This window comes from Trematomus bernacchii, unplaced genomic scaffold (genome assembly GCF_902827165.1).
Source record: "Trematomus bernacchii unplaced genomic scaffold, fTreBer1.1, whole genome shotgun sequence".
Taxonomy (NCBI): Eukaryota; Metazoa; Chordata; class Actinopteri; order Perciformes; family Nototheniidae; genus Trematomus; species Trematomus bernacchii.
In genome coordinates this window covers 2,820,592-2,942,487 of record NW_022987611.1, presented here as the reverse complement: position 1 = coordinate 2,942,487, position 121,896 = coordinate 2,820,592, and the positions used below count along the sequence as shown (strand labels likewise).

The 121,896-nt window shown below is 41.9% G+C and overlaps 7 protein-coding genes and 1 non-coding gene across 10 annotated transcripts; 5 read left to right on the top strand and 3 right to left on the bottom strand.

Moving 5' to 3' along the window:
* The first annotated feature begins 252 nt into the window (after positions 1-252).
* Positions 253-8,773, top strand: mettl9 (methyltransferase like 9). Of its 2 annotated transcripts, XM_034132022.1 has the most exons (6): positions 471-551; positions 1,918-2,122; positions 2,500-2,690; positions 2,759-2,968; positions 6,619-6,803; positions 6,890-8,773. In XM_034132022.1, the coding sequence occupies exons 2-6, from the start codon at positions 1,952-1,954 to the stop codon at positions 7,114-7,116; spliced, it is 984 nt and encodes a 327-aa protein (XP_033987913.1). In that variant the 5' UTR covers positions 471-551; positions 1,918-1,951; the 3' UTR covers positions 7,117-8,773. The 2 variants fall into 2 exon arrangements, with proteins under 2 accessions (XP_033987912.1, XP_033987913.1); XM_034132021.1 differs by lacking the exon at positions 1,918-2,122 and having other exon boundaries at positions 253-551.
* Positions 8,774-29,839: 21,066 nt separating this feature from the next.
* On the top strand, positions 29,840-35,359 carry LOC117483642 (ER lumen protein-retaining receptor 2). Its single transcript, XM_034132025.1, has 5 exons — positions 29,840-30,391; positions 31,849-31,949; positions 32,127-32,285; positions 33,006-33,258; positions 34,166-35,359. Exons 1-5 carry the CDS (start codon positions 30,301-30,303, stop codon positions 34,198-34,200), a joined length of 639 nt encoding a protein of 212 aa, XP_033987916.1. The 5' UTR covers positions 29,840-30,300; the 3' UTR covers positions 34,201-35,359.
* A 2,136-nt stretch (positions 35,360-37,495) lies between these two features.
* Positions 37,496-42,381, top strand: LOC117483661 (zinc finger protein 567-like). Its single transcript, XM_034132042.1, has 7 exons — positions 37,496-37,636; positions 38,327-38,529; positions 38,651-38,752; positions 38,868-38,963; positions 39,183-39,293; positions 39,385-39,508; positions 40,027-42,381. Exons 1-7 carry the CDS (start codon positions 37,612-37,614, stop codon positions 41,973-41,975), a joined length of 2,610 nt encoding a protein of 869 aa, XP_033987933.1. The 5' UTR covers positions 37,496-37,611; the 3' UTR covers positions 41,976-42,381.
* Positions 42,382-46,208: 3,827 nt separating this feature from the next.
* Positions 46,209-52,798, top strand: LOC117483645 (zinc finger protein 135-like). Its single transcript, XM_034132030.1, has 7 exons — positions 46,209-46,386; positions 48,402-48,604; positions 49,334-49,435; positions 49,578-49,667; positions 49,831-49,941; positions 50,225-50,348; positions 50,457-52,798. Exons 1-7 carry the CDS (start codon positions 46,368-46,370, stop codon positions 52,415-52,417), a joined length of 2,610 nt encoding a protein of 869 aa, XP_033987921.1. The 5' UTR covers positions 46,209-46,367; the 3' UTR covers positions 52,418-52,798.
* Positions 52,799-66,613: 13,815 nt separating this feature from the next.
* Positions 66,614-66,686, bottom strand: trnar-ccu. The gene has a single exon. It is a non-coding gene; the product is annotated as a tRNA-Arg (tRNA).
* Positions 66,687-67,024: 338 nt separating this feature from the next.
* On the top strand, positions 67,025-82,714 carry wdr45b (WD repeat domain 45B). Of its 2 annotated transcripts, XM_034132029.1 has the most exons (11): positions 67,071-67,250; positions 68,239-68,313; positions 71,310-71,319; positions 72,989-73,080; positions 73,726-73,813; positions 73,980-74,074; positions 74,170-74,360; positions 74,455-74,540; positions 75,149-75,250; positions 80,498-80,619; positions 81,677-82,714. In XM_034132029.1, the coding sequence occupies exons 1-11, from the start codon at positions 67,184-67,186 to the stop codon at positions 81,781-81,783; spliced, it is 1,035 nt and encodes a 344-aa protein (XP_033987920.1). In that variant the 5' UTR covers positions 67,071-67,183; the 3' UTR covers positions 81,784-82,714. The 2 variants fall into 2 exon arrangements, with proteins under 2 accessions (XP_033987919.1, XP_033987920.1); XM_034132028.1 differs by lacking the exon at positions 71,310-71,319 and having other exon boundaries at positions 67,025-67,250; positions 72,978-73,080.
* Positions 82,715-87,434: 4,720 nt separating this feature from the next.
* On the bottom strand, positions 87,435-95,302 carry LOC117483658 (forkhead box protein K2-like). The gene is made up of 9 exons (XM_034132040.1): positions 95,005-95,302; positions 94,040-94,234; positions 93,801-93,942; positions 93,370-93,516; positions 92,427-92,620; positions 92,148-92,341; positions 90,952-91,209; positions 90,455-90,643; positions 87,435-88,681 (listed from the first exon to the last, which is right to left on the bottom strand). Exons 1-9 carry the CDS (start codon positions 95,295-95,297, stop codon positions 88,476-88,478), a joined length of 1,818 nt encoding a protein of 605 aa, XP_033987931.1. The 5' UTR covers positions 95,298-95,302; the 3' UTR covers positions 87,435-88,475.
* A 9,381-nt stretch (positions 95,303-104,683) lies between these two features.
* On the bottom strand, positions 104,684-110,380 carry LOC117483613 (transmembrane protein 238-like). Its single transcript, XM_034131984.1, has 2 exons — positions 109,731-110,380; positions 104,684-104,923 (listed from the first exon to the last, which is right to left on the bottom strand). The coding sequence occupies exon 1, from the start codon at positions 110,287-110,289 to the stop codon at positions 109,738-109,740; it is 552 nt and encodes a 183-aa protein (XP_033987875.1). The 5' UTR covers positions 110,290-110,380; the 3' UTR covers positions 104,684-104,923; positions 109,731-109,737.
* Positions 110,381-121,896: the final 11,516 nt, after the last annotated feature.

The following is a 121,896-nucleotide window of genomic DNA, read 5'->3' as shown; positions in this document are numbered from 1 at the left end:
CTCCGTCACGGAGGGGTAGGGTCGGGAGTGGTTTGGGATTGGGCCTTCGACTGCAACTCAACCCTTCTCTGTGCGGGGACACATTAAGCAGTTACACAGGAAGTGCACAATATGCGGAAGTGGATTTTGTATTGATGAGCAGAGCGCACACCTGCGAAAGACGATAAGACAATGGCCTCACAAGACTAAACTGTTGGATAAACAGCAGCTGGCTGTGTTAAAGCACCCCCCCCCCCCCCCCTCAGGTTTGTTGTTCTTGTCTTGAATAGGAAAGCTCTCCCGGCGTGTTGCTTCTCCATTGGCTGCCATGGCCTTCTTTATCCTCTCACACTAACACTAGTCCTCTGCTGCTCCAGCTCTCACCCTGTGTCCTCATGTGTCCTCTGCAGCTGAAGACGCTGCTCTTCGGAGCCTGGCTGCTCGGATACGTCTTCTTCCTGCTCTCCATCAGGAGGATGTGGACCGGGAAGTACGTCCGAAGCCCGCTGGCCCGGTCCCTCTTCCTGAACATGGTGAGCGAGGACGAGGCTGCCGCGACCGAGACTCAAGAGGTATGAACTGTTAGTAATGTTAACTGTTAATAATTACTGTTAGTAATGTTAACTGTTAGTAATATTCCGCCTTATCAACAATCATGGACAGACTGACTAGATACTAGACTCACGTGACACCAGACAGCGTGTTATGTTACACTGATCAAAGGGCAGATAACAGATCATTCTACCCTTTTTTTTTTTGCTTACTCAAAGGCAATTCAAGTCAATGTATTTATAAGAAGTAGACATACTTTATTAATCCCTCACAGCGAAGTTACTTTCTCGACGCTGTTGTGTTTACACACATAACACACACAGGGACTATATACATGCACAAACACAGAGGATATACATGCACAAACACAGAGGATATACATGCACAAACACAGAGGATATACATGCACACACACACAACCACATGCAGATAGGAGAGGTGCAGAGCAGAGAGGCTGCCAGTTAGCCGGCGCCACTGAGCTGTTTCGGGGTTCGGTGCATTACTCAAGGGCACCTCGGCAGTGGCCCAGGAGTTGAACCTCTCCAGCTACCAGCTCACTCTCCTAAAATAGCACCTTAAACACAAGGCAATTCTAAGAAATAGTGCAGAGGAATAATGCAGGTATAAAATACATGATGGTGCTTGTTTTATTTTAAGGCCTCTTCCACTGGTGGGTAGTAAAAGTACTATCACCGCACTATACAAATACTAAATTTGAAGTAAAAGTACTGCATCGAGAAAGATACAAAATTAAAGTTTTTAAGTACGATTAGGAAAATATACTTAAAAGTATTAGGAGTAAAAGTACTTATTAAGTATGAAGAAGTATAAAATGAAATGACTTTGTTGTATTAATGTATAAATCTAATCTATTGCACCTGTCCCCACCCTATCCAAACACACACACACACACACACACCCTTTAACACACACTACACACTAAACACTCACCAATGTTTAACCACTTTCTGTACAGAGTATTGTATCTCTGTCTTCTCAGCTCATTTATGGTACATCAAAAAGTTGATTCATTTCAGTAATTCTATTTAAAAAGTGAAACTCATATGTTATATGGATTCATTTCACACAAAGTGAATTATTTCAAGTGTTTATTTGTTTTAATCTTGATGATGACGGCTTATAGCTAATGAAAACCCGCAGACTTGAGAGGATTTTCAAGCAGAAGCCATTCATTTATGAAGTCCTAAGTCAACGCAGCCGTCTACCAGGACATTTTAGAGCACTTCATGCTTCCTTCTTCTGACAAGCTTTATGGAGATGCTGATTTCATTTTCCAGTAATACTTGGCACCTGCTCACACTGCCAAAAGTACCAAAACCTGGTTTAAGGACCATGGCACCATACTGCCTGTGCTTCATTTGCCAGAAACCTCCCCTGACCTGAACTCTATAGAGAATCTATGGGGTATTGTCAAGAGAAGAGACACCAGACCCAACAAGTCAGACGGGCTGAAGGCCGCTATCGAAGCAGCCTGGGCCTCCATCACACCTCAGCAGAGCCACAGGCTGATCGCCTCCATGCCACGCCACATGGACGCAGTCATTTGTGCCAAAGGAGGCCCAACCAAGTAGTGAGAGCAGGAACATGAACATACTTTTCAGAAGGCCAACATTTCTGTATTAAAAATCATTTTTTCTATTAGTCTGTAAGCCGTAATCATCAAGATTAAAGCAAATAAACACTTGAAATAATACATTTAGTATGAAATGAATCTATATAAGATATGAGTTTAACTTTTTAATATAGAATTACTGAAATTAATCAACTTTTCCACAATATTCTAATGTATTGAGATGTACCTGTACATATAGCCCGCTGTTTGTTATCTGACTTATCTTTATTCTTTAAGCCATGCAGGAACAAGTGTTAATGAAGTAGATCCAATGCTGCTCCACCTCTCTCTGGTTTAAATGTGAATACTTCCCTCTCCTTGTCCCGGGGCTGCAGTGGTACCGGTGCGGTCCGGACCTGCTGGGAGAGTCTGTGCGGCCCCTGTTTGTGCAGAGCCACCTGGACTCGGACACCAAGGCTTTCCTGAAGCGGAGCGTGGATAAGTCTGGCTGGCTGTTCACCCAGCTCTACCACTCCTTTGTGTCCACCTTCCTCAGCCCGCTGGTGTCCCGCACCTCCATCAATGGGTGAGTATCACAGACATGTCCCGCTCCATCCAGCTGAGTCTCCTCCTCTGACCAGCTCTCTGTCTCAGGTTTCTGGGTCGCGGCTCTATGTTTGTGTTCTCCCCGGAGCAGTTCCAGCAGCTGCTCCGGGTCGGCCCGGAATGGAGGTCTGACAGACTGCTGGACCTGGGGGCCGGGGATGGAGCTGTCACTGGGGTGATGGGAGCACATTTTAGAGAGGTTTATGCAACTGAGGTCTCTCCACCCATGAAATGGCATCTTCAGAGGAGGAATTACAAGTGAGTAATAAACCAAATGACTACTGTGATCTTCATTCAGCATGCTATATAACCCACAGTAATAATAGTTGTTTTGATCCATCTGTATGACTGTTATACTTGCCATTAAATCTCAAAGATCAATATCAGGGCATTTTAAACTGATAAGTATAGGCTATATTGATCCAGAGCGATTAGGGTAACCAGGTGCCAACAAGCAACATGTGGGACAAATGGGACGTTTTTGCGGGACAATGCGGGACATGTTACTGCGTTGCTAAGAGCTAGATTAGATGTATATAACGTCTATCTAACCTTTAAAAATAAACATTTCTATTCAACTAAATTAGCTTATAAATATTAATAACAACGCTTTACTTTGGTTTAATGTTTGCACAAACTATGCAAGTGAAGGTATTATATATATTTGTTTTGAATGGAATTAACATAACAAATTAGGGCTGTGCAATTAATCGTATTTTAATCGCAATTACGATTTTGGCCTGCCACAATTACGAAAACAACATAATCGAAAAAAACAATTATTTAGCTTTGCTAGGTTATATTTGACCTAATTTATTTTAGTCTCATTTATTTGTATTTATCATATTTATATATGTTTAGTAGCTTGTGGAAGTGCGCTCCAAAATATTTGTTGATCTTGTTTATTGGTATTTATTATTTTGATATTATTTATTTAAATGTATAATTAATTTAATTTATTTTTGTATTGGTTTTTCAGTTGAATGATACGTTCAGGGTAATCAACAGTTAAAAAGATACTGTTCAAATTATTATTTGTTTTAAAGTTCAATAAATGGATTTTTTCAAGTCAATGAATAATCGTATTTAATAATCGTGATATCAATTATTGACCCAAATAATCGTGATTATGATTTTTGCCATAATCGCACAGCCCTATAACAAATTATTATGACCAGAAACAAATGACCGGATCTAGTTTACTGCCACAGTCTGCTGACCTGTGTGCTAAACGTTAATTAAATCAGCTGCTGTTACCTCATCTCTTTTGGTTTCAGGAGGAATATATCCATAGATCGATATTTTCTTCATTAGCCAGGCGTTTCTTGAGAGTTTCGGGGAAGCGTCGCTTCAAAACATATTCACCTCTGTGCGCAATTAAAAAAAATTAAAATCTGGCCAATCTAACAATAACTCTCTGGGAATCGCCCTGCACCGGCTACACCCATAAGTTAATACATTTCTCTGTTGATTGATTGACATCTGACACAGCTAATGGTGATGATAGTCCTCTCGTTTTCTACACACTAGGGGTGGGCGGATCGATCCCAAAATATCGATACTTCCGATATTACGTTACGTTTCAAAATATCGATACTAGAGCCAATAGGATCGATACTTTTATACTTGTTTTCCCCTCTCCTCTACTCGTCAATTTCATCAAAAACTATGTGCAGACGAACACAAGTATATGCGCTCTTTTCTTCTCTCTCCACTGCTGTCCTCCTCTCCTCGAGGCTCGCGCACGCGCAGCGCGCTCCCTGCCTGAACGCCGATTATCAAGCTGACTGACAGCAGCCAGCAGGGCAGGACAGCAGCAGCCAGCGACTCGCGAGTGCGACACACACACGCGCATGATGACTGAGAGAAAGAGGAGCGTTGTGTGTAGCTATTTTACAACTGTCAATGAAAACTTAGTGAACTGTGATGTGTGCAAGAAGGCAGTTCGCTACTCTGGCCACTTTGTATTGTTATTTTTCATGTTTGCACTTTACATTTGCAAAAGTAAAACGTTTATTTGTCTATAAAAACTGTCCTGTCTTTATTCATGAAAATGAATTCAGATTTAGTCTATGATGCTTTCAGCTCAAAAATCATGTCATGCAGCTCTCCCCTACATGAAAGTAGCTACATAAGACGCTTTTCATTTAAAAAAGTATCGGTATCGGCGATACTGGCCCTGAAATACTTGGTATCGGATCGAATCCAGATTTTGTGGTATCGCCCAGCCCTACTACACACCTTTGTATGAAAGCCTTGTTTAAGACGGGCGACTGTCAATCGGCTAAATGTGTGGGACAAATGATAAAAATGCTGTGCACAAAGCCGGGCACCTGGTCACCCTAAGAGCGATCCTTTGTTTTACGGCAGCTGTCACGTGTTTTTTACTGGCAAAGCTTTCATGTACAGCCAAGAAACCAGTGCATCCCTAATGACATGTGTCCAGAGTATCTGTTATTTCCAAGCTTCCAATGTAGTGATGCAGGAATGAGTCCTGCTGAGATTTTCTTCAACATAAAATACAATAAACTTTATTATTATAAAGTAAACACCCCACTGGTGAATTTCTGTAGCTTGTATGTGCCATTTATGTCTATGTGACTAAATTAGACTACTAAACATCGTCATGAAACACGAGTCTGCCTTTAGCTTAGCGGTGGTGGTGCACAGCCATGAGAACGTAATGTCGGCCGTTTATAATGTAACAGTCATTTCTGGCAATTGCATTTACGCTTCAGAAATCATAAAGTAATGTTAGTATTATTATTATTATTATAATACTAATACATGACACTTGTATAGCGCTTTTCTAAAAACTCTAAGACTCTTTGACAGAGAGTAACACAAACGAAGAATATATATATATATATATATATATATATATATATATATATATATATATATATATATATATATATATAGGGACAAACAAAACAGAAAAGGGGGGGGGATGGTCAGTGGTTGAATGCAGTGTTGAACAGGTGGGTTTTGAGTGATCTGTTTTGGAGGTTATTCCGCTAAACAAAAAGTGTTTAGTATTAGAAATATGTGTTTGCCACAGAGATTATTTTCTGAAATAATCCAACGGGAAAAAACCATTAGCCGCTTTCACACCAAGTACTTTGCCGTACTTAGTTCCCAGCACTTAGTTCCCCCATGGAACTAAAGAGCAGATCGCGTTCACACCAGAATAAGTCCCTGAGGGAAGATTACGCAAATGAAGCCGCTGACGTCACTTCTTCTTCTTCTGCTTTGGGTTTACTGGCAGGCCGCAAACAACTTCACGGCGTATACTGCCATAGATATATATAAACACTATATATATCTATGTATACTGCCACCTGAAGTCCCAGGCCGGAAGTCCCCGGAGTTGGGGACTGGTGATTTACTCGGAAGGCTTCAGTAGAAGCTGCTGGGAGTCCCAGCAGCTTCTACTGAAGCCTTCCGAGTAAATCACCAGAACGCCGACACCTCCTCATCTCCACCACTCCCATGTTTTTTTTTGTGTTGCCATAAGCTAGTCTCTCTCCGTTGGTGCGCTGGGCTAATGCTAATAATGCTAATGCCAGCAAATACAATGGCGGCTTCACAGAGTTTTACGGGGCGTGGTTTGCAATTCGCCCAGCCAATCAGAAATTGGAACTTTTTTCTCCCCAGGAAAGTACCACCTCTCTCCTGGTTTATGTCCAGGGAACCCTTGTGATGCTAACTACCGGGTCAGCCTACGAAAAGAAGTCATCCCTGCATCACTCTGTTGTCTGTGTTAGCAGCTGTGCTATTAATGTTGGCAGCCACAGTGCCAGAGATGGGGCATCACGTTCCCACTTTGACTGCTATAACTATCATTTCTTGTACCCCTAAATATAACGAATTGTCATCGAAAAATTCTGTTCTTCCGTGGTGCTTAGGCTGCTGGGGATCGATGAGTGGCAGCACACTGGTTTCCAGTACGATGTGATCAGCTGTCTGAACCTGCTGGACCGCTGTGAGCACCCCCTCCATCTGCTGCAGGACATCCGGCTGTCGCTGGTTCCCAGCACTGGGAGGCTCATCCTGGCTGCAGTGCTTCCCTTCCAGCCTTATGTGGAAGTCGGTCAGTTGGGAGTCTTTCCTCATATGTATATGGCTTCATAGATTTCCACTCTGACCCAAATTAAAACATTCTATATTTGTTCTTAGGAGGAAAATGGCAGCGTCCCAAAGAACATATAAAAGTACAAGGAAAAACCTGGGAGGAGCAAGTAACTAATCTGTCCAGTGAGGTGTTCCGAAAGGCGGGGTTTGAGGTGGAGGCTGTGACCCGGCTGCCATACCTCTGTGAAGGAGACATGTACAATGATTACTACGTTCTCGATGATGCCGTTTTTGTTCTCAAGGTTTCAGACAATACGTCGGAGTCTGCTTGAATACCAAATGGACTGTTAGAGACATGGTTGGATTTTAGTGCAATTTTCATAAGCCTCATTTATACAACACAGTATTTCTTTAGAAATGGTGTGTCAGCTGTGATGCTCAGGTACTGTACTTCCTTATTAATCAGCCATGTTGTGTGACAGTGATTCCTCTACTTGAAGGACTAAATGGCTTTTGAACTGCCCCTGAACATCAAATGAGATATCACCATGCTGTAGGTGTTCCCTCTAGAGAGCTTGCTATCTGTGGGAAGTGTTTACTATTAGAGCTTCATCATTCTGTCATATCATGTTTCTGATTCCAGGGTTCAGTGTATGCATGCACACACTTGAATTAATCATTGTGAATTGGTATTTTTAAATTGCTGTTATTAATGAAAAAAAAGTGTGAAGCCTTCTCAAAGCAAGCCTTTGTAACTTAGTGTATGTTAAAAGCAGCTACCAATGCCACAGATATTTATATAATGTTTGAGTCTCTCACCTCACCTGTTTGGTTCAGCTCAAACTGACTGGCTCTTTGGCCTGATGTGAAAACTGTCAACTGAACCCTATGGGGACCAAACATGATGCTGCAGCTGGTAGACCCAGGGACACGGTTACAAATGTCCCAGGGAAAAAAAAGAGTCATTTTTAAACCCTCCTCGCTTATCAATACAGAATCTTGATAACATAGATTCTACATATAACTGTGTAAATCAAGACTAGAGACCAAGTTAACTGCACATAAACCTGCAGCAGAATACGAAAGAGCAAAAACTAGTAAATGAAAGGTAAACAAATGGTATCATCTTTGAAGGTTTTTCTAAGTTTCACTACGCCAGGGGTACTGAGTTCAGCCAACAGAGACTTCCTCTGAGAGCTACTCGTTATCACCTGGCAGGCTGCCCGTTTAAAGCTGGCATCTGCATCCTGTTGCTGTGTTCCTGGTGGATGTCCATGTTTTTATTGTTTGCAACTCCTGGAAGCTTTGTGAGATTCCGTATTTTGTCATATATAATTTCTAACATTTGTTCACGTTAATTGTTGGGTTTCTTCTTTTTACCGATTGTAATGCACCCTGAGACAGATGTATAAGAGGCCCATGTGACATCAAATGTAATTGATTTCATGTTGCTTCATCCAGCGGGTTCGGTTTCCTTTTAACTGCAACTGAGCAGGGGAACATCTGCACTTCATCTGACCATGGTGTGGCGGAGTGCTGCCATTCTTCAAAATCTAGGTGGCGATGATACAAAAATAATTTGCTATTAAACATGATGCTATTCTATAAGATCATGTTTGTAGCATTGTTCACAGCTCAGAGACAAAGGCAATTATATGTGCTTTACATTGGCATTAACAAAAAATAACTCAGAGGTTCAGGAAGTTTGATCCAGGTCTGTGGAGCATAACAAATTAAAGCTGCCCTGCAAATTTGGTTCTGAGCCAAATGTGCAGGGCACACAGCAAACTGAGGGGACACAGCAGCATTTCCCAATTGTGTTGTGGTGCCAATCCATTTAGATCTTAAAGTTTATACTGAAGTCAAAAGGAAGTGTATTCTCTGTTTTATAGCACGTGCAGAGCTCTGAGAGCTGGGGTGATGTGCTCAATTGTTTTGGTCTGAAAATAAAGACATGGACTAGTTTCTCCAGATCCTGTTGAGACATGAGTGTTTTCAGTATAGCTATGTTTTTAGGTGGTAATCAGAATACCTTTATTAGTCCTACAGAGGGGAAATGTACGTTGTTACAGCAGAAAATGTACGGCAAGAGGTAATGTGCTGATTTTGTAATTCCTTTTATGTGGGTTTTGAAATGTAGGGGTTGTCAGCCTGACACTATTTGAAAATAAAGAAAAAAAGAGCATCCTGCATTTTGTAATTTAAAGATACAGAAACAATCCTTAAAAATCTCAAAAAGAACATTGATATTTGATTGATATACTCCATGGTGCTTTTTTACCAAAGAGAGCTTTGACTGTAGCAGGGGCGAGAGCATCATTGAGATTTGTAGTTCATCAAATTATCAACCACATAATCAGCAGAGTTTGACTGAAGTCCAATAGTGGAGGCCTAAACTAGATTGTTTCCTCAGTCTTGTTTTGTGAGTATCTCTGCGTGCCTCTTAGTGCAAACACTGATATTGATTTGAAGAAGATACAGGGGTAATCTGAGTCACCAACATCTATGAACGGTTTGAAATATTGAGACCTTTGGTGATAACCTGATCAAGAGTGTGACCCAATTTCAGAGTGGGGCATGCTGGGTTGGTCCATAGCTTTCCAGGATATTTGATAATTTGATAGCACCACTGTCCTTGGGGGTTGTCAGTATGTTGAAGGCAATAGCTATAAGTATGGACTCAGAATCATTCCAGATAATCAACAATAATTCAGATTAATCATCAAGAAAGTTTGCTGAATATTTTTGGTGGTCTGTAGATAGTTAGGAACAATGCTCGACAGGAGAAATTAAACTGAAGAGCCAGATATTCAGATGTTTGCATTGATATTTTCTTACATAGAAAAGCATTATGTCACTAGACAGAATCTGTTCTAGAATGTTGAGTGTTCACACAGAGCCTCACTCACTCACTGGTTGATACTCGTCATTACAGTATCTGTCTTCATTCATTTCAGCATATTTTTGGATATGTTCATCCACCATGTCTGCCAGAGGGAGAGCCAGCAGGGTAAGATGTTCAACAGGAGACATTTTAATCAAAAGCTTCAATAAACATAATTCCAACAGTGTTTCTTCAAAACTAATTTAATGAGATAAATATTCAGATAACATTTGATGTAGTAAAACATTCTCAAATGTTTCAAATTAAAACAAGGTTACATTAAAAACAGATCTATGGCTAGTGTTACTTAAACATGTATTCCTTTATAATTACAGATTATACCTTTAAACATTATTATCAGTAACCTAATCTGAGTATCAAAGATATAAGTGATGTAACCTGATGACCTTCTGTTTCGGTTGGATTACCTCAATATTGAATACAACGCAAATAAAAACAAGAGAAAATAAATTTGAATACGTTTTTAATGGTGTATAATGTCAGACGACAGAAATAATGTGACCTTAGAAAAGAAGAAACCAACATATCAAAAATATCTCTGCATGAATTTCAATTCAAAATAAAAATCCTAAAAAAGGGAGTATAGTTTAATATTAGGCAGGCAAGGCAAGTGTATTTATAGAGCACCTTTCAACACAAGGCAATTCAAAGTGCAACTACTACTACTCTTCTTGACGACTGTACAGTAACTGTGACTTTTTTACACCTACCTAATCCAAGTATTTTAGAAAACTGAATGATTTACACAGCATTTACCTTTAAACAGTGGTGTAAAGTAACTAAGTAGCTTTACTCAAGTACTCTACTTAAGTACAATTTTGAGGTACTGTACTTGTACTTTACTTGAGTATTTAAATGTGTTGCTACTTTGTACTTCTACCCCACTACAATTCAGAGGTAAATGGTGTACTTTTACTCCACTACATGTATTTAATACCTTTAGTTACTTTACAGATTTGGATTATTGATGTGAAATATAATCAAGTCTTCATATATATTATTCTGAAATGGACCAATCTGTGCTACTTTTTACTTTTGGTACTTCTACTTTTACTGAAGAGCCATATACATATATATATATACCATAGGCCATACATATCATTATCTGTCACGTTTTGCTCCCGAAAATGTCAGGCCATATTGTCTTCATGCGCCTATAGGTGCTTTCACACCAAGTACTTTGCCGTACTTAGTTCATCAGAACTCTTTAGTTCTGATGAACTAAAGAGCAGATCGCGTTCACACCGGAATAAGTCCCTGAGGGAGGATTAGTCAAATGAAGCCGCTGAAGTCACTTCTTCTTCTTCTGCTTTGGGTTTACTGGCAGGCCTCAAACAAATTCATGGCGTATACTGCCACCCGAAGTCCCCGGCCGGAAGTCCCCGGAGTTGGGGACTGGCTTCTTCTGAAGCCTTCCGAGTAAATCGCCAGAACGCCGACACCTCCTCATCTCCACCGCTCCCATGTTTTCTTTTGTGTTGCCATAATTAGTCTCTCTGCGTTTGTGCGCTGGGCTAATGCTAATAATGCTAATGAGAGGATAATAAAATGGCGGCTTCACAAAACGTTTTGGGAGTTTTACGGGTCGTGGTTTGCAATCCGCCCAGCCAATCAGAAATGGGAACCTTTTTCTCCCATGAAAGGACCTGCTCTCTAGCAGGGACTGAAAAGGGGGTGAAAAGGTTCTCATGAACTAAGTTCTAGTTCCGGATTCTTTTGGTGTGAACGCACATTTTCGGAACTATATCGGAACTATACTGGGAAAAGTACTCCGGTGTGAAAACGCCTAATGAGCAGCTCTCATAGGAATGAACGAGACCCCGCCTCCGATGCTGTATCCAGTTCTTATAGAGAGCCGAAGTCCCTCCCTTTCCGGTGGAACTCCATGGGACCTTATGGGTTAGCTATGATTTCACTCGAGACTTGTGAAGTGTTGTAATGTGTGCATGTCTGCATCGTCATGTTTCGTTCTTTGTTTAAAAATGTATTGTAACATTGTAATCCTGCTTGCAATTCCTATTTATTGGAAATGTACCAGTAATCTGATTACACTTTTTAAATGTAAGGGAACACAGGTACCTTTTTTTCAAAATCCTGATTATGCAAAACTGTATTCTGTTACTCCACAAGCCTGTAGATACCTCAGACTAATCTGAATTAATTAAGAAGAAATAAAGGATGTAGCAATGTTTCCAGATTAAAATGTAGATGTATTTCTCTGTATCATTACCAGACTAGTTTTCCTGCTCTGTGATGTGAAAATTGTGTATTTCATTGTTGGTTCTGCGCAGGGCAAACAGTGAGGGGGAGGACATGAGGAGACAGATGGAGGCTGAAATGCGAGAAAGGGAAGATAAGTATATCTCCTGAAGGAGAGAAACTTCTGGAAGACAGACAGAAAGCAGCTGCTGGCTGAAAATAAGAGCCTGCTGAGGGACCTGTCCACCACTGAGGCAGACAACACAGAGCTAAAGGCCGACCTCCAGAACTCCTCTCAGTAATATCTAGCTGAAGGTTCCCAACATTCAAATTCAAATTTTGGGACATTATTTAGTCTTTGAAAGGTTAAATGATCTCTCTTTAAATCTGTGATACACAGAAATATGCCACAATTAATACAGTATTTGTGTTCAAACAATACCAATACACATAATTTCTGTATTTCTCAGCTATCATGTGTCGATATCAATAAATGAATGTGTGATAATTTGTAATGAGTTGGTTTCCAGGCAGTGTGTAGCCCTCAAGTTTTTCATATCTTTAGGTAAAGATCTCCTATCATTCTATTTTTAGGCATATATTATGGGTCTCAGATATATACAAATATATAAAAAACATGTCTATGATGTGTTTTGTTCAAAATACCAAACAGATCATGCATTTTAGACATCCCTCATATCCCTCTATTTCAGCCCTGTTATACCCCTTTCACCAGAGGTGGGGACTCGAGTCACATGACTTGACTCGAGTCGCATATTTTTGGACTTGAGACTTGCTTGACTAACATTGATAAAAGACTTGACTTGACTTTGACTTGGTATTCATGACTTGAGACTTGACTTAAGCTTGAGACAGATGACTTGAAAGGACTTGTCTGTTTAAAATTAAATATTTGCGTTTGTTTTTGTAGTGAGATATTACGTTTAGTTTTTTCGAAAAACGTGATTGGGTGATTATAGCGCCATGCGCGCAAACCTGGCAACCCACTAGACGGCAGGAGCGTCAGTTAACATGGCAGCGGCTAGCGTCACTCCAAAAATAGTGAAGTTTGGATTCAAGGATTATGTTGTCGATGACGCTAATAAGAAGAGAACAGCGGTATGCAGGGTCTGCAACATAAAGATCAGTGACACGACCACCACAACATCCAACTTCATTCGTCACTACAAAAAAACCACAGAGAAAGGTGCGTGAATGTGTTGTGTTAGCTAGAAAGCTAACGTTAAGTTTAAGCTACGTTAGATTTGGTTTCAAATCGATTAAGCATTACAAAGAGAAGACCAAACGGTAAATGAACACTAGAACCGCCAAGGGATTCATTTGTACTAACCCTGATACTGACGGGCTGTCAGGAGAGGGAGGGAGAGAGAGAGGAAAAGAGATGCCTCGTTTATTTCCCCTGTGTTATTATCAGAAGTTACTGTAAACTTTTGAATAATGTAGTTCATCTACTTTTAGTAGTTTGTTTAAATGTTTTAATTATGTTGTTTTTGTTTGTAGAAGTGCATCATTCCTTGATTTATTGTAAAATGAATCTGAACTTTTTGATCTGTTATGATGATAAACTGAAGCAATTTCTAAATTAACCCAATTAAGTGAGTTTTAAATCGTCCTACTTAGTTTATAAGGAAATTATGAAGAGGAACAAATTAAATGATTTGAAAATGATATCTATGTAGGTGCTGACGCTGTTGGCGGTTCTAGTGTTAATAGAAATGTAAATTAAATATGTGTAATGGCAAATGCCATATATGATTTTCTTACCTGGAATTCTGCCTTTTTGAACAGACTTTTTGATTGAGTCCTAGCTATATTGTCTGCAGTTCTAGGGTTAATATGAATCTAATATGATTGTCATCGGTCTAAATTAGATTTCAAAAGATTAACTGTGTATGTAATGAAGATCATAGTGTGGGTTAAATCCATTTTCATAACCACTGTCTTTTAACTGATTTAAATGCGGAAACTGGGCTTATTCATCAGAATTTCGTATGACTTGACTTGACTTGCTTGACCTGAGCAATGACTTGACTTGACTTGCTTGACTCTCACCACAGTGACTTGGGACTTGCTTGATACTTGTAGGTCAAGACTTGAGACTTGCTCATGACTTGCACATGTAGGACTTACTCCCACCTCTGCCTTTCACACCAACGCGGTTCCAGGGCCGGTTCGGAGCTGGAGCTTGAAAAGCACCGGTTTTTCCTGTTCACACCGCAGCGGAGCCACCTCTAAGCTCTGGAGAAAATCAGCGACGTAAACTGTGACATCATGACGCAGCAGCGGCAGCACCAGTCGGGCTCTCAGCGGTGTGAACAGAGCGGGAGCTGAACCGAAGAACCGGTTCTGAACCAGAAAAGCTCTAGCACGGAGCTAGAACGGGAAAAGCCTTGGTGTGAAAGGGGTATTAGAGAAGGGCTGATTCTGGGTCAGTAGCTGCTGGCCCCGCCCCCTTTGGAGCATGGCAAGGCATCCTGTGAGCTCCAGAGAGAAGAGAGAGATTTCTACTGGCAGATACAGCTAAAAGCTGCCATGATTAAATGCCATATCATGTTCCAAACCACATCAAGCATTATTTCTGAAACAGTATGGAGCTCAAATGCTTTTTCTCTTGCGGGTTTACCACAAAGTGAGTACCTTTTTTTATTTCCTGCTTCTTTACCAAGCCCCCAGGAAGTCCGCCGGACTCTGATGAGAATATTCGTTGTGGCCAAACGGCGGTACTACACTTCCGTTAGATTGCTGGGCCCGGAAACACTTTTTCCCATTGACTTACATTGGGAAAGAGACGTCTGTAAATCGTTGGATAATTCTTTTGAAACTAAATAAACAACCCAGTATGAATGTTTGTACAGCCTTTATTAAAAACATTCGGTCCTCAAGTTGTAAAATGTGCTAATAACGTTATTCTGAGAGTTATTTCCCTCGGCATTATGAACGCGCATCTAACCCACGGGACCGCGCCGCCCGGCACGTTCATGTTACGTGTTCAGTACTACATGCGTTTATCTTTACCCATGGATGCACAATAAGAACGGACCCATATCGCCTTACCGTTCGGGTGTTCAGAGCAGAGCTCCCTGTTGGAGCAGCAGAGCGTGATGTGAACAGAATTTTTTTTCTGTCGCAATATTATTTAAGGAATCGTTGAGCTAGCTAACTAGCATACATTGTCACTATCTGCTAACGTTAGCTTTAGCCTTCGTTTTTTGTATTTTTCATAGGCTGTAAACAGAGGTGGTATAAGTATAGATCTTGTACTTGATTAAAAGTAGAAGTACTCAGATCTTGTACTAGAGTAAAAGTAGAAGTACTCAGATCTTGTACTAGAGTAAAAGTAGAAGTACTCAGATCTGGTACTTTAGTAAAAGTAGAAGTACTCCGACTTTTACTCAAGTACAATATCTGAGTACTTCGACTTTTACTCAAGTACAATATCTAAGTACTCAGATCTTGTACTTGAGTAAAAGTAGAAGTACTCAGATATTGTACTTGAGTAAAAGTAGAAGTACTCAGATATTGTACTTGAGTAAAACAGAAGTACTCAGATATTGCACTTGAGTAGAAGTACTCAGATCTTGTACTTGAGTAAAAGTAGAAGTACTCAGGTCTTGTACTTGAGTAAAAGTAGAAGTACCAGAGTGTAGGAATACTCTGTTACAGTAAAATTCCTGCATTCAAAATGTTCCTCAAGTAAAAGTAGAAAAGTATTCTCATCAAAATATAGTTAAAGTAGCGACAGTAAAAGTAGTCATTGTGCAGATTGGTCCATTTCAGAATAATATATATGATGTGTTTTATAATGATTGATCATTAAAGTGTTCTCAAAGCTGGTAAAGGTGCAGCTAGTTTGAATGACTTTGTATACTGCAGGGTAGCTTGTGAATTTACTCCAGGTGGAACTAAAGTCTGATTTAACACTTGATTATATTTCACATCATTCATCCACATCTGTAAAGTAACTAAAGGTATTAAATACATGTAGTGGAGGAAAAGTACACCAGTTACCTCTGAACTGTAGAGGAGAAGAAGTACAAAGTAGCAAAACATTGAAATACTTAAATAAAGTACAAGTATCTCAAAATTGTACCCAAGTAGTACTTGAGTTTATGAACTTAGTTACTTTACACCAGTGGCTATAAAGATAGAAAGACTAAGCCTTGCACAGAGGCATGAAAATACATTTTCAACAGTCCTGCCAAAATTATAAACTGACTGCTACACAATTAAAATAAATGCTTTTATATATTTCTATTAGATGTGACTCTTTGGCGTTTCTGTTATTATTAACACTTTGGTTGTTCTTTTTTTTTTAAATGTATTTATTTTTTATATTTTTTTATTGAAGACACATAGAAAAGACATTTGGTACATTGACAGGGACCACAGTTCAAAGCTACTAGTAACCATTTAGTCTCTACTATTGTGCATCAATTGACAAGCCATACATGGTTAATTTTCACTTGAAGGCATACAGTATTTAAGCCACCTTCATAACTCAAACAGACCAGATAGCCAAAATATAAAGGAGTAGTGTACCGACTAACAGAACTAAACAAGATAATAATAATAATAATAATAATAAAATCAAAATAATAATACTAAAACAATACAAAGACAAACAATTAGTATACATACATAATAAAGAGGAAAAGGGGGGGGGGGGGGGGGGGGGGGGGCGGGGGGTGTCCATCAATCAGTAGACAAAAATGTGAGAGATTGGAAGAAGGGTTGCCACTTATAAAACTTAGAGGTTCCGCCTCTTAAGGAATATTTAATTTTCTCCAATTTTAGAAAGGACATGACATCGCTGCGCCACTTAGCATTGGAAGGAGCTTTTTTGGATTTCCAATGAAGAAGAAGAAGTCGTCTTGCCAATAACGAAGTAAATGCCAGAATATCCAATTGCCCCGAGTTGTATCTGATGTAATCTTCTGGGCACCCAAATATGGCAATATGTGGACAGACTTTCACAGTGAGTGAGAGTATTTTTGAGATATCCTCAAAAAACTTCTGCCAAAAGGAAAACACTAATGGGCAGGAGAAGAACATATGGGATAGGTTGCAGGGAGAGGCTTGACATTTGTCACAGATGTCAATAACAGTGGGATATATTTGTGACAGTCGTGCCTTTGAGAAATGAACCCTGTACAGCACCTTGAACTGTATGAGAGTGAGACGAGCACAGGATGAACTTGTGTGAATCCTGTTAAGAGCAGTGTCCCACCAGTGATCACCCAAGCTCACACCTAGCTCAGCCTCCCAGGCAGCCTTGATTTTAGTGGTGTGTGAGCTGTCATCGGTCAGGAGTTTGTAATATATTTTTGAAATAAGTGACTTTTGAAGGGGATCGGAACAAAGAAACTCATCCCATATTTGATTAGGGGGTAGAGAGGGAAAGGATGGAAACAGGGATTTGGTACAGTGTCTAATTTGGAAATAACGAAAAAGGTGAGATGTTGGGAGTTCGAATTCACTTGACAGATCAGTAAAACTACGAAAGGTATTATCCTTATAAAGCTCTCTAAAAGTCCTCAGGCCCTTCTCATGCCATACAGAGAAAGTGGGGTCAGATAAGGCAGGTCGGAATAAATGGTTTCCCAATAAAGGAGCTAAAGTGGATGCAGAAGTAAACTTAAAATGCCTCCTAAATTGGTACCAGATTCTAAGAGTAGAACTCACAACAGGATTATTTGTATGTCCAGAGAGGTTGGTGGGAATAGAAGAGGTAAGTAGTGCCATTGCGGAGGATGAGCCAAAAGACTGTGCCTCAAATCTACACCATGGAGGATACATTGATTTTGACCAAAATGAAATCTTGTGTATGTGTGAAGCCCAATAATATAATTGGAAGTTCGGGAGAGACAGTCCAGCGTTAAGTCTACATCTTTGAAGAATATATTTGCTTATTCTGGGTGCCTTTCCATTCCATAAAAAGCCAGAGATATCCTGATCAAGAGTCTTAAAAAATAGTTTAGGTAGGAATAGAGGGAGACATTGGAAAAGAAATAGGTACTTAGGAAGAATGTTCATTTTAACCGTGTTAATTTTACCTATAAGCGACAGAGGTAAACTCTTCCATCTTTGAAGGTCTGACTTGATTTTAGACATTAAAGGGGAGATATTGGCAGCGAAAAGGGAACTAATGGCGCATTTCCACCGCAGGCCTCGCTCGACTTAGTACGGTTTTGTTAGGTCTTGTTAGGCCCAGCTCACTTTAATGCTGCGCTACCATTACAGTTTAGGAACTGGGGTAGTATCTAGACAAAAGTTAAACAAGTACAAACCACAGACTGTCTGTGTCATGGCGAGTACAGTCGCTGGTTTATTTATGTCTGTATAGGCCGTTGTTGTGAGTGTGGACGGTCGGAGCATATATTGCGTTAGCTTTGTCGATCTCCATTTAGACAACGCGCATTTTAAAAGGTTTTTCGCCTGCCGTCTGTCTGCAGACTTGTCAAAGCATTAATTCATGGTTTTTACTAACCGGTATCAGTATGTTGTTACTTCGGCATCATTTTGAAACGTGTATTACAATTAAATCACGGTCAAATATGTCCATCTTGTTGTAGTTGTAGCCCCCTTGCCAGCGATGCTCTCTCTAGTTTAGCATACTCAGCCCGACTCAGCCTCGTTGTCTCTGGCCCTAGAACCACGATTTTATGAGGCCAGAAAAACTGTGAATTAGGACCCGCCGGCTGGTACTAGGCCAAGTGGAAACGCAACCAAAAACGGGCCGCTGACGTCACAGCCCTCTTAAACCGTGCTCCGCGCTGTAGTGGAAACGCGCCATAACTCTGCTTCTGTGAACACCTCAATCCGTGACTCTGAACAATGTGGTCTGGAAAACCCTTTCAGTTTTACTCCTTTTACTGTAAATGTTGTTCATGAAGCATTATCTAAGTTAGATCCTAAGAAACCGGCCGGCCCGGACAACGTAGAACCTTTCTTTTTAAAGATAGCTGCAGGTTTTATTGCTCCACCTCTCACTTCTCTTTTTAACCTCTCCCTCAGCACAAATGCAATTCCAAAAGTATGGAAGTCAGCGTATGTCATGCCACTACTAAAAGGAGGGGAGGCAACTATTTTAAATAATTTTAGGCCAATCTCTAAATTGTCAGTTCTGGCTAAGGTTCTTGAACGCCGAGAGAGTGAACAAGTAAAGGAGTTTTTATGTAAAAATAATATCCTGTCTAAATGTCAGTCAGGTTTCAGAAAGCAACATAGCACCATCACTGCGACGATGAAAGTGGTGAATGATATTACAAGTATTTTAGATAAAAAGCAGAGCTGTGCAGCTCTATTTATTGACCTTTCCAAAGCGTTTGACACTGTCGATCATCGCATCTTAAAGCAGAGGCTACTCAGTATTGGCATATCCAGCCATGCAGTGGGGTGGTTTGTGAACTACCTCTCTGAAAGGTCCCAATGTGTTCACTTTGATGGGCTGTCTTCTGAGTGGTTGAACATTGCTAATGGTGTTCCTCAAGGTTCTGTTTTAGGTCCACTTTTATTCTCCATCTACATCAACAGTTTAGGTGAAAATGTGGATGAAGCTACTTTACATTTTTATGCGGATGACACCGTGATGTACGGTGCAGGTCCCTCCATTAACGAGGCGGTTGTTAAATTACAGGCTGTTTTTAACATTATTCAGACTCAGCTCTCTGAACTAAAGCTTCTTTTAAATGTTGAGAAAACCAAGGTAATGCTCTTTTCTAAAGCTAAAAAGACTCAAGAGACTGCTTTGGATATTGTTACTATGCAAGGACAAGTACTAGAAGTGGTTGCCTGTTATAAATACCTTGGTATCTGGCTTGATGATTGTCTTACTTTTAAACTTCAGGTCATTAATCTGCTTAAAAAGCTGAGGGTTAGACTAGGTTTCTTTTTCAGAAACAAGTCCTGTTTCTCTTTTGAAGCCAGGAAAAGGCTAGTCACTGTGACCTTTTGACCTGTGCTGGACTATGGTGATTTGTTGTATATGAATGCACCTGCCCATTGCCTGAACAAGTTAGATGCCGCCTATCACAGCGCACTGAGATTTGTCACAAATTGTAAAGCACTTACACATCACTGTACCCTGTATGCCAAGGCAGGTTTTCCATCACTTACTGTACGGAGGCTCAGTCATTGGTACACGTTTATTTATAAAGCTTTGTTGGGTAAACTCCCGTATTATATCTGCTCTCTGATAACACAGAGAGTTGCAAGCAGCTATTGTCTGAGATCGCATGATGTAGTATTGTTAGATGTGCCAAGAGCAAGGACTGTCTTAGGTAAGACAGCTTTTATGTGCGCAGCTCCACTTGCTTGGAACAATCTTCAGCAAGAATTGAAACTGAGCAATCTCATTCCTCTGCATGTTTTTAAAGCTAGGCTAAATGAAATGCTCGTTGATACTATGGGTACTTGTAAATGTCTATAACTATGTAAATGTATCCTGTAAATGTAATGTATGATGTCCTTTATTGTTTTATGTTTCATGTGGAACCTATATGCTGCAGGTCTCCCTTGAAAAAGAGATCCATGATCTCAATGGGACCAATCTGGTTAAATAAAGGTTTGAAATGAAATGAGTTTTAAAAATCATGTTTTCATGTTATAGTAGGCCTACCTTACATGAACCTGTTTGAAACCTTAATGACCCCATGATGTGATTATTTATATCTTAAAACCTTCAACAACTATATTTAGATGTTCATAAATATCTACATTTTTGTATAAATACATGTGTAGCAGTTAGACAAACATAATTAATAGACGATCTCATTATTACCTATTTTATATGTACTAAAAAATAAAAATAAAGTTTACTAAGCCCCCTTTTTGTTTTAATTGATTAATTAGACAAAATGATTTGTGCTTAAAGTCATATACTGTTTTGTCTCAAACGGATAGACTAGGTTATTAATTAATTTGCCTAATAGTTGCTTAAAATGTCTCTCAGCCACCGTAGTGTCGTGTCAGGTGGGCGTGTCGTGTAGGGGGCGTGTCGTGTACTTGCTGCGGCTCTGGCCGTTTCTCAATGTCGGGTAAACCTGCTGCAGAGCCACTATTTCAAGTATACTACGTCATCGAGTGGCGCCGAAGGACTGTTTAAATGCATGTTAAATGCCCAGCATTCGGCGCCACTCGATAACGTAGTATACTTGAAATAGTGGCTCTGCAGCAGGTATACTCGACATTGAGAAACGGCCTGAGAAACGGCCACGGCCACTGATCTAGGCTGCATCTCAAGTCGGTTATTTTCATTTCCTCGCTCCTTGGTCCTCTGTATCACCGGAAGTTGATTTGTCTGCGCCATCTTGAGTAGCGTCCCATGGCGCTTATTTCTGCCGGAGGACCGAGGATCGAGGAACGATAATGGAGTCGAGGAATACCAGACCATCCTCCGATGAAATCCTCAGATACTTGCCCCGCCCCCTTACTGTGTATCGCTCACTGATTGGACGATGCAGCGCATGCACTGATCTGATGCTTCTTGACATGAGAGCAGTTTCCCAGCGGAGTGAAGAAAATACATGAAACTCACGAGAGTCACTCCTCAGTTTATACTGTGTTTTGTTTCAATTAATGTATAATTTAGTTACAAATATGTGATATATCTGAACAACAAAGTGGTCAAAAATCATTTTATTCATTTATTGGAAACATTTTCATGATCGCTTTTTTCGTTTTACATTTTCATTTATTGTCATTTCCATTCAGTCAGTCATTAAGTGCTATTAAAATGTTAATTGGCTACATATCCACACAAACAAACAAAGTGTGCAGTCCAATGAATGTTAAAGTGGACCTATCATGCTATATTTTAATAATATAGTGTAGGACCATACCTATATAAGGCATATTTATACTTTTTTCAAAATACCAAACAGATCATGCATTTTAGCCATGCCTCATTTCGCTCAATTTGCACTTTTTTAGCCCTGTTTTTGCAAGGGCTTATTCTGTGAGAACAGCACCACCTACAGGCCTGGCATATGTACTACAGCGTCTCCAGCGCTTTCGAACGGCAATGGCCGTGGCTGTCTCCTCCTGATTGGTGGAGTTGGCCCAATAGCCGTAGCGCCACCGTCCTGACGTCAGGACAGTGTTCAAATCTGGATCAGTTTTTATCAGATCCGTTGCAGCCCCTTTTTTTAGAGATTTGGGTATGGAGGAAAATAGAGAGGGTTGTGTTTTCTGACACTTGGTGAGTTCCCTGGAACACCGGGGACACATATTCATGTAGAAAAGACGTACAAAAGTGCATTTTGCATGATAGGTCCCCTTTAATCTAACTGGGTTTTGATAGATTACATATCTCTTTTTCTTCTCTGAATTATTTTATTTCTATTGTGCACTCTAATCAATATTAATCTAACTATTGTTCGTTTATACATTTTAAGAATAGCATTTATCTTTTTTGAGAATGAGTTCTTATTTTATTTAATGTATTTGGGTCTACAACAGATGATACAAATGTTTATGTCAGTAAATGTGTACTAACAGAGGCGGGGGTGTTTGTGAAAACAACGGGGACAGAGCTGGCTGCTGTCAGACGAACAGCTGTGCGGCGTCATCACAAACGGACGTCGCTTCACGTGACGCTCCGGAGGAAAGGACGTCCCATTGCTCTTAAAACTCATTTCCCTGCTTCTCGTGGTTTCCTTTCTCCATGCTTCCCTGGTGGGAGGGACTAAACGCAGGGAAACAACGCAAGTGAGGGACGCAAGGACTCCATTTAACCGACCTGAGATGCAGCCCTGGGCTGCGTTTCACTTCTCTTATTTTTCATTTCCTCGCTCCTCGGTCTCACCGGAAGTTGATTTGTCTGCGCCATCTTGAGTAGCGTCCCAATAGAGTGGCGAAGTCCCTCCCCTTCCGGTGGACCTCCATGGGACCTTATTTCGGAAAAATTATGTATTGAAGTCAATGGAGAGAGAAAGATTATCTTTCGATCCCGTTTGAATTGTGCCATGAATTACACATATGTTGTTTGTCAATTTAAAAGATAATTTTGCAAGTCAAAAAAAAAAAAATGTGTCGTAAAACTGTGAAGTAACACATTTGTTTGTGTGAAACGCTCAAAGAACTACATCTGATCTCTGGTCAACAACACACGTCACCAAGATGGCCGTCACTACTGTCTTGTCAACACAAGAGACTACCCTCACTATCACTACAATGAAACACGTCCTGAAGAATGTCATGCAAAGCTGCCTGCCTTCCTTCCTTTGATTCTCTCTGAACTGCCTGGTCGTTTTAATGTTTAATGTCAACCATTTGTGCAGATAGCATGAAGTAGAGAAGATCGCTAGCGTTAGCGTTAGCATTTCTCCCCCGGGCTTAAATTGTGTATTATAGAATGATCACACCGGTGACAGTACTATTCAAAGGGTTCACGAAATATGACTACTACTCTTACTGTTTAACATTTTGGGTTACTTAATGTTACTTCATGTTAAGGCTAATAAAAATGACAAGGCTGTAATGCTAACTAACGTGCTAGCTACTAGCTAGGTAGCTAACTTGATCCACACACTCCTCTTTCATCAGACGGGAAGCGAAAGAACGAGCAAGACCCATTGCTGGTATAATAACAACCTGGTACTAAGCACACAGGCACAAAGTTATCTTATCTTAGCCAGCGCCATATAGATAGATTCTATCTATATGGCGCCATATAGATAGATTCTATCTATATGGCGCTGATCGTATATATACGGTATTATACGTGTATCGTAGTGTCTCAATTGTGACATCACTTACGCGACTCTGGGATTTGTAGTCTTTCTAGTTTCGTATTTTTCAAAGTCTTATATTTCAACAGTTTTAAGACAAACTGTGACTTTTTTGACATGGAAATGATTTTTTAAGATTGACAAACATCATATGTGTAATTCATGGCACAATTCAAACGGGATCGAAAGATAAGTTTTCTCTCCCCATTGACTTCAATGCATAACTTTTCCGGAATAAGGTCCCATACCCCGGAAGTAAGTGGGAGGGACTTCGCCACTCTATGGCCTTATTTTTGCCGGAGGACCGAGGATCGAGGATCGAGGAGCGAGGAGCGATAATGGAGGAGCTATAATCGAGGAACCACCAGACCATCCTTCGATGAAATCCTCAGATACTCGCCCCGCCCCCTTACTGTGTATCGCTCACTGATTGGACGATGCAGCGCATGCACTGATCTGATGCTTCTTGACATGAGAGCAGAGTTTCCCAGCGGAGTGAAGAAAATACATGAACCTTAAGGGGCTCACTCCTCAGTTTATACTGTGTTTTGTTTCAATGAATGCATCATTTAGTTACAAATATGTGATATATCTGAACAACAAAGTGGTCAAAAATTATTTTATTCATTTTTTGGAAACATTTTCATGATCGCTTTTTTCGTTTTACATTTTCATTTATTGTCATTTCCATTCAGTCAGTCATTAAGTGCTATTTAAAATGTTAATTTGCTACATATCCACACAAACAAACAAAGTGTGCAATCCAATGAATGTTAATCTAACTGGGTTTTGATAGATAACATATCTCTTTTTCTTCTCTCAATTATTTTATTTCTATTGTGCACTCTAATCAATATTAATCTAACTAATGTTCGTTTATACATTTTGAGAATGAGTTCTTATTTGATTTGATTTATTTGGGTCTACAACAGATGATACAAATGTTTGTGTCAGTAAATGTGTACTAACAGAGGCGGGGGTGTTTGTGAAAATAACGAGAAGGGTCTAGCTGCGGCCGCGGCCAGTACACGACACTACACGACACGCCCACTACACGACACGCCCACCTGACACGACACTACGGTGGCTGAGAGACATTACCATACATGGCAGATTAAAAGCGAATTGACGACACTGACGCTGATGCAAGGATATTTAAAGAGACATGAGGTTCAGAGAACAGACAAACAATATGGCGCACCGAGTACAGGTAATTAACGTATTGTGGTTTTAGATATAATTACATACTATTTAGGTTCTCGTTTGTTTGTCGATGTGGCTGTTTAGCGCAGTGTAATTGTGTTTATTTAGCTAATTTGTATTTTAAATATTAAATGTAAAGGAATGGAATACATATAAATATATATATATCTTAGCTCTTAGCTTGACATGCTCGACGTTCAGTTAGCATATATGCTAACTGAACATGCTCGTTCAGTTAGCATGTCAAGCTAAGAGCTAAGATATATGTATATATTTTAGCTTGACAGATGGAACAATGCATGTACTCGCATTTTTACAAGAATCTGATTTTAAATATTCATTGAAGGTGTCTTTCACATTTGAATGTTTTAAAAAAAAAAACATGTATTAGCTGCTATACTGACATATGTATAATTATATTGTTATTTTAAGTGTGGTTTAAAGTTAAATGATATATAGTTATTGGGTAGAGCCAAGTAACCCAGGTGGATGCAATCAGGCCTCTGTTTTTAGATGGGGTTTGTGACCATGCTGTAGGCCTGACATTTAAACCATAGACCGTACTGTATATATAAAGATTTAAACTAGCTGAAGGGCTTTCTGTTCGAACCACAGTGACATCTAGAGGTTGTTTTGTGCATAACATGTCAACCAAAAAGGTAGAGCTGGCTGAATCAGATGGAGTTAAACTTTTTTTTTTTTCAACAAGATATCAAGACACAAAATGTGCTCTACCAAATGGTGGCGCTGGCAGTTAAAGGGTTACCTTCTGAAAGTGAGGAAGTATGACCAGCTTTGTCCCATAGGATTATACAGGCCAGTCCATTGCTGCTTGTTTAAGGAGTTAACTATTTCCAATATTAAAGTCACTGAAATTGTATTCTATTTTATTCACCTATAGACAAACAACACAACACTCCGTGATGGAGCACGCCCAGAGCTCAACAAATTGGACTCGGACACCTTCCAGTGTCCATTTTGTGAAAGGACCGGGTCATACCCTGGTCTGATGGCTCATTTGCAGAGCCACCAGAGGGCACTTGTGAAATATGGAGGTAAGTACATCTATAATTCTATATGATCATTGTATACTTCATCACATTACATTACATGTTACTTGTTAGATGTGTTTAATGCCTCACACATTATGGATACATGTGTTATTTCTGTGCCCCAGGACATCCTTGGTGTAAATTAATTTTGAATTATAAATTGAACATTAAAAATTAGATTTATATTCAGGTTATGAAGTGTTAATAATGCTGGAAAAATATCCTTATTTGGGGTAGGCACAATATGAGCATAATCACACATTCAATCTGCAAAAAATCAGTTTATAGGCAAAAATATTATTGTTGGTGACATGATTATTTATTGCTCTCGCACAAACACCTTGTTTCAAATTGCATATTTACAAGAAATTCATGTTGGTTTGTTTCTAGAATCCTCTAAACCACTTTCTGTCTCTTTTTAGGTTATAATGTTTATAAATGCCATCTCAAATGTGTGGCCAGCAGCCATTATCACTGTGGCCCAAGAATCATTGGGAGAAAGGAGATGTTTATTAGTCACTTTAAAAACTGCTGCACTGAACATCCAACTACGTTGGCGGCGGCCCCAGCAACCACAACGACTCCTCCAGTGATGGCCCCGACGGCCGCTCCAGTGATGGCCCCGACGGCCGCTCCAGTGATGGCCCCGACGGCCGCTCCAGTGATGGCCCCGACGACCGCTCCAGTGATGGCCCCGACGACCGCTCCAGTGATGGCCCCGACGACCGCTCCAGTGATGGCCCCGACGGCCGCTCCAGTGATGGCCCCGACGGCCGCTCCAGTGATGGCCCAGACGGCCGCTCCAGTGATGGCTCCGACGGCCGCTCCAGTGATGGCTCCGGCTGCTGCAGCAACATGGCACAATATTTCCACAGCCCCCAACATTTTGATGTCAAAGCGCAAAACCACAACATGTTGTTTTTGTAGCCTACAACTAAAAAGGAACATTTTTCACATGATGTTCTGTTCAATAAATGTTCATTGAGGAAAACGGTATCAGTGTCTTATTGTATATTCACCACAGTGAATGCAGTGCATGCTGAACTTGCCGGACCATATACTGTAGTTGAAAGTACACAATGAAACACTGGCTTGCTTGTATCAAATCAATACAATTCCCACATGCCCTACCCCGGAACCTGCGGTCTTCAGACTCTGGCCCCCCGCACCAACCTGCGATCCTTCGGGGACAGAGCCTTCAGTATGGCAGCCCCCACTCTCTGGAACGCTCTCCCTGCGGAGATTTGCAACATCCCCACGCTTGACGCCTTCAAAAGGGCCCTCAAGTCTGCCAAGGTCTTTGGCCCCAAATCTATTTGTGTTGTCTGTCTAACTGTTCGTCTAACTGCCTTTTGTTATGTTTGTTTCTACTCCTGTTCTTTTTAAAGCGACCTTGGGTCTCATGAAAGGCGCTATATAAATCCAAGTTATTATTAATACATCATTGGAACGGTAAGAATCTCAGCTACAACACTGACTAAAGCCTTCCCATCTCCAGTATGCCTACATGACAAGCATTTTTATAATATACAGTAAACATATCTTTGACTTATTAGAGAAGAGACAATCATCAAGCCAGATACCAAGGTATTTACAACAGGCAACCACTTCAATTACTTTTCCTTTATGTTATTGTTATTTGGTTTTTATTAGTGCTTTTGTCGTTTTGAAGGAAATTAAAATACTGTATTGAGTTGGTTTCTTCTGTTTTGGAAGCCTTGTATATCTTTTTGGTCTTGTTAGAAATACCCCATGGTAAAACAGTGTTCTAGCAGCAGTTAAAGAAGCTTAGTTTGCTGTCTTAGACTGCCAGATGTATTAAGATGGTTTGTTCACAATTTACACATAAAACCTAAATGTTCATCTGTTTATTGTTCTTCTTCCTTTATATTCAAAGCATGTTGATTGTCTATTGGCTATATCTTGACATTATGTTAATTTGATCATACTTGCCATACATTTATTTTAATTTATGCGATTCCTTCAAAGGTTTTGTAATAGACCCCTAGTACTTTTAATTTATAAAGTAATAATAATACATGTGAATGATTGAGCTCATTAGTGGCCTGACTGGCCCTCCTAATTTGTTCCTTAATGACCCCATGATGTGATAATGTATATCTTAAAACCTTTAACAACTATATTTAGATGTTCACAAATATCTACATTTATGTATAAAATACATGTGTAGCAGTTAGACAAACATAATCAATAGATCATCTCATTAATACCTATTTTATATATTAAAAAAAAGTTGACTAAACCACCGTTTGTTGACAAAATGATTTGGGTTGAAAGTTATACTGTTGTGTCTCAAACGGATAGACTAGGTTATTAATTTATTTGCCTAATAGTTGCTTAAAATGCTACAATAACATTTGCAATTCGTTTTTAATCTGCCATGTACGATCTCAATAATAATAAGTGTCGTCAATTCGCTTTTAATCTGCCATGTACGGTAATGTCTCTCAGCCACCGTAGTGTCGTGTCAGGTGGGCGTGTCGTGTAGTGGGCGTGTCGTGTAGTGTCGTGTACTGTCCGTGGCCGCAGCTAGACCATATTGAAAATAACGGGGACAGAGCTGGGTTGCGGTCGAATAGTCCATTTAGCTTAGGAACCTTCCTAACGGAGTGAAATGACCCGGAAGTCCCTCAGTGGCAGCCATGATAAATGCCGTTCGAATTCTCTAGATGAAAGGAAAGGAGGTTTCAAACTTCCTTTATAACCTCCTTTAGTTTAGGAACCACTGGACCTCCCTAGCCGAAAGGAGAGGAGAAAATGCTGCCCCACAATGCCTTGCGGCCGCGGCATTTGCCGTCACACAACATTCGGCCGTTCACGGAAACAACCGATTATGAACGACAAATGATATCATGAAAGTTACGGTGCTTATTAAGCATTTTAAAACGTATGTGGTAAGTTGCCAAAGTGCTTTGTTTTGAACGTTCATCCGTATTATAATCAAAAAGAGAAATATGAACGTTAGTTTTTACTGAAATGATCAAATAAAGTCAACATTTCACAGTCTTTACTGAGCTGTGGGGTTTGTTCAACTTTTAAAAGATGTTTGAATGGTGATATACACAGTGATAGATGTTAAGGACTAACGTTTATAATAAATACATTTGTATTGATTTTAAGATCTTTTCATACAATCATACGTATTGGGATCATTTGTATTAATGTGGACCGGAGGGAGAGGGTGACGAGCATAAGTTTCACTTTCCTTTTTATTTCAATTCCAACTTTGGTCATGAAGAATATGTTTCTCTGTTCATAAAGCATAAAACAACAGCATCAGAGCACGGTGCAGAGTCTCGAGATGAGTTTACAGTAGTCCCTCGTTCTTATTAAACATCCATGTTGTAGTCCACTGTATAGAAAACTGTAGTTTCCATAGTTTCCCCACAGCAGCAGACGCACATTTATGACATCCGCTGGCGCATCATAAACACGTTGGATAGTGAAAGTGCAGTCGGATTCTCTAAAGTACCGCAGTCTCTTCCCCTAAATCCTTTTGAATTCTCCTATCCACTATCCCTTAACCCCGTGACGTTTCACTCAGAGGTCAAGGAATAGACGATAGGGTTAGAACTTAGGAGCTGATTTTTGGACTATTCGACCGCAACCCTGCTGTCAGACGAACAGCTGTGCAGCGTCATCACAAACGGACGTCGCTTCACGTGACGCTCCGGAGGAAAGGACGTCCCATTGCTCTTAAAACTCATTTCCCTGCTTCTCGTGGTTTCCTTGCGTCTCTCCATGCTTCCCTGGTGGGAGGGACTAGTCGCAGGGAAACGACGCAAGTGAGGGACGCAAGGAATCCATTTAACCGAAGTGAAACGCAGCCCTAGAGAATTCGAACGGCACTTATCATGGCTGCCACTGAGGTACTTCCGGGTCATTTCACTCTGTTAGGAAGGTTCCTAAGCAAAACGGACTATTCGACCGCAACCCAGTTCTTATTATACATCCATGCTCAAGATGGCGCAGAAAGATCAACTTCCGGTGATACTGAGGACCGAGAAGCGAGGAAAAGAAAAATAAGTAGCCTAACTTGAGATCCACCCTACAGACGCAAGGAAAATACACAAGTGATGGACGCAGGGATGCAAGTTAAGCGACTTGGCATGCAGCTAATGTATGCAAATGATTCATCCTGTTCTTCTGATTGGCTAAACGCACGAACGTTTCTCGTCTCGGATTGGCTGCTGTTGTATCGGACACCTCCCCAGGCCACGTCGCACATTGCTCGCCATTTTCCCATCTTCTGAAGCCAGAATCTGTTTATTCTGCTGTCACGGTGTCATTCAACGCTGTCAGCTCCTAAATTAATCGTGACCGGAGACTAACTGAACTATTTAAAGAGTTTTCAATCGGTTTTCCTCTGCTGGAGCTGCCATAAACATGAACGTTTTCAGGCTAACCGGCGATCTCTCCCACCTAGCAGCCATCATCATCCTGCTGCTAAAAATATGGAAAACCAGGTCTTGTGCCGGTAAGTCGTCATGTACCCTCGCTCACAGTGTGTCCGGTGTGTCTGTAGTGTGTGTGCAGCCACAGTTGTGAGGGCTGTGTAGCTTGTCCTGTGATGTTGTTAGGAGCCACAGCCAGTCCTAAGCTAACCAACGTTAGCCAGCTGGCAGCTCACCCTGACGTCAGCCAACAGAGAGACATTAACTCGACTGGTTGTAAGGGAGTCGTAATAAAAGCTAAAGTCAAGAAAAAGCAGCTGTGGCGTCCAGCTAGCATCAGATGTGTAGCTAGCATCAGATGTGTAGCTAGCCTGGACCCGCAGCGGGCCCCAACAACCTGAGGGAGGGAGGGACAGGGGACCAGAGGGCCACATGCAGCGGGTCTTAGTTTGGCCTTTCAGTTGGACCAAACTTTGCTAGCTTGATGTCTCACCCCGGCCCCGGTCACTGCCGGCCGGTGTGTCCGCTCAGTGTGTCCGCTCAGTGTGGCAGCACCCAGCACCAGGCTGACAGCTGCAGCGTCAGAGGGGGACACAGGCAGGGGACACGAGCAGGGGGAAAGATCGTGCTACAGGTTGTTATCAGGAGGAAACTTGGCTGTGTTCTTCCAAAGACCAAAGGTGAGGCTGCATCAGTGATACAGACAGTCACCTGAGTTATGTCATTACAGGGGAGCCTGAGAGGAGATATTACAGAGTCAAGGGCTTTATGGTCATATGAACAGTGACTACAGTTTAGTTATAGCAATGGCAATCTCAAGTCCTAGGCTCCTCCAACCATACAACATAAATATATAAGACATAAGACAATAAAATAAGAACAAACAGAGTAGAAATAAACTAGTGCAATATAATGTTGTGCAGTTAATATGTGTTTCATGTTGGACCAGAAACACACTGGATGAAACCAGCGGTGTGAATAGTGTATAACAACTATATTTAGCTACCTATAATGTAGCGATCTCTGATGCCCCCCCCAGTCTGACAGGGACCTGGGAAGCAGAGGCTGTAGGTACTAACTGCTTATTAAAGAGTGACAGTGTAACTTCTTAATATAACATGCTCCTGAACTAAAATAACTACCATTACATGCCAGAGAACCAGAATAATAAACTCACTTTTTCCAAGCAAATGTTAAGTTTTATTTTTTAAGATTTTGTTATCTTAGTCTTTGATATTTAATATGTACTGTCTGTATGAGGCTGGCTGCAGGAAGGGGACGTTGTATTCTGAACAAATGAAAAGCTGTGTTTCCCAGTCACATGTTGCTGGTTCACTTTGGGAACCTGATCAAACACAATAGTGTTTGAATGAAGATGTTGCTAATGATGTGTTATTCCTTGAAGTTTAAGCACTCCACTAACCTTACTGTGTGCATTTACCGGGGTGAGCTACATCTGCTTCCTTCAAACAGAAATCAGTCACATGTTAAGGATTCTGGGACGTCAGAATGTTTTGAATGCCCTCTGCTGTCTCCTCAGGTATTTCTGGGAAGAGTCAGGTTCTGTTTGCCCTGGTGTTCACCAGCCGCTACCTGGACCTCCTCACCTCCTTCATCTCTCTCTACAACACCACCATGAAGGTGAGACACCCCGCTCTCACTCTTATATCCTGTTCAACTAAATACAGTGTTCAGGCCTTACACCACACCTGTGTTTGCTAAAGGAACACATGTCGTGTTACTACTTGATTGTATGACGGGTCAGTACACACTGGAACAAGTGGATACTTTCCTCTCATGCTTCTGTCTGTCTTTCAGGTCATCTACATTGGCTGTGCGTACGCCACTGTGTACCTGATTTACATGAAGTTCAAGGCGACCTATGATGGGAACCATGACACATTCAGAGTGGAGTTCCTGGTAGTCCCTGTTGGTGGCCTGGCTTTCCTAGTGAATCATGACTTCTCTCCTCTAGAGGTAAGATACCCCCCCCCCCCCCCCCATACAGCAGAGCTGCTTCTGTTTTTGAATGTCATTTATTCTGCAACAGGTCATCTCTGGGTCTCAGTCAAACACACATTTGGCTCTCTCATGTCTGTGAACATACATTGCTCTGTCTTTGCTTTCTCACTCACTCACTCACTCACTCACTCACTCACTCAAGGGCATAGGAAAGATAGTATAAACATGACATGTTAAGCACACACACATATGTTGGTGTATTTTAACACACAGTGCAGGTTTGTCAGAAAGAAAGAACATGAACTCTAGAATGAAGAGAACATATGTAGGCCTACACACAGTTTGGTTACCCTCTTGCACACAGCCCCTAACAGCCAGTAAACCATTTATATTAGCTTCAAGTGTTAAGAGACACAACACTGTACTGCTAATGTAACACAATGGCAACACAATGGCTCGCTGTTGCTCAAGGTTTTTTGCACTGAGATTTGCATGTTCAAATTAAAATACGAAGCACACATTTGCAGTCCAGTAGCGTACCTAAGCCTAAAGCTTTGTGTAGTTGAACTTAATTTACTACTATAGTTATTTTTGCTAGGGCCCCAGCAGGATTCTTGGAACCTACAGGAAAAGTATGCACATGTATTTGAAGTCAGTGAATACCTATCAGTGCTGGTTTACCTCGGACATCTGTGCACCATTATTTCCCACAAACACTGTCTCTGTCTGGCTCAGATTCTCTGGACATTCTCCATCTACCTGGAGTCGGTGGCCATCCTGCCTCAGCTTTTCATGATCAGCAAGACGGGGGAGGCAGAGACCATCACCACCCACTACCTGTTCTTCCTGGGCCTGTACAGAGCGCTGTACCTCATAAACTGGATATGGAGGTTCTACTTTGAGGGTTTTTTCGACATGATCGCCATTGTTGCCGGGGTGGTGCAAACCATCCTCTACTGCGACTTCTTCTATCTTTATGTAACAAAAGGTGAGTGCTGCTGCATTTTGTCTTATTTTGTCTTATTTTGATAAAACTGGGACAGAGTTTTTTTCTTTTGCTTCTGCTTTAGAATCAGTGGTTACTTAACTGTGAATCAACTCAAAGTAGGGCTGTGCGATTATGGCAAAAATCCTAATCACGATTATTTTGGTAAATAATTGATATCACGATTATTAAAAACGATTATCCATTTACTTTGAAAACATCCATTTATTGAAACAAAAATGTGAACAGTATGTTTTTAACAGTTGATTACCCTGAACTTTAATTATAATTCAACTGAAAAAGCAAGAAAAAAAAAAAAAAAAATTTACATTTTTTTTTTTTTATAAAAATAATAATCGTTTTATTTCGATTACGTTGTTTTCGTAATCGTTGCAAGCCAAAATCGTAATCGAGATTAAAATACGATTAATTGCACAGCCCTAACTCAAAGCACTTTTTACTGTGGGGCTATTCAGCAAATTGAAGAGTGACCACTGTCAAGTCAAATGTCATCATCTTGAAATCTATATACACCCCTAGACTATCCAGTAGGCATGATAACGTTTTCATTCATGTAATGAGTGTAGAACTAAATGGCATTGATAAATGTAATTCAATGTATTTCACAGTAGCACCACGTCTCAGAAACAATGTCGCGGTTCAGATCAGGTTATAGAAGCTAACGTGTCTGAATTTAAAAGTTAAACCTGATCTGAACGGCCGGGGGAGAGGAGATGATTATTACATTTTGGCGTGCTCAATTGTTCCATGAAGATAGAAAGCTAGAGAAAGAAGGTTAAAGTCCTTCCTCAGCTCAACGCTGCTGCGGGGGATGAGTCTGGGCAGAGCTTATACAAAGATCCTTCGTCCTGAAGCTGCAATAACACTGTGTTGAATGCTCTTGTTTCAGTGCTGAAAGGGAAGAAGCTGAGTCTGCCAGCTTAGGTGCCAAAGAGGAGTGTTTAGGCAGACGGACAGAGGGGAGGATATGAGGGGAGGACGGGTGGTAGTGGACCACCCCCCACCCCACCCCACCCCACCCCCACCCCACCCCCACCACCACCGCTTCCTCCTCTTCCCCTCCTGCCAGTGTAAGATGCCTGAGACAGAGAGCGGATGGGCTGCTGGCTGCACCTTCTCCCTCTCCAGAGTCAGTGGATCAGAACTCCTGCAGAGGCTGGTCCATGGCCTTCGGATTTCTGTTTGACGCACCTTGCCTTAACTTTTTTTATTACTCTGTATAAAGAACGAAAAAAAACTTGAGAAGTTTTCTACAGAAAAATGTGTTCTTTGAAGATTTGACACATTACTGAAGATGTATAATTGCCTATAATTTGGCATTGTATGATATTGAAGCAGACTTTTTGTGGTGGGATATTACTGACTCAAGCGTTTGTCATAGTATTTGCAATCAAAATAAATGTGCATTGTTTTTCCTGAATCAGTTTGAGGAGGATTTGTAGAATCCTCATAACTTTGCTGGTCAAATGACTCATGTTTAGCTCTTCTGTTTTTGGTCACTATGCATTCCCATGTATAAAGAATATCCGTTTTAGTGTCCCTTGGTAGAAAATACATTTACACGCAGATACCATCATTTAACATTTTCCTTTCCAAAAGAAGGATCTTTTGGCAGGGCCCTAAAAATGGACTGATATACGTGGTTTCTGTGTAAAACAAAGTAAAGGGTTGAAAAGACACCAATGAACTTCTATCACTGTAAATGTCTTTCTTCATTAAAAAGGTCCTTTTACTACCCAGCAGGCGCAGTATGTATCACCTGTAAGTATACCACATGGGCTCCTTTAAGTGAGTTCACTGGTTATGTGCTGAATGTGAACTCACAACTGGATTGAAAGTCTTTAATTGTCCTCTCGGGAGCAGATATATTTATGATTTCTTTCTTGGTTTAATATGAACAGTCTGTAGCTGTGCTTCATTTGAACAGAGCACACCATCACTGTTACACTGAATCTGAAAAGGTTCTCAAGATTTATCTGCTTCTATTTGATTTGATATGCATCATTCCAAGTTTGCTTTTCATTTCTAACCAGAGCTTCTGCATGATCTTGCCACCACAAATAAAGAATTGATGGGAAACATTTGTCTCAGTCTATCGTTACAAATATGTTCCCACTCATTTACTATTGCAGCCCTAAACCTCTCTGGACTCTCCATGTAGAGTTAACACAACATATTTCAATTGATGCAAAAGAACCAGAGATAGCCCTTTCTTTCAGCACACACATTCTTGTCAAACCTGATGTCTGCATTACACACACACTGCTGCATTACACACACACTGCTGTATTACACACACACTGCTGCATTACACACACACTGCTGCTAAAGCTCCCAGGTTCAGGTTAGGGTTATGCTAGCAGCGGCTCATCTATCCTGTAGCAGAGCTCAGAGAGCTTCTTCCCAACCCCGCTCCTTCTCATCTTAAAACAGCACGACACCTTTGTTTTCCAATTTGTCAGTGTTCAGATGCATCCTGACATGCACCATTATTAAAACAGTGAATCTGGATTATGTATGAGTGTAGGACGGTGCTAAATGTGTAATCTATAAACAAGCTAATAAAGCAAGGCTGTGTTCTGATTACAACAGTTTTTATATCTCTTTCCTAATGAAATACGTTCAAACTTTGATTTGGCCATGGCTTTCATTCTGTAGTCCAATCCCCTGCCACTACCACACACTGGTGTACAAAACCAAAGCTGACTTCATGAGCAGTGGCATTTTTGGTTGACATTTAACAAAGTAGTTTGAGCTACTTTCCTTAGTAGCCAAATAAGATATAAAAGAATCTGCTGTGGTTCCAGTCTGAAGTCATTGGTACCGTGCAAAGCTACACTTACAAAGTCCTTTCTCTAACCCTGCAAACCAATTCAGTTGTGACTGATATTTGTAATTCTCTTTCTCTTTATTTGCAGATCATGCAACATGTACTGTATTTGTCACTATTGTTTCTTTTATCTCCGTACGGCATGACGAAATAAATAATTATAATGTGTAGAACATATTCCAGAAATAATCATTAGAACATTTTATTTCATTATTAATTTGAATCAAAAACAGATTGAATGGATATCATTTTAATATTTTAGTAACAACATTTTACTGCTTAATCTGTAGCTGTTTATAAATCTGCTTGCTTAAGAGCCAGGGCAAATGTGAGATATAAAGATGAATTGGGAAAATGTTCACTCCTGTACACTGTTATTAAAATAAGAATGATACATTACATTGTTTCATAATGAGTTGGGTTTTCTCATGTCTTAGATTATTGATTCCTTTGCTCAGGTTTTCAAAATGAAAGTCAGTAATTAACATTTTGAAGTTAAAAAACGTAAGGCAAACCATTTTCTGCACAATGTACTTTAAATCTGTGTTTCATAATCTGTGTTTTATACAGATTATGAAACACAGATTTAAAGTCAGAGATCTAAAACACATAGTGTGTGATGACACCGCAGTTCTCCTCCAGAGTGGAATTAGGAAGTCATTTGTTCTACCACCGCTACACTGTTATCTAAAACTTAGATTTCTTTTCCTACACACGTCTGTCAGTATTCAGAGCCTTTTACCAAGAGAAAAACGATGTATAGGATTATATTGCATGCATCTCAGGTTAAGGGTATCACATGCAGTACCAAAGGGCTGCCCTGCTAAAAGTGTCAACCAGTTCCTTTGGTCTGTGAGCGTGCTGCCTATGAAGTCATTGTTACAATATAATATGTAATTCACTCATTTGTTTGGAAATAGATTCAGTTATGGCAGTGTTGGCTGATGTAGAGACAGCATTGCACCTTTTATTTGATAGATATTTTCAAGTTAAGATGGGAACAGCAATATGGTCTAGGTATGAGGAGGATAATGGAATTCAGGGGGATCAGCCCCACACTCCTTTTCATTATGATAAATGATGTCTGATATCTCATGACCATTATTTGCTGATTATGGGGCATAATGAAAAAGGGCGATGTTTTCAACACTCATTCAAGGAAAGATACGAGAAGAAATTAGGTCAAAAAAGTTCTTAAGAACAACCAGAATTCTAGAGACAATTTACTGTTTTTTCTTAATCTGCCAACCGACTGATCCAAACTCCAGTCCAGAAGGTGGCGGTATTGCGCTATTCGTAAACCTCGAAGAAGAAGAAGAAGAAGAAGAAGAAGAAGAAGAAGAAGAAGAAGAAGAAGAAGAAGAAGAAGAAGAAGAAGGAGAAGGAGAAGGAGGAGAAGGAGAAGAAGGAGAAGGAGAAGAAGGAGAAGGAGAAGGAGAAGAAGGAGAAGAAGGAGAGAAAGAAGAAGACTCCGATCAGCTGTTTCTCAGCTCTGTGTGACCCGGATGGAGGGTCCTGTCTCAGAGGGCTGTGAGTAACTATTTAAGTAACGTTACTTCCTTGGTAAACACTACAGTTCAACTAACGCTGGCTTAAACCTGGCTTCACTGTACCGTTTTATTAACAGCCAGATTTCCCAAAACAACAAACATCTTAATTAAGAAGCATGCATAACATATTAAAGATAATAACAGAAATTACAGAAATTACAATTTGCACATCCAGGTGGACAACAATAAGTACAGCAACAGTATTATTTTTGTTATACGGTTAGCATGTAGTAGCCTAAGTATGGTTGTAGCCAGGTAACAGTAGGAAAAGTGGAATTACATATTGCATAGTTATTTACAGAAGTAGTTGAATAGTCTAACCAAGAGATAGAGCCAGTAATAATAATAATGAAGTGATATTGCACCACAGAGGTGTTTTTATCTTTGTTGTTAAATGTGCGGGGGTCTACAGGGGGCCGTGATGTCTGACTGCTGCAGGGAGGAAGGGCCTGCGTATCTCTCTTTCTATCTTTTAACATTTACTTCTAATATTATATTTAAGTAATCCATGCCAATGTGATTTGAATGGAGGTTCCTCACTTCTGCAACAGATCCCAGAAATGTCGGTTTCATGAAGTTCTGTTTATTTAGCTGATGCTTTAGCTGAACCTGAGTTTGGAAGTTCTCTCAGTTCTTTAGTAATGACCTCAGCATGTGATGTTCCCTCCAGCCCCCCCGCTGCCACTCTCCACCCTGCGACTCCTCGTCCCACCAGTCAGGCTGCTGTCAGCGGCCATCTGGCAAACACTACAGCACAAAACTGTGGCGGATTATGGGATGCTCGAAGAGTTTGTTTCCATGGTTACAGACATTATTCCGGAGCTACTCAGCACCCACCAAAGAACCCAACTCCTGCTGGGCCTCAGAGCGCAGGTGAAACTGGGTTTCTCTTTTTAATAAGAATAGTTATGCACAAAGAAATGCATTAAAAGATTTGGCCAACTGTAGAGGAAGTATGTTGTTCCACTGTTCTGAAACACTGATGTGGTTTCAGCTCGTCTTGGGGTTATGTCACTATGAAGCCACTGCTGACTTAGAGCTGGTTCAGCCGCACCTGGACAGAGTGCAGATGCTCATGGAGGCATGGCCAATGGATGTGAGTTTGAAGTGTTGCGACTTTGGATTACTTTGTAAAAAATCTGATCATTCTGTTTGACCTTAACCATACACTAGAGTCGGCAATGTAAAACTGCTAATGTTGTGTTTTGCAGGCTGGTGCAGCCAATACGGTGGAGCCACACGCAACATTTGTGGATCTAATTAAGAGCTTGCTGAAGAATGCTGATGAAAGAGAACACTTCTATCTGGTCAGTGTTTGTTGGATGACCTCTGTTTGAATAATAGAATTATAGTAGTGTATTTAGTGTTCTCTGTAATGTATACTGAATGATTGTAAACTCTGTGTCTCTCTATATTGATATCAGACTACATTGTGTGTCTTGAAATATTTTAGCTTCTCAGTCATTGTGGTATTCATATAGTTTCCACTTTTAAAAAAATAGATAAAATAATGTCATTTATTTCAGAAAGTTTTCCCTGAACAGTTTGGTCCCACATACGATGACATACTTCAAACCTTGATGTGGACGTTTCTGTCCAGACTGGAACAGATTCTTCCTCTTCAAACTTTCCAACAGGTACATTAGGAATAGACATGCAGTGTTACGGGACAAAAACATTTTGTATATGTTCATGCTTTTATCATTGCTTCTTTTTCATTTTCTTCAGGTTGCCTCCACGTTTGGCGATGTGTCCTCAGTGTTGGGGGAATGTATGGATTCTGTGTCACAGTGCGAGGGGCTGCAAACCCTGCTGCAGTATCACAAAGACCTCAGCCTTCTGGATCACAATGGCAAGCCTTTATTATTACTGACACCTTTTATAACACATGGCTTTAGTTTGGTTGACCTTTGAATTTGATCTCCTCACCCTCGTGCTTTTGGGAAAACTGAAATTCAATATGTATAGACACTTGCCTTGCCTAAAGGTGGTATTTCTCTCAGAAGCTCGTAAAGACCAAACCCGAACTAACAAAGATACAAAATCATATTCATTCATACAAACATTCCATATAAATGAACACAGTGCTCTGTTCTGTAAACATCTGTAAATGGGCTGAGAGCTTTATAAGGTGATGATGTCAGTCCTGGCTTTTATGCTAAGTGAGCAAACAAGATGCAACAAACCAAACAATTGAATGCAGCTTTACAGAGTCCACGTTTTTCTCTGAATGATTCACTTCTTGTATATACATACTTTCTCTATTGGCTCGTAAATAATTAATTTAGCATACTCATTGATTAATGAATGATAATTGTCAACAGTGAGTGTTTAAATTAAGTGTTTTTTTGCAAAATACAATCTTTTCAGATAGTTCCTTGGAAGACGCCAGAGTTATTTCAGTTCTGGAAATTCCCGCTTCACAACGAAGTGAGACGGACGAACCACAAGCCAACATCTTGGATAATGTGGCGTTATCAGATTCAACAGTGTCCCATACCACACAGAGAAAAATAAACGCAACCACAGAAGATCGGACAAGGGAGCTAAAGATTGATGAAACTAACTGGACTCTGGGGGACAATGAGACAGACGTGCTTTTGGGACATTTTACAAGACATGAAGAAACTGTAGGCCTCCTTCAAAGTCAAGTGGAGGATGGTCCTCTACTTCTTAAACGCTGCAGTGTCCTGCTTGAAAGACTGGACATGCCTATGCAGTCTCGGCCTGTGAGACGAAACAGAGGGAAGCGACTGAAAACGATTCTGTTGGAAGAGAAGAGAGGTCTCTGCAAAGAGGCCCCCCCTGCCTACAAATCAGCTTCGAGGAAAACAAAACCCTCTGACAACATGGAGTCAGGCATTTTCAGCAACTCGTTATATATGGCTCCTATCAATCATTGCAGTGACGATGACTCATGGTCTTACTACTCTGATCAGGACTTGGGCCTTAAGACTCCTAGCAGCAGTCTTAGTGAGGCTGGTTCATGGTCTAACTACTCTGGTGAAGGGTCTTCCTTTGGGACTCCTGTTAGTCGTCCTATTGACGGGGATTCTTCGTCTAGCTGCTCAAATGAGGACACTTCCTTCATAGGTCCTACAAATATATTGTCTACCAGCAAAAACCAGGGCACCTCTGACATCAAAGCCAGCATTACAAGAAAGACTCGGAAAGTCCAGTGTTTTATCTGCCAGGAGCTTGTGAATACAAGCCTGAGAGCCCACATGAAAAGCCACTTTCCCTTGGGGGAATACGCCTGCCCCCGATGCGACAGCAGGTTCAAACTCTACTCATCCTTCAGGCAGCATTTCAATAGAACCTGCTTTGAGTACGGTCAGCAACAGTTTGATCTACAGAAGCCAGAAGAAGCCATGAATCTTTACAAATGTGACAAATGTGAAGAGCCATTCAGGTATAAAGTTTCCCTGAATAGGCACAAACACACCCACAATGAACTCTACTGCAGTGTGTGTAGGAAGGTGTTACGAGATGCAGCGACATTGGCAAGGCACAAGGCTTCTCACACCCCTTTTCAGTGTAACCGCTGTGAGGAGACCTTCACTCTTTTTAAGCCCTTGTCCAGGCACTGTGAAAACATCCATAAAATCAGCCGGCCTTTTAAATGCAGCTATTGTCCGAAGGTTGTATCTAAGCTGCGTGTTTTAATCACACATGAGTGGAAACATACGGGTCATCTTCCGTTCCAGTGCGCTCAGTGCGGCTTGAGATACAAAACAGACGGAGATCTAACTTCCCATCAGAGAGTCCACACAAGAGAGAAACCTTACCTTTGTGCAGAGTGCGGGAAGACTTTCTCCCAGAAGTCTAACCTGCTGCGCCACCTCAACTTGATCCACAGCGAGTCTCGAAATGAGAAGAAATACTCTTGCCCCGAGTGTGAGAAATCTTTTAAAGAGAAAGGAGCCCTGAAAAAACACCAGAGGACCAAACACTTGAATGAATTGTTCCGTCATCCGTGCCCGTACTGTGGAAAGATGGTCTCCTCGTCAACAATCGCCAGACATAAATTAATCCATACGGGAGAGAGACCATTCAAATGCACGGTGCCTGAATGTGACAAGTACTTCAGGTCGACTCCTGAAGTGAAGAAGCATGTTCTCATTCATCATACTACAGAGAGACCTTATAAATGTGACATATGTGGAAAGGGCTTCATAAGGAGGTGCTTTCTCAATGCTCATGCTAAAACACACTCGGGAGAGAAGCCATTTGTTTGCCATATCTGTGGCAAGGCTTTCCCCAAGCACTACAGCATGCAGAGACACAAAAAGCTAGTGCATGCATTTGTAACGCATTGACCTGCATAGTAGGAAAGCTTTGTTAAAGGTACAATGTGTAGGGTATACAGAATTGTAGTTACAAACATTTTAAAACAACCTTACATTATTAACAGAATGTGAATGGGTACAGTGTTAACATTACGTCAAAAACATGTATATATTATGTTGCAGAAATATCTTCTGAAATGAGCATGATACCTGACTAGCCCCAGCCTGTCCTGCCATGTAGTATAAGTCTGACCTCAGACCAACATAAGATTTATTTTTTCTTTATTTAAGAAAATATGAGCGTCACATCATACAATATACACACACGACAACCGTTGATACCTGGAATACAATGGTAAACAGACTAAGTACAAAAAGAAAGGAAAATAAAAAAGAACAAAAAGTCATATTTCAAATAAAATGTGTGAAATACTCATTTGGTTTTTTATTTTCTTCATCTTCATAATGTTTGTTATATAGCAAATCTTACAGAATGTTCCACAATTAAAACATTTTTCTATTCTATCACCTTTAAAAAAGAAAACAAATTATTTATTTGGAAGTTATATTGTTTTCCCTTTTTTCCTTTTTAAATACTGTTCAACGTCAGACCAACCTTTCTGGTATATAAACGGTGATAGGACAAAAGGCAAGGCACGTTTATTTATATAGCACCTTTCAGCACGCGACAATTCAAAGTGCTTTACAAAATAAAATAAAAGACGTTTAAGAATAAATACAGCAGAATCACATTATATAATGGCATTTTACAACAGGCATTTCAAAAGTAAAGATAATAAATCAATTAAACACAACAGTTATACAATACATGAATAAAATGCATACTGCAGTACGAATATGAACTACTCAATTAAAAGCAGCGGCAAAAAGATATGTTTTCGGTCTCGATTTGAAAATAGCCAGAGTTTCAGCGGACGTGCACGATTCAGGCAGTTTGTTCCAGATTGTCGGGGCTAAACGCTGCTTCTCCATGTTTTGTTCTTACTCTCGGAACCGAGAGCAGACCCGTCCCAGAAGACCTGAGACACCTGGATGGTTCATAGTTATGCAGGAGATCGTTAATATACTTTGGTCCTAAACCATTTCGTGATTTAAAAACTAGCAATAGTACTTTAAAATCAATTATTTGGCCGACTGGAAGCCAGTGTAAAGACTTCAGAACTGGACTGATGTGATCCACTCTTTTAATGTTAGTGAGGACATGAGCAGCAGCGTTCTGAATTAGCTGCAGCTTTCTGAATTTAAAAATAAATCTGGGTATCGTCTGCATAGATACGATAGCTTAGATCGCTGTTTTTCATAATTTGAGCCAGTGGTAGCATATAAATATTAAAAAGCAGAGGTCCTAAGATGGAGACTTGAGGAATCCCGCATGTCATATTTGTCAAGGCTGATGTGTAGTTGCCTATTGAGACAAAGTTTGTTCTGTCCTTTAAGTAGGAACTAAACCAATTTAGAGCTGTTCCTGAAACTCCCACCCAGTTTTCTAGACGGTCTAGCAATATGTTGTGGTCAACAGTGTCAAATGCAGCGCTGAGATAATACTAACACTGATATTCTGCCACTGTCTGTGTTCAAACGGATGTCATTTAAGACCTTAACAAGAGCAGTCTCAGTGCTGTGGTTAGGTTGAAAGCCCGACTGAAACACATCAAAACCGTCAGTTAAAAACATGAAATGACTCAACTGTTGAAAAACTACTTTTTCAATCAATTTACTTAAAAAAGGAAGGTTTGATATTGGCCTGTAATTATTCATTACAGATGCGTCTAGGTTATGCATTTTTAGGAGCGGTTTAATGACTGCAGTTTTCAGGGCCTGTGGAAATACACCCGAGTGGAGAGACTTGTTTACTATGTGTAGTATATCTGAGGCCAAGCAATGAAAAACATCTTTGAAAAATCCTGTCGGGATAATATCGAGGCTACAGGAGGAGGATTTCAGATGTTGGATAGTGTCTTCCAGGTCTTTAGCATTTATCAGACGGAATTGTGTCATGATGTCTGGATTGACTTTAGGTGAACACAGGGACACACATTTGCTGTACCTGATGCAGAGGCACTGACTGCTTGTCTAATTTTCTGAATGTTGTCAGTGAAGAAGGCAAAATCATTGCAGGCCCTGGTGGATAGAAATTCAGATGCTACTGACACTGGGGGGTTAGTTAGTCTGTCGACGGTAGCAAACAAGGCACGTGAGTTGTTTTTATTTTTGGTAATGATGTCAGAGAAGAACGACTGTTGTGCCTTTTTTATTTCCTGATTATAGACGCAGAGTCTCTCTTTATATATTTCCAAGTGAACCTGGAGATTTGTTTTTCTCTACCTGCGTTCAGCTTTTCTGCACTCAGTTTTTGCTGTTCTCACGGTCATGGCTTTTCTCCATGGAGATGTTTTATTGCTAGATACTTCCTTTGTTTTAATGGGAGCGATGGTATCCATGACATTTGTTATCTTATAATTAAAATGATCAACTAGCTCATTTACTGAGAAGTTAGCAAGAGCAGTTGAGGGAGAAAAAATCTGAACAAACATTTCCTCTGCATTTTCAGGTAAGTAACGTCTAGTGGTTACCTCTTTCTTAACAACTGTATGGACGGAAATAGAGCTCTCAAACTGGAATGGTCGGAGAGCGCAACATCAGTCACCACAAGCTTAGAGATGTTCAGACCCTTTGATACAATCAAGTCCAGGGTGTGCCCCTTATTGTGTGTCGGACCCTTCACATGCTGAGTCAGTTCATAATTATCGATAACACAAAACAGTTATTTAGCCCCTCTGTCCTCAGGATTGTCAACATGGATGTTAAAATCACCAACAATGACTAGACGGTCAAAGTCAATACACACTATAGACAGTAACTCGGTAAAATCATCAAAAAAGCTTGCACAGTATTTGGGTGGACTGTAGATGTTTAGGAACAGAGCTCGAAAGGAGCATTTCAACTGAAGGGCCACATATTCAAAAGAAGCAAAGTTTCCAAACATAGTCTGCTTGCATTGAAATAAATCATTGAACAAAATAGCTACTCCACCTCCTTTCTTATGTAGTCTTGCCTGACTCATAGAACTAAAGTTGGGAGGGGTTGATTCTATAAGAACAGCTGTGCTGTTGTTTTGGTCTAACCAAGTTTCAGTTAAAAACATAAAATCCAGATTGTGCTTGGTGATAAAATCATTGATTAAAAATGATTTACCTGCTAAAGACCTGACATTTAATAGAGCCAGTTTAAGTGTGTTTGATATACTGTCACTCTGATTGTTTGTGATCAACCGTGGAGTACGTAGAATAACTGTTAAATTCGATACATTTAAACAGATGCTTTTGGATTTTCTGTTTTTAACCTGAGTCACCAACCTTCTGTGTATGTTGGTTATAACAGAAATGGGTCGCTGCACTGGCATATAAGCCTCTGGTCGTGTTTTTTAGGTCACAGAACAATACATTTAACATCAAAACATGTTCTTTACAGTGTCTTTTTTTGCGGAATATACTCTATAAAATGTTAAAGGAAACCTCCTTTACTTCCTCAGTGAGACAGACAAAATGTGTTACCAATCAATTAGCATATACAATCTACCTAGTAACAATTTGTAAGCAAATCCTATATGTTTATTGGAGCATTTATTCAGTCATCTTCACCAAGGAATATGCTACTTTTAAATGGATCGATCACTGCCTCAGTTTATGAGCCTCCAGGCTGGTAACAGTGTTTTTTTATCCAGTTGTCATTTCTTACAAATACATTCTCTAAATGACTATTTTATAGAATAAGTCAAACTTAATTCCTAAAAAGATAGATTGATAGATAGATACGATACAATACGATACGATATACTTTATTGTCCCCGTAAGGACATTTGTTCTGGACTCAGTCCTGCAGTTCCGCATACATGTACATATACAAACATAGTAGACCGGCAGCAGACAGTGCCGCGCCACCAGTGTATTGGTGATAGATAGATAGAAGACAGATCTTTTTGGGAAGTTGGGAAATTGTTTTTTTAACGGCTGTCATTGTACAAGAATAACATCATTTATTTAAAAAAGAATACAATACAAAGACAAATTAATTAAACATTAAAAGCAAATATATACATATTCACAGTATAATAATACAATTAAAGAAGATGATGATTTTGTAGTGGGGGGGGTTTTTAATTTTTTTCAGCGCTGTAGAAGTGATGACAGAGATTGGTACCAAAAAGGAATGAGCAGAACTCATAACACGTTGGCGTTTCCCGTCGGATTGTTGTTTCGGACGGACCGCAGTGCAACCGTTGACGCACAAAGATCGCCTGTAGCATCGGTCTCCTGAACACAACACACGTTAACACTTGGAGCTTCGGTGGAGCGACAGACATTATTAAGTTTGAGTGTAATGTGAGAGCAGTCACACAGGATGGACGGAGGTGTTTCTGGTGAGGACACACGCACTTACTCACACACACTCTCTAATTTCTCATTTGTTTGGCTAGGCCGCAACGCAGCCCGCGCGCGGGAATGACATTGCTTACTTTCTCAGGAATGTACGGTTTTTGTACACAGCTTACTACATCATGCATTTAAATTGACTTTAGACTGGCGGTGGTCTACCTGTGCTCATCCTGCCGAGGAGAGCGGTAGCTAGGTTAATTCATACATGAATGTGAAGCGGCAGCTTTGGTGCTAATGTCGCTTTGCTAGCTGAGCTAACGCTAACGGAACTAGCTTCAGACAACTCCCACTCAGATACTTTAGTGTGTGCTGAATCAAACAAACTGCGACAACCACTAAACAGTTGTGTATGCATGTATTGTTGTATGTAGTTCCATTCAGTGCTATGTTAAGTCAAGAAATAAAAAATACGTAGCCGCTTCTACGAGCCTGGCCTACCCTTTCGTTGAGTATTTTGTGAAGTTCCCGAAGGAGACCAGACTCCCTACTTGACTCAAATTACCTGATACCACACGTCAGTACACAAGACCAGGGATGAAACATACATCTTATCTCATCTTATCATCTTAGTTGGCTCCAATAATAAACCAAGATCAGTGTCGTATAGTAACTAAGTAGATTTACTCAAGTACTCTACTTAAGTACAATTTGAGGGACTGTTACTTTACTTCAGTATTTCTATGTTTTGTTACTTTGCACTTCTACCCCACTACAATCCGTAGGTTAATAGTTTAATTATTTTAGTTACTTTGCAGATTTGGATGAATGATGTGAAATAGAATCAACTCTTAAATCAGACTTTAGATGATTTAAGAGACTTATCATATCAGGATCAGAATATTAAAACTTGAGTACAGAAGAAGGAGAGGAGATTTGATTCAAGTATTTAAGATAATGAAAGGATTTTATAGAGTGGACCCAGAAATATTCTTCTCAATGCGATACAGAAAGTGAACGAGGGGACATGAACTGAAAATCTTCAAACGGAGAATCACAACAGAGCTACGACGGAACGTATTTAGCCAGCGTGTCACACGGAACTGGAACAATCTCCCAGATACAGGAATTGCCTGAAAAACTGTAAACCATTTTAAATCAAGCATTGACCTATTCTGGCAATCCGAGCGCTACATATTACCATGATTAACTAGATTAGAATACATCGCAGAGATCAAAATAACTGACAGGCTATGCCTATCTGCGTTCTGTATATATGGTATCAAGGTATTTAGTTCCTCCTGGAGTAAATCCACAAGCTACCCTGCAGTATACAAAGTCATTCAAACTAGCTGCACCTTTACCAGCTTTGAGAACACTTTCATGATCAATCATTATAAAACATATCATATATATTATTCTGAAATGGACCAATCTGCACAATCACTACTTTTACTACTTAAAGTATATTTTGATGCTAATACTTTTCTACTTTTACTTAAGTATTAATTTTGATTGCAGGACCTTACTTGTAACAAAATACTTTTACTTATGTTCTTCTTCCATCTCTGACTAAGATGCTGGACGCTTGCTTCACAAATGTTAATGGCTACCTACCGCAATATATATTGCAAATCTCTTACTGGATTCTGCTTCATGCTTAATAATCCTTTTGCAGTTTGAGTTGTGGATTTATTTCATGTCTCCCGTGGTGCGTCTTGTGTTTCCTTCCAACTTAATAACTGCATTAATGGGAAAGTGATGACATTATTTTCCCATTTCCCGACTTACTTTCTTTCCATGTCGATAGTTTGGTCTATTGTCTAGGTTGAAGATATCCATTACCACAAAAATGGAGACGAATAGAACTTCGTTTGTGGTGCTGTTTGCATTGAATAATTGCATTAAAAGCATATTCAGTAACATCTCTGTCCAGAAATGGCATGGTGTGCCATATTATCTTCTATAAGACAGTTTTTTCTCAACCTACTAAATGAGTCTTGATCTAATGTGAGAGTGGTATCTTCTAAAACATTTCTTAATTGTACGTCACTGTGTGCAGGTCCCTCTCTTCCTCTCTCCACTCTGCGCCTCCTGATCCCCCCCATCCGGCTGGTCTCTGCGGCCATCTGGCAGACGGTGGAGCAGAAAATTGTGTCGGATTATGGGCTGCTGGAGGAGTTTGTTTTCATGGTTACGGAGATAGTTCCTCAACTTCTCAGCACAAGGCAGCGCGCAGAGCTCATTTTGGGTCTCAGAGCACGGGTGAGGATGAGTTGGTTATTGTTTTGAAAATCAACCTAATAGGATGATTTTTGTGGGAATACATAGATACGGTTTATTGAAACTAAATACATCAGTCTGTGTGGCATTTACATTTTCTTTAATATTCTTCAGTTGGACACTTAATGTGCTTATTAGACTCATTCTTCATAGTGACATGGAATGTGTCTTGATGTGTAGAGGGAAAAAAAACTTTATTTGAACAGGCCAAATGTTGGATCTGTGTCCTTGGATCAGGCTTTGATACCTGTATGTCTGCATCCTGCAGACAGGACAGTTGCAGTGTTCTGTACATGCTTTCTTGGATGTTGCTATTTCAATGTGCTGGATTACATGGATGTAACCAAGGAGTTTTTTAATTGATCAAACTTTTAGATTTGTTGACAAAATAAAATCTCTTCTTTCTTTTGAACTTTTCTGTTAATATTACAACTTAAAAAAACAAAACATTTCATCCCCCTTTTAATATTAGCTGCATTTTGTCTCCATGTTGGGACTGTACCCAGCATCACTCATTCACTGCATGGACCACTAGTAGTATTGCCTGTGTGATTGTGACAGAGTTTAGCTGAACTCGTCAACAGATAGACTTGGCTTTACTTTGACTGAAGACATTCAGTGTGACACGTTAAATAAACAGAGAAAGCAGCTCTTGACTGCCATCTTTTCCTCTAGTCATTTTTCATTATTGCCGCTTACCTCTGATTGTAGCTGATTCTGGAGCTGTGCCGCTCTGAGGAGACTGCGGACCCCCAGATCATTCAGCCTCATCTTGACCGGATGCAGAGCCTTAGAACTCTGTGGAATGTGGAGGTGAGCTAAACCTTTGGCCAACATCAACTATCCAAATGTTTTTTGTGTGTTGAGGTTTTACTTTCCTTTATATATTTTGCATTGAGGATAATGATCTGTAGCAATGAGGTGTTCTATCATTAATTACCAATCTTTCTTGCAGACTGATAATGCAGACATATCTGACTCGCATTTCATGGGCCTTGTCCAAAACCTGGTGAGAAATCCGGAGGATAGGAGAAACTTCTTCCAGGTAAGTACCTGGGATTTTTTTGTAAATGTATTTTTAGAATGTTTTAAAAACTTAAATCAGTTATAGAACATGCAAACTCCTTTGAGAATTAGCTGTGTACCAAGCTTACTTAATGTGGACCAGTTCTTCTCATTGTGGTGACAAGTATGTCTTTCTCTTCCAGGATGTTTTCCCGGGAGACTTTGGCCCAACATACGACAAAGCAATCCAGACCCTGATGTGGCTCTTTCTGTCCCGACTTGAAAAGCTCCTTCCCACCCAAACTCTCCAACAGGTAGACGTCAATGAAAAACTAGGTGGAAATATGCTGTGTGTGGTAAACTCTGTGCTTTATATTCCTACCCTCAAGACATTATGCTTCACAGAGGACTTTGTTAGTTTTTGTGCTTTGTAACTACCAACATTTTGGTTTTTGTTTTACTTACTTACTCATAACGTGGCGTTGTAAATAACTTAAATGGGTCATGATATTTCTGTTGCTTTCAAATAAATTTGACCTAACAATAAGACATTTCAGGACTGTTGCCTTACATTCTTTTTCATGTTGGCTTTGTCAGATTGCGTCTCTGCTCAGCGATGCCTCTTCTGTTCTGAATGAATGCATGGATACTTTCGCTCAACCTCAGGAGCTCAAAAGCTTGCTGGACTCTCAGAAAGACCTTGGACAGTTGGAGGATATTGGTGAGCTTCTCACAATTTCAATTAGCCTATTCACAGAATATTATTGATACTCAATCCGAGTCTGGTTTATTTGGCATTTTAATGTTGAATGATATCTCTTCTTTTCAGAGTCTTGCATAGTTGACAGTGGCATCTTGTCAGCCCTGTGTCTGCCTCCTGTGGAACGAGTGATTGTCAACGAGCAAACAGAAACAGATGTTGAGAGCGGGCTCATGTATACAGTGAGCCAAGAGATGGAGGTTGAATCTGAGATCATGGAGGGAACTGTGAACTCTGAGTGTGTGCAAACACAGTGGTTTGGTCTCGGCAGCGAGGTGAAGGCAGAAATGGACTCTGTGGTGGTTACAGATCGTTTGGATGGCACGGAGGCCAGTGAGAGTGAAATGGCAGAAGAGACGTCTGGAACACTCATGATAGGGGAGGACGGCCAGGTGACGGTGCTCAACAGTGTGGAGAAGAAGCCAAATAGACGTGGGAGGAAAAAGAAATGTCCTGAAGATAAAGACTTTCAGGTGCAAAGCAAAATGAGGGGCAAACTTGATCCGGAATTTGACGTTTTGTTGGAAAGACCGGTGCGAAAGAACCGTGGACTCAAGATGAAAAAGTACCTGTCCCAGTGGAGGAAATCCGGAAAGACACAGGGCAGCAATGCGACTAACAGCAGCCCTAAAAGTTTTGCAACCAAAAGCAATGACCTGGATGAGAGGACGTGCAAAGTGTGCGGCAAGGTGGTGACTCGTGCCAAGTTCTTAGAGCGTCACATGAATCGACACTCAGAGGAGCTGCCTTTTTCTTGTCCTGTGTGTAAAAGGTTTTATAAGAGCTTGCGTTACTTGCAGCAGCATAAATGTCCAAATCAGACAAAAGCAAAGGAACAAGAGACTGCAGCAGACGAGGGTGAACAATCATCCAGTGGGCTTCCTGGTGAGGCAGCCAACCAAGAGCTGTCGTCAGACAACACAGGACAAGCGGGACAGAAAAGCCCAGACGTAAACAAAAGCGTGCTGGAAGGTCCGTTCTACTGTCCTCACTGCAGTGTGGAGTTTAAGTGCAAACAAACATTTCGGTTCCATTTAAGAAACATTTGCTACAATGAGCAGCAGGTGGATCCTGAGCAGCCTGAGGATGTTAAGCATTGTTTCAGGTGTGATGAATGTGACAAGGCCTTCAAGTACAAGTCCACATTGGATTCCCACAAACAAACTCACAACCCGCTCTACTGCGAGGTGTGCATGAAACTGGTACGGGACCCTGAGGCATTGGCAATGCACAAAGAATCCCACACTCCATTTCAGTGTAACCAGTGTGAGGAGAATTTCCCTGTGTTCAAGGCCCTGCATAAGCACTATATCGACGTCCATAATCCCATCGAGCCTTTTACCTGCACCCACTGTCAGACAACATTTGCTAGTCTAAAGCGTTTCATCAGACACGAGTGGAAACACACTGGTTACCAACCATTTCAGTGTCCTCATTGCACCAAAAGATTCAGATCGTACTCTGACCTTGTGGAGCACCAGAAAAAGCACACTAAAGCGTATCCATTCCTCTGCTGGGAATGTGGCAAGAAATTCAGGCACGGTGTGACATTGACGAGGCACGTGGAGCGTGTGCATCACTCTGGAGAACCTGTGACGGAGAAACCAATGCCAATCTTCACCTGCGCTCAGTGCGGGAAGACCTTCACGTCCAGAAGATGCCTCCTGAAGCATGACAACTTCCATCACAAAGGGTTGCGTTTCCCATGTGAGCACTGTGGAAAGGGATTCTTTGGCAAGGACGCCTTGGTGAGGCATACTTTGATTCACACAGGGGAAAGGCCTTTCAAGTGCGACGACTGTGACAAGTCTTTCAGATCTGCTGCAGAATTAAAGATACACAGGAGATACCATACTGGGGAACGGCCATTTAAGTGCAACGTGTGTGAAAAAGGTTTTGTCCAATCCTGTTTTCTTACCTTACACATGCGAACCCATACTGGAGAAAGACCTTATGTATGTGCAGTATGTAACAAGGGCTTTTCAAGCTTGCATGGCTTAAAACGTCACAGGAGACTTGTTCATGCGTAGGCCATAAGACATAGGGATGTTCTGTTTAATGTTTCCCCATTTAAGGAGATCAGCATCAGATGTAGTCCAGAACTTGAGGAACTGTTAAGGATTTAACCTTGCTTAAGGGCATTTGGTGTGGAAGGGGAATTGGGACTGGGTTTTCCAGTTGAAGGACTTTTTGCTTAAAATATCAGCCGCGTCCTTGTCTCTGGCTGTCACAGCTTGGATTGTTGGAAGCTGTGTAATTGTATAGTGCATTATAAAAATGTAGCTTTGTATTTTTTACACAAAAGTTTGCTGTAGTTCTACATAAGATTTGTATGTATAAAGGATATGAACCGTGATTCCCATGGGGGATTTATTTCTTTTTCTTAAATAAATTGAATATTTGATTGTAAAGTGTCATTTAATTTAGATTAGATTTGTTTGCACATAAATCTGTCAACGACGTCATCCATCAAATGTCACAGTGGGTTAATCCCTCTGATAAGTGAATTCATATCATCCTATACATTAACTCAAATGTATAAAATACCCAAAAGCGTAGATGTATATAAAAACAAATAAAATCTACATTTATTAATTGAATGTCTCATTAATGTGATAAATTATGAAGATCAAGTATAACATAACACAATTAATGAATGAAATGATGTCTTCATATAGTCAGTTCTGATTTAACATTTAGTTGTGTTCATTCATCAGTTAGAGGCTCTAAACCACCATATGACTTGATAGAGGAAGTTGATATATATATATTATATACAGAGGAGGAAATAAGTATTTGATCCCTTGCAGATTTTGTAAGTTTGCCCACTTACAAAGAAATGAACAGACTATAATTGTAATGGTAGGTTTATTTTAACAGTGAAAGTAAGAATATCAAAAAGAAAATCCAGAAATGTACATTATATAAGTTAATATATATAGTTAACATTTTTCACCAACAAAACTCACCATTTGGCATTTTCAGCAAAAAACATTACACAAAGGCAAAGAAGAAATACAAATAAAACATACATGGTTAAAATAAAACAAGCAGTGGCGTTTTTATATCTACAAAACTGGTGCGGCATGAACAACTTAGATGTTTATATATAAGCTTCTGGTGCGCCGTGAGTGAAGAACACGGAGCAACACTCAGCGCATACATTTACGTACACACCGTGGGGATGTCATATTGTAATGCACCTTAATACATGGAGTAAAGGGCACCATCACAAAGCAATACTTAATAACAACAACCGTAATGCTTCAGAATTAAACACCATAGACTGTAAATATAAGGAAAACACAGACACTCATCACCGAGGTCACATTATCAATCGATCCAGCAGAGCAATAGCCTACAGGCAAAACACAGTAGATCAACAAAATATATGACATAAAATGAACTTACCAAAGCTGCAGTAGATGGTCAACTTCATTCATTTTCTTTCCGTTTTACTGATTTTTTAATCACTATACGCTGCTCTCTCTCGTCTCCTCTTCACAACTACACTTTTCGCGGCAGACATACTTGTAGCTATAAATTATGAGATGACGTTTTGGTGGGGTTGCAAGCACCTTGCCCCACTTGTGATTATTTGTTGCCGCACACATTCAATACAAAAAGACTGAGCATGCGCAGTGTAGTTTTCACAGTACCCATTAATTTCTACATCGCTCAACCCGGCTCAATAGGCACACTGTAGACACTAATTAGAAGAACGCAGACTAAAACAGCAATGTCGAGACGAATCAGACGACTAAACATGATCTTAAAATATATGTTAACATATATGTTATACATATTTTTGGAATTATTATTATAATTCATTTCTGCTGACAGTATAGGTGGGGCTGTGCCTGCCCCTAATGACGAGTCGCCACTGAAAACAAGTCATACTTAAATTCATAACATTCGTGAACACACGGTCAACATAACTCAAAAGAGAAAACTAAAAACAACATAAATTATTACAAATAATTTAAATGGAAGTGAAATTGTCAAAAGGCACAAACAATGGGTGCTTCTCAATGTCAAGAGCCGCTTTCACACCAAGTACTTTGCCGTACTTAGTTCCCAGCACTTAGTTCCCCCATGGAACTAAAGAGCAGATTGCGTTCACACCGGAATAAGTCCCTGAGGGAAGATTACGCAAATGAAGCCGCTGACGTCACTTCTTCTTCTTCTGCTTTGGGTTTACTGGCAGGCCGCAAACAACTTCACGGCGTATACTGGGTGTTTCTCAATGTCGAGTAATGCTGCTCCAGAGCCACTATTTCAAGCATACTACGTCATCGAGTGCCGCCGAAGGACTGTTCCAATGTCCAGCATACTTGGAATTCTACCGAGCCCGGCATACTTCGTAGCGAGAAATTTCGAGGCTGCACATGTGTAGACTCCGCGGTCTTAAAATCCCCACAATGCTTTGCGCACTGACCAATTTCCCCAAATCTGTGGCGGAAAATGTAAGGCGGGGCCTCTCATATGACGCACACCTGCACAAGTGGACTCGGAAGACAAGTGCTACCAAGCAAGCGTACTCAACATTGAGAAACACCACTGCCACACAAAGTCCCCCGGATTGGGGACTGGCTTTCAGTAGAAGCGGCAGGGACTCCCAGCCGCTTCTACTGAAGCCTTCCGAGTAAATTGGTCCAGAACGCCGACACCTCCTCATCACTCCACCGCTCCACATGTTTTTTTTTGTGTTGCCATAAGTTATTCTCTCTCCGTTGGTGCACAGGGCTAATGCTAATAATGCTAATGCCAGCAACTAAAATGGCGGCTTCACAAAACCTGTCAGAGTTTTACGGGGCGTGGTTTGCAATTCACCCAGCCACAGAAATTGGAACTTTTTTCTCCCCAGGAAAGTACCTGCTCTCTAGCAGGGACTGAAAAGGGGGAAAAGTTCTCATGAACTAAGCTCTCTTTTTGGTGTTGAACGCAAAATCCCAGGAACTATCGGAAACTAAAAGGGAAAAGTACGGGGGGAAAAGTACTCCAGTGTGAAAGCGCCTAAGGAAGGATCCTTCAGAGCCACTATTTCAAGGATGCTACGTCATCGAATCCCGCCGAAGGACTGATCCAATGTACAGGATCCTTAGGCGCGTTCACACCGGAGTACTTTTACCTGTACTTTTCCCGTTTAGTTCTGTTAGTGCCTGGAATTTTGCGTTTACACCAAAAAGAGTACTTAGTTCCGAGAACTTTTACCCCCATTTTTAGTGCCTGCTAGAGAGGTGGTACTATCCTGGGGAGAAAAAAGTACCAATTTCGATTGGCTGGGCGAATTGCAAACCACGCCCCATAAAACTCTGAAAAGTTTTGTGAAGCCGCCATTGTATTTGCTGGCATTAGCATTATTAGCATTAGCCCTGCGCACCAACGGAGAGAGAATAACTTATGGCAAAAAACAAACAAACATGGGAGCGGTGGAGTGATGAGGAGGTGTCGGCGTTCTGGCGATTTACTCGTAAGGCTTCAGTAGAAGCTGCTGGGTGTCCCAGCAGCTTCTACTGAAGCCAGTCCCCAACTCCGGGGACTTCCGGCCGGGAACTTCGGGTGGCAGTATACGCCGTGAAGTTGTTTGGGGCCTGCCAGTAAAGCCAAAGCAGAAGAAGAAGAAGTGACGTCGCGGCTTCATTTGCGTAATCTTCCCTCAGGGAACTTATTCCGGTGTGAACACGATCTGTACTAAATTCCAATGGGGATCCAAATCCAGTCAACTGCGAGGCCGGAGGGAGATATGTTTGTCAGATGAAAGTTTCTGAAAAACAAATGTTATAAACAAGTTCAACGCCAGACCAAAACATAATTGTACAATCTTAAGAAAGGATATAAGTGCTGGCACTAAGTGCTGGGCACTAAGTACAGCAAAGTACTTGGTGTGAAAGCGGCTCTTGGAATTCTACCGAGGACTGAATTCTTCGTTGCAGGAAATTTCGAGGCCTGCTCATGTGTATCCTCGGCGGTCTTAAATTACCCACAATTCTTTGCGCACGGACCAATTTCCCAAATCTTTGACGGAAAATGGCTGAATCCAGGCAGTACCAATGGATGTATAATAAGAACTGGGATACAGCGTGGGAGGCGGGGCCTCATTCATTCCTATGAGAGTTTGCTCATTGGCGCATGAAGACAAAATGGCCCAACTTTTAAGAGAGAGCGAAACGTCACAGATTACCCGTCATGCCTGAGAAGTACCCGTATGTTCGCTCATAGCGCATGCGCAACTTTAAACCACGCCCCCCAAAAGGCTCGTTCACATCAAGCACGTCCAATTTGCGTACAGGTAACAGCACTGCGCGTTCATGACAGCATGGTACTGGATTGTTATGATGGATTTGATATTAAACGAGGCGGCCGTGGCAGTTAGCAGCTAGCAGCTAGCAGCTAGCTAGTAATTATGCTAATGTACACATAAATCTTTATGTACTTTTATATTACGCTGATGTAACAGGATCTAGTGATATCCAAGCTAACAGAGCTTAATTTAGCATGATACTTTTGTGGGTTGTACATGAAACCACTTGGTAATATATACAAATATATGTATTTTGAAGCCTGTTATGATCAATTGTGGGTTAAATCTTTATCTAAAAAGTAAAGCTGATGATGGATATTACTGTGGTGGAGTTAAAATAAACAATAGCCTATTTCTCTTTGAAATGTGATGGAGTAAAAGGATAGTATCTGTGATTATTTCATGTTAAGTACCCACAAGTAACTACAACGTATAGTACTTGAAGGAAAGGTGTAAAATGTTTCCATAAATACCAATCATCACACACTACAACACAGACTATAACACCCCTTGTTGTTAAATACCAACCATGTGCAATATATATATATTATATATGCCGCTAAAACTGTGTAATATATACCAGGCTGCTAAATCCTCTAAACTGTTACAGGATGTGTATTTTGTAAAATGTGTAACTTTTTTTTATTATAATTTCTTTTTTTTAAATCTTTAAATACTTTTTTGATGCATACTTTAAGTAACATTAGGCTGGTCTTTGGCTCTTTTCTGCTGTAACAATGTAAATGTATTCTGATTCTGATCTAATTGATATGTTTTTGTCACAGTTTGTTTCCCTATATTGCGACACTTGTTTTGTTTAAGATTATTCCCTCCCTTTTTTTACAGACAATCCCCAACCATAGTGGAATGCTGTTGTAAAGGATTGCATTGATCCGTGCATCAATACCTTCACCCAGCTTTGAGGCCTCCAATGAATGAAATCAATCTTGTGGCTGGAAAAATGTGAACAAATAAATCTCACAAAGAGTGACTTTCTGGTGTAATCATTATAATATTCAAAGACAAGCGCTTTTAGTAACAAATATAAAATCATTCAGCAGCAGAGGTTGGGGTGGAAACAGCATTTCTAACTAAGATTACATTACATGTTACTTGTTAGACGCTTTTCTCCAAAGAGACTTACATACTCAATACTGGACAATCCCCACAGGAGCAATTTGAGGTGAAGTGTCTCAGGGACACAACGACATGCTGACTGCAGTGGGGTTTGAATCTGTGACCATCTGATCCCTATACCAAGGCTCTATCCACTGTGCCACACGCAGTACAATATTACAAGTTAAACATCAAGATGAACATACTATTATTAATTAAAAAAGTAGATGGGAAACTTAAATATCCTGCAATATACCATTAGCAGAATAAGAACAAATGTGCCAAAACATTTCTAACATAACCAACTCAAACTACTGGAAAGAATACACATGGAAGATCTTCGTCTGTTACTTCAAGACACCCCAAATTCAAAGTCAGTATAAACAAAATCTAATTAAAAAATGTGTGGCTTCTGAGAAACAGCTATAAGATACATGTCAAATATTTTTGGAATTTCTCAAAACAAGAACCCACTATTCATATTACTTGGGAAAACACCAGAGGGAATACAACAAAAATATTACTTATTTCTAGATACTGATTGCTAGTGATAAGAACAGCAATTATTACACACATGCATAGTTTTACAAGGGCTACATTCTTAAGTGCTACTTCTTTTGGTTTAAAGCATTCTGGAGCCTCTTTGTTGAGGGGTACCTCACGGATGTATTGGTGTACCTATAGGTCCACTTTGCAGTGAGGGAGGAATGGCTGATGCAGAGCAAAGTGCGCGTGCTGGAGTGTACGGTTTGACCATGTCTTGGATTGATAAGGGCCTGATCCCTTCACTGCACAGTTCAAGGATCAAGGTTTTTATTTGTCATACAAACATAGCTACAGTGTAGTTATGACGATGAAAATCTTAGGTCACAGGCTCCTTCAACAGTGCAACACAATAACACAGATATAGTGCAATAAGAGTCTAAATGCAAGTTATGGAATATATATATTAGATAAAATAATTTCTAAGTAGCAGCCAGATGAATGTTATGGATGTTTCACAGGTGTTTTTAACAGTCTTATTGCCTGGGGATGAAACTGTCCCTGGTCTGGTTGTTTTAGTCCGGATGCTTCGGTACCGCCTGCCAGACGGCAGCAGACAGAACATTTGTTGCTGGGGTGATGGGGGTCTTTTATAATCCTGAGGGGCTTTCTTCCTGAGCCGCTTTGAGTAAAGGTCCTCCATGGATGGCAGCTCCGTCCTGGTGATGTGCTGTGCAGTTTTCACTACCCTCTTGTAAAGCCTTACGATTGAGGGCGGTGCAGGCTGCCGTACCAGCCGTGATGCACCAGTCAGGATACTCTCTATGGTGCACCTGTAGAAGGACAGGATGCTCTCTATGGTTGCACCTGTAGAAGGTCAGGTTGCTCTCTATGGTGCACCTGTAGAAGGATGGAGGATCCTCTCGATGGTGCACTGTAGAAGGTCAGGGACTATACTCTCTATGGTGCACCTGTAGAAGGTCAGTGGATGCTCTCTATGGTGCACCTGTAAGAAGGTCAGGATGCTCCTAGATGGTGCACCTGTAGAAGGTCAGGATCCTCTCTATGGTGCACCTGTAGAAGGTCAGATGCTCTCTATGGTGCACCTGTAGAAGGGTCAGGATCCTCTCTATGGTGCACCTGTAAGAAAGGTCAGGATCCTCTCTATGGTGCACCTGTAGAAGGTCAGGATCCTCTCTATGGTGCACCTGTAGAAGGTCAGGATCCTCTCTATGGTGCACCTGTAGAAGGTCAGGATGCTCTCTATGGTGCACCTGTAGAAGGTCAGGATGCTCTCTATGATGCACTTGTAGAAGGTCAGGATACTCTCTATGATGCACCTGTAGAAGGTCAGGATCCTCTCTATGGTGCACCTGTAGAAGGTCAGGATCCTCTCTATGGTGCACCTGTTAGAAGGTCAGGATCCTCTCTATGGTGCACCTGTAGAAGGTCAGGATACTCTCTATGGTGCAACCTGTAGAAGGTCAGGTTTGCTCTCTATGGTGCACCTGTAGAAGGTCAGGATGCTCTCTATGGTGCAGCTGTAGAAGGCCAGGATGCTCTCTATGGTGCACCTGTAGAAGGTCAGGATGCTCTCTATGGTGCACCTGTAGAAGGTCAGGATGCTCTCTATGGTGCACCTGTAAAGTTGCAGAGTATCCTGGAGTCCATGTTGAAACCTCCTCAGCCTGCAGAGGAAGAAGAGCCGCTGTCGAGCTTTTTTGGTGATGGTGTTAGTAGGATGAGTCCATGTCAGGTCCTCAGTGATGTGGACATGTGGCTGCATTTCCCCCCTTTAGAATATACGATTTCAGGATCGGGGTCTAATCACCAAAGACTTAACATTGATCATATGACATGTGTCAATAAATGTTCTTTAAACAAAATGAAGTCTCTCCTGATTGAACTGTCTGGACCCTATCCTCAACTTTTTTTCAAACCATAACATGCCTTCATAGGGCTTTCCTGTTGATCATGTTTGGTGGATTTTTTAATAGAATAATTGTAATCAATATTATATTACCTTTAATCTATACAAGCATAAAACAACACTAAAAATAAACACTACAATGCAACTTGTTATTTGTTTTTGAACAAGGTTGTTCATTTGTGTATAAATATACAACACAGGCTATATACATATATATATATATATATATATATATATATTATATATAGTATATATACACATACAATTATAATTAATACAATTAATACAACTGTTATTTGATTAGAGCTTTGACACATATATCTTTATTTATATATGTATAAGTATGACGACTTCCCCAGGGCGATATCATATGGTATAGCGAATGAATAAAACTGGGTCAAAACGTGTTGTGCCCACATGCAAAAGGTTGTACGCTCTGGCTTATTCCCTGCGTGGTATATAGTAGAATGCAAACAGCTACGTTCAACTCCTTTCAAACACCTTTTCCCTCTCGAGGTTTTATTAGAGGGAAATAGGTTTTGCAGAGAAAGCTTATCCAGGCAGGGGAGTGTTATGACCGTATCCACAGCTTCCTCCCTACCTCTGCTAAATTCCAACTAAGGCTCCAGTGGGGCCTTTGTTCCCCTGCGTGTGCCTCTCCACCTCTGTTTCTTACTCTCTTACTTGCTACCCTTTTCCCTTAACCTATCCTAAGGGAGTGCTTGTTCTTCTTCTGTCTGTCTGTCTGTGTCTGTGTACTCTCATGTTCCGATTAACCCAGCCAAATTGTTCTTGTTTTGTGTTTATATCTACGCCGGGATCCGGAGTCGAGGCTGATCCTCTTGCTGCGGTCCTGTGCCCTGGATCCTCTATCCTGAGTTCTGGATTAAGTCGTGGACTTCGGGTCGTGGCTGGGCCTGTCTCTGCGGTCCTGCCTGGCTCTCGTCATGCTGCTTCCCTGATGGCTCCCACAGGATTGTTGTTGACATCTTCGTGGATTCATCTTCTTATTATAGACACATGCATTTTCAAACATTCGGTCTACCTACGCTGTAAAACGTATTATCTCTTCGATTTACACACGGCATCTACTGCACGTCTGTCCGTCCTGGGAGAGGGATCCCTCCTCTGTTGTTCTCCCTGAGGTTTCTCCCATTTTTCCCTTCGAAATGTGGGTTTTTCTCTGGAAGTTTTTCCTTGTACGATGTGAGGGTCTAAGGACCGAGGGTGTCGTTTTCTCATACTGATATTCTGAACAAACTGTGCTGTTGTATTAGCTGTAAGTGTCTTTACTGTAGGGTATTTTTATTATATGTACAGCACTTTGGCTCCACCAAAAATCGTTTTAAAAATGTGCTATATAAATAAAACTTGATTTGATTTGATTTGATTTAATGGTATATTGCAAGTGCAATAAGAAGCTACAGGGACGTTAATCTACGTCGGTAATATTAACTTTATTTAATACAAGATTTACGGTACAAGATTTACACCATACAGCCCATGTAGCAAGGGCGGACTGGGACAAAGAAATCAGCCCTGGATCTGACCCAGTCCCCATGAAATGTCAACGGGGGGTGGGGATTTTTATCCATGTTTTTTCATTCTCCCTGTCTGCCGTCTAATCCCTTCTCTTCGTATGATACACCAATGTGTTCAGCTCTCTGACCGGTCATTTTTCTTCTTCGTGTGTGATTATTTGACAGATAAGAGCCACACAACTGCATTAGCGGCCGCTGTCGCCCTCTGTCGGCCGTCAGCGCAACTTAAATGATGACGTTGAACAATTGTTTTAAAAGGGCCGGGCCGGCCGTCAACGGGCCCTTGACGTCCGGCTGTTCTGTGGTTCTCCCAGATTCTTACAGATGGCCAGTCCGCCCCTGCCATGTAGTATAATATTTTACAAATGATGAATTACAACAAACATGTGCAATATATCCATATTACAGCTCCGTGGGCTGGCAGTAAGGCGATATGGGTCCGTTCTTATTGTGCATCCATGAAGGTAAACTCATGTAGTGCTGAACACGTTCCACATGAACGTGCCGGGCGGCGCGGTCCCTTGAGTTAGATCCGCGTTCATAATGCCGAGGAAAATAACTCTCAGAATAACGTTATTAGCACATTTTACAACTTGAGGACAGAATGTTTTTAATAAGGGCTATACAAACGTTCATACTGGGTAGTTTATTTAATTAAAAAAAAAATTATCCAACGATTTACAGACCACTCTTTCCCAATGTAAGTCAATGAGAAAAAGTGTTTCCGGGCCCAGCAACCTATACGGAAGTGTAGTACCACCGTTTGGCCACAACAAATATTTTCCTCAGAGTCCGGCGCACTTCCTGGGGGCTTGGGCAGTACACATTTAAATGTAAGTATGTTCAGTGGCGTTGTAAATGTGCACATGACTTGTGTTTAAAGTTTATAGTCCGTTTGAGTTTTGCCCGTGTGAAAGCAATCATCAGAAACGTTTTCTGTATCAGAGACAATGCGCAGCATTTTTTGGAAGTAATACGGTCTGTGTTTACATTAGCAAGCATCGCTAACACTCAGAACTAACGCTGCACTGGAGAGAGTATGTGTAAAAAAGCAGGATATAAAAAAAGGAAACTCACCTTGTGGTAAACCCGCAAGAGAGAAAAAGCATTTGAGCTCCATGCTGTTTCAGAAATAATCCTTGATGTGGTTTGGAACATGATATGGCGTTTAATCACGGCCGCATTAAGCTGTATCTGAGCAGTGCAGCCACTCATCTCTCTGGAGCTCACAGTGTGCCTGCGTGCTCCAAAGGGGGCGGGGCCAGCAGCTACTGACCCAGAATCAGCACTTCTCTAACAGGGCTGAAACAGATATCAGGGATGTCTAAAATGCATGATCTCTTTGGTATTTTGAGCAAAACACACCATAGACATGTTTTTATATATTTTTATATATCTGAGACCCATAATATATCCCTAAAAATAGCATAATAGGAGACCTTTAAGAGAAGTCGCGAGGCGCATTAGAGCTATTAAAAGTAAGTAGCAACACTAAATGTTTATATTTTCCTGTTTGACAGCCATAGAACCTAATTTTACAACCATCGTTTTGGCGTCAACTTTTAGATTAAGGTTTTACAATAACCAAGATTATTATGTCCCACTGTAATTTGTCCTTGAGAGTTTGTATTGTTTAATATAGACACCTAAATAATCAACCCAGTCTCACGGCATTTCGTGTTATAGTCAAGAAATAAATGTAATGTATTGATTCGTGTTCACCAACACAATTTTCCCATTTTTTTCGTGTCACACAGAAGGATTTTAAAAGCAATGTTTTTGTATTGGTAGTATGTTATATCTCTCACAGGCTCCGCCCTCTACTGGACTCTATGGGTACTACCCTCTCATGCAAGCATTCACCTACTGAGATTTTTATAGACGTAGCCGGCCCCGGGGCGGGCTTACCTGAATGCGTGCGCATCTCACTTCCGTATAAAAGGAGGCCTCGCCTCCTGACCACTATCCTTTACTCTTCAGCGAGCGGAGGTGATAGCCTAGCACTGAGTCCGAGACGTACAAATTGGGAGAAAGACGCAGACGCTGAGAAAGAGCCAGACATATCCAAGAGATAAAACTTTATGAAGGGGCCTGGCGTTGACCAAGACGCCACCGTGCATATATCCTCCACACTCACACTGCTGAATAAGGCTGTTGATGCAGCCACAGCTCGTGTGGAGTGCGCACGGACCCCCATGGGACAGGCTCTCCCTGCCTGCTTGTAGGCGTGTGCAATGGCTTCGCAAAGCCAGCCTGCCAGGCATTTCTTGGACAGAGCTTTTCCAGTCACCCCGCCCCCCGAAGCACACAAACAGCTGTTCAGTGCGTCTCAGGGTAGCTGTGCGCTCTACATAATATGCTAACGAGCGCGCACCGGGCAGAGGAGGTGTTAATTTAGCTTCTCTAGCCCCACCATGGGGTGGAAGACTAAAACCCCCCAACTGAATAGCCCTCGACCTGAAACCACTCCTTAAGCTCTTGGGCACAAAGGAGGGGTTCGGTCTGAGTGTCGCCCCACTCTGGTCACCCCGAATCAATAAACAGCTCGGGTGCACCGACAGAGCAGTTAACTCGGACACTCTTTTGGCTGACGTTTAAGGCAAGTAACAACGCTGTCTTCCACAACAGTGCTTTCAGGGAGGAGAGCTCAAGAGGCTCAAAAGGCTCCGTGACCAAAGCCTCGAGCACCAGCGGCAGGTCCCACTGTGGGGCGGAGGCGTGCACCACCGGGCGCAGCCTCCTGACCCCCTGTAAAAACCGCAACATCAGTGGATGAGAGACGGCTGACCTGCCGTTGAATCCCTCATGACAGGACGAGATGGCTGCTGCATACACTTTCACTGTGGAATGAGCAAGCCCTCTGTCCACCAATAACTGTAAGAAGGATAAAATAGAGCCCAACTCACAAGATAGGGGCTCTATTCTCCGCTCCTCACACCAATGCTGGAATCTCAGCCACTTTGGCCTGTAACAGGCTGTGGTGGATCCTGCTCTAGCTGCCTGGATAGACTGAATAACGCTGTCAGACAATCCACCCTGTCTCAGCCTGTCCCTCTCAGGAGCCAAGCCTGAAGAGGACGGCCCAGAGTGGGTAACGCCCCGATTGCACCTGCCTCTTGAGACATTGCCCCCCAGAACTGGGGGGATGCCCAGGGCTGGCCCACCTTATCTGTGTCATCTCTGAGTACCACGGAGCCCCGACGCGATCCCGGTGCTACTAGGATGACTGCCAGACGTTCTCGCCTCACTCTCCCCAGGAGAGGGAGAATGAGACGCAGCGGTGGAAAGGCATATAGCAGCTTCCTTGGCCATGGCTCGTGTGCAAACGCGTCCACACCCAAGGGTGGGTTGTCGCTCAGGGCCATGGAGAACCACAGGGCACAGTGGCTGTTGCGCCGGCTGGCGACAAGGTCCACTTCCGCTCTCCCGAACTGGGCCCAGATCTGCTTCACCACCTCCGAGTGAAGCGGTCCATTCTACCTGGCAGGGGGCCGCCCCTTGACATGAGGTCGGCCCCCCCTGTTTCTCCAGTCCCGGGATATGGAGGGGCTCTCAGAGATAACCATCACCTCTGAAGCCCATAACCACAGCCTCTCCGCTGTGGCCAACAAGGAGCGGACCTCCGCCCTGCCTGTTGATATAAGCCACTGTGGTGCTGTTGTCGCTCCTGACCATTACATGTCTTCCCTTGAATTAGGGGCATGAAATGCTGGAGGACTAACACTTACCGCCCGTAGCTCTAGGAGGTTGCTGTGTCGTGTTTTCTGTTAGAGACCAGCGCCCACCTATAGCCCTCTTCAGGCAGGTCCCTTCCCCATCCTGTTCTGGATGCGTCCGTGAACACTGTGATTGTAGGAGGTACCCGCCCCAGTGGAGGACCCCCTCCGGAGGCGCCCGGGGAGACCCCCAGAACCGGAGGTTGCCCTCCACTGAGGGAGGGATGGTCACCAGCCGCCGTTTGTGCCTCTTGGGATCCAAACGCAGACTGGAAAACCACCTCTGCAGGCGGCGCATATGCAATAACCCCAACGGGACCACAACGTGAGCAGCCGCCATGAGACCCAGAGTCTGCACTCACTCTCAGTGTTATTCACTTTGCAGTATAATTTGCTCAAACTTGTTTTGTTATTTTACTTTAGCGCTAACCCTAAAAGCAATAAAGCAGTGGGAGATGCAGAATGGATGGCCCGGCTGATGAAGGCCTTTGCCAGTTTCTGGGGTTTGGCCTCCAGGAGGAATAAACCAGATCAAAGGCAATGGAAGTGGCGTGACCTATATCAGGTATGGAAGGTAAATTATAGCAACAAATGTACTATTACTTAGAAATTATACGTTTATTACTGAAAATTGACAAGATACTGGTGCAGATATTATCAATCAAATGATTAACACTGAGTGACTCACTTCAGACTAGAACATTATTATGAACATTTCAGATTGAGAAATGCCCCATGAATACAGCAGGTATACAGGCACTACATTATCACGGTTTTATTGTGTCCGCTCCTGGTCACAGCCCTTTGTAAACTATTTAATCGAGCAGGGTCAATTTGTAATTTTGTAATGCTTGTGATACAACCAGTGACGTCAGACCGATTACACTAATTTAATAATTATGTATCTAATGTAACTTTTGATGTGTGATTTGTTTATTTTGACAAAAAAGCATTTCATTCCAAATTATTCAATCAAGAATTTTAAAGAATACCTTTATTTATTTTTAGTTTAGGTTTTTCCCCTACAAACGTTAATCATATTAATAATACTATCACAATTAACTGCGGTATAATGATTGTCATAATAGCTTTTTTAATTGACTTGTTCATAACTGCTAACATGAAAAAAACTCAATCACCCCAGATGGGACTCGAACCCACAATCCCTGGCTTAGGAGGCCAGTGCCTTATCCATTAGGCCACTGGGGCTGCTTGCGGTAGGGTTTTGTACACTCTAATTTACTGCAATGTAGTCTATCTTGGATTAATCCAAAAAGGATAATTTTGTCATATTTACCTGATATCGCACGTTATTTTCACTCACATGTAAATAAACTGGCAATCCCCTCAGTAATCGACACTTAACAAATCATCTTTATTAAATCATCGATAACGGCGGTTTATATATAAACACCTTCTTTGATCAGTGATTGCCTCAAAAGCAATTAAATATGTTTACATTTAGATAAAACCATTATAGAAGTCAATTAACCATTTTAGGGTAAAATGGTTTTTCTAATATGTTAACGAAGTTCACTGAAACTCCCTTTCATGATGACTGCTGACAGCTCTCTCCAAGCAGGAACAAGCCTCAGTTGTTTTTCCACCGTAGGAATGGTAGCGTTAGCAGGTTAGCTCTTCGGGCATCAGCTGTAGGATTAATTTACTTGTTAACGTTCTTTAGATTTCGGTTTTCCTGTTAGATAATGAATTTACTGCCGTCTAATCCTCACGGGAATGGGCTCCTCTATGCTGGATTCAACCAGGATCATGGTAAGAAGCGGGGCTGTCACTTATTTTATTTCAACTGGAAATTGGAAGTGTCGTAGATGCTAAGCTAAAGTTGCTAAATTAAGCTTAGCATTATCTAACGACACATTTGCAATGTCTATGCTCGTGATGTTACCGTTAATGCTGCTATGTAGTGGTTACATTGTATCTCCAGAAACGGTAACTTGAATGTACCAAACGTTACCTTACTGTTAGTTTTGCTGGCCAATTACGTCAGTTAGCCAGCTAACTTAGCTAGCTTTTTGGTTTTCAGCCAAATTAATCAGCTAACCAGCTAATGTAAGGTCAGCATGACACGGGTTGATAATTCAGACATTAACACGTGCTCCCTCAATAAGAACAGTATGTTGAAAGTTAAAATGGTCAATGTAGCTAATGTTAACTTAAAAGCTAATACAAGCAGAGCCCTGGTTACCACACCTAGCGCTGGTTAGCTAGCTAACAGGCTGTGCGGTTAGCTTCACAGTTATTACCGTGTAACTGGGCTAATTTTGTGTTTGCTTCTGCCAAGTCTTTTAAAAGAAGGATAGTTTCAGAAGTAAATGTTATGTCAACCCCGTCCGTAGTTAAACTCAGAACTGTTTACATGTATATCTCTCACCATCACTACACATTTCGACAGGCCGTAAAGTAAACGTATTCGTTTACATGTAACATTAACATCATTTTAGTAATTGACTGTTGCCAACTAGACTCTCCAGTTACGTTAGTGTGATGTATCAAGGCAAAGTGACCAAAGACCCTATGTAATCTCTCCAACATTTTACATCACTGTCATCATATGTCCAATAACGGTGTGCCAGTTTTACATGAACTGCAAAGTTAATGATTTGTTAATCCTTGCTCTGTCAGCTCTTTTACCACTGTAATGCTGTCCTCATTCTGTGTGTTGTCATTATTGTTAAGGTTGAAATATATTTGAATAATGTTATCCTCAGTGTAGATGTCTCATCTCTTTTTGTGTTTGCAGGATGCTTTGCCTGCGGGATGGAGAACGGGTTCCGTGTGTACAACACAGATCCTCTTAAAGAGAAGGAGAAACAAGGTACCAGCTCTGCAGACTCAAACGTTTGTGTCTTTCGAACGTATTTCACGTTGGTCACGTGTTTTGTTTGGGTGTGCACCTCTAACTGTTCATTGAGCAGTCTGTGTAGTTACAGCACCTTGCTAATTAAGGCTTTTCTATTTCAACAGCTGATCTCTTCGATCAATGAAAATATGTGAATTGCTGAATTTGTTGGTCATCCCTCCATATATAGAAGTATTAATCCATGTAAATAATGTTGTGAAGTAACCTGAATACAACTCCAGTTCTATGAGTATGCACTCTAGGTAGCTCACCTTCAATCGGTTCAGATTTTTCTAGCAGTGAAACCTGTTCGGAGGCAGAGCAAATAAAAAAGAACCAAGAGCAGCTTCCAGGAGCAAACACTGCCTAGTTTCCTGTTAACCTGCAGCTTAAAGACAGTCTAGTGCAGTGATTCTCAAACCTTTTTCAATAATGTACCCCCATTTGAGAACCACTGGTCTAGTGTAGTCTACAATTAAGGGGGCAGTTCCAGGGCTGGGTAGGAGCCAGTTTAGCCTTTATTAGAGGGATCGTTTTGAAAGGGTTGGATCAGGGATCAGGGGTGTCAACTCATTTTTGTTCAGGGGCCACATACAGACACATTTGATCTCAAGTGGGCCGGAGCAATAAAATCATAGCATAAAGACCTATAAATAACCACAACTCCAAATGTTTCCCTTTGTTTTAGTGCAAAAAGGTGCATTCTGAAAATGTTCACATTTAATGAACTATCCTTTTACAAAACATTATGAACAACCGGACATTTCTTAAGAAAAATAAGTGAAATTTCCACAATTTTATGCCTCAGGTTGTCATTTACACATGTGCATTACAACTTACAAATCACAGTATCTACAAAGGCACAACACATTTAGCCACAGGTATCTGAAACTGAACAATATAGTATTTTACTTTATGAAGTAAAATAACTTGTCAATATCTAGAAATTATTTAACATTAATTTCCGAATCTCTGTAGTAATCCTGACCACCTGAACTGACACACCGCCGTACAAACAAAAGTGGGAACTATTTAGAAAGAAGGTTCATTTATCCACGTGCCTTGTAAATGATTAAAATGTATACTGTTTTTATTTTGTTCCATGCTAAATGCTTGTCGCACTTCGGGATCTGAACTCAGATATGAAGTGCGTTATAAATTAAACCCATTATTATTATTATTATTATTATTACATACAAAATACAGAAAAGCTGTGAAAACTGCATTTAATGTCTTACTAATACTGTGTTTTTTACACTTTGCATAGTCAGCCCGCAGGCTAGATTGGACCCTCTGGCGGGCCAGCTTTGGCCTGCCGGCCCCATGTTTGACACCCCTGGGTTAGATAGAGGGAACAGGAGCCACCAGAGGCCTGTACTACGAAGCCGGATTTTCTCTTAGCCGGCTGACTTCAGGGAAAACTCGGGCTTTCCGGTCCTATGACGCTGGTTCTCTTTTTAGCGGGCTAGATCTCCATGGTAACTTATGCTGAGCGGCTAACCTCCTCGGGAGGACGTTAGGTTGCAGGCTAAGAGATCAACTCAGTGAAAGCACCGCCTGCTGACCAATCAGAGCTCCGTGTGCGGAGTTTAAAGCTATCAAGTCATATTACAGGATAGAGGAAATACAGAAAAACTGCCGTTGCAGGAAAGACAGCCGGCCAAAATCAACTGATTGTGTGAACGTGAAAATTAATAGAATATCCCCTCCTATCTTCAGAGCAATCTGACTATTATAACATTAGCGTTAAGAAAGCTTACTTAAATATCTGCCACGACATAAGTAACCGGATCAGAGTAACATTAAGTACAGTCCGCGGCACTGTGAGTGCAGACGTCGATGTGTCCCATTATCATTCATATCATATCACATCATAATGTATCATATATTTCCTTATCTGAGTCAGCTCAGCCGTATCTGGCCGTGCAACACTCACAGTGTCACATACTGTATGCAGAAGTATTATTTTAAGCAACACATTAAGTTGACGAAACACTCGAGTCAAATGTAATTAAAGTCAGATCGTGTCTTAGACGGGGCAGTGATATCATAAACCTGTTAATGTACGCATTCAAACACTTTTTCTGTTACCAGCTGTATTCACCTTGCAGGTGCAGCTATGTGGCTTTGATCCTGGATAAAGTGTTTAAGTCATGGATGTTTAAAGTTTAACTTCTTCATATTTGTCTAATATTAAAGTTCACTTTTCATTCAGGAAGTATGACGCTGCGCTGTCAGTACGCTTGTCCATGTTTGTGATTGGTCGAATGCTCCAAATACCACCCCTTTCATGTGAACGCGCACCTAACGGGACACGGCTGGTTTGAGCGATCCACTTGATAACCAGCGTCGTGGTACAGTTTTGGATTGGGCCAACCGGCTAACTCAAACATATCCAGGTTAGGAACATCCGGCTTCGTAGTACAGGCCTCTGCTCTACGGCCCAGCAGGGTTTCCACTGCTAACAAATCATGTCGTAGTCAAATGATGTATTTCAAAACACTGTTGTATCCTAGAGCACAAGGACTCTTTATCCAACCATCAGTCTAACTTGATGAAAAACTGAAAAGCAGCACATTTAGGGGCATTAGAGAAGCTAGAAGGTGAGAAATGTTGGCTTATTGTCTTTTTCAATTAAAACAAATCATAAATTATCAAAGTAGTTGCTGAATCATTTTCTGTCAATCAACACTGCGACTGCTTTTCCGCCAAACTTCATCTGAGAAGTTGTTGCATTTGCTGGTGACATATTAGATTTATTTACTTTTAATTTATGATTTGCTAATTTACTTGTCGGATGTATGCTACATATAACACATTTACTGGGTTAGTAACTGAATAAATAAATCCAGGCAGTTGATTGAATGTAACCAGTGGCATTTTTAGATGTACAAAACTGGTGGGGCACGAACAACTTAGATATGTATATATAGGCTTCTTGTGCTTTTTAACACGTCAACAAATAGCTGTAGGCTATCCATGGTTCCGTGGCAACAGCGAGCTCATCATCACATGCATAAAGAGAGAGAGAGGGGTGTGTGTGATTGTGTGAGAAAGAGGGGAGCAACACATTACTACTGTCGGAGGCAGTGAATTAACATACTAAAATACTCGGAGCATGCGCAGTGTAGTTTTCACAGTACACGTTCATTTTGACAGCAGAGAGAGGGGCAGATCGGAGCTTGCCCCACATCGCTCAGCCCGGCTCAACAGGCACACTGCAGACACTAATTAGAAGAACGCAGACTAAAACAGCAATGTACAGACGAATCAGACAACTAAACAGGATCTTAAAATATATTTTAACACATATTTTCGGAATTATTATTTTAATTATTTTCTGCTGACCGTAGGTGGGGCTGTGCCTGCCCCTAATGACGAGTCGCCACTGAATGTAACTCTCATGTAGGAATAATGTGCCGTAGACTGGCTGGTGACTGCAGGAATATTCTTCAAACCAACCAACTCAGCTTGTTGAACAATGTTGAAACACGGAGTGATAAAAGAGGAAGATTCTCCCCAACAGGACTCGAATGTGATTTAGCACATGACATTCTCCAGTTTTTCCTAACGCGGCAAATACTCGACGGACCAAATCTGTTTATTAAATCATTTTTTCACTGACTTGATCCATGTGCAGTTCTTTGAGCACAGTCTTAACAGCCTGTTGAAGCAGTTCGATCGACGTGTGCTGCACATAGGGAGGAGATATTTTAGTGGGAATGCTGATACAGCATTCCCACTATATGTTATGCTACGGACAAAATTCCGTCCAGTTATTTTGTCCGTCTTCTCCTCACACATTCAACATCGCAGAAACTCCGTTCAAACATCAAAACGTTCAGCTCGGTCGGGAATCGATGGCTATTACTTTTATCATTCATAACTTTCATAATTCCAGAGATACATCCCATAATACATCACATTTTTAACATTTGAACTTTAACATTGCGCAGCTCGTTAAGGCAGAGTGCGTGATGTCACAGCTAGAGGGTAGGAAATCTTGAAATTTGCCTTCATATTTAAAAAAAAAACTGCCATAATTACCAAACCCTACATTCCTGAGACATCATTTTTCATGAGGAACGTAGGAAAACATCTCGTAGCTTGAAAAATGACAAATAATTAAACAAAATAATTAAACAAAATGCCTCTTGAGGGCATGAAGTGACAAAAACGTTCAACATGTCTCCATTAAAACCCATTGTACTTTCAGGCTGATATTTCTGATATTTCCTCACAGCAGCAGCCGCACACCTTTAGTTAAACTGCCAAAAAGTACACAAAAATTACACTTCAGATACTCAACTTCCTTGACATGCTTCACGTTTTGAAATTTCACAGATATCTGTTAAGGTTCTTCCACAAAACGTTCACATGTAAGAGGTTTATCTCATTCAGAACAATGCAAACCTTTGATCTCTTTTTTTACTCTCTTTTCTTCACTCATCACACATTCAAGCTCCCAGTGTTCATGTATCATTTCAATCTAAATTCTTCACTTTCTTCTTACACATTACATGTCAGCATAGCAGTTTAGCGTCAGCTTTTCAGCATAAAGCATTCCCACTAGCAATTTCTTCAGGAATTGCATTCTCTAGTTTTAACTGATGTGCTCTCCCAATTACATTGCCTTTCAGAGTTCCTGGAGGGGGGGGGTCGGCCATGTGGAGATGCTGTTCAGGTGTAACTATTTAGCACTAGTGGGAGGAGGGAAGAAGCCAAAGTACCCAACCAACAAAGGTAGGTTTTGTCTTGTGATCTTTTTATACTGGACTTTATGCCGGCGTTGGTTCTGACAAATAATGGAATGTAGTTTCATTTGCAGGTAAAGTTCATTCCTACTTTACATTTTCAAAGTCAGAGACATTTTCTCTTGCTTGCTCCTCTGACTAAAACCTACATTGAAGTTACAGGGGACATCATTATTAATTTTAATAATGAAATATTTTTCTCATGCTGTCTTTCTGAATATACCTTTATTCCCCCTCTGTCTGCCGTAAATGCATTACGAGAAAACTTGTGAATGTAGCTCTTCAGCCGTCGGTGTTGATCTAATATATTCTAACGAGCCTGCATGGCTTGTTGAGTTTTTTTTTCACATGTTCCCTTTAAGTTCATTTATAATTTGTTAATTAGGTAATCCAACGAATCGATGCTCTGCTGATTATCCAGGTTTAATTTAAATTAATTGTTAATGGAATTAATAATATGATTAGTAATTATACAGCCAGTAAGTACTAAGACATGTGATCTAATGACACATCCTGCTAGGTAATGTCATCCTTACTGGTTTTATATCATTATCATACTTTGGCCAGTGAGATAATATATTCAATTGACCAACTAGCATACACTTTATTCATGGGATTTTCTTTGGTACTCTAGTGATGATCTGGGATGACCTGAAGAAGAAGACAGTAATTGAGATTGAGTTCTCAACAGAAGTGAAAGCAGTGAAGCTTCGGCGTGACAGGTAAAGCTGCTGGACCTGTCCACTGAAAGTCTTCTGTCATTGCTTTGGGGACATTTATTTCAGCAACACCATGGCAGCATTAGTATTATACTTGTTATGCTGTTTGAGTGAAGTCTTCACATGAGTTAAACTGGCAGCTTGTGTGTTGGTTCTCCTCTGCTCTCAGGATCGTGGTGGTCCTGGACTCAATGATCAAAGTCTTCACCTTTACCCACAACCCCCATCAGCTGCATGTGTTCGAGACCTGCTATAATCCCAAAGGTGAGCCCACTGATTTAAGATGCTAACCATCCGGCTTTCCATTGAAAGAGTGTGTATAAATGTGGGGCGTATTATAACCAACCTGTTCCCCCCAGGTCTGTGTGTGCTGTGTCCCAACAGCAACAACTCCCTGCTGGCCTTCCCTGGCACTCACTCAGGCCACGTGCAGATAGTGGACCTGGCCAACACAGAGAAGCCCCCGGTAGACATCCCTGCCCACGAGGGGGCGCTGTGCTGCATTGCTCTAAATCTGCAGGGCACAAGGATAGCGACTGCATCAGAAAAAGTAAGCCAAGCTAGCAATAAGGGAATTTAAATGTTCAGTGTTTGTGTTTTTAGTGTTGTTGCTGCTTTGTGACAGATCCGTGTTGTCTCCACAGGGGACTCTGATCAGGATCTTTGACACATCTGCAGGGCAGCTCATACAGGAGCTGAGGCGTGGCTCTCAGGCAGCTAACATCTACTGGTGAGCATTGAGCAATAATACTGTTCACATCTTCCCCTCAAAGCATTCACTGTAGCCTCTCTCTCTCCTGTTTTTACCCATTACTCTATTTGTGTAATGTGTTTGTTTGATAGATATGTTTTTCATTTGCAAAACAAAATGCTTTAGTTTGTAGATGGTGTTTTGTATTTGCAAACCACACTTTGTCTGTTGGTGAATCATAGGGCGTTTGTAAAACATGTTTAGTTTGTTTGTGGAGTTTTGTCAGGAAGTTATCTCCATATGCTTTGTTTTCAATGTAGTAGTTAGTAAACAGTTGAATGCATGTTGTGTCATGTGTGATTGGCCGTACTGCATAGTGCTGCAGTCAGCAGGGCGGGGGTCACATGACCTAGCCAGCTGCTCTCAACAGGAAGTTACTAAGTTTTAAACCATGTTGACACACTCAGAATGGACGTTGATGATAATACCAGACTTCCCCTATAGTAATTCTGTAGGTCAGGCTTTTATAACAGGTGAGCGGTGTCACCTTCATGTTTTCTCATGTGTTGATAATCAGGTTCATCTGTACATGACTGACTCTAATGAACACTCTTTCTCATTATTTCCTTCTGCTCTGTCATTTTTAGCATTAATTTCAACCAGGATGCGTCTCTGATCTGTGTGTCCAGTGACCACGGCACCGTGCACATCTTTGCTGCAGAGGACCCCAAAAGGAACAAACAGTCCAGGTCAGTCTTTGCTGAAGGCTTTGAAATGTTTTCTGAGTGAACCGCCTACAGCGTCGTAATGAATCCATCGCTTCAGATGGGTTACGAATAATACAAAGGTTTTTATCAAAAAAGTAATCAAAGTCAACTTTATTGTCAATCTTTCAGTTTGTGTGTATAGACAGAGAGATCGAAATACTGTTTCCCACAATCCCGAATACAATAACATAGATATATAAAATATATACAGTATATATGAAGGTAGATATGGTGCAAAATGCGAGAGCGTGTAAAACCTGATGTGAGCACTTGCAGAAACAAAATCTGAGCTTGTGTGCATACATTTACACTTGTATAACATATCTGTGAACCACATTTGAAGTCACAGAAGAAAAAAAAAAGTGTTGTAGCTTGTAGAAAAAAAATGAACTTAGTGATGAAATGTTCACTTGCAGAAAAATATATATTTTTAAAATATATTTTCCATTACAACTGCAACTTGGTTATTACAACCTCTCAAATCAGTCATTACAACTTCCTGAATCTGCTCTGTGGCAGTATAAATCGGCGAATCTGCGGCTTTGACTTTTGCTACACTTCTTGCGATGAATGTGTCGCAAAAGTAATTTTCACCTGTAGATGTGGGGGAGGGAGGGGGGTTGGAGCGAAGGGGCGGAGCTATCACAACGACGAGGCGCAAGCTCGGGTCAGTCACACAACAACAACAACAACAACAATAATGGGGGACTGCGTCGGGTCGATGATCGTGTTACTTTTAATCATACGAAGCCATATTCAATTAAATAACGACTTCTCCAACCTTATACTTTTCTCCAGAGTGCCGTGGTTCATTGTTTATTAATGTGTTTCAGCGGCATTTACCGACCGCTGCAGTGCTGCTTGTCCACTGGAGTTTATTCTCCCGTTAACTCACAGCAGCGGCCGCTGTAAAGTAGGCCTATTCACTGTCTGACTGTCACACAAGCAGCTGATACATATCCCCAGTTCCCCTTAAGTGAATGTGTGTCAGTCTGAATTGACGCTGTTTGGCATCACAACGCTGTTATGAAAGTTTCTCTGGTATAACATGGGTGATGTTAGCATAGCAACCGAAGCTAAACTGACTACTTGCTATTGCTATCCTATTGTGGCATAAGCCGTTTTCTACAGACACATTTTACCGGCGTATTTTTCATTATGATTCTACTTGTGATAGTCGGACATGACAACCTGTGCAGCCCATGTATTGATTCCATCCGATAGCTGCTATAATACAAAACAAAACGTCTGCCTCTCTCCACAATGATCAATAACAGCGAACGGATGGTCAAAGTAAGGTACAAATAAACAGAATCACACGAAGCCTGGTTAGTGTTGCCTGACTTTTTTACAAGTGTGTGTTTGCGTTCTAGTCACTTTGCTCAGTTTACTGCTTGTTTCAACTTTTATTTGCCGTACTCTCTGTCTCATAAACTGTTAGCTCAGGTTAATCTCGCCCCCCTCCGACGTAAGCGCGGCGTATGCGTGACGTATGCGGTTCTTGCCTCTAGACCAGTGTTTCTCAAACTCTTTCATACCAAGGGCCACTTAACCAATAAAAAAACACTCGCGGACCACCTAACTCCACAAATATCCAAAAACAATAGGCCTGCTTACCACTCCAACAGTATATAACAAATCACAGCCTAATAATGACAGCTTAACCTTCTCTGTATCGCCTCGTTCACACATTAAATCAACAATACAAATACAACTACAGATTATATAAGCATTTAGTTCAAATGCGATTTTAAATGCTCACAGGTTTTACACCTCTTATGAAATGTAGACTACATTTATTACGGAGTTTATGTCCAACAGACTCACAGATCGTTGGCTACTGAGAGAAATGCAAAATACACCGCATGTAGTACGACACAAACCTCCGCTGTGGATTTTCAAAACAAAATACAATAAAACTATGGTCGCAGGCCCAAGTTTAACTCTCTGAGGTCTAAGCCATTTTTTCACATGTTAGGCTCGCGTGGGCTTTTTTTGTAAAAATGCTATTAAAACATGAACCTTGGTGACCATCGGGCTGGCCTGCATGGTCTGCCTACAAAACAAAAATAAAAAAACGTTTTTGCAGCCCCAACAACAGCCTCTGATCATCAACAGACTTCATGCAATGCTTCATTGGATGCATATATTATAATCTCTATCTCACTCCTAAAACATCTAAATCTACTTTCAGCATGGATAAATATTCATAAAAGACATCCATCGTTTTTCTAGAAAAGATTACAAATCGCCTGAAAATGGTACAAACCAGTGGCAACATGTGACGTGTGACGAAGGTGTTGCGCTGGGCTATATCATGCAATCAAAAGTGAAACTTAAGCTCGCTTCATTGCGGAGATATTCCCGCGAGAGTGCGGAAAACTTAAATGTATTTATTTATTTCAAATGTGAAATTTTACCAATATACTCACGGACCACTAGGGGGCGCTCACAGAACACCAGTGGTCCGCGGACCACACTTTGAGAAGCACTGCTCTAGACCGACAATTTTTTCGAGCTTGGTAAGAACCGGTTTTCGGGGAAAAGAGCCGGCTCCACTGCGGCGTGAACAGGAAAAACCGGTGCTTATCAGGCTCAAGCTCCGAACCGGCCCTGGAACCGCGTTGGTGTGAAAGGGGCGTGTGCAGGTTCGACCTGACTGTGGCTGTGACTGCGTGTGTGACTGACCCCAGTTTGCGCCTGTTGTTTTGATAGCTCCGCCCCTTCGCTTCCCCGCTCCCTCCCCCCACATCTACAGGTGAAAATTACTTTTGCGACACATTCATCGCAAGAAGTGTAGCAAAAGTCAAAGCCGCAGATTCGTCGACTTATACTGCCACAGAGCAGATTCAGGAAGTTGTAATGACTGATTTGAGAGGTTGTAATAACCAAGTTGTAATGGAAAATATATTTTAAAAATATATATTTTTCTGCAAGTGAACATTTCATCACTAAGTTCATTTTTGTTCTACAAGCTACAAAACTTATTTTTCTTTCTGTGACTTCAAATGTGGTTCACAGATACGTGGATGTTTTATACAAGTGTAAATGTATGAACACAAGCTCAGATCTTTTTTCTGCAAGTGCTCACATCAGGTTTTACAAGCTCTCGCATTTTGCACCATACAGTTCCATACTACCTTCATAGTATACAATTATGTATATATATAAAAATATGTATATATATATATAAAATATTGTATACAAATATATATATATGAATGTGTGTATATGTATGTGTATGTATGTATGTATATATATATATTAGGGGTGTAACGGTTCACAAACATTTCGGTTTGGTACGTACCTCGGTTTTTAGGTCACGGTTCGGTACGTTTTCGGTCCAGCAGAAAAAATGATCACAAAACATAACATATTTTTTGGGTTTTTTTTAATTATTATTAAACTGTGAATAATGTATTCACTCAAATAAATAACAAATATAATAAAATAAACATTAAGGTGCAGCATTTCGATGATCTGAAATGATCTGTACTTGAACTGTACTGTACTAGTACTCCCCTAAGCAGCCAGCTTGACATTAGGCTTGTCATTGTATTTTCATGTTTTTTTAAGAAAGATGAACTTGTCCACATTGCTTGCCGAAAGGGCAGATCTGCTGGCACTAACAATGTCTCCTGCTGTGGAGAACACCCTCTCTCTAGGGACAGAGGTAGCAGATACAGCCAGGTAGCGCTTTGCTAACATGGCAACATAAGGATATTTGGCGTTTGTAATAGCTTTGGCTCGGTCTGAACTTGTTGCGAGTGGTGGAGGCTTAAATGCTAGTGGGAGTTGGGTTTGCACTTCAGTCATTTTTCTTTTGGTACCGATGATATTCACGTTCGGGTGATGCCTTTTCAAATGAGTGTGCAAGTTTGATGTATTGCCAGCCGCGTAACCAATGTTAGTTGAACAATGCCGACAAACAGCTTTGGTTCGCTCCACCTGTCTTTGTCCGTCATCCTTGTACGTAACTGCGAAACCAAAATGTTCCCAAACCGGAGACTTTAATGATGCTGGAGGATTTTCGAGCTCAACTTTATCTGCGTTCGCCATTTTGCCAGTTCCTCAAATTACTGACTAATGGCGCATTTCCACTACACGGCCTCGCTCGGCCTCGCTCGGTATGGCTAGGCCTCGTTAGGACTGGCTCACTTTATGGCGCATTTCCATTACAGTTTAGGAACTGGGGTAGTATCTATAGTAACGCAGTGTAGGCGGAGCCGTGACGTCATCTTCAATGAGAACCCCAGAAAAACAACACAGCCGTTAGCTGTTAGCACTCAGAGCTCACAGCTCCTCATATCTGTTCAGAAACTAGACAAAAGTTAAACAAGTACAAACCACAGACTGCCTGTGTCATGGTGAATACAGTCGCTGCTTTATTTATGTCTGTATAGGCCGTTGTTGTGAGTGTGGACGGTCGGAGCATATACTGCGTTAGCTTAGCCAATCTCCATTTAGAAAACACGCATTTTAAAAGGTTTTTCGCCTGCCGTCTGTCTGCAGACTTGTCAAAGCATTAATTCATGGTTTTTACTAACCGGTATCAGTATGTTGTTACTTCGGCATCATTTTGAAATGTGTATTACAATTAAATCACGGTCAAATATGTCCATCTTGTTGTAGTTGTAGCCCCCTTGCCAGCGATTCTCTCTCTAGTTTAGCATACTCAGCCCGACTCAGCCTCGTTGTCTCTGGCCCTAGAACCACGATTTTATGGGGCCAGGAAAACTGTGAATTAGGACCCGCCGGCCGGTACTAGGCCAAGTGGAAACGCAACCAAAGACGGGCCGCTGACGTCACAGCTCTCTTAAACGGGCTCCGCGCTGTAGTGGAAACGCGCCATTAAAGTCCAATCAAATGACTTGGTTGCTTTATGACGCGTTGAACCCAATGTGAGCAAATTACACTGAATGCTGCGACACAGCACCTGCGATTACTTCCAAAAAGTTGTTCACGTTCTCAATTTTTTACGTTTAACGTTATATTCGTTCGGTACACTTCGGTACACATGTGTACCGAACCGAAGGGCCCATACCGAATAATTTCAGTACGTATACCGTTACACCCGTTACACCCCTATATATAAAAGCACAACAATCAATATATACATATATAAAAGCACAACAATCAATATATACAAAATAACAGTCACTTCAATAACTTTGAGGACTTTGTCTGCGAACTTGTGTCCGGATTAATTGTGTGTCCTTCTCTCTACAGTTTGGCCTCAGCCAGCTTTCTTCCCAAATACTTCAGCTCCAAGTGGAGCTTCTCCAAGTTCCAGGTGCCCTCAGGCTCCCCCTGTGTGTGTGCCTTTGGAACAGAGCCCAACGCTGTAATGGGTAAGTTCCCTCACACTCTGTGGGTGTCATTATGAGGAGAACTACTGCTGACATCACATTTCTGTACCATGAATTGTGTTTTATTTTGAGAGTTTAAGCCGTCCTTTCAAATCAAAGTAACATCACTAAAAAGAAGTAAGACAGGTCAAGGAAAAAAATCACATCACGATAAACAAACCATGTTATCACGTGGTGTAAGAATGAGAATAAATAAGATAAAACCAGGGAATGAGTCAGCATTTTAGCACTTTGGTTTCCTTGTCTCAAAGTCAATGGATTTTGGAACATATTTTTGGCTAGATTTTCCCTTTTCTACTAAGATGTAAAATAAGTCAGTAAATAACCCACTGGTGAATGTCTGAAGCTTCTATGTGTCATAAAAACACACATACTTTGCTTGTATCCTATCATTAGCTTTTTACTTCTGGTGATTGCATTTACGCTTTAAAAATCATAAAGGGCTGTTAATATGTGAAGATTATCCAAAATGTGTAAGTATCATAAAAATGTGTTTGCCACTGATCTTACTTTCTGCAATATTCCAAAATCATGAAATAATCCCATTGCTTTTACTCGAGGGAGCCCTTGTGATGCTACCATCCGGGTCGTCCTACTATACATTATCACTGCAGCACTATTAACATGGGAAACTAAGAGAACCAGTCACATGATTATCACATTTATTGTTTTTGTTCAGCCTAACAGCATTCTGTACAGCTGTGTCAATATCACTCACATTTTTTACATATCAAGACGGGAAGCTGCCTTGCCATGTAGGAAAATGCCATCAATGGGCACTACATTAATGTACAAAATCCAACCCTATATAATAATCCATATCATGTGACTGAAGTGTATTCTGGTGAGGGGAAACTTAGTTGTTTCTGTTCTGGCAGTGAAGTAGCATCAGGACTCATTCAAGGTGTCTCCTCCAGAGTCCAACAGTCCAACAAGCTGTGTACTGTACTTCGCTCTTCGTGTCCCTGTAGTACTCTAATAAACCCTCCTCTTGCTGACTGAGTGTATTCTGCTCTCGCTTCTCTCTTCCACTCTGCAGCCATTTGTGCTGACGGCAGCTACTACAAGTTCCTGTTCAACCAGAAAGGGGAGTGTTCTAGAGACGTGTACGCCCAGTTCCTGGAGATGACCGATGAGAAAATATGACTTTTGACCCCTCTGGAGACTTGCTGCATCACAGGCGGATTTAATTTTTTCTGTACTTATTTTATTTTGGAGGGAAGGTCCCATGATGCACTTCTCTTTACAGACTCTGTTAAAGAGCATCCGTTGAAGAGAGGAACAAAGACTGGGGAAGCTGATCAGATGGATGAAGACTTTTGTTTTTCTCAGACTCCTGAAGATTGTCTCTGGACAGAGGGACACAGAGGGTTGTCTCTGGACAGAGGGACACAGAGGGTTGTCTCTGGACAGAGGGACACAGAGGGTTGTCTCTGGACAGAGGGACACAGAGGGTTGTCTCTGTACAGAGGGACACAGAGGGTTGTCTCTGGACAGAGGGACACAGAGGGTTGTCTCTGATGCAGACTTGACTCCCAAACCAAACACTAAAGAAGAGTGAAAGGTATTTTTTGAATCTAAAACATGCAGCTTTTTAAGACGTCTTCCGAGGAATTTACAAAGGATCTTAAGATATGACTCTGGTAGTTCCATGGATTGAAAATATTGAGATTTTTTTCAATTTACCACCTAACCTAACTATAGGGAGTGCCTCAGACTGGAGAGAAGCTGTATGTGTGCACATATTGTCTTTGTCATCTATACTTGTTTGTGTATATACCAATGTACCACATTAGGTGTTCACATCTGAATCAGAATGCAGTTGCATCGGAACACACTGATTCTGTATTGTAAGTGTCACCTTAGTATTAATAGATTTTCTTAAATTCACTGTATAAACACAAAGCACCAGACTGAACTTCTAACTCAATAGAACTGTACAGAATAGAAGCAAAAACATTTATTTGTTTCCGTCGTCCTTTTTTTCATACATTTTGCAATGTGTTCCCCAAATGCTTTTTGTGAAGAGCTTGTGACAGGATGTGACCCGGAAGATTAAAAAATAGTTTGACATTTATTACCTAATGCAATAATGTGCTTTCTTACTGAGCGATGAAGATATTGGTATAGATCTTAACTCACTGTGTGAGAAAAGCAAATAATATGCATTTGGCAAACAATGTCAAACTATTTCTAAGCACATTTCCTGAACCATTGAACTATTTATTTTAGCGTTTGCTGTTCCTTGCTGAAGAGGCCAAACAGACTCGATCACAAAAAAAAACGTGTGAGACTCTAACCTGATCAGCTATAAAATGTAGACTCTGGCAGCGGTGGTGGCGAAGTCCATAGGGACTTGGCTTGGCAACTGGAAGGTCACCAGTTCAAGTCCCGGAAAGACCAAGTGCTACCGACTGTCCCAGCTATGGGCAAATAGCAGGGGCAGATGGGGCTCATAGCCATGGAAGGCAACCCATCTAGGAGAAGGACACTCTGAACTAAAACCAGGACTGAGAGGAGTTGCGCCCCCCAGTCCTTAATCAGCATAGTAAAGCCAACCATGAAGTGGAGGACTCGTCTGAGGACGACCTAGAGAGGTTAAAGACGGCACATCTTGTGTAATATTCATACGTTATAATGAAGTCAGAAGTCCGTGTTGGCCAGTCACAGCTGGAGTCCTGAGCCTGTACTACAAAGCCGGATTTTCGCTTAGCAAGCTAACTTCAGGGAAAACTCTGGGTTTCCGGTCCTACGAAGCTGGTTCACTTCTTAGCAGGCTAGATCTCCATGGTAACTTATGCTGAACGGCTAACCAGGGGGGGTATACTACGAATCTAGTTCAACATATCCTGGATATGTTTTGAGTTATCCGGTTGACTAAATAAAAAAAAAGACCCGCTCTCGCTAAACGGTCCTACGACGCTGGCTATCAACTCGATCGCTCAAGCCAGCCGTGTCCTATCTAGTTAGGTGCGGGTTCACATAAAAGGGGTGGTATTTGGAGTGTTCGACCAATCACAAACATGGACAAGCGTACTGACAGCGCAGCGCGTCATATATTTCCTGAATGAAAAGTCAACTAATATTAGACAAATATGAAGACGTTAAACCTTAAACATCCATGACTTAAACACTTTATCCAGGATAAAAGCCACATAGCTGCACCTGCAAGGTGAATACAGCTGGTAAAAGAAAAAGTGTTTGAATGCGTACATTAACAGGTTTATGATATCACTGCCCCGTCTAAGACACGAGTGGATCTGACTTTAATTACATTTGACTCGAGTGTTTCGTCAACTTAATGTGTTGCTTAAAATAATACTTCTGCATACAGTATGTGACACTGTGAGTGTTGCACGGCCAGATACGGCTCAAGAAGCTGACTCAGATAAGGAAATATATGATACATTATGATGTGATATGATGTGATATGAATGATAATGGGACACATCGCCGTCTGCACTCACAGTGCCGCGGACTGTACGTAATGTTACTCTGATCCGGTTACTTATGTTGTGGCAGATATTTAAGTAAGCTTTCTTAACACTAATGTTATAATAGTCAGATTGCTCTGAAGATGGGAGGGGATATTCTATTAATGTTCACGCTCACACAGTCGGTGATTTTGGCTGGCCGTCTTTCCTGCAACGACAGTTTAAACTGTATTTCCTTTCTCCTCCTGTCATATGAATTGATCGCTTTAAACTCCGCACAATGAGCTCTGATTGGTCAGCAGGCAGTGCTTTTATCCTGGAACCTATCCTGCTCCGGAGGATAGCCGTTCAGAATAAGTTATCTAGCCCGCTAAGAAGTGAACCAGCTTCGTAGGACCGGAAACCCCTGAAGTTAGCTTGCTAAACGAAAATCTTGATTCGTAGTATACCCCCCAGGGGCCTATACTACGAATCTAGTTCAACATATCCTGGATATGTTTTGAGTTATCCGGTTGACTTAATCCAAAACAAACCCGCTCTCGCTAAACTGTCCTACGACGCTGGCTATCAACTCGATCGCTCAAGCCAGCCGTGTCCTATCTAGTTAGGTGCGCGTTCACATAAAAGGGGTGGTATTTGGAGCGATCGACCAATCACAAACATGGACAAGCCGTGTACTGACAGCGCAGCGCGTCATATATTTCCTGAATGAAAAGTCAACTAATATTAGACAAATATGAAAAAATACCAAATACCACCCCTTTTATGTGAACGCGCACCTAACTAGATAGGACACGGCTGGCTTGAGCGATCAAGTTGATAGCCAGCGTCGTAGGACAGTTTAGCGAGAGCGGGTTTGTTTTGGATTAAGTCAACCGGATAACTCAAAACATATCCAAGATATGTTGAACTAGATTCGTAGTATAGGCCCCAGGTTAGCTTCCAGGATAAGAGATCAACTCAGTGAAAGCACCGCCTGCTGACCAATCAGAGCTCCGTGTGCGGAGTTTAAAGCTATCAAGTCATATTACAGGAGAAAGGAAATACAGTTTAAACTGTCGTTGCAGGAAAGACGTCCGGCAAAAACCACCGACTGTGTGAACGTGAAAATTGATAGAATATCCCCTCCCATCTTCAGAGCAATCTGACTATTATAACATTAGCGTTAAGAAAGCTTACTTAAATATCTGCCACAACATAAGTAACCGGATCAAAGTAACATTACGTACAGTCCGCGGCACTGTGAGTGCAGACGTCGATGTGTCCCATTATCATTCATATCATATCACATCATAATGTGTCATATATTTCCTTATCTGAGTCAGCTGAGCCGTATCTGGCCGTGCAACACTCACAGTGTCACATACTGTATGCAGAAGTATTATTTTAAGCAACACATTAAGTTGACGAAACACTCGAGTCAAATGTAATTAAAGTCAGATCCACTCGTGTCTTAGACGGGGCAGTGATTTCATAAACCTGTTAATGTACGCATTCAAACACTTTTTCTTTTACCAGCTGTATTCACCTTGCAGGTGCAGCTATGTGGCTTTGATCCTGGATAAAGTGTTTAAGTCATGGATGTTTAAAGTTTAACTTCTTCATATTTGTCTCATATTATAGTTGACTTTTCATTCAGGAAGTATGACGCTGCGCTGTCAGTACGCTTGTCCATGTTTGTGATTGGTCAAGTGTTGCTAACCCCCGCCCCTTTCATGTGAACGCGCACTCAGCCGGACACGGCGGACAGAGAAACCCTGGCTTGAGTTACCGAGTTGATAACCAGCATCGTAGGACCGCTTAGCGAGAGCGCATTTGTTTTGGATTAGGTAAACCGGGTAACTCAAACATATCCAGGGTATGTTGAACCGGCTTCGTAGTACAGGCCTCTGGTCCCTCTGGTGTCCTCTAAACTGCTTCAGCAAGCCGAGGCCACACACATGTTCAGCTGCTGCTCTTCGGGACTCAGCAGGGCTTTGTCCAAGTGTCGCCATAAACCGGAGGCAGATTGGATCTACCACAAGGACTCTTGTCAGAAGTGAAACTGTAAATGAATAATAGAATATTCCCTTTTTTTATTTGTCATGTTGAGGACAGCATTTTCTTGATTCAGTGTAAGAACACTGAGTTGCTTCCTGCATCAGATTGTCCATCATCCATGTGGGTCTGCTGAACACAGCAGGAGGCCGCACAAACTGAAACGCCAACTTGTGTCTGACACTCAGAATGATTGTAAAACCTGCATTTAAATTGGTGAATAAATGTAAAATCTGCTTTACAGTTAAACATGTTGGGCTGCTTCATGCCTTTGATACAAGTGTAGTGTGTCTGTTGAACTGAAACTGAACAATTTGACTGCTCATTCAATGTTTAGGGCACCACGAATATTTTGAAGGTTTTCCAACAGAAATTGATTATTTGTGTTTGCTACAGCAATATACCTGTTCTGTGAATCACCGGTTCTCCTTTGAGAAATGAAAATCAGAAATGAAATTCACGTTTGGTTCCTTTATAGTTCTCCCTAGCATAAAGACACCAAAAAACCCACATTAGATAAAACCCCCCATCTTACTCACAGACATGAACACACCAGAGGACAGCTAGAAACATGACTGGGCATTCCTGAAATTTCACCAAAGACCAAAACTGTTAGTTGTTTTTTTATAAAGGTTGACATGAATTTTGAATTAAAAAATCATTTTCTTTCAATTGGATTATAAAAAATAAGATATCTAAGCTGTTTTTTGTAACCACCAGGTACGAATGGAATATTAGATTTTTTATAATTGTTCCACTGTGAGGTCAGAACTGAACTTATTTGCGTCACACTTTGGTTTGCCCTTATGAAAAAGGGAGCCTCCTTACGGATTGTGTACATTTGAATGGTGTAATGGCTTCCAGGCTGTATACTGTATGTATAAATAAGTGACATCTATTCAGAGTGAAATATGGATGCACTGATCTCATACACTGGCTTAGTCTCGGCCCCCTGATCAGTGTCTGCCATGACAGTAGGCGGTAAACACACTTTCAGTGTGTGTGTGGCCTCATGTTCTGTGTGCATGGATACACAGCCCTGTGTTGGATCAGTAACAGCAGATAGCCTGAGCTGTGTGTGTAAGACAGCATGTATAACACCAGGTCGTATTACACATAGGAATAAAACCAGATTACCTCTGAAAGCTGGTAATAGACGTAGGAACCGTTAGACGTATAAACTCCAGTTCTGGACAGAACTGAGCTCAGCTGGTAAACGTCTGATCATCTTTCTTCATTCTCAGAGAAAACAATTGGTCATACAGACAAACTGGGAGTACGTATCAGTGAAGGCTTTTACTCAAAGAAATACAAACTGGGAGGTTATGTGTTTTAAATACATTTATAAAAAAAGCATTTACCCACTGAAGCAGAATGAACACCCATCACTTTTTTCCTTGTGTAACATAGATCTGAAGAGACTGTTTCATAGCCTGAACAGAATCAAATAATCAAGCTTGAAAACAAAGGTACCACAGCCCATGGTGAGGGAAGGATGGAAGAGGGTTAAGTGCAGCACTGGTCAGAATCATTAGTGTAGATTCAGTCTAACTCTTCTCAGTTCCATATTCAGATGATCTGATCAAGAACATTGTCTCTAGATCAGAACATGCAAGCTTGATGAAGCATATGGTCAAATACGTACGGGTATATACTTCTTATCTCAGGATATTTGTAAAATATGAAAAATCTGTAGATGTACAGTGATGAAAGGAATTTAATTTGCATGAATGAGCAGAAAAAAACATCCACTCCATAGATAGTGTTTTCTTTAAAGGAAAAGGGAGACTACATTCATTGCACTGAACAAAGAGTCCACATAACAAAAAAAGGAGTTCCAAAAGATCACGTTCTGATGGGTAAAGTCCTTATAGAGCCCACTATAGCTTTTAATTATCTTATTTATTACTAGATAGTATCTGTGCCCGGGGAGATACACTGGTACAACGGAATACTGCATATCTACTCACAACTGGGGAGGGAGGTCCACATGGAGGCTAGCTGCCGAAGATGGGAATGTCCGTACACCTTCACCCTGCCCACTCCACCGGGGGGGGGGGGGGGGGGCTTCCGGCCTCCCCTCACAGTGAAGCTGGAGATCTTCACACGGCCACGTCGCTTTTGATCTGGAAATCTGGATTTCTTTTGGCCATCTGGCTCAGCTTCAGGGATTCAGTAATCAGCAACTCCTTCATTCCATTTTCAAATGTGGTCTTCAGTTTTTGCATCGTGTTGAAATATATAGGAGAGGTGTAACATTCTGGAGTCCTGCAGGGGTTTCCCACTCTTCTGTTTTTTTGCATCTTGGAGTAGATGATGGAGGGTGGGGGGTTACAGGAGAGAGGGGTTCAGGATGCAGAGGGGGGGCTACTTGTCACTAAACTGTTCACTGACCACGCCCTCTCCGGCTCTGTCCGTGGTGCCGTTGTTGTAAGTGGCTGCTGCCTCCCCCTCCTCTTTTTTCGCCCTCTTTGTTTGGGGGGTGTCCTGAAGTTCGCCGTTCTGCCTCTTGGTGGGGAGGGACGCAGAGACGGAGGCGTGGGCCGCCAGGAGGTGGAGGGGGTTTGCAACGGCTGGAAGAGAGAAGAAGAAGGGGGTAACGACAGGTTAAAGCTATGACCTCACATTTCTGCTTTTATGATATACTGCTTAAGCTACAGCTCCTTGAGCCAAGGACAGGGAGGACAGAGGGAGAGGACAGGGAAGACAGAGGGAGAGGACAGGGAAGACAGAGGGAGAGGACAGGGAAGACAGAAGGAGAGGACAGAAGACAGAAGACAGAGGGAGAGGACAGGGAAGACAGAGGGAGAGGACAGAAGACAGAAGACAGAGGGAGAGGACAGAGAGGACAGAAGACAGAGGGAGAGGACAGGGAAGACAGAGGGAGAGGACAGGGAAGACAGAAGGAGAGGACAGAAGACAGAAGACAGAGGGAGAGGACAGAGAGGACAGAAGACAGAGGGAGAGGACAGAGAGGACAGAAGGAGAGGACAGGGAAGACAGAAGACAGAGGGAGAGGACAGGGAAGACAGAAGGAGAGGACAGAAGACAGAAGACAGAGGGAGAGGACAGGGAAGACAGAGGGAGAGGACAGAGAGGACAGAAGACAGAGGGAGAGGACAGAGGGAGAGGACAGAAGACAGAGGGAGAGGACAGGGAAGACAGAAGACAGAGGGAGAGGACGGGGAAGACAGAGGGAGAGGACAGAAGACAGAGGGAGAGGACAGAGAGGACAGAAGACAGAGGGAGAGGACAGAAGACAGAGGACAGAGAGGACAGAAGACAGAGGGAGAGGACAGAAGACAGAGGACAGAGAGGACAGAAGACAGAGGGAGAGGACAGAAGACAGAGGACAGAGAGGACAGAAGACAGAGGACAGAGAGGACAGAAGACAGAGGACAGAGAGGACAGAAGACAGAGGACAGAGAGGACAGAAGACAGAGGACAGAGAGGACAGAAGACAGAGGACAGAGAGGACAGAGGACAGAGAGGACAGAAGACAGAGGGAGAGGACAGAAGACAGAGGGAGAGGACAGAAGACAGAGGGAGAGGACAGAGGACAGAGAGGACAGAAGACAGAGGGAGAGGACAGAAGACAGAGGGAGAGGACAGAAGACAGAGGGAGAGGACAGAAGACAGAGGACAGAGAGGACAGAAGACAGAGGGAGAGGACAGAAGACAGAGGACAGAGAGGACAGAAGACAGAGGGAGAGGACAGAAGACAGAGGGAGAGGACAGAGGACAGAGAGGACAGAAGACAGAGGGAGAGGACAGAAGACAGAGGGAGAGGACAGAAGACAGAGGACAGAGGACAGAAGACAGAGGACAGAGAGGACAGAGAGGACAGAAGACAGAGGACAGAGAGGACAGAAGACAGAGGACAGAGAGGACAGAAGACAGAGGGAGAGGACAGAGAGGACAGAAGACAGAGGACAGAGAGGACAGAGAGGACAGAAGACAGAGGGAGAGGACAGAGAGGACAGAAGACAGAGGACAGAGAGGACAGAAGACAGAGGGAGAGGACAGAAGACAGAGGACAGAGAGGACAGAGAGGACAGAAGACAGAGGGAGAGGAGAAAGAAGAGTTCCATGCTGTTCCACCAAAGTAAGCATGCAGTGAAGCAGGAAGAGCTGGTTAGTGAACATCCTAAACACACAGTAAGGTACTGCTTTACAGATGTTGAATATTAGATAGGTCTCGAGGATACACACCATGTGTGTGAATGCATTTAGTGAGAAGGTCAGAGAGGAGAGGCCCCTCACACACAGGTGAGTGTGTAGAGAATAACTAACATAATACAATTACAATATAGGCAATTCATAGAATAATGTGGGAGGGGGGTCACCTGTGCTGGCAGCAGTGGTGATGGGGAGCAGGTGGGTCCCGTTCTGTGAGAGGGTCTTGATGGGGAGCTGGTGCTGGCCCAGCGGGGGGGCTTGCTGCAGGATGGTGAGTGTAGTCAGAGGAGCCTGCACGATGCGGCTGACTCCCCCTATGGAGGAGGCTGTGAGGGGGGGCACTGACTCCACTTTAACTGCAGGGGTAGAAACACACATGTCACGCTCTGCTCACACACACAGCCCAACACACACACAGCCCAACACACACACAGCCCAACACACACACAGCCCAACACACACACAGCCCAACACACACACAGCCCAACACACACACAGCCCAACACACACTCAGCCCAACACACACACAGCCCAACACACACACAGCCCAACACACACACAGCCCAACACACACTCAGCCCAACACACACACAGCCCAACACACACACAGCCCAACACACACACAGCCCAACACACACTCATCACAGACTGAAGCAGCTCTTACGTTTGATCCCCCGGTGCGCTGCTCCTCCATTCTCATGAGGTTTCGGGCTCACTGTAGCAGTGGGCTCTCCGGCAACAGTTGCCATGGTGACGGCTGGGATCTGGTGGACAACGTGCACCGTCTGCATGACGGGGGCGGAGCTAACTGACATTGATACTATGGCTGGCGACGCCATGGCATAGGTCACTGGCTTCATGGTGGTTTGAGGCATCTGGCGCTGCACAGCGATCAGGACCGGCTGGTTGCTGAGGGGGGGGCCTGTCAGGGGGGGGGCGCAGGTTACTGACAAGCTGTCTCACTAAAATGTACTGCCTTTCACTTCTGGCAACATAAACAATTACTCCACACAAAAAAACGAGTTAAGGTTACTACATTGACATGACTTTCATCCTGGTGATATTTGGGCACCGCTGTGGGGTCTGCAGTCCTCTCGTTTCACTGAGTCTGCTCCACTCTCCTGGTTCTGGTTCTGCTGGGCCTCCCTTACCTCAGGCACCAGGCGTCCAGCAGCCTGGTGTCCTGACCAGTGGAAGGCAGTAGCTCAGTCTGTCGGCCTTGACTTACTTGACCTAACTGGAGAATCGCCGTTTCAAGTCCCAATCAGACCAAACTCAAATGGAATGTAGACTGGTAGCTGGAGAGGTGCCAGTTCACATCCTGGCCGAGGTCCCTGGTGCAAGGCATCGAACCCCCCCAACTGCTCCCTGGCGCCTGACAGACAGCAGCCTCTTTGTTCTGGAACCTTTTTATAATGCATGTTCATGTGTGCACATAGACCTGTATTCCAAGGCATGTGTGTATTTGTACCGTGTGTATCCCAAAAAATATATATTAACAGAGTGGAAAACTGAATTTCCACTTTCAATTCTATAAAGGTTCATCTTAATCTTAAGCACATAAGGTCCTGGACAGCTTGAGGGGACCCCCCACTATCTTGAGCCTGAGCTGAAGGAGTATCAGTTGAACCTGCACACTAGAAATCATTTTGTCTGATGTTCCGGGGAAATGGACCCGATGACAAGCAATAAGAATAGCAAAAAACCAAGCTGGGGGGTCCCACTAACTTATGTAGGTCATACAGAGTCATCAGTATTTCAAAAAGACTGTTTTGTCACCAGTTAAATACTCCATGTAGTACATTTAAACAGAGAATGGTCACTTTGTGTACAGATCATCTTGAGAGGATAAATCTTTACCGTTGGAGTTCTGTGTGAAGCGGGCCTCTTGGATCACAGCGACTTTGGGCTGGACTGTAGTGATTTGGGCTTGCGGGGGGGTTGGCTCTGGCTCCATGGGGACAGGGGAGCCCTCTCTGGACAGGCTCTCTGGAGTCTGAACCCCGCTGGACACAGACAGGGCCCCCGTGTGGCTAGGGGAGGCCGGAGCGCTCCTGGGACAGAGGACAGAAAGGATGAGTTCTGACACGCACCATATGAATATGCACCATATAGTAGCTGACAGCTCCCATGGGTCACCTGGAGGAGAGCGGTCCCATGGGCGTCCTGAAGCAGGGCACCCCCCTCGGCCGGCGCTTCCTGAAGGCTTGTTCCATCAGCTTGCCCTCCGAGGCGGGGTCGATCCTCCAGAAGGAGCCTTTGCCCGGCTCCTCCTGAGAGCGCGCCACTTTGATGAAGTACCGGTTCAGGGACAGGTTGTGCCGGATCGAGTTCTAGAACACACACATTCATACATTTACATATGCACAGAAATACAATGTATACATTTACATACAGCTAAACATGTAAAGGACCACTGCAAAAATGTCCCTCAGGTTTTAAGCTCTTTAAAGGTATGTGATGAAGGTAAGGTCTATTCTGTAATGACAACATTTCTGCCAAATTATAAATGAAAATATTGTAATTTTGAGAATTTATTTGCAGAGAATTTAAACTACTTAAATTAACAAAAAAGATGCAGCTGAAACCAGTTCATGTTAATATTAAACACCAGTCTATTGATTGAACTAAGGAAGACTTCAGAAATCAAAGCAGCTCCACTTTATTTGATGGTTTTGTGACGGTCCGAGTTTACTTTGATGATTTCTGAGGTTTACAATAGACAGTAACTGATGGTTACCAACAGTTACATGACACAGCTCTATTCAACATGTCAGAGCCACCATGAGACACTGTCCCTGTCAGAAGAGACTCCAGTCTGCAGTGCACTTCACTGACATATTTATTATCAACAGAAGACAGAATGAAAAATGCTGTCTCAATTTCCTGAAGGCAACAGTGAAATCTTTAAGGCATCTAAAACCTGCGCACATTTCCATTACATTGATATAAATACAGAGTAAAGCAGTAAATCCCGTGTTTGACAGTGCCTCAGATTTTTGCATTTACAATAACGTGACATGACACAGTCCTTAAATAAAGGAACATTACAACCTTAGACATGCAGAGTGAAGAGTCTGACCTGCCAGCCTTTATCAGCTGTTCTGTAGTAGGGGTAGTTCTTGGTGATGTGGGTGTATATTCCATTCAGAGTCAGCTGTTTATCTGCGGCCATGGTGATAGCTTGGACTATCAGCTGTGCATACGAATATGGAGGTTTGGAGTCGTCCTGTGGAAAATTAAAGACAGTTTTGCATCATGTGCTGGTAGGGGGAGATGTGATTGGTTAATGTAAGGTCAGCCAGGTTCCTGTTAGACCGAAACACAAACACAGACTTAGTCCACTGTCCTCTACTCCAAAGTCTGTGTTGTTGTGAGCATTTTTAATGAGTAACCAGGCATGTTGATGGTGTTCAGACATTCTGTCCTGCAGCCCCTTTCGTAAAAAATAATATATATTCCTTAAAATATATTTGAAAATGAAGCACACTAAGAGTTTCCTCGCCCTCTCACCTTTGGGCTGTCTTCACCGGAGGCCTCCTTGTCATTTTCTGATTGGGAGTTGTCGCCTATCAAGTCCGAGGCCAGAACACGGCTCGGCCTGTAGCTGGAGAAGCCCGCCCCCCGCGGACTTGATGGACAGGAGTTTGCCGCACTGAAAAATCAAATAAAAAAAACATTTAGTATATGATATTGTTGTAAACTTCTACGTGCTCTGAGCATTGCACAGAAGAGAAACAGAGCTCTCCCACCTGAGGGTGCCCGTTGGGGAAAGCTGGGGGCTTATGAGGTGGGCAATGTTGTCAGGAATGTTGATGGTCAGTGGGGAGATTTGGGGTTGGATAGGTTTAACTGGTGATTCTGGCACGTTCCTGGGCTCCTTCCTTTCATTGGACAGGACTGTGAACGTGATCTTTATAGTTGTGCTGGGAAACCGGAAACAACACCTGGGAACCAAAGGAAAGCACAAACAAAGAACATCAAGTGTGTGATTAATGTCCAGACAATTTCCATGCAAATGACTATGTAACACATAGTATGTCCACATTTGAACATCAGAAAGGCAATGTTTATTACAGTGCCAATGAGCCAATAGGACAACTTCCTGCCTGGCAACAAGCAGACCGAGGAGGTCTACCGAGACCCAGACTCAGTTTAAATATGGACCAGGAATTACCACTATGGTGTATGATGGCAACAACATTGCCATATCATACCAAAATATATATGAAGATAAAATGTGAAATTAGTTACCAGAAGTACAACAGTGTAGGGGGGGGCTTTTGGGGTAAACACAGACACACATGAGGCCATGCTGATACCGATGCACTCTGCTAACACACAAACATTATGTTCTATCACTCTGTAATCAAACATCCCCACTACTCTCTGTGTGTGGGTAAATCATGTTCCACCAAGAGTATGGATGCATGCATCAGTTTAACTATCATTATGTTGCTGCCATGTTGTGTGGGAGAGCAGCACACGGTCTTCCGTTTGGAGAAACCAAATCATTTTACAATTTCGAGATGTATAGTTAGTTTGTAAACTCTCGACATAAGGACCATGAATCAGGTTTAGGTTATCTGGCAGATCCGGCATGGAGCTGTGTGTCCACCCACACAGCACGTGCACCACGCTGCAACACAACAACAACAACACACGAGCCGCTGACCCGCAGATCTGTGCAGTGAAGCAACCCAGCCTGGGATCTTACATTCGGGGGAGCTGGAGAGGAGGCGCCCCTCTCCTTTGGAACACCCCATCAACAAACACCCCGTTTTTCCCGAGGCACCGCAGATAAAACTCCCCCGTGCCGGTGCCGTCTTCTCCCGCGGTGAATATCTCGATGTGCCGCCGGGAGATGAAGCTGGAGTGTCCCATGCTGACGTCCACCGAACCCTGCGAAGAGTTCCGGCCGATGGTCACCGACCTTTTCTTCATCAGATACTCGAATTCTCGGCCCTCCAGTCGGGCTACAGACCCCGACATCCAGCTAACCACCGCCATCTTCAGACCTGGGGGGGGGGGGGGGGGGGGGGGGGGGGGGGGGGGGGGGTAGTGTGCGTTCAGTGGGAACCTGTAAATGGTTAAAGGGAATTGAATGGTTTTTTTTTTGGTTTTGTGAAAAGGGGGGTTTCCAATTTTACACCGTGGAGAATTTGGCTAAGAACGTGCCAGACCGGGGACACAGCCGCTCCGACCCACCGACGCGAAGAAGAGGAAAAGAGAGCGGCGTCGACCAATCAAACCGGCCAAACGGACGGAAGTACTGCGAAAGACAACCCGTTAAACCAATGGGAAGTCGACATGATCAGGCAGATGTGTGGTGTTTACCAATGACAACAATAATAAAGAATAGCCGGAGAACGTAAGCTCGGTTGCACTGCAGGCTGACACGCAGACGGTGGATGGGCAAAAAGTGGAGCAGTGATTTCATTGTTTCAAACCAATTTTGTGTTCACTCTCTCCCTTGTTTCTGAACTGACATAACTTAGTTGATCTTGATTTCTTATTATTCTATCCAAACTTCTATGTATTCTTGTAAAATCCACGAGCATTTGTCAATAATAATTCATTCCAAGAGAGAGGTTGATGATTTTAATTACTTTACCTCCATTGTCGAACAAGCTGGGAACACAACAGTGATATATCATTACCTCATTAAGTTGATAAGGCACTTTACTATTTACACATCTAGCCTCATACGCTTTTATTTGCATTTATGTTGAATGTGAGTAAAACATGTTTTTCTTGTAGCTACTTTTCTGCTCTCAAGTTCGAAATATCTGACTCTTTAGCTTCTAAATCCTACACTACGTCCATGGCTTTGTGGAATTGGCCTTTGGTGCTGACCTTTATATATACAGTCTATGGTGCTGACCCAGGAGTGTATGTACGTTTTTTACTGAAAAATGTTTCAAAATGTATGCATGTTCATCTCAGTGCTCATCAAAGCTTCCATTGGAGAAAGGTAAAGCATGTTTTAAAGTGCTACAGTGCTATACTCTGCTTGGGATGATAGGCATATAGTTCTTACTGACAGGAAGCTGACAGGCCCCTCTGGTGTCTTAAAATCCACTGCAGGTTATATAGATATATTCCAAAAACCTTCTTAGAGGCAAAGTCATGTGAAGGGGACCAATTGAAGGAAAGACCTGAATAGGTCTCACAGTCACCAACTGGACATGGGAGAACAGCGATATGCTGTGCAGGGACTTTCACCTCAATTCTCCCACCTCTCGTTCTCTCCTTATCTGTGTGCACTCATGAATGCCTGTTAGAAACTCAGCATCAGTTTGTCATGACACTCACCCGGCAGGTGGCCAGTATTAAAGGGGAGCTATTATGCTCAATGCACTTTTTGATGTATTTTGACATTAATATGTGTCCCCGGTGTGTCAGGGAACTCACAAAGTGTCAGAAAACAAAACCCTCTCTCTTTTCCTCTCTTTACCCAAATCTCTAAAAACGGGGGTACAACGGAGCTGATCCAGATTTGCGTCCGATATGACGTAAACATCGGCAATGTGGACCCATGGCCCTATCAGAAAGTTGCTGTCAGAAACAATGCCCGACGTGTTTTGGACGTAATATGGTCTTTGTTTACATTAGCAAGCATCGCTAACACTCAGAGCTAACCTGTACTGGAGAGAGTGTGTGTAAAAAAAGCAGGAAATAATAAAAGGAACTCGCCTGAGAGAGAAAAAGCATTTGAGCTCCATACTGTTTCATAAATAATCCTTGATGTGTTTGGAACATGATATGGCGTTTAATCACGGCAGCATTTAGCTTTATCTCCGGTAGAATTAAGGGCAGGCATTAGCTCCCCCTCCTCTTTTTTTTGTTCAAGCTAAAGACCCCGAACTTGCAGTTCTCTAATGCCGCATTTCCACCACACGGTCGGCCTCGCTCGGTACTGCTAGGCCGCGTTGGGCCTTGTTAGGGCCGGCTCACTTCATGCTGCGCTTCCATTACAGTTTAGGAACTGGGGTAGTATCTATAGTAACGCAGTGTAGGCGGAGCCGTGACGTCATCTTCAATGAGAACCCCAGAAAAACAACACAGCCGTTAGCTGTTAGCACTCAGAGCTCCTCATATCTGTTCAGAAACTAGACAAAAGTTAAACAAGTACAAACCACAGACTGCCTGTGTCATGGTGAATACAGTCGCTGCTTTATTTATGTCTGTATAGGCCGTTGTTGTGAGTGTGGACGGTCGGAGCATATATTGAGTTAGCTTAGCCAATCTCCATCTAGAAAACACGCATTTTAAAAGGTTTTTCGCCTGCCGTCTATCTGCAGACTTGCCAAAGCATTAATTCATGGTTTTTACTAACCGGTATCAGTATGTTGTTACTTCGGCATCATTTTGAAACGTGTATTACAATTAAATCACGGTCAAATATGTTCATCTTGTTGTAGTTGTAGCCTCCTTGCCAGCGATTCTCTCTCTAGTTTAGCATACTCAGCCCGACTCAGCCCTGTTTGTTGGCCCCGATAGAACCACGATTTTGTCGGGCCAGAAAAGAGGTGAAAAAGTGGCCCCGGGCCGGAACTAGGCCTAGTGGAAGCGCAACCAAAAAACGGGCCCGGCACGACACGGCACGCTTAAACCGCGCTCCGCGCCATGGTGGAAATGCGCCATAACAGGGCTGAAATAGAGGGATATGAGCGATGTCTAAAATGCATTGTCTGTTTGGTATTTTGAGCAAAACACATCATTGACATTTTTATATATTTTTATATGAGACCCATAATATATGCCTAAAAATAGCGTACTAGGAGACCTTTAAAGGTGATGTCTGGATCACGAGTCCTGTTGCTGTGATCCTGCTTGCTCTCATGTTATCATTTTTTGGGGACACCTGAAAGATTATTGCTTTTATGATCCCTCTTTTTTATGTATACTCGAAATGATCCTTTTTGTGTCTTCAAAACTGTATCCTATCTCTACCTCTCTGGGAGAGGGATCCTCCTCTGTTGCTCTCCCTGATGTTTATTCCAATTTTCCACCATTAATCGTGGGGTTTCTTTGGGAGTTGTTCCTTGTACGCTTCGAGGGTCTAAGGACAATAGGCATGTGTACACACTGTGAAGCCCCTTCAGACAACATTTTTTTATATTGGGCTATACTGTACAAGTTAAATCATTGATTGATAAGTCCACTGTGCGTGTGTGTGTGCGTGTGCGTGTGCGTGTGTGTGTGTCATGTTGGAAAATCATTTGGATGGTGTTGGCACATGATGGTGCTCACAGAGAGCTTTTAGTGGATGTGATGCTCGTTAAGACAGACTGAGTATTTATCTATCCTTTATATACAGTAAGATACAATTATAAGCCAAAATATTTGCCAGTTACCCAGTAGAAGCTTTTTTACTAGTTGATTACACACTGTACATCTGATGGTGTATTACACACTGTACATCTGATGGTGTATTACACACTGTACTGTACATCTGATGGTGTATTACACACTGTACTGTACATCTGATGGTGTATTACACTGTACTGTACATCTGATGGTGTATTACACACTGTACATCTGATGGTGTATTACACTGTACTGTACATATGATGGTGTATTACACACTGTACTGTACATCTGATGGTGTATTACACACTGTACATCTGATGGTGTATTACACACTGTACATCTGATGGTGTATTACACACTGTACTGTACATCTGATGGTGTATTACACACTGTACATCTGATGGTGTATTACACTGTACTGTACATCTGATGGTGTATTACACACTGTACATCTGATGGTGTATTACACACTGTACTGTACATCTGATGGTGTATTACACACTGTACTGTACATCTGATGGTGTATTACACACTGTACATCTGATGGTGTATTACACACTGTACTGTACATCTGATGGTGTATTACACACTGTACTGTACATCTGATGGTGTATTACACACTGTACATCTGATGGTGTATTACACTGTACTGTACATCTGATGGTGTATTACACACTGTACATCTGATGGTGTATTACACTGTACTGTACATCTGATGGTGTATTACACACTGTACATCTGATGGTGTATTACACACTGTACTGTACATCTGATGGTGTATTACACACTGTACATCTGATGGTGTATTACACACTGTACATCTGATGGTGTATTACACACTGTACATCTGATGGTGTATTACACACTGTACTGTACATCTGATGGTGTATTACACACTGTACATCTGATGGTGTATTACACACTGTACTGTACATCTGATGGTGTATTACACACTGTACTGTATATCTGATGGTGTATTACACACTGTACATCTGATGGTGTATTACACACTGTACTGTACATCTGATGGTGTATTACACACTGTACTGTACATCTGATGGTGTATTACACACTGTACTGTACATCTGATGGTGTATTACACACTGTACTGTACATATGATGGTGTATTACACTGTACTGTACATCTGATGGTGTATTACACACTGTACATCTGATGGTGTATTACACTGTACTGTACATATGATGGTGTATTACACACTGTACATCTGATGGTGTATTACACTGTACTGTACATCTGATGGTGTATTACACACTGTACTGTACATCTGATGGTGTATTACACACTGTACTGTACATCTGATGGTGTATTACACACTGTACATCTGATGGTGTATTACACTGTACTGTACATCTGATGGTGTATTACACACTGTACATCTGATGGTGTATTACACACTGTACTGTACATCTGATGGTGTATTACACACTGTACTGTACATATGATGGTGTATTACACTGTACTGTACATCTGATGGTGTATTACACACTGTACATCTGATGGTGTATTACACACTGTACTGTACATCTGATGGTGTATTACACACTGTACATCTGATGGTGTATTACACACTGTACTGTACATCTGATGGTGTATTACACACTGTACTGTACATCTGATGGTGTATTACACACTGTACATCTGATGGTGTATTACACACTGTACTGTACATCTGATGGTGTATTACACACTGTACTGTACATCTGATGGTGTATTACACACTGTACTGTATTTCTGATGGTGTGTGTATTACACACTGTACTGTACATATGATGGTGTATTACACTGTACTGTACATCTGATGGTGTATTACACACTGTACATCTGATGGTGTATTACACTGTACTGTACATATGATGGTGTATTACACTGTACTGTACATCTGATGGTGTATTACACACTGTACATCTGATGGTGTATTACACACTGTACTGTACATCTGATGGTGTATTACACACTGTACTGTACATATGATGGTGTATTACACTGTACTGTACATCTGATGGTGTATTACACACTGTACATCTGATGGTGTATTACACACTGTACTGTACATCTGATGGTGTATTACACACTGTACATCTGATGGTGTATTACACACTGTACTGTACATCTGATGGTGTATTACACACTGTACTGTACATCTGATGGTGTATTACACACTGTACATCTGATGGTGTATTACACACTGTACTGTACATCTGATGGTGGTATTACACACTGTACTGTACATCTGATGGTGTATTACACACTGTACTGTACTATGATGTGTAATACACTGTACTGTACATCTGATGGTGTATTACACACTGTACATCTGATGGTGTATTACACTGTACTGTACATATGATGGTGTATTACACACTGTACATCTGATGGTGTATTACACTGTACTGTACATCTGATGGTATTACACACTGTACTGTACATCTGATGGTGTATTACACACTGTACTGTACATCTGATGGTGTATTACACACTGTACATCTGATGGTGTATTACATGTACTGTACATCTGATGGTGTATTACACACTGTACATCTGATGGTGTATTACACACTGTACTGTACATATGATGGTGTATTACACTGTACTGTACATCTGATGGTGTATTACACACTGTACATCTGATGGTGTATTACACTGTACTGTACATATGATGGTGTATTACACACTGTACATCTGATGGTGTATTACACTGTACTGTACATCTGATGGTGTATTACACACTGTACTGTACATCTGATGGTGTATTACACACTGTACTGTACATCTGATGGTGTATTACACACTGTACATCTGATGGTGTATTACACTGTACTGTACATCTGATGGTGTATTAACCACTGTACATCTGATGGTGTTTACACACTGTACTGTACATCTGATGGTGTATACACACTGTACTGTACATATGATGGTGTATTACACTGTACTGTACATCTGATGGTGTATTACACACTGTACATCTGGATGGTTGTATTACACACTGTACTGTACATCTGATGGTGTATTACACACTGTACATCTGATGGTGTATTACACACTGTACTGTACATCTGATGGTGTATTACACTGTACTGTACATCTGATGGTGTATTACACACTGTACATCTGATGGTGTATTACACACTGTACTGTACATCTGATGGTGTATTACACACTGTACTGTACATCTGATGGTGTATTACACACTGTACTGTATTTCTGATGGTGTGTGTATTACACACTGTACTGTACATATGATGGTGTATTACACTGTACTGTACATTCTGATGGTGTATACACACTGTACATCTGATGGTGTATTACACACTGTACTGTACATATGATGGTGTATTACACTGTACTGTACATCTGATGGTGTATTACACACTGTACATCTGATGGTGTATTACCACACTGTACTGTACATTGATGGTGTATTACACCACTGTACTGTACATATGATGGTGTATTACACTGTACTGTACATCTGATGGTGTATTACACACTGTACATCTGATGGTGTATTACACACTGTACTGTACATCTGATGGTGTATTACACACTGTACATCTGATGGTGTATTACACACTGTACTGTACATCTGATGGTGGTATACACACTGTACTGTACATCTGATGGTGTATTACAACATGTACATCTGATGGTGTATTACACACTGTACTGTACATCTGATGGTGTATTACACACTGTACTGTACATCTGATGGTGTATTACACACTGTACTGTATTTCTGATGGTGTGTGTATTACACACTGTACTGTACATATGGTGTATCACAGTCTGTTGGAGAGTGAAACCTCAATCCAGTGCTGCCCCCTGCTGGTTCCTTTATAGTTCTGCAGAGACTGAAGCTATTCTCACTACTTGAGTACTGTAGTAGTGTATGTTTAGGAGCTTATGGGGCTTTTGTGACTTTATATGCATGTCTAATATCACCTACAGGTCGAGGCTGCCTTATATTTGGCACTTAAGCACCAGATTTGCTAATTGTACACAAATATGCCATTTAATTTGAGTCTGTGGTAAAAGCTGTTCTTCTGGAAACTGATTGGCCACTGAGGTTTGCTGTACCAGCCTAGTTAGGTAGGTAATAGGTACAGTATCATGACGTAGTGACTGTTAAAATGACTGTTTGAAAAGACTCAAAGCGCTCATTGATTGAATATTGTGACTATTTAGAATGTAGTTTAATATGTCCAAAAGCAGGAATTTCATTTAGAGTTTTACAATTTTAGTAATTTACTGAAAGTGCTCCCCGAAACATGGCCTTTAAAAAATGACATACAGATGTATAATAACACCTTAAAGTGTTTCTGTTCGACTGAATACACACACACACACACACACACACACACACACACACACACACACACACACACACACACACACACACACACACACACACACACACACACACACACACACACACACACACACACACACACACACACACACACACACACACACACACACACACACACACACACACACACACACACACACACACACACACACACACACACACACACACACACACACACACACACACACACACACACACACACACACACTTTCCATTGCCTGCTGCCAGCATTGTGTGGACACACACCTGCCCTGTGTCACCTGAACATGACACTTTTTGACCTGGAATGTGTCTCCTGCAAGCACTTCACTCTAGACAAACCCGTGGGTGTGTGTGTGTGAGACACATTGGGCTGTGCTAATGAATTAGTAATGCAAGTCTGACACGTGGCCGCTGTGCAAGGCTAAACTGCGTGGGCCACCTCAGGTGATCGGCAATACAACTACCTTTTGAAACCCTTAAAATATTTAAACACTGTATGTGCTTTAGTGAATCCAAATGAATTAAAGGGGGACATTTCTCCTTCCTGTTGTTTTCTTGTTTGTCACTTTTTTGTCTTGTTAAAGCTTCAGTCTAGTGGCTGTTGTTGCCAAACCTGAGGGTTATCTGGTGTTAAGATTAAATATCAGCCACACTGCAAATAGGGTGTGACTACTTCAGTAACAGAGAAGTTGTGCTACATATTTTATGTTAAGATTATACCAAAGCACATATCGTGCACGGCTTCACAAAAGTTGTATTCCACTATATTTTTATATTGTTATGAAGTTTCATGTTTCTTTCTTCCTCCTCACACAAACCCATTCTTGTAAACTGAGAGCTCTCCCTGACCCAGTGCTAATGGACCCAGTTTGACTGGTTGTATTGAATGGGTTGAGCGACCAACACTCACATTTCACCACGGGAAAATAACGACAGAGACTGTTTGGGAACAACAGTCTAAAAAGGCAGTTAAAGGATCAAAAGGAAGACAGTTCTGTACTACACAATGAACCAGAACACCAGGTTGAGGAAGATAAGGAGGGGTCCTGAGAAGACGAAGAACTCCCAGGAGCTGAGGGGAGCGCAGACCCCGATGAAGAAGAGGATGAGGAGGAGCATCCAGGGGGAAGGCGATGAAGAAAAGCAGCAGGCAGATAGGTGCTGTAATCCATGATAGGAGTAGCTGAGAGCGCTCAAACTTTAAAGAACTATTCACAGCTTTAACACCTAAACGGTACAATGTGAAAATTGTTAGGAGGGAAATAATAATTCACTTCTGAGTGCCGACTTTGAGTCTGATGAACAGGAAGAGAGTTAACACTCTGCTCACATTCCTTTCTGTATCTACAAGTCACAAGAGACACGTTTCCTCAAAACTGTCAGGAGAGTTTCTGGCTCTATCTTTCATAACCACCATCCAGGCCTCATCCCCAGCTCACAGCTAGATATATGGCGTTGATGATTTAGATCAACAAAGTGTGAGAACACCTGGGTAATGTTTACAGCCTTCAACCGTGTGAAGAGTGAAAAACAGCTTCCTGAAGTATGGATAAATGTTAAAGAAAAATGAAAAGCTGGAACCCAGACAATGGAAACTGTCTCTCGAGCAGCGCCAAAGCGTGGGCGTTGCTCTGTGTTATACGACACCAAGCACTATCAGTCACCTGGATACAGAAACACCCTCACACAATATTTACATGAAAACTTTATTGGCAAGAAAAATTATTTACAGCTGTCACAAAATGAAATAGAAATGTGCTATATACATGTAGACCTTTTCTTTCTCTGTGCACAGCCCTTCTGCCTACCGTGCATGCAGGAGGCTTTTCCCTGATAAAGAAATGCTCTTTCCATTTAAAAAACAAAAGCGTCCTTATTTCATAAACTCAATGTTTTCAGTCTGATTGGATTTTTATAAAACAGCACGACCAGAAAGCTGCACGCCACCTAAGGAAGAGGAGAGACATAGTTTTGTATAGGTTGAAATCAACAAATCATGTAAGAAAATTAAAACACGTATGAAGGGTTAAAGTATTTCTACAATATCCTCTGGAAGGCATAAGGGCCTCTGTAATCTGGAAGGTTAGCTCTCCTATGAAGTCAATCTCTTAGTTATTATCAAATGTTCCATTTCAAATTTTCACACACACACACACACACACACCCCCCAAAATGTTTTATTATTTTTACTGGTTTGATATAAAGACTGCTATGAAACACAAATACTAACTAATACACACACACACCCTTTTGTTCACACTTCAGAATGAATACGTGATAAGGCAATCATCACTTGAACCTAATCTCTCTCTGTTACTAATCCATGCAACACAAACATATCACCCTGATCAACATACTATATTGACTCGTACAGGGAGAGGCTGATACATCACTGTTGTTCTTAGGAGGTCCAGGATACTCATTTGTTTTTGATCCCCTACTACCTACAATATATTAATATGATATATATATATATATATATATATATATATATATATATATATATATATATATATATATATATATATATATATATATTAGGGCTGTCAAGTTAACGCGTTAATGTGTTAACGCATTTTTTTTTAACGCCACTAATTATTTTAACGTGCGATTAACGCATGTGTATTTGTCCTCGGCCCGCCCCGTAGTTTCAGAGCCCAAAGGCTTGACGTTGTTGTTGTTGGTTGGATGGTGGGAGATTCTAGCGAGAGATATGGATACAAAAAAAGTGTTTTAAACAGCAAGCCAAGCACACAGCTGATGCTGACAGCCCCGCTCCTGCCGCTCGCTTGCGGCAGACCACGCTTGAAAGTTTGCCGGGGAGACGCCTGGACAACAACAGCGATAGCTAAATGGGTGGCTACAGCTTAAAGTGGACCTATCATGCTATATTTAAATGATATATTGTAGTGCCATACAATAAGGTATATTTATACGTTTCCGTTTTCAAAATACCAAACAGATCATGCATTTTAGCCATGCCTCATTTCGCTCTATTTGCTGTTCTCCAGCAGTTTTTGCAGGGGGCTGATTCTGTGAGCTGCAGCTGACCACGCCCCCCTGCAGGAGAGGATAGCGTGCTCTGATCAAGTCAGAAGAGGGGGAGAAAAATAGATCTCCGTCCTCCGTGTTTTATTATATAGAGTCGTTATTCATTTGTTTTAAAGCTCAATAAATAACAAAGAAGACCTTTGACCGGCACTTTTCTAATTTTGTCCGGAAGATTGAAACTTTAACGGACATCTTGACCGGCGAAAGAAAACCTAACTGAAACTCTGCCGCACGGTCCCCTCGTTCCTTGGAAGAGGCGGAGAGGTGGGTGTTTGTCATCTGCTGGTGGACTAACCGGAGAGAATTACAGTGCTTGCCTCGACGGGGAGGGATTGCATTGAATTAAAGCAGCGGGAGCAAACGCTTGCTTGGAGGGAGAAAGAAAGCCACAGCGGAGAATAAACAGAAGGGTAACCATGGTAACTATGGGCGAGAAGTCTTCTTCGCTGCTTTTGTGGCAGACTACAGCGCCACTAACAGGCCTGGCATATGTACTACAGCGTCTCAGTCTGTATCAGATCCGTTGCAGTCCCTTTTTTAGAGATTTGGGTATGGAGGAAAATAGAGAGGGTTGTGTTTTCTGACACTTGGTGAGTTCCCTGGAACACCGGGGACACATATTCATGTATAAAAGACGTACAAAAGTGCATTTTGCATGATAGGTCCCCTTTAACTTTGTGGAGGACGAGGGGCTGCGTTAGATCATTCGGATCGCATCCAACGTGTCGACTGCACATCACAGCGCATTATTTTGACCCTAGGTGGGAACTTCAGTCTCATGCTTTGAAGACAGAGGAGTGGCATTTCACCGACAACTGTAAACAGGCTTGTCTGTTTGAGCAACTGGCTCAGTGCAAAGAAGTAGACAGGGTTGGGAGAGAGTGTAAGGTTCCCCACGGGAACGCATACGGCAAAACGCATAGGATTAACGCAATCGCAAAAAGCTTCCGTCCACACGCAATAGACACCGGATAGTGTCTGCCCACACGAGACAGCTCCGTTTAGATCCAACCGCTGGAAAAGCTGCAGTACATATGCCGAGCCTGTACGTGGCGCTGTAACTTCCTCCACAAAAGCAGCAACTTCCTCCACAAAAGCAGCGAAGAAGAATGGTTGTCATGGTTGCACTTCTGTGTATTCTCCGTGGTGGGGGCTGAGGGAACCGGGCAGAGTTTTTCGCCGGTCAACGTGTGTTAAAGTTTAAATCTTCCGGACAAAATTATAAAAGTGCCGGTCAAAGGTCTTCTTTGTTATTTATTGAGCTTTAAAACAAATGAATAACGACTCTATATAATGATATATAATAATAAAATACACGGAGCCTGTCTCTTTTTCCTCTCTTCTGACAGCGTCAGTGTCTGTCTCATGCAGCAGCTGATCCAGTAATGATGACTCGACAGTAAAAATAAACATATTTATAACTAGTTTAGGTAGTTTGAGAGGTAATTAAAATAGCTAAGGGTGATGATCTGACTTGAAGTGTGTGTTTTGCTCCCGCTGCATCACAGCGGGAGGAGCTGCGTGTCTCCGTCCTGTCAGATTAGACTTCACTCGCGTTTATGTCCATATCGAGATAAAGATAAATAATCTGAATTCAGTGTGCAGTGTACTTTTGCGGGGGTGAGCAGCAGAGGCGGGGGGAGGCAGGGCTATTGCGTCGTCATTATCAGAAAATGACCGTATAGAGGCGATCACACGGAGCCGTTGGACCCCCCAGAGCGCTCCGTTCCCAGATCTATCCACCTTTGGACCCGTTGTCGTTTGCAGGGTCGGTTTCTATTGTTTAGTTACGGCCTCGTGTGGCAAAAAGGGCTATACGCAAGAGAAATATGCGGATACAACCCGTTTCCGTCCTCGTGGGGCACCAGCCAGAGAGAGAGAGGTTCCAGGTTGTTGTGTTGAGAATATTCAGGAGAATATTTGTCATTGTTCAAATGATAATAAACAAACATTTGCATAAAGCATATTTGTCCACTCATATGTTGATAAGAGTATTACAAACTTGAAAAATATTCCTCTAAGGTACATTTAGAACAGATACAAAATGTGCGATTAATTTGCGATTAACTATGGACATCATGACATTAATCGCGATTAAATATTTTTAATCGACTGACAGCCCTAATAAATATATATATATATATGAAAAAAATATATATATATCTGGATTTTTTTCTGTGGGATAAAAACAAACTCCCTTTGTTGTTGTTTGATTTTAATTAATCTTTTTGCTGTAAAAGTGATAACATCTTCAAACTGAACATCTGTCAACACGAATGATCGCCTTGTATTTAATACATTCATTTTTATCATCATTAATGAATGTTTTTTATGCGTGGTCTTGTTTCAGGTTCTCCTCTGACTGTTTTCTTTTGTTGACCTGTCCAGGTATGCAAATGAGCTCTTGGCTAACTCTTGTGCTATTTCTTTAAACTCTGCACAGATCTAGCAAATTTAAGAATAACATATAGTTTTAGTGTTTGAAACCCACCATGTGCAACTACAACTATGTAGGAAATGACCTGAGTGGCTCTGCTCCCAGTGAAGGTACAGTAGGGAACCAGCCTCATTGTTCAGCACACAATGTTTGTTCTTACCCACGTCATTTCACAACATCCCATATCTCAAGATCATAAGCCTGGTGAGACAATATGGGATTCAGGCTGGGCCCTCGTAAAGTTAACTATCTCAAACTAGTATGCATGACTCACACTTATATGAGCCCTGCATTAGTGGCAGTGTAGGCCAACCAATCTACTTGCTGCACTCTGGATCAATAAGCAGTGCTGAGTTCCATTAAAATGTAATTGTGCCTTTTGGCGCAACGGGTGTCTGGCTTGCCGACCAGTTACAAGCAAAGTGACGGCTAAAATAATGCAGATCTGTAAAGGTGAGCAAAACGGTCAGGCTCATTAATTAAAAGCTGCCAGGGGCCACTGGAGATCTTTTCACAGGAGCCGGGGATAGACATTTATATTATGAGAGATATTCATGAGCACTGAGGCAGGGTCCTGTTGGGGGGGGGGTCATCTGATCACACACAATAATGTGAGCCACTTCATAATTCTGACTGTGTGACAGCTATGTGCCACAGTAATGATAAAAGAGTTTCAGCTGAGGCAGGGAGAGCTGATGAACAGCAGCCGCCCTACTAAGCCTGGCTTTAACCCAGACTCTGCAGGTTATTGTCAGGGGACAGTGGCTTACAGAGGCTTTTCAAAGTGTCAGCAGCAGTGTGCATGTTACAGTAATGCAGTTACATTGTGTGTGTAGAACACTAAGGCACACTATTAAACTAATTATTTGTCACAGTAGTTCACAATCTTTTTATTGCCCGTCATTACTGAAGCATTGTGCCTGATGGCTTTAAGGAGAAGGTGGTAAAAGAAATAAGGAGGCGAGAGAGGAAGCAGTAGAGCTTCGGTCAGTCAGAGGGCTTTAGGCAAGTTAACAAGAATTCACTGAAATACACCTAATTTCTTTGGATGTATCATGAATTATCTGTCATGAAGCGTTTGAACCAACCCCATGGGTTTGTCTAGAATACATACAAATGAATATCCCTTAAAACTGTCACAAAAGTAGCTATCCCATGCAGGCATATATTTATTTAAAGTTAACAAAAATTGCCAGCTTGGACTTTTATTTATTTGGGTACCGCTCCTCAAACGTTCTCTGCACGTGTGTTCGTGATGACACCCACCTTCTCCTCAGAGCAGCCTCTCGGCTTTGCCCCCTGCTGCTAGAGCCCCGGTGCCGCTCTTCAGCACCCCCAGCTCCACGGTCCGGTCAGCTGGAGCGCGCTCAGGCCATCCATCAGAGCCCGTGCTGTCCTGACCCGGCACGGCTCCACTGCTGCCGGTCTCCCACGTAACTCGACACGGCGCAGCACGCACAGTCCCACTCATCTCCTTCCCGTCCCCCACGCTCTTCTTCTTCTCCTCCCCCGCTCCCAGAGGCTTCATGCCGCCTATGGAGAGCCTTTCGGACAGCTTCCTGGCCCACTGCATAAAGTTGATCTCCAGCGAACCGGCCCTGTCCTCCGCGTACTGCTGCACGTTCCCCGCGTACCACGGAACCCACCACAGCAGACTGAGGAAAATCACGACGGAGCCCGTGAAGATGAGGAAATCCCCGTAGAAGCGGCCGTCGACGTTCAGGTTGCCGAAAATCCCGACCAGCAGCACCACCAGCCCGGCGGCATCGAACACCACCGCGAGGAAGAACAGCGGCGCGCAGTTCCCCACGCAGCTGGGGGCCATTCCGGAGGAGCGCGAGCCCGAGTAACGGCGCCGACAGCCGCCACTGGTTTTTCAGGACGCACATTTGCCCTCCTTCCTTCCTTCCACCTGTGCGGCGTTCACCTGTGAGCAGGCCCCGCCCCTCACCACATTTTTCACCCTCCTCGTTCCTTTTCATTCAACTTTTTTGAGACTTTTCCGTTTGTCTTTTTTGTATGAATTTCGTTGTTCAGAAAATAAGCCATGTTGGTCCGTGGTCAGTGTATGTTTTGGTCATTGGATTTTCTTTTCACAAATGGAAATTCAAAAACAAAAAACGACTGGATATTTGATTTTCGTTTTCAAATTGAAAAACCAAAATTGAAATACAAGGCGTTTTTCTTTATCACGGTCAAAAAGGGATTTACTAAACTTAAAAAACGGGATGATTTTCATTTTCTACTTCTCAAAACAAAAAATAAAATCACTAGAAAACAGAAACAAAAAAACCCCCCGTTTTTTCATATTCTGCTACCGGAAGTTACCTTACAAAATAAGAGCGCAGACGAAACTCACGGAAGTGATTTCAAAACAAAAGCACTCGTAGGCTATGCTAAAATCACACTTTGAATCACTACAGTATCCTGTTGTGTGATTATTGTGATTATTATAAACAAGGGGAATTTAGCGATCACAATGAAAACGGCCAAGACACACTTTGAGCCCAGAAAATGAATGTTATAAAGGGCTGTAAATATAATAGGCCTATTTCTAAAATGGACAACATTGTTAGGAGATTTCAACTATACAGCGATTCTGCACTGCGGTCAACTCAGCCGTCTGGGTGACCAGATGTCCCGCTTAAATTTGTGCGGTATTGCACAGCATTTTCACGACTTTTGGTGTGTCCCGCAAATTGAGACGATGTCCCGCATATTTCATTTTGATTGGCTAAAATGCTTTTCTAAAATCTGGTTTATGACATGAATCAGATGCGGAGAAAGGCCGGCTCGGTTCGCTGACGGCCGGCACCGCCCTTTATTATTATATGTTTTAAACTTTATATATACAGTCTATGGTTTTAAACGGCATCATGTAAGTTGCGCTGACAGGCGACAGAGGTTCACAGTGTACCCCCCGCTGACAGTTCACGAGCGTCAGGCGCGCCGGATTCATTTTAGAAGTGGGGGGGCCAAAAAAGTGCGTGTGTATGGCCCAATCCCAAACTACGCCCGACACACTCCCCCTCCGTGACGTAGTGAACTCCGTGGAGTGACACATGAGGCTCCCTCCTGTCAGATGGAGGGAGACAGCGGCAAGCTTTGGGACAAACTCCCCTCTCTCCGGCAGAAACAGGAAATGCCGTAACTGTATGTAACAACGGTTTCAAATCAGCATCTCTTTGACAAAAAATGTAAATTAATAACTCAAATAAAACTCCAAACATCTTTAATTGTGTTACTTTTTTGTAAAGCTCTTTTAGTTTTAAACCTTATGTTTATAAGCTTATTAGTTTTTGCAACAGTCTGTAAATATACACAACTTTATAATAAAATGCACACAATTACCTTTTTCTAGACTAAACACAGGTAGCCTATGATCCTAAGTTAAAAACATATGAGGTTATCATGAGGTTGTTAACATCGCAGTTTATCAGTGGGTTATTGATTCTGCGTCAGTCTTAGGACAGTCATGCTATGAAGTCTTCATGGACAACATAATCAGCTGATACCCATCGTACAGTCAGAGACAACTGTTCATGGAGGCTTGGGCACTTTTTCCAGTTATTAACTCCGGTATTAACATAGCTATCATCTCCACATTTTGAGAAAGTTACAAGCCGTTTGACAGCAGCAAATCTGCATATTTCACAGAAGGCCCGTTTAGTGGTTTTGCAAATAATTAACCACTCTCTGTTTTTGTACCATTCTGCGTTGAAGTACCTTTCTCTTTGCCCAGACGATCTAGCGGTCTCCTATTTTTCGACAGTTAGCTGTACAGCTTTACCCGCCTCAATGTCCCGACAACAAACCTCCATGCAGTCAGAACCAGCCTGTTTCGGTTCAACGATGGCGGTGGGGGTGGCGGCGGCGGTTTTGACAGTCTCTGCGGCCGCAGAGCTGCTGCTTTTGGGTTTATCTATTCTGGCTTCGCTGGTTCTTCTATGATTGATGAAGGTCCAGGCTCCGGAGAAGTGGATGTCAGGGATGTGACCTTCCAGTTGTTAAATGTAAGTTTAGATTAACTGTATTTAGTTTTCTTCTGCGCTGGTTCTTCTGACTTGTTTGCAAGTGTATCTATTCTTTCTATCTGGTTTAACGGCTGACACACACAGAACAACGTAACAAATAAAGTAAACAACGTAACAAATAAACACATCTAAGCTTTTTTATTGGTTGTAATTTACATGGATACATTTGAATGGTGTGACAATGTCCTATTTGATTGGGTTAAAATTTACATATTCTTCCTGTTATGTCTGCCTGCTTTATTTTACCTAATGCAAACCTGCTCCATAGAAATCAGTCGCATTGACCCGAAGACACATTTTGAGTTGTATACACTGTTGGAAAGAGGAGATTCCTAGCTTTCTAATGATATCAGGATAGTTTTTGTACTCCCAAATATTAAGCAAAATATGTCACATTATATACTGACTGTTACAGAGTCATCATTTTGAGAAAAAGGCCTTTAAAGTTTCCTCTTCTCTGGAAGCGGAGCAAATGATCAAAGTAGTAACGGAGGGAAGATATTTTCGTTTGGATTACTGGTCTGGGGGAAGCCCGCGAGTGTGTGTATACGTGTTTGTGTATTTTTGCGTTTGTGTGTGTATTGTGTTTGTTTCCCGGGGAAAACACTCACAAGAAACACCGGCTGTTCTTATGCGTGCTGTGACGTAAAGTTACTCCGGTCTCCGCTTGTAATTATGCCGTTACAAGCTTCAAAGTTGTATTTATCATCTGAATTTGCCGAAACAAGTTTAATATTCTGAAAGCCAAGACTTTGTTTATTTGAAATCAGATACAAACAAACTGTAACGGACCCTGCCGTGTTATATATGATTACTATACGCCTTACATTCATAATTTCAGCAGAGGGAGGGGAAGCGGCGCTGTGGAAGAGCAGAGTGGCGAGTGAGAGGCGAGCTGTCATCTTCCCTTTACAAGCTTCAAAAATGCCTGTAGCTAATGAGATTGAATATAACAATAACAAATAACAAAATATACACAGCTAGATCAGATCGCGTTTTAGATGCGACTTTAGAGTAGAGGGGAATTATTGAAACGGGATTTGTACAGTGTTCTGCGGCATCCGCCGCTGCGAAAATGTAGGGCAGGGCTCAAAAGTGGGGGGGCCAATGGCCCCCCCGCTTCCGGCGCCCTTGGCCTTAGTGCCCCACACACACACTCCCTTGTGGCTGGACGCTGGCCTTAGTGCCCCACACACACACTCCCTTGTGGCTGGACGCTGGCCTTAGTGCCCCACACACACACACACACACCACACTCCCTTGTGGCTGGACGCTGGCCTTAGTGCCCCCCACACACACACACTGATTTTCCCACCCATTACCTGCACCTTGACGTGGTGAGTGGGCTTTCAACCAAGCCAGGTTACATTACATGACATGTTACTTGTTAGATGCTTTTCTCCAAAGCGACTTAGGAAGTGAACCGGATTCCGGAGCTAAGAGGCGGCGCCGCTGCGGTGTGAACAGGAAAAACCGGTAGTACTTTTCAGGCTCCAGCTCCGAGCCGGAGCTGAAAACGCGTTGGTGTGAAAGGGGCATATGTGAGTGATGACGCGAACGTGGGCTTGTTTCCTGGGGCATCAGGTGTTTTCAACTCCTATGATCTCACTCCCAGAGGTCACTATGAGGTGCATGGTGAGGACGATGTCCCGCCATCAGCTTCAAGTAACATGGGCCAACGATTTTCTTTCATGCAAACACCTGCAACTGCTTCTGCTAGTTCACCTGCACAGCGGGCTTCAGCCCCCCCAAGGGCCACTGTCTCCAAAACATTTCAAAGGTAACCTAAAAGTCGCTTACTAAATTACTGTGAAACGTTATTTTTAAAATGTACCAATTACGAGATGGGAAATGAATTATAATTTAATTTAGTTGAAAAAGAGATAGATAAGATTTGAAATGAGGAAATGATCATTTAAACTCCAGTTTCCATTCTTTGTATAATTCGTAGTTATTGTGTAATAATAGTTAATACCACTTTATGCACATTTTAACATTATTCCCTAAAAAATGCTCTACATTGTCTTCTGTTGATATATAAATGACACATATGTATTAACCATTGCTATGATTATTAATGCCTTCAGTGTCATAGCATTTATGTGGGTATGATATTCTTACAGATCAGTGTACCTTGCTGACCTGGTTGGTGGGAGAGTCCCAGCAGAATGGTGGTTGTCCGGTTTTTGGAATGCGAGGCTTCCATTCAGGGGATCATTGGAAAGGTGCAAGATGCCATTGGAAGTCATGACCCCATTATATTAACCGATGACCAGGGAAATTACATTTTGGAGTCAGAGGGAACAACAGGTGGGCAATATTAATGAACTAGAGAATGCAATTCCTGAAGAAATTGCTAGTGGGAATGCTTTATGCTGAAAAGTAATGTGTAAGAAGAAAGTGAAGAATTTAGATTGAAATGATACATGAACACTGGGGGCTTGAATGTGTGATGAGAGAAGAAAATAAAGTAAAAAGGCTTGGAAAAGCAGCAGAATATTTGAACTGCAAACCTTTGAACTAACTTGATGGTGAATGATCTGTCGCCATGCCAACGGCATTTGAAGAAATCTCAAAACTGTCCCGTAGATGTCTTCACGGCTGGACTGTTAGCACACATGTGAAGTTTTAGCACTTCACCACAATGAAACACGTCCTGAAGAATGTCATGCAAAGCTGCCTGCCTGCCTTCCTTTGATTCTCTCTGAACTGCCTGGTCGTTTTAATGTTTAATGTCAACCATTTGCAGGGTTGCCAACTTTGGGTACCTGGCTGGAGTGAGATTTTGATATCATGGGTTTAATTCGGTTTAATTGCACTTATGCACACGAAATGACTGCTCTCGTGTCAGCAGCGGGACCTTAGCATATAGGATATATATACAATATATGCAAATACACAATAATGGACACAGACTATAAAGGGCACACAGTTTCATTCACTAATGAAAGTCAAACATGTTTGTTTCCACTGTTTTATTGTGTGCCTGTCGCGATAAGCAATTCATTGACTTATCGTACGATAAATAAAAATGAACTCGATAACTTTTCTGACCTCGATAAATTGCCATTTACATGAGGATGTGACTAGCAGTTTGAAAGGATGTACTTGAACTATTATTATATATTATCATTATGTCAGTGGTCTAAAATGGTCATACAACGGTGCCGACAATATTATCGTTTATCGCAATAATTTCCGGGAAAATGTATCAAACAAAATGAATTATCGTGAGAGGCCTATACATGAAACACACACACACAAACAAATCTACAGACTTACTCCAAACTGCCAAATATATTAATTAACACACTCTCACTCTCATATACTCTTTGACTCTATTTTGGCCTAGTAGAACAATAAGCAGCAGGCTTTTACTTTTTTATCATTTCTACTGGATCTTAGATCTGCGCATGCGCAATACGGGTCGGCAGTTGCGGCTCCAGAGTATTTTTGTTGCGTAATCTATGGTAGGGCTAACCCATACAGTGGTGGGGCTCAAGTCAGTATTTGCAATGTAATTACATACACGCTCCCCCCGACAGTGAAACGCCACGCGTGAGGTTTAGATTATTTCCCTGTCTCAATCCAAATTGAACTGTATGAAATAAAAAGGCACATTTGTCTTGTAGTAAATAAAAAGGGCGACCTGGAGCCAATCCTGCAATTTCCCCACAGGTGAAAGAGTTGACATGCTGAAAACCCAACCCCTGCAGGGGGTCTGGGGGGATTCTCCCCCAGGAGATTTTTTTAAATACTAACATAAAATACACATTCTGGTACTCTCTTGAGAAGAAAAATAAATAAATCTATTACTACACGACATATTTAAAAAAATGAATGCCATTTTAGTTTTGTGTTACTTTGTTCTGAAAGCTGAACCTGCTGCTCCTCACAGAGAGAAGAGGGAAGAGGCTGTGTGAATTACTTTACATTGTGGATAAGGGTGGATAGCCCCCATTGTTCTGTGTGTCAAAATGAAAGACAGCACACACACCTATCCATCATCAAACCGTGGGGTCTTATTTCATTACGTGTTGATTTCTATCAACACGTAATGTTGTATCGATGTATAGAGATGTACTACAGCAAAAGTATTCTCCGTCGGGACTTCCTTCCTGCAACAACACCACGCCGTTATCGTGATTCTGATTGGCCAGAAGACATTATCAAAGATGTTCTATTGAGAAGACGATCACTACGTGACAAAAGTTTTCAAAACCGTTTCTAGTCTTCGGTATTCTTGTTTTTGGCGTGAGAATAGTTTGGGCAGCGTGAGAGCGTGAGATTGAGAGTGAAAGCGTGTGTCACACGCCAGATGCGTGAGAGTTGGCAACCCTGCCATTTGTGCAGATAGCATGAAGTAGAGAAGATCGCCGATGCTAACGTTAGCGTTAGCATTTCTCCCCCGGGCTTAAATGGTGTATTATAGAATGATCACACCGGTGACAGTACAATTCAAAGGGTTCACGAAATATGACTACTACTCTTACTGTTTAACATTTTGGGTTACTTAATGTTACTTCATGTTAAGGCTAATAAAAATGACAAGGCTGTAATGCTAACTAACGTGCTAGCTACTAGCTAGGTAGCTAACTTGATCAAGGCACTCCTGGTCCTTTCATCAGACGGGAAGCAAAAGAACGAGCAAGACCCATTGCTGGTATAATAACAACCTGGTACTAAGCACACAGGCATCTTGTTAAAGTTATCTTATCTTAGCCAGCGCCATATAGATAGATTATATCTATATTGCGCTGATCTTAGGTATCTGAATGGTGGAGGAAAACAATTGTGACATCACTTACGCGACTCTGGGATTTGTAGTCTTTCTAGTTACGTATTTTTCATAGTCTTATATTTCAACAGTTTTACGACAAACTGTGACTTTTTTGACATGGAAATGATTTTTTAAGATTGACAAACATCATATGTGTAATTCATGGCACAATTCAAACGGGATCGAAAGATAAGTTTTCTCTCCCCATTGACTTCAATGCATAATTTTTCCGAAATAAGGTCCCATTACCCGGAAGTAAGTGGGCGTGACTTCGCCACTCTATACATGGGCTACATGTGGCCATCACAAGTAAAATCATAACGAAAACTACGCCGGTAAAATGTGCCGGTTTATGCCACAATATGATAACAAGTAGTCAATATAGTCTGATTAGCTTCGGTTGCTATGCTAACATCACCTGTAGAATGCCAGAGAAACTTTCATAACAGCGTTGTGATGCCAAACAGCGTCAATTCAGACTGACACACATTCACTGATGGGGATGGGGAATATTTATCAGCTGCTTGTGTGACAGTCAGACAGTGAACACTTTCCAGCGGCCGCTGCCGTGAGTTAACGGGAGAATAATCTCCGGTGGACGAGCCGCGCTCCAGCGGGCGGTAATGCCACTGAAACACATTAATAAACAATGCACCACGGCACTCTGGAGAAAGGTATAAGGCTGGAGAAGTAGTTATTTAATTTAATCTGGCTTCGTAGGATTAAAAACAACCCAACGCAGTCCTCTATTGATGTTGTGAGCGGTGTTGCGGAGAAAATCAACCACGTAAAATGCAGTGTGGGTCTTAAGAACTTCGAAGGCACGTAAACGGTTATGTCATGACGCAAACGATGACGCAATAATTCACCTTTGAACCTAATTCACATTTGAACCTGCATTTAACAATGAGTGGACCAAAGAAAAGAAAAGTCGACAATGAGTGCCGAGTGTTTAAAGAGGAGTGGACAGCGAAATATGTTTTCACCGAAGTGCGATCAAAGGCTGTATGTCTTATTTGCCAAGAAACCGTTGCGGTATTCAAAGAATACAACATCAGCCGCCACTTTTCCACCAAGCATGCTAACTATGCTAGCAAACAGTCAACGCAAGAACGGGCGGCTACTGCTCAGAGGTTGGCAGCCAATTTAAAGACTCAGCAAAATATTTTTCTCCAACAAACTTCTATTCAAGAGTCAAGCACCAAGGCAAGTTATTTGCTAGCATTCAAATTAACAAAGGCCAGCAAACCTTTCTCCGAAGGGGAGTTTTTGAAAGAATGCATGGTAGAGACAGCAGGTCTCTTGTGTCCAGAGAGCAAAAACAAATTTGAAAAAATGACTTTATCACGCAGGACAGTGACTCGCCGTGTAGAACTAATTGACGAAGATTTGGCCAGCGAGTTAAACAAAACAGCTGAGTCATTTAAGTTATATTCGTTAGCACTGGACGAAAGTACCGACGTAAAAGACACCGCTCAGCTCTTAATTTTTATCAGAGGGATTAATGACAATTTTGAGATAACGGAGGAGTTTTTGACCATGGAATCTCTAAAGGGGACAACACGAGGAGAGGACTTGTATGGCAGTGTGTCTGGTGTCATCGAGAGGCTGAAGCTACCTTGGTGTAAACTTGCCAATGTCACCACAGATGGATCGCCAAACTTAACAGGAAAAAAAGTCGGGCTGCTGAAAAGAATCCAGGATAAGGTGAAAGAGGAAAACCCTGAGCTGGATGTCATTTTCCTGCACTGCATAATCCATCAGGAAGCCCTGTGTAAATCTGTATTGCAACTTGATCATGTTGTGAAGCCAGTCGTAAAACTCGTTAACTGTATACGAGCGAGGGGACTTCAGCATCGTCAATTTATTAAGTTCCTTGAGGAAACGGATGCTGATCACCAGGACTTGCTTTATCACTCTCATGTCCGCTGGTTAAGTTTGGGGAAAGTATGTCGACGAGTGTGGGAGCTCAAAGGGGAGATTAGCTCATTTTTGGAGTTAATCGGGAAAGCTGACGATTTTTCAGAGCTGAGCGACGCAGATTGGCTTTGTGATTTTGCTTTTGCTGTGGACATACTGACACACATGAATGAGCTGAACACGAAGCTACAAGGGAAAGATCAATTTGTGCACGAAATGTACACAAATGTGAGAGCCTTCAAAGCCAAGTTGACTTTATTCTCAAGACAAATGTCAAACAAATAATTCGCTCATTTCCCCACACTAGCAACACTGAAAGAGGCCCCTCGACGTGTGAAGAAATACAGCAAATCGCTGGACGACCTGCACGGAGAATTCTGCCGTCGCTTTTCTGATTTTGAAAAAATCGAAAAGTCACTTCAGCTGGTGTCATGTCCCCTGTCACAAGACTGTGAAACAGCGCCGCAGGAGTTGCAATGGGAAGTGATTGATCTTCAATGTGACTCCGTCTTAAAGGAGAAGTTCAACTCCCTCAAACTAGAGGAGTTTTATGCATCACTAAGCGAAGCCAAGTTTCCAAACATTAGGAGGATGGCACAGAGGATGCTGGTGTTGTTTGGCTCTACCTACGTGTGTGAGCAGACGTTCAGCGTGATGAACATCAACAAATCACGCCACAGATCCCAGTTAACTGATGAACACCTCAGATCTGTCCTGAGAATTGCCACAACCAAACTGACACCAAACTTTGATACACTGGCAAAAAAGGGTGACCAACAACACTGTTCCCACTGAAATGAAATGTAAGTTTTCTTAACTTTTTCAGGTAATGGCTTTTACTTGTAATTTGTATTTGTTCACACAAACACTCTCCATCCATCTGCTACTGGCCCGGCCCGTCTGTCAAATTTGAAAACTCATAGTGGCCCCCGAGCCTAAAAGTTTGCCCACCCCTGAGTTATAGCGACATCGTCTTTTATGGCGAGGGATGAGTATGAAATGAACAGTTAGAACTGACTGCTGTCAGTTGGAGTGATGACATCATCGTGTTCCATTGCACAGGTGTTTATAGTTGAGCTAACGAGGTGCCTAGAATTCAAAGGCTTCATTGTTCTGAATGAGAGATGAACCTCTTACATGTGAACATTTTGTGGAAGAACGATAACAGATATCTGTGAAATTTCAAAACGTGAAGCATGTCAAGGAAATTGAGTATCTGAAGTGTAATTTTTGTGTACTTTCGGGTTAATAATGTGGCCTTTTTGGCAGTTTAAGAAAGGTGTGCGGCTGCTGCTGTGAGGAAATATCTGCCTGAAATTACAATGGGCTTTAATGGAGATGTTGAACGTTTTTGTCACTTCATGCCCTCAAGAGACATTTTGTTTAATTATTTTGCTTAATTATTTGTAATTTTTCAAGCTACGAGATATTTTCCTACGTTTCTCATGAAAAATGATGTCTCAGGAATGTAGGGTTTGGGAATTATGGGAGTTTTTTTTTTAAATATGAAGGAAAATTTCAAGATTTCCTACCCTCTAGCTGTGACATCACACACTCTAACTTAACGAGCTGCGCAATGTTAAAGTTCAAATGTTAAAAATGTGATGAATTATGGGATGTATCTCTGGAATTATGAAAGTTATGAATGATAAAAGTAATAGCGCCCGATTCCCGACCGAGCTGAACGTTTTGATGTTTGAACGGAGTTTCTGCAATGTTGAATGTGTTAGGAGAAGACGGACAAAATAACTGGACGGAATAATAAACTTTTCGTCCGTAGCATAACATATAGTTGGAATGCTGTATCAGCATTCCAACTAAATTATGTGTATATATTACATGCCACAATACTACTCGTGACTGAACTAGCCACTTAAGTTATATTGTTTTTTTCTACTTCTAACCCCTAGATTCCACCGGGTCCGTCTGCGGCGCGTTACGGCCGCGTTACGGCCGCGTTACGGCTGCGCCGCGGCGCTCGTGGCGATTGCGGCCACTCTAGTCAATGAGTGCTATTCCACCACACGTGGCGCGTTACGGCTCAGAAGCGTCCCAGAAGCGTCCCGGCGCAGGGCTCCTCTAAAATTAGGATGAATCCTATTTTTGACGCGACGCAGCCGTAACGTAAGGTCGGGCAGGCAGGAAGTGGAACGTTCAGAGCATATATATATATATAGATATTGAAGTAAGAAGATATGATTCTACACTGTATTGAAGTAAACATGTATTGTTTGAACTGTTTTATGTAATCACAACGGTTTGGGTAATTATATATAGAATAGGAATGTTATTCTCACTTTCAAACTCACTGACTCAGAGATTCTGTGTTTCACACACCAACATTGATCCTTATCACCACTAAGAGCCAGATGCTGTTTCTAAGTCGTTAAAGACATCGTAAAATAGGAAAAGATCCCCTGGAAAAGGTAGGGAGGGGAGATCGGGACGGAGATAAGAATTGACTTTTGACCTTAGGGGACTTTGGAATTTCAAGTCCTGGAGAGAACTATTGAACCCGGCCAGAAGCGAATCCAGCCAGTCAGGGCACTTGGGGGAGGTGGTCAGTTTAAACAGCTCCTCCCCAGGGGTTCTCTGATTCGCTTGGGAGAAAAGTGGGAAGGAAGAATCGACAAATCTCCGCCCCAAAGACAGATAGAAATACTGACGTTTGTGTGTGTAAAATTGCTCTTTTGGGTTT

What these genes read in the sequence shown, in the direction of transcription:
- mettl9 (XM_034132021.1), top strand. Translation starts at nt 375, where the DNA reads ATGTGTCCTCTGCAGCTGAAGACGCTGCTCTTCGGAGCCTGGCTGCTC. An exon ending in CCGCGACCGAGACTCAAGAG is followed by an intron (nt 552 to 2,499) that starts GTATGAACTGTT and finishes CCGGGGCTGCAG; the next exon opens with TGGTACCGGTGCGGTCCGGA. An exon ending in TCCCGCACCTCCATCAATGG is followed by an intron (nt 2,691 to 2,758) that starts GTGAGTATCACA and finishes TCTCTGTCTCAG; the next exon opens with GTTTCTGGGTCGCGGCTCTA.
- LOC117483642 (XM_034132025.1), top strand. Translation starts at nt 30,301, where the DNA reads ATGAACGTTTTCAGGCTAACCGGCGATCTCTCCCACCTAGCAGCCATC. An exon ending in GAAAACCAGGTCTTGTGCCG is followed by an intron (nt 30,392 to 31,848) that starts GTAAGTCGTCAT and finishes CTGTCTCCTCAG; the next exon opens with GTATTTCTGGGAAGAGTCAG. An exon ending in ATGACTTCTCTCCTCTAGAG is followed by an intron (nt 32,286 to 33,005) that starts GTAAGATACCCC and finishes TGTCTGGCTCAG; the next exon opens with ATTCTCTGGACATTCTCCAT.
- LOC117483661 (XM_034132042.1), top strand. Translation starts at nt 37,612, where the DNA reads ATGGAGGGTCCTGTCTCAGAGGGCT. An exon ending in GGGTCCTGTCTCAGAGGGCT is followed by an intron (nt 37,637 to 38,326) that starts GTGAGTAACTAT and finishes TGTTCCCTCCAG; the next exon opens with CCCCCCCGCTGCCACTCTCC. An exon ending in TGGAGGCATGGCCAATGGAT is followed by an intron (nt 38,753 to 38,867) that starts GTGAGTTTGAAG and finishes TGTGTTTTGCAG; the next exon opens with GCTGGTGCAGCCAATACGGT.
- LOC117483645 (XM_034132030.1), top strand. An exon ending in ATAGGAGAAACTTCTTCCAG is followed by an intron (nt 49,668 to 49,830) that starts GTAAGTACCTGG and finishes TTTCTCTTCCAG; the next exon opens with GATGTTTTCCCGGGAGACTT. An exon ending in CCACCCAAACTCTCCAACAG is followed by an intron (nt 49,942 to 50,224) that starts GTAGACGTCAAT and finishes TGGCTTTGTCAG; the next exon opens with ATTGCGTCTCTGCTCAGCGA.
- wdr45b (XM_034132029.1), top strand. Translation starts at nt 67,184, where the DNA reads ATGAATTTACTGCCGTCTAATCCTCACGGGAATGGGCTCCTCTATGCT. An exon ending in TGGATTCAACCAGGATCATG is followed by an intron (nt 67,251 to 68,238) that starts GTAAGAAGCGGG and finishes TTGTGTTTGCAG; the next exon opens with GATGCTTTGCCTGCGGGATG. An exon ending in GTGAAGCTTCGGCGTGACAG is followed by an intron (nt 73,814 to 73,979) that starts GTAAAGCTGCTG and finishes CTCTGCTCTCAG; the next exon opens with GATCGTGGTGGTCCTGGACT.
- LOC117483658 (XM_034132040.1), bottom strand. Translation starts at nt 95,297, where the DNA reads ATGGCGGTGGTTAGCTGGATGTCGGGGTCTGTAGCCCGACTGGAGGGC. An exon ending in CCGGTGAAGACAGCCCAAAG is followed by an intron (nt 93,517 to 93,800) that starts GTGAGAGGGCGA and finishes AATTTTCCACAG; the next exon opens with GACGACTCCAAACCTCCATA. An exon ending in CAGCTGATAAAGGCTGGCAG is followed by an intron (nt 92,621 to 93,369) that starts GTCAGACTCTTC and finishes TGTGTGTTCTAG; the next exon opens with AACTCGATCCGGCACAACCT.
- LOC117483613 (XM_034131984.1), bottom strand. Translation starts at nt 110,289, where the DNA reads ATGGCCCCCAGCTGCGTGGGGAACTGCGCGCCGCTGTTCTTCCTCGCG.